Source organism: Ambystoma mexicanum, chromosome 5p (genome assembly GCF_040938575.1).
Source record: "Ambystoma mexicanum isolate Mex_15411 chromosome 5p, UKY_AmexF1_1, whole genome shotgun sequence".
NCBI classification, from domain to species: Eukaryota; Metazoa; Chordata; class Amphibia; order Caudata; family Ambystomatidae; genus Ambystoma; species Ambystoma mexicanum.
In genome coordinates this window covers 619,207,260-619,351,438 of record NC_090930.1, presented here as the reverse complement: position 1 = coordinate 619,351,438, position 144,179 = coordinate 619,207,260, and positions in this window count along the sequence as shown.

The following is a 144,179-nucleotide window of genomic DNA, read 5'->3' as shown; positions in this document are numbered from 1 at the left end:
ATGCTTGACCTACTTGAACAGAAGTTTCTGTTCTTTCACGTTAATTGTATCCAAAGTCAGCCAACTCCAGTTCTGATAAGACCTTGGCTTTCGTGGCGCAGCCAACTTCTTAGCTGAAATATATTCTGTTTAATTCAATTGCTTTTGTAACTGCAACACTGAATTGAGGCCTTCCTCGTTGCTCAAGACTGCTTTATACATAGTTTAAACATTAATTCTTTATTTGATCCATATGTATCTATGAGGTATGTATGTATATGTTGGCGCTTGCAGCGGTCTAATTTATTTAAATGCATTTGGCTAGCTTCATGATTGCTTTGCTGCTTGTGTTTCATTGCATCTGTACACATTTAAACTAACTAATTATCTCCATCATGTTTGTGGCATAAATTTCCTTATCTTGATCTCAAGATGTCACTTATCCTTGGTATTTCTTATTTCTTTATAAATCGTCTGCCTGTCTGGTCAGGTTATCTTTCTATCTGGAGTCGATTCAGCTTTGTATGATGTCACCATTCATCCTGATCTTTCAGTTTATTTGCTTCATCAGGGATCTTGTTCAAATGGCCATCATATTGTCTTGATGCAAGTATGGTTTCCTCAATGGGTACTTCACCTCCCATATTCTTTTATGTATAGGTATTCTTATGGGTACTGCACAGAGACCTCTTTGCCGGTTTACTTGTTCAGTATACGTCACATATTTTGGTTCATGCGTTTCAGATACTGCAGACGGGGCAGGTGGAGTGGGGTAATTGGCTTCTTCTTTACACTCCCCCCTCTGGGCGATTTATCACCCACTCTCACATCATCTTCTATACCTAGACATCCTCGTCTGAAGAAATGCCTCTTAGGGATCCATATTTGTTTGACTCCCTTCAAGCATCCAGCTGACTTCACATGCTCATCCTTGTTCCATATCAAGAGCATGCACTGTCCACTTGGACTGCAATAGATCCATCTTCCTACATACTTCTTATGGTCCTTTGGGTAGAGGAACTTTGTTTCCTCAGGTGCATGAATACTGGCCTTCACAAAGTCTCTGATTTCTTCATCAGTCAGGTATTTATGCTCCCATCCTGGTTCAACATCAATCATAATGTTCATCCCTATGGCTTTCTTTGCTGTCTTCTTGAATTGTGAGATTATTATCTTGATAACACAGAATCCAAGCATCGCTAATAATAGCAAAGCTCCGAGAAATTTGAATATATCTGCCATCCATTGTGGAACCCACAAGAAGAGTGATCTAATCCAGCTGTCATCAGCAATATCTTCTACCTTTTCTATCATCTGTCCATGGAGTTTTGTCAGCATGTCTATGGCTTGTGTCAAGGTTCCTTTATCGTCATTGTGAGAAGGTATAAATGTGCAACATGATTCTCCAATTTTGGCACAAACACCTCAGTCCTTGGCTGTGATCATGTCCAGGAAGTATCTGTTCTGGAGAGCCATTAGTCTTACAGCTCTCAGTTCTTCTCTGATTGCATTGAAAGCTTGTATAGTTGTGTTAATTGGCTGCAACAATTCCCATCTGGTAATTTGAAGCCAGTTAGTATTTGCTCAATCCTGGATTCTTGGCACAAAAGATCATGGTGAACACTGATGAAGTCTGGCTAAACAGCCTGTGTTCATATGGAATAGCATCAAAGGCTTCTATTGATTTGGCAGAGAAGTAGTTCTCTCTGTTTGTTCAATTTATCAGTTCTACAAATCTCTTCTTTCTTAGATGAGCATCTGCTTTCGGGAAACTATCAATTTTCAGGTCACGTTTAGGAATCACCAATGCAGGAACATGGACATTTTCAAATGTGCAAATTCCTCCCAATCTTTAGGCAGTCTGATGTAGGCTTTTGATCCACAAGCCCAATAGTGATCCATGATTACTGCTATTCCATGCACCATCCCTGGTACATCAAATATTTGTCCATAGTTCTGATGTTCCCCCATTTTTATTGTACCATTGTGCCTGAAACATAATTTAGAACAACTTTACAATGGTACTATCTGCAAGGGTCCACCTCTGTCTTCAACCCATGTCAATAGTTTAGCAAGTTTTTGCCATAATGGCTTGCAGCCATTCTGCACTATGTCAATAGTAGGTTGATAACAACCAATAACTACCCATACTCTGCAGATTACCACTCCTTTCTCCGATCCGTCTGGTGGCAGTACTGTTCCCCAGATTTGCATCTGACCTCTGTTCTTCCATCTACTAGCTTCTTCTGCAGACTTTACTGTGACCTCCAATTTCATATTCACCTCCCATCTGATTCCAGCTCCTTTTATTCCAGGCTTCTCATATCTGATCACATGGTTTCTTGTATGGGCTCTGTTTCTTGTCTTTATATCTTGTATATAGTCACCTTGATCTGGATCTGTATTTTTAGTTGCCCATTTGAGAGAAGCATCACTTCCCATAAATTGACCTCTGGTTTTGCAAAGTGCTATGTGCAAAAGACAAGGGGCCTCCTTACGACCCTGGCGCTAAGGGATTACCAGTACCGGTATGGGTACCCGTACCGGTAATCCCTTAACGCCTGATTACGAGGTCCCTTGCGGGTTGGAGACTTTAACGCCTGCTTTTCTCAGGCGTTAAAAACCAACCCGCAAAGGGACCTTGGTGCTAAGTATGGTGCTGCACTTTGCGGCACCGTACTTAGCGCCTTCCCCATTTCCATTGAGCCCTATGGGGCAAAAATGGGAATGGGGAAGGGCCATGGCGGCATGGGGAATTACCGCCCCGACAACCTCGGAATGGGGCGGTAATCCCCCATTCCGCCATGGCGGAGTCGGTAAGTTACCGGCATGGACCATGGTGCTATTAGCACCATGGTCCAACGCCAGGGTCGTAATGAGGGCCAATGTGCTGTTTGGACATCTATTTCAATAGCTATGAAGATCTTTGACTTCCCCATGCTGTATGGCAAGAGTGCACATACAAAGCGTTCTTCATCTGGCATCCTTCTTCCAACTTCTTTCATGTGTTAATACCATATGCTATTTTCCAGGTGTGCTGTGCTGCCTAGATAATCATTCAGTTCATAATTGTCTTCTTGGGTGCTTCTTTTAATTCTTAAAGTCTTCATGTAGCTTTCTATAACCACATCTCTGAATACATCAGTATAACTTCTTCTGGCTTGTTTGTCTGCAGGAACACCCCTCCGCTTCCCTGTGTAGAAGAAAGTTCAGCAAGTCTTTCTTCATCCCTCTGTCTTTTTCTGGCAATGGCTAAGAACAGCCATATAGATTTTGCTATCATATCTGCATGTGATTTTTTCTGTGGGTCTTGTGCTTGGGCTTTTTGTTACTAGATCAGGTGTGTCTGCATGCATTATCTTTCCGGGCCCAACCTTTGTCAACCCCTTATTTTGCCTGTTCCACTGACCCTGTCTCTGGTGTTCAAAAGCAGTGTTTGACGCAAGTGCGGTGTGTGATGTATTACTAATAACATCAATTTCGAGCTCAGGTATCTGCACATTTTTTCTAGGGACAGGAATTACTATATATGGCCTAGGCTACTTTGTAGTTGCCACACTCACCTTTTCCTTCTGCTCAGAAACATACACAGGAATTGTTGCATCTCCTGCTCCTATTTGCAATGCAGTTCTAACTGTCAGTGAAAGCAATATAAGGATGAATATAATACATGTGTAGATGATGCAGTGATAAGTAAGTCTGCAGCATCTGCTTCTGGGACATTATGTACGCCTGTCCTCTTGGGGCAACACAAAATTGCTTCTTTGGTTCCCCATCTCGATCATTTTATGCTAAGGAAGGAAGAACACCTTTTAATGACACTGTAATTTTTAGATTGTATCTGGAAACTGTTGTCTTTTTCAGCATTTGCCCTAGATCAACTAGCTCCTTTCTGGAACCAATTCCTTCACCAGTCGCGGTGCAAATGTTCCTTTATCGTGACGAAGAATGTCCTCTGTGGGCCTCTATAAAATCTGCTTCATTTATTAGTTCCCAATCAATGCCTCAAATCTGCTTTAGTCCACATGACACCGTAGCTTCCCTGTCAGCATGAAATGAACAAAGTTTTGTCCTTCATTCAATTCCTCGATCTGTCCCTCGGAGGAAAGTCTCTACACAGCTCTGTGATTTCTTTCAGAATAGATTGCCACCTGGATGATGATTAGTTCCAGGATCACATTCAAAATCACAGTATTTTTTGGGTCTCTTAAAAATGTTCCTACATCTGTGTGTCTTCCAACAAGATGCAGGTAGTCTTCAATTAGACGAAAGAACACCACAGTGACCAGTCTATGTGCTGCATCGGGTGATAGGGCATTTGTGGTTTCCTCACTGAACTCAGGCATCTTCAAAAACTCTTCAGTGATGATTATGAGCAATCTTCTAATGATCTTTTCATTGTCAGGATACTCCCCACCAGTGACGGATAAGAAAGTAACACCAACTCAAAATACGAAAGTACGAACTTAGAAAGGTCATCACTGGGTAACACCATGAGTAAGGCAAAAAAGAGCTCCTATAAAAGGAATCAGGGTACTGTATCCTATTTCAATTGCTGTGTCCACGATCAAAATTTGGCATATCTTTATTCTTATCAAGGCTTTAAGTGTGCCTCAGTCCAAAGTCAATAATTACTGTGGTTTTTTAAGCATACAGATCTTCTTTTTCTGTGCTCCTAGGATGCAGAGAGTGTTCGAATGTGTCCCTTTCCCCTTTAATTATAGCTCAAAAGTGGGGGTGGGTCCAATTTAAACAACAGCCCAGCTAAAGAGTTATTCACGCTTTCCACTTGTCAGGTTATGCGTCCTTCTTCCTTGTCATGGATCTCGACTGCACATGCTGTGGTTCTTCCCCGATATTTGTAGCCTCTTCGCGGTGGGGTGTAAGCAGAGGAGTCTCTCCGGCGTAGATTATTGTATCTCTCAGGAAGATCCAAACTCCCCTACACTGCAATTTGACAGCAGATGGTGTTGTGTCTTCAACAACGAAAGGGTCATTAAAGCGCAGCTCTTCCCACTTGTTTCTTGAGTGATTACGAATCAAGCCTTTATCTCCTGGGTAGATTCTTGGACATAGAAATTTGGGAGTTTGGATTGTTGAAGCATCACCTTCTTTGTTCTGTACTGCCTTACACCCTCGTCTATGCAACTGTACTGAAATCACAGAAAAACTAGATGTTAAGCAGTTCAAATAGTTTGGCAATTCAAGTCCTAAGATTTCTGACGTTGGCTCAGCATCACTTCTAACTCGGGATGGAGGCATTATAGGAGTCCTCATTTGACTGCCTGTCACAATCACGTGTGGCGTAAGATGGTGGTCAGAACCTGGTTGGTTCCTAATGTATACAATGCCAGTGGTAGGCAGTGCAACCACCCTTTATTCAAAGTAAGCTTCATTTTAGCTATTCTTTCTTCTAACAGGCCATTGAGCTTTTCACAGATACAGTTTCTTTGCAGATGATACGCCGAAGAAAACCTGTGTTGTATACCAAGCAGTGGAGCCATCTGCTCGAATACTGTATTAACAAAGTGAGGTCCATTATTTGATCTCATTACTTCACACACACCCCATCTTGGAAACACTTTGCGCACCAAGAACTTTACTACACAGATAGAGTATGGGGCCCTGATTCATAGTGTATTTGCACCAAAAAAAACGGATTTGTGTGCCATTCTGCATGCAAATCTCTGTTTAACAAATGGGGATTTGCGGGCGGAATGGCGCACAAATCCCGTTGTTTTTTGCGCGAATAATCCTTGAATCAGGGCCTGGGTGTGTACATGGAACTGCCTCTATCCATCTGGAGAAAGGACATATTACAACTAATAGGTATCTATATCCATTACAAACTTTTATCGTGTTGACAAAGTAGATATGCAAGTGCTGAAAAGGGCCATTGGTTCTTGGGATGACCCCCCCTCATTATGCGCAAGTTATGCCCGGCCGTGAACTGTTGGCAAATACTACAATTTACCATAAAAACGCAACATGCTCCATTAGGTTTGGTACGAACAAATCCTCAGCAACAGTTACAGCAAGTTCTCCCTAGTTGTATGCGTGGGGTAGTGTAGCTGTTCTAGCGCTACCCTTACTAAGGCTATGGGCATTACTGGTTTACCAGTACTGTATGTCCCCACAATGTTTCATAGGGGTTTAAAGAACATCCTCTTTGTTTCCACACATTCTTTTCCTCTTGTGGTGCCTCTCCTTGAAGCTCCACTATTTGTGTTTTAGATATATGATTGTATCCCTCATCCACACATTAATTCTTTCATTCACATCAATGGTTTGGATATTCATCATTCCGATATCTGTATTTGCTATCAGCTTGGCTTTAGCATCTGCTGCGTTATTTCTGTGCGTTATTTCTGTGTGAAATAAAATCTGTCCCTTTCGTGTGAGCTGCACATTTGACGACCGCTATGCCCATCGGGAGTTGTAGTGCCTTAATAAGCCTGTCCAATAAGGCTGCATGCTGCACCTCCTTTTCCAGCACGCACATCCTTCATGCACCATCAACGTCACATAGGCAGAGTCACTGTACACTGTTACTTCCTGGCCTGCGTGATTCTCAATTGTGAGTATCAATGCCAATAATTTTGCAGCCTATGCTGAATAATGTGATCGGGTACTCACAAGCACTTGAAATTTTCCATTTGCTAAATGTTTCAATACCGCAGCACCTGTATATCTTTGTCCTTCATTTTGATTGATTCTCGAAGAGCTGTCAATGAAGACAATCTCTCCCCCTGCGAGTGCATTCTCTTTTATTCTAAGGAGCTCATCACAGAATTGTTCATGGTTTGCGCAATCGAGTATAGGCTTTCCTTCAGCAGTAGGCTCAGCTATAAACATAGCTCGATTCACTATTTTACATCAAACTATTGGAAAGTGACTTCTCATTACTGAGTTCAAAATTCCACTGTAATATGCAAGGGGTGTGTACCCCAATGTAGTTCTCTGTGTGAGTACTGCTGTCATAATAGTACCATCTGTGTGCGAGAATAAACATAATTCCTCTGCATAATTGTGGATACCTAGAACTGGAGCCGTGCAAATGGCTTTTTTCATTTCATCAAACCTTCTTCCATTGCTTCAGTCCACACGATTGTCTCTTGCGTTCACTTGCGAAGCATCACTTCCCATAAATTGACCTCTGGTTTTGCAAAGTGCTATGTGCAAAAGACAAGGGGCCTCCTTAATACCCTGGCGCTAAGGGATTACCGGTACCGGTATGGGTACCCGTACCAGTAATCCCTTAACGCCTGATTACGAGATCCCTTTGCGGGTTGGAGACTTTAACGCCTGCTTTTTGCAGGCGTTAAAAACCAACCCACAAAGGGATCTTGGTGCTAAGTACGGTGCCGCACTTTGCGGCACCGTACTTAGCGCCTTCCCCATTTCCATTGAGCCCTATGGGGCAAAAATGGGAATGGGGAAGGGCCATGGCGGCATGGGGAAATACCGTCCCGACAACCTCGGAATGGGGCGGTAATCCCCCATTCCGCCATGGCAGAGTCGGTAAGTTACCGGCATGGACCATGGTGCTATTAGCACCATGGTCCAACGCCAGGGTCGTAATGAGGGCCAATGTGCTGTTTGGACATCTATTTCAATAGCTATGAAGATCTTTGACTTCCCCATGCTGTATGGCAAGAGTGCACATACAAAGCGTTCTTCATCTGGCATCCTTCTTCCAACTTCTTTCATGTGTTAATACCATATGCTATTTTCCATGTGTGCTGTGCTGCCTAGATAATCATTCAGTTCATAATTGTCTTCTTGGGTGCTTCTTTTAATTCTTAAAGTCTTCATGTAGCTTTCTATAACCACATCTCTGAATACATCAGTATAACTTCTTCTGGCTTGTTTGTCTGCAGGAACACCCCTCCGCTTCCCTGTGTAGAAGAAAGTTCAGCAAGTCTTTCTTCATCCCTCTGTCTTTTTCTGGCAATGGCTAAGAACAGCCATATAGATTTTGCTATCATATCTGCATGTGATTTTTCTGTGGGTCTTGTGCTTGGGCTTTTTGTTACTAGATCAGGTGTGTCTGCATGCATTATCTTTCCGGGCCCAACCTTTGTCAACCCCTTAATCTGCCTGTTCCACTGACCCTGTCTCTGGTGTTCAAAAGAAGTGTTTGACGCAAGTGCAGTGTGTGATGTATTACTAATAACATCCATTTCGAGCTCAGGTATCTGCACATTTTTTCTAGGGACAGGAATTACTATATATGGCCTAGGCTACTTTGTAGTTGCCACGCTCACCTTTTCCTTCTGCTCAGAAACATATACAGGAATTGTTGCATCTCCTGCTCCTATTTACAATGCAGTTCTAACTGTCAGTGAAAGCAATTTAAGGATGAATATAATACATGTGTAGATGATGCAGTGATAAGTAAGTCTGCAGCATCTGCTTCTGGGACATTATGTACGCCTGTCCTCTTGGGGCAACACAAAATTGCTGCTTTGGTTCCCCATCTCGATCATTTTAGGCTAAGGAAGGAAGAACACCTTTTAATGACACTGTAATTTTTAGATTGTATCTGGAAGCTGTTGCCTTTTTCAACATTTGCCCTAGATAAACTAGCTGCTTTCTGGAACCAATACCTTCACCAGTCACGGTGCAAATGTTCCTTTATCGTGACGAAGAATGTCCTCTCTGGGCCTCTATAAAATCTGCTTCATTTATTAGTTCCCAATCAATGCCTCGAATCTGCTTTAGTCCAGATGACACTGTAGCTTCCCTGTCAGCATGAAATGAACAAAGTTTCGTCCTTCATTCAATTCCTCGATCTGTCCCTCGGAGTAAAGTCTCTACACAGCTCTGTGATTTCTTTCAGAATAGATTGCCACCTGGACGATGATTAGTTCCAGGATCACATTCAAAATCACAGTATTTCTTGGGTCTCTTAAAAATGTTACTACATCTGTGTGTCTTCCAACAAGATGCAGGTAGTCTTCAATTAGACGAAAGAACACCACACTGACCAGTCTATGTGCTGCATCGGGTGATAGGGGCATTTGTGGTTTCCTCACTGAACTCAGGTATCTTCAAAAACTCTTCAGTGATGATTATGAGCAATCTTCTAATGATCTTTTCATTGTCAGGATACTCCCAACCAGTGACGGATAAGAAAGTAACACCAACTCAAAATACGAAAGTACGAACTTAGAAAGGTCATCACTGGGTAACACCATGAGTAAGGCAAAAAAGAGCTCCTATAAAAGGAACCAGGGTACTGTATCCTATTTCAATTGCTGTGTCCACAATCAAAATTTGGCATATCTTTATTCTTATCAAGGCTTTAAGTGTGCCTCAGTCCAAAGTCAATAATTACTGTGGTTTTTTAAGCATACAGATCTTCTTTTTCTCTGCTCCTAGGATGCAGAGAGTGTTTGAATGTGTCCCTTTCCCCTTTAATTATAGCTCAAAAGTGGGGGTGGGTCCAATTTAAACCACAGCCCAGCTAAAGAGTTATTCACGCTTTCCACTTGTCAGGTTATGCGTCCTTCTTCCTTGTCATGGATCTCGTCTGCACATGCTGTGGTTCTTCCCCGATATTTGTAGCCTCTTCGCGGTGGGGTGTAAGCAGAGGAGTCTCTCCGGCGTAGATTTTTGTATCTCTCAGGAAGATCCAAGCTCCCCTACACTGCAATTTGACAGCAGATGGTGTTCTGTCTTCAACAACGAAAGGGTCATTAAAGCGCAGCTCTTCCCACTTGTTTCTTGAGTGATTACGAATCAAGCCTTTATCTCCTCGGTAGATTCTTGGACATAGAAATGTGGGCGTTTGGATTGTTGAAGCATCACCTTCTTTGTTCTGTACTGCCTTACACCCTCGTCTATGCAACTGTACTGAAATCACAGAAAAACTAGATGTTAAGCAGTTCAAATAGTTTGGCAATTCAAGTCCTAAGATTTCTGACGTTGGCTCAGCATCACTTCTAACTCGGGATGGAGGCATTAAAGGAGTCCTCATTTGCCTGCCTGTCACAATCACGTGTGGCGTAAGATGGTGGTCAGAACCTGGTTGGTTCCTAATGTATACAATGCCAGTGGTAGGCAGTGCAACCACCCTTTTTTCAAAGTAAGCTTCATCTTAGCTATTCTTTCTTCTAACAGGCCATTGAGCTTTTCACAGATACAGTTTCTTTGCAGATGATACGCCGAAGAAAACCTGTGTTGTATACCAAGCAGCGAAGCCATCTGCTCGAATACTGTATTAACAAAGTGAGGTCCATTATCCGATCTCATTACTTCACACACACCCCATCTTGGAAACACTTTGCGCACCAAGAACTTTACTACACAGATAGAGTCTGGGGCCCTGATTCATAGTGTATTTGCACCAAGAAAAACGGATTTGTGTGCCATTCTGCCCGCAAATCTCTTTTTAACAAATGGGGATTTACGGGCGGAATGGCGCACAAATCCCGTTGTTTTTGGCGCGAATAATCCATGAATCAGGGCCTGGGTGTGTACATGGATCTGCCTCTATCCATCTGGAGAAAGGACATATTACAACTAATATGTATCTATATCAATTACAAACTTGTATTGTGTTGACAAAGTAGATATGCAAGTGCTGAAAAGGGCCAATGGTTCTTGGGATGACCCCCCCTCACTATGCGCAGGTTATGCCCAGCCGTGAACTGTTGGCAAATACTACAATTTACCATAAAAACGCAACATGCTCCATTAGGTTTGGTATGAACCAATCCTCAGCAACAGTTACAGCAAGTTCTCCCTAGTTGTATGCGTGGGGTAGTGTAGCTGTTCTAGCGCTACCCTTACTAAGGCTATGGGCATTACTGGTTTACCAGTAATGTATGTCCCCACAATGTTTCATAGGGGTTTAAAGAACACCCTCTTTGTTTCCACACATTCTTTTCCTCTTGTGGTGCCTCTCCTTGAAGCTCCACTATTTGTGTTTTAGACATAGGATTGTATCCCTCATCCACACATTAATTCTTTCATTCACATCAATGGTTTGGATATTCATCATTCCGATATCTGTATTTGCTATCAGCTTGGCTTTAGCATCTGCTGCGTTATTTCTGTGCGTTATTTCTGTGTGAAATAAAATCTATCCCTTTCGTGTGAGCTGCACATTTGACGACCGCTATGCCCATCGGGAGTTGTAGTGCCTTAATAAGCCTGTCCAATAAGGCTGCATGCTGCACCTCCTTTTCCAGCACGCAAATTCTTCATGCACCATCAATGTCACATAGACAGAGTCACTGTACACTGTTACTTCCTGGCCTGCGTGATTCTCAATTGTGAGTATCAATGCCAATAATTTTGCAGCCTATGCTGAATAATGTGATCGGGTACTCACAAGCACTTGACATTTTCCATTTGCTAAATGTTTCAATACCGCAGCACCTGTATATCTTTGTCCTTCATTTTGATCGATTCTCGAAGAGCTGTCAATGAAGACAATCTCTCCCCCTGCGAGTGCATTCTCTTTTATTCTAAGGAGCTCATCATAGAATTTTTCATAGTTTGCGCAATTGTGTATAGGCTCTCCTTCAGCAGTAGGCTCAGCTATAAACATAGCTCGATTCACTATTTTACATCAAACTATTGGAAAGTGACTTCTCATTACTGAGTTCAAAATTCCACTGTAATATGCAAGGGGTGTGTACCCCAATGTAGTTCTCTGTGTGAGTACTGCTGTCATAAAAGTACCATCTGTGTGCGAGAATAAAAATAATTCCTCTGCATAATTGTGGATACCTAGAACTGGAGCCGTGCAAATGGCTTTTTTCATTTCATCAAACCTTCTTCCATTGCTTGAGTCCACACGATTGTCTCTTGCGTTACCTGTGCTTAAAGGCCTGTAAAAGTGGCCTAGTATACGAGTTATAGTCAAAGACCTATGCTCCGACATAATTTCATAGCCCCAAAAAACTCTGCATCTGTTTTATTGTTTGTCGCTTAGCTGTTTTTAAAATGGCCTCAGCGCTTTCTGGGGTGACCTTCTTTCCCTCATGTGAAATCAATTGGCCTATGTACACACTTCTTATTGACAATATTGTAACTTTTCCTTGTCAACCTTATATCCATTGTCAGCACGTATAATCATTATCTAAACAGAATCGCGTCTGCACTCTTCTTCTGTGGTGCTGCAAACTAAAATATCATCTACGTATTGCAACACAACGCTCTAATGCGATATTGCTCAAGTCCAACTGGAGGACTCTGTTACAAATCAATGGGGACTCACAGTACTCCTGAGGCAGTCTTGTGCTTTTTAGTCACAATTGGCTGAAAGTAAACAATGTCATATCTTGTGAGTCTTTGTGCAATGGGATTGAGAAAAATGCATTTTTAAGTCAATCACTGTAAAATATTGCACAACAGGTATATTACATAGAATCGTAGATGGGTTTGGGACTAGAGTGAACTCGGCCTCTACATTCTTGTTTATTGGGCATACATCTTGAATTAGTCTCCAAGACCCCCCCCCTTTGATTTTTAAATAAGATAAACTGACATATTACATGATGACTTCACGTCACTAAGATAACTTGGTCCATCATGGTGGAAATTGTCTTGAAAATACCTTCATCTGCCTCTGAAGACATCGGATATTACCATGCTCAAGGGAAAAAAAGCTCCTGATTTCAATTTAATCTTCACTTCCCCAACTCCTTTCAGTAACCCTATGTCATAGGGGCCAGTGGTCCATAATGAAATTGGCTCTTTTGACATATCCTCATCAAAATAGTCAGGACACTTTTTTGGTAGCATCATTCTATGTGGGACCTCGCTCTTGATCGCCTTAAACTAATAAGCAATGGACATTTCAAATATCACAAAATCATCAGATCTGTAATCTCCCAACAAATCTTCATCAGTGACGTCAGTCACTCTGCAGCCTTCCTGAATGGCAATTATTGTGCTCCTTCGTCTACCCTTATCATCAGTTGCATCAAGCAAATTCATATTTCTTCAGACTGCTGCTTCTATGGCTAAAGGGAAAATGTGCCCCTCCTCTTCATCCATAGGTATCTGTGGCCTAAATAGAAACTCATCTGGTATTCTCATTGTTCTGCCTACTAGGCCTGGCAGCCATGTTAACAAAAGACATATTCCATAATGGAACACCTCGGGTTCAAGCAGTATTGGTCTAGGTGCTACTTGTCCTGTGTATGCCCTGATCATTTGGCAAACATTCAAATAATGCATTCCCGGTGTTGAGCATATTATGCCATCTTCTGTAAACCAAATGGTCATATTCATTTTTGTCATTAAATCTTGTCTTAATATGTTGTACAGGTGTTTGCATTGAATAACGTAGTGGCACCTTCATATCGCATTCTCCTATGGAGACTGGTAATTCTTCTGTACAAAGAACTCGACTTGTTGCTCCTGTAAAGCCCTGGGTATTCATTGCTTCACCAGACATTGAAAATGTTCCCTAAAGTATACATGAGCGTGTTGCACCCGTGTCCACTAAGAAGGAAAGAGCTTTGCTGCCTACAATTACGTCTACCCTTGGCTCCTCATGAGGATTTGGCATAATAGATAGGACTGAACACATCAGGTCTCCAAGAGAGCTGTCCTATTTTGGGTACAGTCTCACTACATCACTCGTGAATGGATTTCCTCCATCAACAGTGACACCTCCTATTCTACACATCATTGGTTGTTCTGTATTTGTGTTTTGCTGAAGTTGCATAGGAGATTGCTGCAATTGTTCCTGCAGTTGATTACCTGTCACTTGCTGTGGTTGCAAGCTTTGCTGCACTCTCAGCGCTTGCTGCTACATTGTTTGATCTTGCGCAAATCCATTTCGGCTCTGCTGCGAATATGCATTCCCTGCCTTGAAAACTGAGCATTCTGCACCATCCCCTGGATTCTACACATACAAGCTATGTGCCCTGTCATTCCACATGTGCAACATACAAGAGGTTGTCTTCCCATCTGCCCATATTGCATGCTTTGATTACCATTTTGCATATTCTGGAACTCTCCCTGATTATTCTGCCAATATCCTTGATTACCTTGCTAACCTATCCCTCAATATCTCCTTCATCTTGGAGCATATCCATTATTTGTCTGATCACACTGTCTTTGGTTATTTACTTGTGGAAATGTACTGGTTGCTGCATATTTGATCCACCCACGTTAGTTAACATTGCCTCTTCAATGGCATACTTGGATAACTTTTTCTGAACTAACTTTGCTTCTTCGTCTTTATGAGCATCGTCATTTTTGCGATTGTTTTCCTGCAGGAGTCTGCAATAATGTGCAATGGTTAACCGAATTTCCCACCATGGTTTTGCTTCTATTGTCACTGATTTCTTGAGCTGTTTCTGTACTTGGTCTGGCAGCCGTTGGCATAATATATGATAAAATACAGGTATAGACTTCCCCCAAGCTTCCCGTGTTTCAACCGCCAATGTGTCTTGAAAACGTTGAATGTAATGCAACAGATCCTCTCCTTCCATCATTTTTCTTGTCATTATAGCTCCCATATCGGACGTGTCTGGATATAGCACTCGAAGCACCTTCCAAATTGCTGCTCTAAAATTATTAAATAGTGCTCCATCAAGCACACTGTTGACTGTAGTCATACCAAGGTAACCTGCCTGTGTCCATGAGTCATCAGATCTCTCACCAAGTATGGCGATTAGAAGACCTTTAATATCCCCTTTAGCTAATGTATTCCCTCCCATCATTTTTTCTAACTCATGTATCCATTTTCCAGCACAAGAAGTTAAATTCGGGAGTTTACATTTTAAGTTTTCCCTGTCCATCTGGGGCCATGGTATTTACTGTGGCCTGGCCCCTCCCTTTTCCAACAAGTGAACTGTGACACTCCAAGCTTATTCTCATCTCTCATCATTTGTCTATTTACTGCTGGAGTAATCTTCCCACATCGCTGTCTACCTGGCAATGACCTTAGCCTGCTTATATAAGGCAGGGAATCCCCCCCGCCTGACCATGGGGTTGACCCTCATGTTGGTCTGACTTTGTCAGTGGTTCTGATGCCTTGGACATAGGTATCTTCAAATCTGACCATCTTACTTCTTTGTTCAAAGGTGAATGTTCTTCTGGATTACATGTATCACTCCGAACCTCCATCGAGAAGTTTTCCCTTTCTTCATCTGATACTTCTTGTGCCCAACTCGTGCAACTTCTCTCATCATCATCTCTACTTAATGTTAGTCTGTCTAAACACAGCTCCTCCTGTCTCACATTACAGGAGGCTTCCTCTGTGTCATACAACTGAGTACTCTCGAGGCAATCATTTTTTCCCTTCCTTTGTGCTTCTTTCTGGGCTTGCATTTCGTGGTATACTTTATCAATGGTTTCCTCAATGCTTTGAGAGTCAAACTCATCTTCTAGATTTATTCTAGACGTACCTGATATTGACTCGGACTTAATTCCTCTATGTCTTCCATGCTACCCGTGGACTTAGATTTCTTACCTCTCTTTCCAAATACTCAAGCATACTTTATGTTTCAATCAACATACACTTATGAGTGAGCACCAATCATCGAAAGCTCCAATCTTGTCACAATGCAATTTCTTATTTTTTACTTTAATCTTGCTAAAAAACCACCATCAAAGTTTTAATCTTAAAATAAATACTTTTTGCATCTTAACTTCACATTACTGATATTACTCAAAACATTTATTTCAACTCTGACATCATTACACCTCACAACCACATAAAACAAAACAGACAGACTTGACCGGCCACATGTACGTGCACCTCACGATCCTCTCTTAGGACTTGTCTCACCCCCTATATTCTGCTCCAATTGGAATTTAAGCTAATTCCTTTAAGAAAGTCTTTATACTAATCTTGTCTCCGTAAAGGGCTCTGAATTAACGCTTCTGCTAGTACTCTTTAAAGTCTAGGAACAGGCCGTATCCTCATAGCGTGGCTACACCTCACAACTATTTTACTCATATATTACTTGGTAACATTCAAGTCAATATCTTTTTCCAATAAACATATATATTTTGCTCTTACTCTTGCATAATGTTTATCCCGCCTCCCTCCGTTACTCTCTATTATTTACCACACATACATCCTTTTGCCACACTCTTTGGTCTTATTCACTCACAGTTTGCATGTTTCTTGTCTTTGGACCCTTGGGATCACCGCTTTTGTTACCTCCTCTTCGAGCCGCTTTCGATCCGCTTCTCGTAGATTTGAGAGGGGTTCCTATAGAAACTAGGGGTCCCGTCACACCCTTTTCATTGCAAGGATTTTGTCCTATTCTAAACACTAACCACGAGGAGCTTCACATCGTGTCAGATGAATGGCAAAGGTCATGTGATATTGCCGAGACTAAAGTTACTTGTGTCGATGGCCGATGGTATTTTATCTAACCATCAATCTCTGCTACCAAGTGAACTGGATGCTTCCAGCCCTTTAAGATGAGTAGCAATAGCCTGGAGATAGATGTGTATGCAGATTTTAATGAAACAAATAATTCAGACAACACAAATTGCTTGGCAAATGTTTGTTTGTTTTAATGCAAGTATTTAAAACAGGGAGTACAACAAACAACAGCAATCGCTTGATACTCTAACTCTCAATCATTTCATAAATAAGCTGGGTTCTTAAACCCATATTCGGTCATAGCTGACATGTTGACCTGCATCATTATCAATGTCAGCCTACATGGCAAACTACTAAAACCTATCAGGAAGTGGGATTGGTTCTAAGTGAATAACTAAATATAGGTGTTATATCTGCATGGAGTAACGGAGAGAAAGTATTGGATATTTAACATCAGGTGGGGCAACTAAGCCCTCCCTTCAAAATGGCCACTATGAACATCACTAAATGTACGATGTCTTTGTGGCCCATTGTGTCCCATTGGCTACACAAACTATAGGACCCCCAACTATGTGGTCCCCTACAATTGGTTGGCTTCTAACTCGCATCAGTAACTTTCCACCTACGTGAGCATCATGCAGACCAAACAACCAGGTGCAGTTGAGCTTGTCTTGATACCAGCTTCCCACCAATTAAGAATACAATCCATTATCACCTGAATGCTTCAGTGTCAATTAGCACTTTGACGTTGGCCTTGAGTCTGTACTGTGTTCTGGGACTTTTAAAGGAGTATGGGTACTCTCTGGCTTCTGTGCATTGGTGTGATCTTCTCATCCCTCCAACTTCCTTCCATCACAAGACTGGACACCACGAATTGAGCCTTTTTGTGTATTTGATTTTATTCTTCAAAAGTCCTCCCTCATCCTTTGCTCTGGTTGACCTTCTTGAACAGGAGTTTCTGTTCTTTCACGTTAATTGTATCCAATGCCAGCCAACTCCAGTTCTGATAAGACCGTGAGTTCCATGGCTCAGCAAACTTCTTAGCTGAAACATATTCTGTTTAATTTAATTGCTTTTGTAACTGCGACACTGAATTGAGGCCTTCCTCATTGCTCAAGACTGCTTTATAGATAGTGCAAGCATTTTTATTTAATCCATATGTATCTATGAGCTATATATATATATATATATATATATGTTGGCGCTTGCTGTGGTCTAACTTATTTAAAAGCATTTGGCTAGGTTTGTGATTGCTTTGCTGCTTGCATTTCATTGCATCTGTACACGTTTAAACTAAGTATCTTCATCATGTTTGTGGCATAAGTTTCTTTATCTTGATCCCAAGATGTCACTTATACTTGGTATTTCTTTGTTCTTTATAAATCGTCTGCCTCCCTGGTCTTGTTATCTTTCTATTTGGAGTCGTTTGAGCTTTGTATGATGTCACCATTCATCCTGGACTTTCAGTTTCTTTGCTTCATCAGGAATTTCGTTCAAATGGCCATCATATAGTCTTGGATGCAAGACTTCACCTCCCATATTCTTTTAAGTATAGGTATTCTTATGGGTACTGCACAGAGACCACTCCCTTCTCTTTGCTGGTTTACTTGTTCATTATGCGTCACATATTTTGGTTCATACGTTTGAGGTAATGCAGGTGGGGCAGGTGGAGTGGGGGTACTTGGCTCCGCCTCTACACTGTGTATTTGCTATCTAATACAAGAAGCTTTGTTTACCATCCATCTGTGTCTAATTTCCTGTTTGCTGCAAGCTGAGGATGATGCTGAGAGGGCCATTGGAAAGGGGCCCGATCTTGGCTATCATCAAGCCCAAAATCTACTAAAAAACTCCACTTCACTTTTAAGCAAAGTTTCATACAACCTTTCCCCTAGAGTACTAGTCATTTGATTACCCACACATGTACACTGGCCAACAAAAACAAACCAAGATGAAATGACTGGCAGAGACAGAAAAACTGAGATTGACATGCACTGACTGAGTGACACTGACAGGGACTGATGGACATCACTGATTTACCTCCTGAATGACTGTCTTAGAGACTGATAGAAAATGTTTGACCGACTGAGACTGATAGCTTGACACTCAATGATTGTCTGCCAAATAATGACTGACAAGGACTCACATTGAGAGAGGTGATTGAAAGGGATTGAGTGACTGACACTCACTAACAGACTGACTGACACTGACTGACTGACATTTACCAAGCAAGGATGATTGGCTGACTGATTGTGACTGACTGAAAAACAGAAACTGGTACATTTCAAGATCCTCTTGACTGCCACTGAAAGACTGACAATGACGGGCCAACACTGACAGAAGCGTACCGGCGAAGGGGAAGTGACAGTATCAGACTGGCTAATGTATAGATATTTACTGACATAGGCGATGATTAACTGGGAATAGCTGGCTAACTAACAATGAAGGATTGTCTGAGTGAGTGTGCCGGACTAACTCACTCACTCACTCACTCACTCACTCACTCACTCACTCACTCACTCACTCACTCACTCACTCACTCACTCACTCACTCACAGAGATGGACTTACACAGACTTGCACAGACTGGCAGAGGGCAATGACGTTGGGGTTTCAAATGCTGATTGAGACTGACACTAATTGACATAGACTGAAGTACTAACCGACAGTTACTAGAGAGACTTGCAGAGAAATGTTGAGTGACTTTGACTCAATTAAAGAGACTCAAATGCTGAGAGAGGCTGACTTGCGGATAATTACTGACTAATAGAAACTGATGGACTGGCAGATCCTGACTGAACAACACTAACTAACTGATATTGACTGAATTGCTGAAAGAGCCAGAATGGACACCCTTACATTAACTGACACTGATTGACAGATTGACACAGACTTTGACTGACTGACACCGACTGATGGACACTGACTTATACAGGCTGATAAAAAGAGACTTAGTGACAGCAACTATCTTACTAACACTAACATGGACTTAGTACCTGACACTGACTTGCTTGCGTACAAAGACTTGCTTACACCAACTGACAGACACTTACCTCCCAATCCTGGATGAATAAGGTACACATACTGACTGAGATGACTGACTAATACTGATTGATAGACACTGAAAAACACTGAATGACAGAGACTCAGTGACTAGCACTGAAGACAGAGAATAACTAACAGATACTGATTGACTGACAAGGACAGATTGATATTGGCTGACAGAGACTGGCCGAATGACAAAGATTGACAAAGACTAACAGAGATTGGCAGAGACTGGCACTGACTGACAGACACCAACATGTTGTCTACAGATACTCCCTGGGGCTGGGTGACTGAGAAATCTACATAAACCTTTAGGGTCACACCACACTGTACACCCCCATTTGGAGGATGGGACATGCCTATGCACAGTCAACAGAGAACTGTGCATTGCTTAAACAATATTATGGGTGAAGTATCCCGTTCCATATCACCATAATGTGCAGATCACAAACTAACTACATTGGCACCACAATGACCCTCCATTACACTACACATGTGTTGAGATGCATCCTGTGGAAACCCTTTACGAACAAAAGACACACAGTAATGCTGATCATTTGGGTACATTGTGTCAACCACTTAAACAATTCAGTAGAAAAGGGTGCAGCTAGTAGGAGGGAACCATTCCAGCTGCCAATCAGCACCTCTTAACACAACCCCTGATACCATCTAGGTGTATGCATTTCACTTCCAAAAATGTGCCCATGTGCTGCAGACGCTAACTACACTCACAAACAAATCCCAGTCAGAAATAAGGCTCCCCAAGTGACCACCTCAAACATGTGGTGCGTTCACTATCCACCTGCTATATGTCATCTAGTTGGACTTCCTATTTTTGCTATAAACGTAATAGCGGGGTATGTTCAAATGTATTCACTGTGAGAAAACTATCTTGATTCTAACATATCATATGCATAACAATATTATTGTTATCGATTTCTTAAAATCAATTGACATCATTCAACGCGTAACCATTATGAAAGTCTATAGAGTACCTGTTTCGAGTGGTTAATAATAATTGTACATACACACATTTTATGTAAAGAGATTAAGATAAAAGAGCTATATAAAAGACAAGTGTGCACTGTTGCATGAACAAACAATATAGTGTTCTCAATCTTATAAATGAGAGAATTAACGCATTACTGGATTAATTATGAAGAAACTTATAATGGCCACTGGGCACACTGATCTTCAGTCACCCTCCAAAACTGAACTGAGAGATAAAGTACTATCTTATTGACTAGCTCATGTGTGCCTGACATGTGTTAGTGCTAGTATCACCTTGTATGCATTTTTTGATATCTTAATTGTGTTGTTGACCAGCATTCTGCTGCTTAATGGTAGTCCAATGAGTAGAAAGAAAACCCATTGAATGAATTTGTCTACAACAGGAGGAACACATGTCACATTCATTATGCATGTTATGGAAACTATGCTATGTTTTGACAGCTATCCCAAATACATTTCCTCATATCTATATAATAAGATTATCTGTTTTCTCGGTGCTCGTATCCCTTCTGTTTCCCTAATCTTAACTATGCATCCCAGCGTGCGCCATGCATTTAGCGGGTGATGACATCATTCAGCAATGCTTTAATCTTGCAACTGAACGGGCGTCCAATCCGAATGTCCTGAATATAGACATATTGGTAGACCTCTCTGTTTTCAATATGTGCTTCCATTGTCAATCCCACTAAAAAGTGCCATACATTTGATTGATGTCCTGTTGTCAACAATTGATTTACACGGACGTATACATATCAAGTAATCTACAGTTCATTTAATAGTGAATTATATGATGCATCATTGATTTCCATCTTGTGCTATAGAAAAACTCCAATGTGTACTATTGTGAAAGAAATAACAAAATGTGTTCTATATTTACATAAAGTGTTACGCTCAATGGCCTCATCCAGGCCCGTAATATGACTCTTTGTCCTAACAATCATTTGGTGTTTTACATGGGTCAGTAGCTTTCTGCCATCATTACTGTGAGGAATGTATTTCTGCCCTGCAGTAGCATAAGGATGAGGTGACGTTTTATTGTTTACTCATAACTCACACTTCTACAAACTAAGAGTGAACCCAATCAGGTAAAACAGGCACAGTTAAGAGATACCTTGTTGGCCTTTTGTGGTAATGTGGGCAGAGAAAAGTTTATAATCTCAAGAAATGTGTGAATGTGAAATAGTAGAAACTCAAACAACGAAGTATAACAGTACAAAATAAAGAAATGTCCAATCAAGGTTACATAAAAATGGTATATATATAAATACTTTATTTAAACATACAATGTACAAAACTGCATAGAAAACCTTACAAAAACCCACCCATGTAGAAATAACACAGAATAGGCAAGAAAGTCACATTCAGGACTCTGAACAATGAGATGGGGGCAGAAAAGGCAACACAAAAACCACACAATGTTCAAAAAAGGATAGGTTTTTGGTTTTCATAAAGTGATTCATGTAACCTAGTCAGTCTCTAGGGGTAAAAATGGACCAGGGGGAAGTTATCAGGCAATAATATTTTTGCAGTGTCTTGGCATTTCAACAACGGTGAACCAAGCTTCACGGTGCTGTTCAGCAGTTCAATGCAGTTTGAAATGCAGCAGTCAAAGCAGTCCAGCAGCAAGTAGAGCTCAAAGTGGGGTCAAACTGAAGGATGCTGCTGTTCTAAGGGTTATTCGAGTGATGTAAATGGAGGAGACAAACAGGTTTGGTACAAAGCTCGAGGTTTGACGGTGGTCAGGCATGGGTTGGGATGCACAGTTGAGTTGGTTTGATGTGGGGGCTTGAAGGATCCAGTTTGGAAAGAAAGTCAAAAAGAGGGCAAAAAAAGAGAATGTGGTTTGATAGTTGGTGAGTGCCAAAGCAGCTCTGGAGGGTCCTGTTGGTTCAAACAGTGTTGAACAAGTACAAATCATGGATCGCAGTGGTTTGATGATGAAATGGCAGGAATCCTGGCAGTCTTGGCTCTCAGGAGCCATGAGACCCAATCTAAGGTGGAGGGAAAGAGTAGTCTTTACTTGAGCTACCACTCCTTCGCCTCTGGAGTCTTCCCTTCCCCCCTCAAGCACTCCCTTGTGCACCCCCTCCTCAAGAAACCCTCTTCCGACCCTTCCTGCCCGGCTAACTATCGCCCAATCTCCATTACTCCCTTCCTGGGCAAGCTCCTGGAGAAACTGGCCATTTCCCAGCTTAACCTCCACGCTGAATCTGTTGGTAGTCTTCATGACCATCAATCTGGCTTCAGAGCTGCCAGAAGCACGGAAACTGCTCTCCTGAACATCCGTGAGGACCTGCTCTCGAACCTCGATTCCAACACTCCGTGTGTTCTCATTCTACTCAATCTCTCCTCTGCCTTTGACACTGTCAACCATGCCATCCTGCCCAACCGTCTCCGTGATAACCTGGGTATCACTGGTCAGGTTCTGGCGTGGCTGACCTCTTTCCTTTCCAATCGACCCTCCCAGGTCCAACTGGGGTCCTTCCTCTCTGACATCTTTTTCTCCTCCTGTGGTGTTCCCCAGGGATCTAACCTCTCTCCCTGGCTTTTCAACCAGTACCTGGCACTCCTTGCCCTCCGCATCGCCGCTCTCTGCCCCAACTTCCAGTGCTATGCGGACGATACCCAGCTCATTTTCAGGCTACCCTCGGCCTCCTCCTCTCCTTCCCTCATCTCTGACTGTCTGTCTGCTATCCAGGAATGGTGTGCCGCCAATGACCTTTGCCTTAATGCCAGTAAGACTGAGATTCTACTTATCGGCACACCCACTCCCTCCTTCCCTGCAGCTCTCTGGCCGGCCTCCCTTGGCCCCCTTCCTGCTCCTACCTGCAAGGCAAAAAACCTTGGGGTCATCTTCGACTCCACAATCTCCTTCTCTCCTCATATATCAGACGTCTCTAAGAAGTCACACTACCAGCTGCACCTCCTCAGAGGTATTCTTCCCTTCCTCTCCTTCCTCCAGAAGCTCACTGTCTCCTGAGCCCTGGTTCTCTCAAAGCTGGCTTACTGTAACAGCCTCTATCTTAATCTGCCCGCCTCCACTCTCCGCCCTCTGCAACTCATCCAGAACAGAACTGCGAGACTTGTCCTTGGCCTCAAGCCCAGGGACCTTATCTCTCCAGGACTGAAATCTCTACACTGGCTCCCAGTGGCTGCGAGGATTAAGTTCAAAACCCTCTGCATTGCCCATAAGGCCTTCTGGGGCCTGGGGCCCAATTACCTTCAACTCTCTCTTCCTAAATATCTTCCTTCCCGAGCCCTTCGCTCATCCGTCTCCAACTCCCTCAGGGTCAGCCGCTTCTCGAAGCAATGAGCTGGGGGTAGATCTCTCCCTGCAGCAGGGGCCTCCCTCTGGAACAGCCTTCCTGCCTCCCTGAAACTTGAGGAGAACCACCTCCGGTTCCGGAAGCACCTCAAAACCTTCCTCTTTGCTTCTGCTTTCTCTCTCCCTCTCCCCTGCTGAACAGCTTTAATTCTTCACTGAATCTGCTCTGAATCTGCAACTGGGCCACTCTCAGTGACCTCGGTCCAGGACCCAGCCACTCTCCACTTGCACTGCCTCCCTGGCACCCCCCTGCACTGCGGGACTGTCACTGTATCCTTACAGCCCCCCTTCCCAGCACTTGTTCTGCATCTACCTTGCACTTGCCACCAGCTGGCCTTATTTATTATTATTTTTTTTTACGCTACTTACCTTGTACTGCACTCCCCCCCCTCCCCTTCCCCTTGCACTTTTCCCTTCCCCCCACCCATGCACTTGCGCAATCTGAATGACACCTGGCCTAGTAGGATCGTTGTCTGTCTTCCCCTTGTCCCCCACCCCGCCTCGTCGCGCCTTGAAACACTTGTGTATATGCGCGTTACAAATGCCATATCATATCATATCACATCAAACAAAGGATTGTCTGCAACATACTTTCGGAGCTCCTTCACAGTGAGATCATGGGCTGCAGTGTGGCTGGCAGAGTTGCAGGTCTTGCTCCAGCAACAGTTGCCCTTGGAATAGTTAGGGCGTCAAGTTACCTCTGACTTGAACTACCTTTCTTCATGTCAAAACTGGCTGTAAGAGCATCACAGGGTACAGGGGCAGAGAGGAGGAGGAGACACTATGCAAGGTGAGCACCCATACCCCGAGTCAGGCCCTCACCCTGGACCTTGACTGCCAACCAGCTAATCTCCCTGTACCGACTGAACAGGAAGAACATTGATGAGCTGCTCATTCTGATCCATGATGACATAGAGAGCAGCATGAACATTAGAACAGCCTTACATCTGCTGCTGAAGCTTGCGTTGGGCTCACATTTATTGGCAATTGGCACCTTCCAGAACACTGTGGGCATACTGCATGGCATATCCCAGACCACATTTTCGAATGTGCTACTGCAGGTGCTCGAAGAATTCCTGTGCCATGTCTTTTGAAACATCCGCATTGTGATTGCTGCTTTGGACTAGACCCATGTGGCCGTGGTGGCCCCCAGCCCTCTAAAGAGTTTCACCACATAAACATGAAGCAGGATCACTCCCTCAATGTCCAGATTACCTTTGATCCTGACCATCTCATAACACACTTCTGTGCCTGCTTCACTGGTTCCACCCACGATGCCATGGTCCCTCGGAAAAGCACTGTCTGGATGCATGGAGAGGCACAGAGAGCAATGGACATGGATACTGGGTGAGCACAAGTGCCATCACACAAACTGATTTTCCAGAAAGAGTGAAATGCCATGTGATGGGGGAAGGGGAACCTTACCGCATAAGAGCAATGCATTCCCTGTCAAGGCCCTGTACATGCATGACCTGTCCTCTCACATCGCACATGACGGCCTGCAATTCAAAGGACTTGGACATGCTTGACAATGAAGTAATAAGTCGGCAATGCCGATTGCCACACCAGGCAAGCAACACACACAGGACTACAGAAAACATTATGTAACATTATACATCCCTGTACATTACAGGATAGAGTTCAACACTGCACATATAAAATGCAATACGGGAAGGAAGTAAAACCATGTACACAGTAGGCATGAAGGAATAGAAGCAGACAACAGTACCCTGCAGAAGTACAACTAATCACCCATCAGATCATAGCATGAGAGCAACACACAGCTTCAACACACACACCATGGCATTCTGCCATGTCAATCACAGACCCCAAAAGGGATGAGTGCTGCCCGTGAGATGTGTGCATGGCATTAGACGACAATGCAAATGTTCCCACATATTGACTAACCCCACGTGCAAGTACTGTGATGGTAAATCATGTTGTGCAACACTACTTGTAAAATTCAGAGTGTCTATCAAAATGCTGTTGTAAAAGGCCACACATCTCCAATTGTCTGTGATACACACATGTGACCTTTGCCATTGTGGATGCCTCTGGATACCCCCAGCTACCATGGCTGATAACGCCAGTGCAGAATCCTAAAACGCCACAGCAGGTGGCCTACAAAGAGGCACATGGCCTAACCAGGCTGTGCATCAAGCAGACATTTGGTCTGTTGAAGGATTGATTCTTTTGCCTACACCAGAACAGAGATGCCTTGATGTACAGTCCAGAGAAGGTCAGAAATATTGTGCTTGCCTGTGCCATGCTGCACAACATTTGCCTCAGGCGTAATGTCCCTTGGCTCCAGATGAGGACATGCCACCCCAGAAGAGGAGGACTCACAACCTGCAAGTTCTGTGCTACCACACATTGGGCCTCATTACGACTCAGGCGGTAAGGGGTTTACGGCGGCGTAAACAGTGCCGACCCTTACCGCCTGATTCCGAGGTCCCTTAGCGCCATGGAGGTTTTAACACCTGCTTTTAGCAGGTGTTAAAATCCATGGCACTAAGGGACCTTGATGTTAATTACGCCACCGTAATTTACGGTGGCGTAATTAACGCCTTCCCCACTCCCATTATGCCCTATGGGGCAAAAATGGGAATGGGGAAGGGTAAATGGGGATTGGGGACTTACCGCCCCGCCAACCTCGGAATGGGGCGGTAAGTCCACCAACCACCATGGCGTAAACTTAGTTTACGCCATGGTGGTAAAGGTACGACCCAGGCGGTAACTTACCGCCTGGGTCGTAATGAGGCCCATTGTGTGGTAAAATGGTAGGGATGGATGTCTGGTTCGGCAAGAATGTATGTACATGTTTGTTTTTAGCACATTGATATCCAAATGCTATGCACCACTGTATATAGTCATGTTATGAATTAAACAAATTCACACAATAACACAATAAGGAATGTCCTGGCATTGATTCATGTGAACTAGTATTTAAATAAAAGGAAATCAAGATGGATCCCTATACATGTGCTGACAACTGACAATAAGAATTCAGAACTGGAATAAAATATCAGATTAACAAGAATTATTAAATTCTGTTTTATTGGAGAAACCAGTGGTGCCGACACATGCTTTGATCATAAAGGTCCTTTTCAAGGCCCAAGAAAAATTTCTTGGATATTCAATGCAAATACAACATAACAATAACCATTCCCATGATCATATGTGAAAAATTTAAAATAATCATCAGCATTGCCCAATGTATAGAGACACAAACCATAATATCACTGTGTATTTTGTCAATTGATAGAGAAGAGAATAGAGGGAGAAAGCAAGCAGGATGGATTAAAATAAAGAGTGACACAAGAAAAAAAGAAAAAAGAGAAAAACAAAAATCATTCAAATCATGTCGTGAAAAAAAGTCCTGTACATCAATTTAAACATCGATAACAATCGAGAAACCTTTTGATAACATCATAGACTAGATACGCTCAAAACTGCAATAGATGATCATAGTTGCGGTGTCAATGTTTCAAAATTAAGAAATGTAAGTTGCAATTACAACATGTTCCTTGAAAGAATCTCATTCAATTATGTTCATTGCACAAGAAAATGGCAATGAGAGAAAACATGTACCTGATCATATGACACACCGTAGAAAAAAATGGGTTTTGTAAATAAAAGTGACATGGTCACAAAAAGTGGGCAAGTCCAACATTGATTAGTCACAATAAATATTCTTAAAGAGAGAGTTGATACCCCTGTTATGAGTGTTTCATAGAGCACTGCACATCAGTAGGAATGTAAAATATAGCAAATATGCCATACTGGTCATTCATTCTTACTCGTAACTCATGAAAAAAGTACCGGCTGGTAAGCCTGACAAATAGATTTTGTTTTGGTGTCTGATGATAGGCAAGTATTAGTGAATCTGGAAAAAAGGGGGGGTGGGGATATGTAGATTCAGTAATAGCCTTCTTGCTTGTCTATATTTAAAGCATAATTTACACAAGAGATATAAATATGCTAGAAAGATTGGAAACATGCAATAGAATAAATGGAAAGAAAAGTTCCACCATGTAAGCACGGCTGCACCTCACCAAAATGCATATATTAATAACAATTCTCTTGTGTTTGAAGGAAATGGTGTTGAAAATGAGTACCAAATGAAGATACTGCAAGGTCACTGTGTTGAGGCAAACCAATAATGGCAAAATCATTATGATTGTGTGAGTGTGGGAACACCCTGTGTACAGAGCATGCACTTCCTCTGTACCCATAAATCACAATGTAAAAAATATGAACTCCAATTACTGTCATATGTTAATTCACAATGTGTACAGTGCAATGTTCTTGAATATAAATGGCATATCGCCAAAGCTAGAAAATACAAAATAAAGACTGAGCTTAGTCCTGGTATGAGATACATGACAATAGCATCAGAAAAAAACTAGTATATCACAAGTACAACCCGAAATGGGGCTTGTGGTGCTGCCCTTTTAAGGGTTCAGCACACGGCAGAGTGACGTTGCACTCCGCCGCGTGCTTGTAAATAAACAGGGCGTTCCTGGCCACACAGAGTGACCGGGGAGCCCGAACAGCATGCACTGATCTCCGTGTGAGTCTGTGGTGGGAGGGGGCTTAAAGCAACGTGAAAGGCTATGGCCAACATGCAACAGTGGCTCCGAGGTTGCATCCATATCCGGGCCCGGCGGTGATAAAACAGTGAAGATTTTTCTTCATCAAAGGTCTATTTTCATGCTGCAGAGAGGGGAAGGACCACGCGGCTCGGCGGCCATTTTGATGATTAGGCCTGGGATGTTCGTGGCCCTGTAGAGGGGTGCCTGTGCTCAATTATTGGATATTTCAACAGCAGGCAGCTCTTTCTGCTCGCACTGCACATCTGGAGTTGTTTTTTGGAGCTTGGAGTGCCGAATTTCGTTGAGTTGAGGCGAAGTGCTGGGGGAGGCCTACTGTTTCTTTGCTGGTCCCCTAGGCCCACCCAGCTCAATTTTTGGAGTCACTTTGGTGCCTGAGACATTTCTTGTTGGCTTTTCTGCTATATCCTGCCTGTACTTTTGGACTGACATCCTGTACATGCCCCAGGGATTATTTTTCTTGGTTTTGGTGGGGGTGAAGCAGAAAAGGAGCCTGCCTTTCCATCTGGAAGAAGACTGTCTGGGTGAGTTGCGGCCCTATCTGTAATTTGGGTGGTTTGCCTGTGCGCTCACAGCCATGATTGAGCAGGCAGACCAAGCTGCGGCTGTAAATCCGCCCCCAGTGCCTCACCTGCTGGCCCCAATGAGACCATCAGGGGTCTACAACCAATTCCTGAGTTTGACATCTCGGGTGCCCCGTCCAGCCTAGGGCCCCGATGGAAAAGGTGGATAGATCGACTGGACATGTATTTTCAAGCTACCATGGAAACAAATGATGACAGTAAACTGGAAACCCTGTTGTACTCTGCCGGGCCTGCTGTACATGAAGTTTTTCAATCCCTTCAGACTGCGGACAACTCATATGATATGGTGAAGGCTGCTCTTCACAATTACTTCTTGCCCCTGGCGAATGTGGACTATGAGCGCTTCGTGATGAGGTCTACCTGTCAAATGGACAATGAAACTCTGGGCAACATCTATGGTTGTCTGTGCCGGCTGTCAGTGCCATGTGCCTGGGACAACCCTGACATGATGTTCAGAGACCAGCTGCTCCAGGGGTGTGTATCTGGCAAGCTACGCAGACAGGTACTGCGGGGGCCCAGCATCACCTTGCCCCACATTCTTGAGCTGGGTCGGTGCCAGGAGGTCTCTGAAGTGAGGGTATCTCGGATAGAAGCAGGGTCACGTCCTGGCAAAGCAGAAGAGGTGTGTGCCGTAGGCCATGGCACAGGTGTCAGGGGTACCAGGAGGTCAGGGGGAAACTTCCGCGATCGTGGTGGCAGGTCAGGGGACTCATGTCTGAAGTGTGGGTATGACTTGCCCCACCCTGTGGAGTGCCTGGCTGTGAGAAAGGCATGTGACCGCTGCAGTCTGGCTGACCACTACGCCTGCATGTGTAGGACCCCTCTACCGGTGGTAGTGCTGAGAGGTCTAGTCCGGTCTGGCTATTTTTGCCAACCGCGCCCGCTTAATGTTGCTCAGGTGGACCAGGGTGAAGAGGGCACTCAGCTCGAAAAGGACGAAAAGGAAGATGAGGAGTACATTTTCTTTGTCTCCAGTGTGGGTGTCCTCCGCTCTAAGAACAGGTGACAGCCAAGATGTGTGGTCACGGTGAATGAGTCATCTGTCCCTGTACTGGTAGACACTGAAGCCTCCATCAACGTCATGTCCAGAGAACATTATGATGCCATAGAGTGTCCCCTGCTGGTGGCCACCCCCAAGGCGCAAATCTTCACGTTTGGGGGGTCACAACCTATTCCACTTGATGGGGCCTTCGTGGCTGATGTGGGATATGGGGACTCTCGGATAAGGGCTCACTTCTACCTTACAACTGTGAGCGGCAACACGAAGCTGAGCTGTGTGGCTGCGTAGGCCCTGGGGATTGTCAGTTTTGCATACGCAGTGTATGTAGAAGACATTCAAATGTTACTGGACAAATACTCCCGGCTGTTTGAGGGGATTGGGTGGATGGCAGGGGACCCTGTAACACTGCACATTTATGAGTCGATTGAAACCATCGCTCTGAAGCATCAACGTGTGCCTTTCTGTTTGCAGGACTTGTTCGATCGAGAGCTGGAAAATCTGGTCAGCCTCGACATCATTGAGAAAGTTGAAGGCCCAACCCCGTGGGTGTCCTCCATCATCATTGCCAGGAAGCCAAAGCAGCCAGACTCGGTGAGGATCTGCGTCGACATGCAGCTCCCCAACAAAGCCATCAAGAGAGCACGGCATTTGATGTCTACCATCAATGATATCATCACAGAGCTGCAGGGTGCCTGCTTCTTTTCAAAGTTGGATCAAAGAGCTGATACCACCAGGTGGTGTTACACCATGACTCACGGTACATCACCACGTTCACCACCCATCGTGGGTTGTACCGCTATAAAAGACTGACTTTGGGGGTGTCTTCTGCAGAGGAAGTATTTCAAAACATCATACGTGGAACCCTTGCAGACCTGGAGGGTGTCCTCAACAGAAATGATGATATCTTAGTCTTTGCCAAGTCAGAAATAGAGCACCTGCACAAGTTGCCCAGGACAATTGAGCAGCTCCTGTTGCTTCGCCAGACCCTGCACCACGCTAAGTGTGAGTTCCTTTAAACAACCATCAAATTCTTTGGGTTCGTGTTTAAGGAGGGTGGCGTGTCACCTGACCCCCGCAAGGTTAAAGACATTATGGAGGCACAACCACCAGAGAATGTGTCAGAGGTGTAGAGTTTTCTTGGCATGGTCCTTTACTGTGGCCGCTTCATTAAGAGCTTGGTATCTTGGTCGGAGCCCTTGTGAGCCCTCAAAAATAAGGACGTCATGTGGCAGTGGGGGCCGCTGGAGCAGGCGGCATTTGAAGACATCAAAAGTGCCCTAACAGCTGAAGATACCATGGCCTTTTCGACCCAGCCCTACAGTCTGAGAATGTGGTGGACGCCAACCCTTTTGGCCTGGGGGCGGTGCTAACCCAAGTGGACGCCCATCTAAATGTCCGGCCAGTGGTGTATGCCAGTAGGGCCCTCTCAGAGACTGAGCAAGGTTACTCCCAGATCGAGCGGGAGGCCCTGGCGGTCTTGTGGGGCTTTCGGCACTTCAGGCTAAACGTCCTGGGGCGGCCAGTAACTGTGATCACTGACCATAAGCCCCTGCTGCCCTTCTTGACAGGCTTGTCCTCAATGCCCCCTGCGAGGATTGAGCGGTGTATGTTAGCTTTACTGGAGTATGGGGTCTCCCTTGTATACCGGACTGGGAGCAACAATGCGGCCGTTTAGCTATCTTGCCATCCAAGAGGGGCTCTGGAGGATCGAGCGGACACCTGTGCAGAGGAGGCCGATGTGCACATTCAACTGGTGGTGGAGGCGATGACTCCCAACTCAGTGCCGCTTGATGAATGCTTCCTCATCCTGAAGTCGGCGATTCAGCAAGGATGGTGGAAGGCTGTGCTGGACACTCTTCCACTACGGACTTAGGAAGCCAAAGTCAACCTGGAACATCTGTGGAAGGAGATAGATGAGCTGAAGCTGGCCTTCTACTCAGGGGCGACCGAATTGTGGTGCTGCAGGTGAAAACACTGCAGGTCATTGAGCTGGCCCACCAGGGACACCAGGGCGCGGCCAAGACAAAGGCCAGGCTGTGCCAGAAAATCTGGCTACCTGAGTTGGAGAGACGAGTGGAAGAGTTTGTTGCATCATGTGTCTGGTGTCAGGCGGCATCACCAGCCCAAAGGGAGCCGACCATAGAAACCATGCCGCGTGGCACGAGACCATGGAAGGTGGTCCATGCAGACTTTGGCTCCACCACCCGAGTCATGCATTTCCTGGTCATGGTGGACGAGTGGTCCATGTACCTTGAGGTGGAGTTCATTGAGTCAGTGGCTTTTGAAAATGTGGTGGTGGCGGTAGAGAAGATTTTTGCCACTCATGGACTCCCCAGGGTACTATGCTCGGACAATGGGGCACTCTTCCAAGGTGAGAGTTTTGCCAAGCTGATGGAGGACTATGGAATCCACCACAGGAAGGTCTCTCCGTTATGGCCAAGGGCGAACAGTGAGACAGAGAGAATGATGAGGACCTTCAACAAGGTGTTCCACAGTGCACAGGGACAAGGCCTGTGTTTGCAGACGGCGTTATATGATTTTCTGCAAGAATATCGGGTCACCCCGCACACATCTACGGGTGGTGCCGGCTAAGGCTCTATTCAAGCGGTGCCCATGAGGACTGTTGCCCAAGATGGGAGAGAAGGATCCAGCTGTGATTGATGACCAGCAAGTGGAGAGGGACAGGAGGCAACAGACAGAGCAGGAGAACCTTCGATGGGACTCAGGCCTCAGCAGTTTGCGCACAGGGATGAGGTGCTGGTAAGGAACCGGCACCCGCACAGGAAGCTCTCACTAACATATGAGCCCGGGCCGATGGAGGTGGTGGCTGTGAAGTGGTCGATGATCACGGCCTCTGATGGAACTGCGTCTGTCACTCGGAACGCCAGCTTCTTTAAGAGACTGGGGGAACCTCGGGCAGAGGTGACACAGAGCCGGGACATGATGGAGGTTCCAGAGGAGGGTTTGGGTGTGCACTCTCTCCCCAGTTCTCTGGCCAGAGAGAACACTGACAAGAGAGCCCCAATCCGGGCGAGGGAAACCTGTTCACCTCAGTGACTATGTACTGGAGTCTTGATTCAGGGGCAACAACCCGGGATGCTACAGTTGGTACTGGGGTCAGGGTGGTTGTCATTAAAGGGGTATTTGTCAGTTTTGGTTTGTAGTGAGCTATGTGTGCTAAGTAAAGTAATGTTACTATGTTTGTTGTTGTTCTCATGAAAAAGGAGGTGTCTGGTGCTGCCCCTTTAAGGGTTCAGCACGCGGCAGAGTGATGTTGCACTCTGCCGCATGCCTATAAATAAACAGTGCATTCCCAGCCACGCAGAGTGACCGGGAGCCCGAACAGCACGCACTGATCTCCGTGTGAGTCTGTGGCGGGAGGGGGCTCACGGCAACGCACAAAGACGCAACCAACATGCAACAGGGCTTACTGTAAATCATATGGGTAAACTGAAATCCAGCTACCCAGCCTCAATCTGGCATGTCAGGTTCAATAAGTTGCAGCACAAACTGTGCCGGTGGAACAGAGTTATGTCTCTGTAAGAAGTCACGTGACATCAATGTGGAAATGTCACGTGTGCGTTTACTAGAGCCTACGTGTTCAAAACTTGGATTCCTTAAAGCGAAAGTAGATTGAGCTCAATGTTCCTATCTCATTACAGAATGCTTGAACCTGCGCGTTCGCAGCCCAGCCTGTTTGAAATTGAAGAATATTGGGCTGAAAGTTCATAGGCACAAGTAACCACTCATATGCTTCTGTATATGTGTAATGGAGAAAGTTCCATCTGACGAGCCACATGGCATTTACTATAGGAGCACCAATTGTGTTTTATGCACAGCTGATGCTTGGAAAAGAAACAATTTTTGCAATATTCAATCAGTGACGAATATAGTCTGAATGGAAATTATGAGAAATTAAACTAAATGGTGACCTCGGTCCACCATTTGGTATTGATGTTAAGGGCAAAAGTTTGAACTATTAAAGTTGGCAGTATTAACATTCTTGCCTGACATAAACAGATGACTGCAATGCTCATTATACCACTCGTTAAGGCTGATACAACAGTGACTGTATTAAATTGACAAGAATTAGCAAATGACAAGAAGTGACAAGCCAAACAGAGCTATGTGCAAATAGTGCTCATTAAGGTTTTACCAATAATGACTGCATGGAGTGAGTCGTCCTAAACATCATTTTTAGTATTTAAATAACAGGTGTGTAAACACCTCAAAACCCGCCTCCCAAAAACACCATCCACAACACACCCTCTCCACCCTCATCCCCAAATCAACATCCCCAACACACCCTCCCCACCCACCAAATGGAGGTGGTTGACTATGGGGTGGGATGGGGCAGAAACATGCTGAGAGGAAGCATGGGTCTTCTTCCTCCTTATTGATGGAGTCATTGTTGTCTGTATCAGCAAGAGGTTGTGGGTGGTGACACGCATCCCAAGCTGGTGAGGAGGGAGTACCAGGGCCCTGATGTGTGGGTGATGGTGCATTCCCAGCATCCATGTGATTCATTATAGGAGAAGGCTGTGGAGTAGCTGTGGTAGCATCAGCAACTGCAGTGCAACCTGCAGTGGATAGGTCACTGGGTGCTGATCAGGGGACGGTGGTTCCCTCAAAGGCTGCCACAGATACAACAGTGGTGCTGTCCTTTGGCCTTGCTACTGCCCTCCTGCTCTTCCTCCCACTGTTTACGGGTCTGGCTGTGCAAGGGTGGTAAAGGATCAACAGCTAGTAGTGGAGATGTCCCAGGCTGTGGAGCGCCGAGCCTCTTTAGTATCAGGAGCCTGTGTACCTGTTGGGTAGATAATGACATGCTGTCAGTCATCTTGCATACATGTTGGTAGACTAGCAGGACACTCATGCGACATTGGGTTGCTACCAAATACACACATTTTGTTATGGTGGCCATGGGTGGTTTCAGGGCATGGGTGGAGGTAGTTCCTGCTGAGGTTGTATATGATGCATGGATATGAACGTTGCCGGTTGGCCTGTCTGAGGAGTCAGGAATGAGAGACAGACTCTAAATGTGTAGTCTTCGCAAAGTTTGCCATATTTATGAAAGGTAAAATAGGCAAGATAAATGCCTATCTGTTCCCATCCTAATGAGAATGTTCCTACCTTGCAAACTAAAACTAAAGAAAGATGAACTTGTTTCCAAATGCATCGGACCTTCACACTAACATTTATAACAAAAGTGTATGATGTAAATGTATCCAATTTGTGTATGATTTCAATTCAACAAAACAGTGTCAAAATTCAAACCTATCATTCCCACAAAGTACTCCTTGCGATTAGGGTTTGGTTCTCTTCCCCTGAATCAATTCAGGAAGACGTTTGAACACATTCTAATTCAATATAGTTCAATTCAGTTCAAGATAATATACACATCCTTCAATCTGGAGAAGTAAATGCCTCTTTCACAAAACACTTGTTGAAAAAACAAAGCAACTGTTTCTTTCCCCAAAGTATTCTTCCCAGGATGTAAATCAGGTATAAGATTATCCCAATTTCTCTTCCAGTGGAATACATTTGTCAGGACAGCAGAGCAAATGTCTGTTGTGATACAACAGTATGTCAGATTGATAAAGTTAATAATGTCTTTCCACAATGCTTTTTTTTTACCACAACCACATTTCTTCAACGCAACTGATTGTTTCCTGCTTTACTCACCTGCCAGGAAGAAAAACACCCACAATTTCAATTGATCTTTTCTGCTAGTGGCAACACGTGGTCCAAGACTTTCCACACCAATATCCTATGTGAGGATAGTTGTACAATGGTTGCCTGTCTTTATAGTCTCTTGACTGTTGGCAAATATGGGTTACAGGTTTCCCCAAGCTGATATCGCATAAAAGGAGGATTGTGCCTGTTTTGCCATTTTATTTCTTTTTTGTGTCCTCTTGGCTGTTGGAAACATGGGTTGCAGGTTTCCCCAAGCAGATATCTCATTAAAGGAGAATTGCACCCTTGTTGACCTTTTATTGTATTTTGTTCTGTGTTCTAAATTGCCTTTTACAGATAAATGTTCTGCTTGGAGTGCCCTGGGGTTACATTTTCCTTTAGGCCAACTCACCGGCTTCTTGCAACATCTCTCTGCCACTCTTTGGTGCAGCGGTAGACCCTATGCGTTCCAACAATACCATTGACAGCTTTTCCTGACTGACTGTCGCTGACTGCCGGCTCTTTCTCTGGAGCTCCACAGGCTCTGTCAGGTCTCTGCATCCTCCAGCACCCATGAGCAACTCAGGTTGGGTCAGGAGAATGTCTCCCACACAGCTGGGCTTCTCTCCCCACTGCCATCCACGACTCTGCTTTCTACTGCACACCTTTACTTCCTATGTCAGCTTCTACTGATGCTCTCACTTCTGTTGCTTCAACTCCCACTGCTATTCGACTGCCAGTGGTCTCAGACTCTCTCCTGACTGAGTCTGCCTCTGCTACTCCCGCTCTCAGCTGTGGATCATTCCCACATTTAAATGTCCCTGTTAGGTGACATGAATAAAAACAACTAGACCGCACACTAATAGTTAACTTGTTGTCCCTCTTCCTCTTCCCATTACCATAGGTGTTATGGATCTTGAAGTTCATAGTGGTGTTAAGGTTACAATGGTTATTTAGTTTTTATTTGCTGTCGAACTGAATGTAATTAGAGCTGAAAAATGTTCTATGAATAGCAGTTACATTGCTTGGCTCTACTTTACAATATGACATCAAAGTTTCAGGGAGAATCGAAGAGTCATGAGTCAAAGGAGTTATCACTTTAGCAAATGAGTCTCCTCCCACGTGATCATCCCTCATAATATTGCCCCTAGGTTCAGAATCGGCTGCCTCCGCCTGGCCAAATGAGAGGATACCCATACCAGGGTTTTAGTGATGATTTTACTGGATTCATCACACCTGCCAAAAATGTTTGTTGTTGTGTGAGCATTGGGGCGTCACTTGCCAACATGGACTGTCATGGCGCACCTGGGTGCTTCTCTTGTATCCATGTATTGGAATGCACATTTCACCAACAGTGCATGCACATTACAATTTTATCCCACCACCCCTGGCACATGCTTGTCCTTTGCGATGTGTTCACCAATTCCAATGCCCATTATTCTCATCTGTGCTGGGCGATGCATGCTTTTGGTCAGTGCATTCACATGTGTTTCGGAATGATAGACTTACCCCCATCCCTGTGGTTTCCTGCTCTGGCCTGTGTTTCTAGTCCCCTTGATCCCCTCCTTGTGGAGGATGGAGCTGGGCTTCTCCTCCCACAGAGACCAGGGGGATGACACTGTGGACCTTTACTGCATCTTTCAGCTGTATTATGAACCATGTGTGACAGTACCCACTGCCACCAACTTGTCGCTGATAGATGACCATATGAGCCTGACCTTTAGCAAATCCGTCCACTAAAATGAGGTCATTAGGTTAGGCAACATCTAGTTCTGGAATAAAGTATGTTTCAACTACCAGAGGGGTTGCTTTGTTTGTTTGGGGTTCATCAGCCTCTACGAAGCCTTGGTGTCCTCTTTCTGTCGTAGCGTGTTCACTAGAGAACCCTGTGGATTTTCTCCCCTTTTTTGATCTCACAGTGATGGTTTCTGTGATTATGTATAATCAGGATCAATCACATGACATCTAGAACATATCTCCATGAGAGCCCTGACCTAGAGGCAAATCTAATGTATGTGCCCTTTGGTGTGGACAGAACTAACCCAGCGGGGATCTTTCATAGTGATATCTGCACTACTATGTGGGTCAAAGCCTATTGACTTGCTTGGTGTATCTTAGGGTTCCCCAGTTTTTATGAGCCCCATTGCATACTACTACTGACACCGTATGTGGTGGGTCAGAAGGAGGACACAGACTAACATGTTCCATTCTCAAAAAAGGTTTATTTACAAGTTTGCTGGGCAGGGAACTACGGTACCGGTAAACTTGCTGGTACCGTAGTACCTGGACCAGGAAACTACGAGTTCTGCTTGCCATTACGACCGCCAAGTCTGACCTGGTGGCCATAAGGGCACATGCAAGCAGAGCATGTCAGATGCACCAGCACCATTCTGAATGGTGCCAGTGCATCCGACCTCTCCATTCCCTTTGAGCACTATCGGGCTCAAATGGGAATGGGGAGCTTTCTATTCTGGCACCCGCGAATGGGCAATTACTGGGTCCAGCAGGGCCGTAATGACCCGGTAATTACCCACTTGCGGGCACCGGAAAAAATTACAAGTTTGGCGGCAGCCTGACGGTTTTACCGGTAAGGCTTCCGCCAAACCTGTAATGAGGCCCAATATCTAGCTTGCCCAATTCTATGGGTTTCACTACCTAACACAACTAAACTATGGTGCTTATTATCAATGGTGAAGTCCACAACAAAAGTCTGTCCTCTGTCCAGAACTAACCTGGACTAACCATACCATTAATGCTATACAACTAAACTACCAAATAATGACTCCATTCTCATGTATTGCTTTTCAGGAAAGTCCTCTTCGATACAGGATCTTCAGATAGCCTTTTCGCTATCTCTCCCGCATAGTGACTCAGTTCTTTTAAGGGGCTTTTCAAGGCTTTCTGTATTGGTTCACTTGGAACCAATCTGTCTGTCAACTGATAGAGTTGTATTGGGCTTTTAAGGATAGTAGAAAGGAAGATCCTCATCGGAAAGGGGTCTTAATCCCCAAAGGGGGATTCTCTCCCTGTGAGATCCTGCTTAACACCACCGCTAGGGGAAATGTTGCCTAGCAAGCTCACCTCTCTAGCCTCACAGGGAAAGGCTCTCCCTTGGGAGAAGTGACTGAATGCAATGATGCATCACACAGTCTAACCATGTCTTATTGTATGCCATTTTGTATTGGCATCGTTGATAAAGCAAGCATGATACGTGCTATTATGTAGCAGAATTGGCATTTTGATGCAGCCAGTTTGGACATGATTTCATACTGTGGCAATACAAGTATGAACATATTTTCTTACTGTATATATATATAATTACTGGCATAATGTGCAAAGCAAACATAGGCATGTTTTTATATGGGAAGACTGGCATAGATTGGTGCAGCCAACATAGAAATGTATGGGCACAGCCAGAGTGAACATCTGCTTATACTCATGCATATTGGGAGCAAAGGCATTGTGAACATTTGTTTTAGAATTCCACTCTTGGTGACTTGCATCTATTGGATTTTGTCATGAGTTATCCTACAAAACAAATTTCAAACCGTTTGGCTTTTCACCCAGTTTTTCAAAAAAGTGTGCTGTAAAATGCACCATTTTGACCCATTATTTTAAAAAAAATTCTCGGAAGAGAAACCCATTCCTCCTTGAACCACCCTTGATAGGTTCAGGCACCCAGTCTATGCTCTTTCGCTCAGGCATGCTTGGGGGAAATATTTATGCCCCTCACCTTAAAAGATTCCTCAGCAGCCAGTGGGGATGAGCCCTGTAGTTCCCTCGAGGAGCCACCACCCTCCATGATATCTGCTGAGCATGGAGTGATCCCTTCACAGGGGAAGTAGGAGACAAGGAGAAGGCAGTGCCAGCAGCTGCAGCAAGGAAGTCATTTTAATTTTGGTTTTATCGTTTAATTAATTTGATAGGATGCTGACAGTGCTACAATAGTATTATAACACAACTGTCACTGTGTCCCAGCACATACCTTATCCTTCAAATGCACACTGTTCATTGGCAACATACATCCTAGCCATTTGAAATCATGAGTCTTTGTAGATTTGTTGGTGCAGACACGTCATGTCAAGGAGTGCAGCAGAGTACATACACCCATGCACATAGAAAAATATACATGACCAAGGAACAACACAAGCCATTAACTTCCTTGACAGTCAAACACAAGTGCCTTCCTCCAGCCGGGCAGATGCGCAACACTGTTGGAAGGACAGGGACAACCCAGCCCATTGCTCCAAAGTAGGTGAAACGTCACTGTTCAGTAGGAATGGTAAGGGGGAGTGCAAACAAAGTGCTTATGAAAAACTAGTTTACTATGTGGATGGGTGATGTTAAGACATCGGGCCTCATTATACCCTACCAGCACCCTTTCTGAACCACCACACTACAACTCTGTGGGTGGGGGTCCTTGCGCCCGGCAGGTCTGGCCTGCTGGGCATAACTGCACCCACCCGCAGAGAATCCATGGAAGCACTGGCACAGTTAGCAACCGTTCCGTTGCTTCCGTGGCCCCATTCCCATGGAGTTCGAGAAGTGTAATCACATCATTTTCAAACATATGTGCACTTTTGAGTGTTACAATCAAGCATTCAAAAACATGAAAAGGGTGCAATTTGTGTCTATAGAATTTGTGTGACGAGACAACATGGCAAGGAGTCTGTTTAACTATGCACAGTAAAATTAACGTCACCGAGAAACAACAAACGCCTGTCTCACCACCAGTACAGCTGAAGATGACTGCCCATCCACAGCAGCCTGGTTATAAAGCACTGCTTGTAGGAGAGTCACTGTCCAACTCTGTGTTCGAAAGGAAGTGCAAGGTGACACTTCAGTATGACTGGAAAGGGACAATAAATCTGACTCTGGAAATTCAGTTTATTGTAAGACTGGGGGATAGTGTCATGGCAACTAGTGAAACACTAAACTAGAAATGCACCTTCACTATCAGCCCATGTCACATGTTAACAATAGAAGACGACATTATTGTCGCTTTGAATGATTGTATTGCTATTGAATTCTCCTTTTTTATATGAAAATGAAAACCAAAATCAGTTGAGATCACATTCTTTTTTTTAAACTCTTTATTTCTTATTTTCAACAAAAAACATCAAATGCAACAGTAATGACAGTTTAGACCATTGGACTATAAACAACACAAAAACAGAGTCAAAGCCAACATTGAACAGTATCCATACAGTCTACATAATGACCCAGACCTAACCTAAGACATAACCATGAGCAATGATCTGACACACACAAACAATTAAAACACCACAAGACAAAATACATAACAGACAGAATCCCCCTTCCCACCCCAACACACACATTAGTCTTGAAAGCAAATCTACGCAATTTCCCAGTTTCATTCTAACAACACCCATAAAGATCAATGAAACTTCCACAAGAGTTCATCGTAAAATGCTTCCTTGTGTTGCCTATAATACATAGTCTTCTCGTATGTTGATAGAACCTGCACATCTAAAATCCATTCCTCAACTGTCAGTTTCGTCCTTGTCTCCCAAACTTTTAGGGGCCGAATCATGGAACAAATGTGCGCTGAAAATCTTGGCGCAATCTGGCGCAAGCGTGAAAAACGATTCATGGAAGCTCCTGCGCGTGTTTTTACCGAAATGTGCGCCAAACCCGTGCATGGTGCACACTTTATTGCATCATCCTGAATGCTGTGCGTGACACGCACAGGGAAAGTGCACAACGTCCACGCACACACCAAAAAGGGGGCGGGACATGGGGCGTAACACGCGGAATGGGGAACAACGCATGAAAAAGAAGGTGTAACTGGGGAAATACTGCAGGGAACTACACGGAACGCACACACGCACGGTAACAACCCGTATTCATGGATTTGAATACGGGAAACCCGCGTACAGCAAAAGACGCGCAAAGGCGTCAATGCGTCCGCCACACGAAGGCAGGCGGAAGCGTCCCCGCGCACAGTATAAAAGTGTGCGCAAACAACAAACACGTATATCCAGCTATGATGAATGCCCCATTTGTCGCAGCACTGATCGTGGGACACCGCAGGAGGAGAAGAATAGCCAGGGCCTGCATTTTTTCACCCCGGACAAGCCTTTTTGGGATGCCTGACGCCCAGGTCTACGGCAGGTATAGGTTTCCAACTCGTATCATCCTAGACCTGGTCAGGGAGTGGGAAGATGACCTTACATCCCCCACCCTCTGCTCCCAAGCATTGAGCCCCTTGGAGAAGGTGCTCAATGTCCTGCATTTTTTGGCCGCTGGGTCATTTCAGCAGATTATTGCCATAGTGGGGGGAGTCTCACAGGCCACGCAGTCACGCTGCCTACACCAGATCTTGGCAATCAGGACAGCGCGTCCCTCAGTCCGCAGGCACATATACATGCCCAGAACACCCGCAGAAAGGCAGGCCGTTCTCCAGGACTTTCACAGGGTGGACCACTTCCCCAAAGTGCTCGATGCCATAGATTGCACCCATGTGGCCCTACGTCCACCTAGGGCCACTGAACACATCCACCGAAACCGCAAGCACTGGCATTCCATCAACGTACAGGTGGTATGCGATCCAAAGGGAATCATCACCTCTGTCTATGCAAACTACCCTGGCTCCACCCATGACAGTTTCATATACAGAATGTCCGCCCTGAGCCGGGCTCTGGAAGCTGGGCAGCATGGTGACACATGGCTCCTAGGTGAGTACAAATGCCCGTGCACATGCATGCATGTCACACACACACAAATACACAAACCCCACTAATCACAACCATCATCACCTCTCCTGTGGACAGTGCCTAACCTCTGAGCAATCACATGATGACGCCAATCTGGAACCCCACCACACCACCTCAGGTAAGATAAAACTCGGCCCATATTGCAACCAGGGCCATAGTGGAGGGCACATTCGGAGTGCTCAAGTCACGCTTCCGCTCCCTTGACCACTCTGGTGGGCAGCTACTCTATGCACCCCAGTAGTGTGCAGGATCATTGTGGCAGCATGTGTCCTGCACAATGTTGCAACATGGCAGGGCATACCGGTGGACATGATGGTTCCCCACATCCCCAACCACAGGTCAGGCGCTGACCATGGGAGGGGATAGGGCACGTGGTGACGAAGCACGGACCCAGCTCGTGGCCACATTTTTCACCTAAACCCCCACCCCTGCGGAGTGCACACAGGCCTGGCACATACCAGGTGACAATCGATGATGACAAGGAGACAGTCAACTGTTACAACCTTACAACACTGAGAATGTTGCCATGGAAGTGCCATGGATTGTGTGCATCCCTAGCTACTTAAACATAAGCAATCCTGTGTGACCAAAAGGCACACATGCAAGGTGTGAATCACACAGGCCTGCACAACAGGCCATGGCTATCACTGCTATGTCACCCAATCCCTCCCAAACCACAAGATGACATGGCAAGCAATAGCTATACACCAACACAGTACCAATAAGGTACACATTGACATGTGAAAAATGTAAAGTGGCATCAGACAATGATGCCTGACATGGAATCAGATGAAATGACTGACCAACAACCTCCCACCCAAAAGAAGTCATACCCAAATGCATTCCAACAGTTGTAGTTGTAACATAACAATGAATGCCTGTCAACATGCACATTGTGCATTGCAGAATCAACAATGTAGCTTCTGTGTGCCGTGTCCACCTCCTGCAACACACTGCTCAGCGCACAGCATAGTGAACAGCCATTGTGTGTGACGCACACCCTGAGCATCACATCTAAAAGACAAACTACATCTAAAAGCGAATTACGCATGTACAGGATCCACAATTGGTCATAGATCATGTGCTGCAGGGACACAGTGGACACCAGAAGGCAAACAGAGTGTACATGTGCACATGGAAGGGTGGTTGTACATGTAGTGGATGATAGTGCGAGTGTGTGGGTCAGTAGGGACATGCACTCACTATATGCATGTGCAATTAAGTGACCATCAGTGTCCTCTACACATCACATGTGAACATTGACCATGTGTACACCCCAGCATGTCAAGCCACAACTATTCCCTCACACCTGAAAGGTAAACACAACACATGAACAGGCATTGATCAGCAGAATACATCATGTACATAGGGTACCACAATAACAATGTCAGGGTGCACATCACACTGCAGGGCAAGGCAACTGTCAACAACAAAACACCTCCCCCCTCACAAATCACCATGACCCACTGAACAACTGCACCTGAGTTATGTAGCCTTCATCCTTGAAGTTCACCTGGTCACAGGATCACCCTTCCCCTTTGTCACCATCTTCCACCTTATGTGTAAAAAGTGTACAGCACCCTCAGAGGCCACCTTGACTTGCAGAAACAGCAAATCAAAGAGAACTCAAAGCAGGCCAACACAGAAGCCAAGCAAAAAGCCTGCAAGCAGCAAAACAAACCAGAAGAGCCTCCAGTAGATGACTTGAAATAGCAGTACGTCACAAAGCCCAGGTACTACCACAATGACGTAACAACCAAGGTAGCACAGTAAAACAATGTCACAACAGGATGTGTACCATGTGTGGTACATAACACAGAATGATGCACCACAAACTGATGTGTACTGTCACAGCTCCCTTGTACAGGCGCAGGAGTGGCATGAACCAACCACCCCCACCCTGGTCTGGGTGCCTGCAAAGTGAAACTCACACAGGCCTCTGAGACCCTGGTGGGGAGGAAGGGTCAGGGATATGCAGTCGGGACAGGCATTGCTATACTGGATAAGCGGAATGAGGGGCAGGAGAGGGGAGTAGGATTGACACGGCAAAGTAGGAAATGCACAAAAATGTACTACTCACATTAACACATACACAATTAAACCAAACTTGATCATCATGCACATAGTAACAAATTACTCAAATGGAAGACAAAGAGAAACTTATCTCTGGGGTGAGTGCTGGCCTTCTGCCTGCGCACTCTCAGGTCCGGTAACAGGAGCAGTTCAATGCTGCAAAGAGAGCCACAGTTACTAATCTGTGTGTGCCCATAACACACAAACACACCACCATATATGCCCCAAAGTAACAAACTACTCTACAAACAATCTTGTGTGGATGCTTCGTACCCATACGTGACATTACCCCAGTGATGGTTCATACACAGTCAATGCAGTAAGTCAGGCGCTGGTGGTTGCGTGGCAAATGGAAGACCAATGTGTCATGATTCACACAACATGCAATGTTCCCTGGGTAAGCAGCCAGACGCATATAGCAAGGTATGACTTCAGAACAAGTTGTGTTCCACCATGACTGAAATAAAGTAGGTAGTGCATGTTTCAAATTCTACATGCAAATGGAATGCACTGCACACGAGTCTGTCCCTCGCCGTCTGTCCCTGTGAGCTGCTTCTTTCTATGTCTTGGAATGCTACATGGCTAATACAAGTGCCTCAATGGACCATGGTGGACTGGACGGTATGTGGCACTGCCCCTGCAGGTTCCCCAGACAACTTTCCCATCAACTAGCCATTAGTCCACCAACGCATCTCAGCTGTATTGTGCGCTTCAACACCAATATTTGTCCAAGCTCACCGTCAGTGCTGTTACTAAGCATGCATGTGCAACTGCCCTGGTGAAAGGTTTGCTGCGTTGTGGGCCCCCTGTGCTGCTCACCTTGCCTGGAGTCCCTTGAAACATGTCAGCTGTTTTTGGATGTATGAGCCCAATCCCTGTGCCTCTGCTTGCGCACACATGAGCATATCGGCACCACCAGACGTGTGCAGCTTCCAGACGTCCAATGGCCATGTCTGATGGCAAAGGTGGTCTGGAGGCTCATCCCCCTGCAGAAAGGGCATGAAACACATGATGAATGCTTTAAAATCATTTGTGTGTGTCTCTTCAGGCATTTCACGACTGGCCATGTCACAGACGTACATCAGAAATCACACCATCAGTGCGTCTTTCACAGGCAAAGTGTGATACACACTATCTACGGCATGAATTGCAACAAGCACATGTACAGTAAAGATAACAAAAATACTACACAACGTATAGCAATTAATGTACACATGAATCATGAAACCCCCCATCTAGCGAAAGAAGAACAGTGGTCAATAACACCTCTATCATCCCCACTAGGGGTGTTAACACAAGTTGGACAGCAGGAGACATGCCACAGATATGACAGACCAAAGCTCTTGTGTAATAGGCTGTTACACCGAACCATCCTTGCGAGCCCATGGATAAGGGAAGCAGGAGTGGCATATGTGAGTCAGGACCCCAAGCTGCAAACACATACACAAGACAAGCTTGAAGGGCCTAGCTGGAACAGACAGTGGATGCTTTCAAAAGCCACAAAGCACCATACTGTCACATGAAAGCACAATAGACAAGCAATTTCAAACTATATTAACTCATTACACTAACTATGAAAAACCTACATTACCTAATTAAACTAACTATCAAATTGAAACTAAACTAACTAAACTAAAAGAAAAATCAAAAATGGCCACACACGACCCAGGGGGGCGGAGGCACCCAGGAGGGGGGAGGTACAGGGTGTTACTCAACACCCACATGCGATGATGTTGAGGAAAAAAAACCTCCATGGGCTCAACACCTGCACAGCCCGACCTATGTGGGAGATAAATTGTCGTCCGAGTCTGGCTCTTCCTGGAAAGGAGGACGTGACACAGGAGCCTGACCACACTATCCGCAGCTTGCCCCTCGTCGGCAGCAAGTCTGCCGGATGGGTGAGCCTGGTTCTGTGTGGCGATGACACGTAGGTCTGCATGCAGAACCTCCCGTGATACACGTGCTTCCTCTTGCAAGGTAGCACGTGTAACATGGAGTTCCTCCTCCAAGGCCTGGCTGGACAACTGCTGCACCTCCCGGCAAGCATGTAGCTCAGCCGAGATGGTACGCTCAAGCTTCGCAAACCTCTCCTCTGCCCACTCCCTCTGGGACATCATAAGGACATCCAGAGTGGATCTGAGGGAAGCATACTCCTGCCTCAGGGCCTCCATGTGTGCCTCTGCATGAGCAGCAATTGTTTTATGCAGAGACATTTCAGCCTGGCGTGCCCTGTCTGAGGCTGCCATGCCCAGCCTTAGCGAGTGGGCCATGGACCGTCCTGCCTGCTGCTGGAGAAGCACGTGCCTAGCAGGGGGGAGCACGGATTTGGCCACATGCTCCATGCTCTCAGCAATGTTCTCCATTGCTGCCCCCTGCCTTTCTGAATTGGCAGTCATGTCTTGCTCTCACTCAGTATATTGCGGTTGCGCGCAGCGACCGCGTTGCTGGGCTTGACTCCTGTGGGACCCATGGACCAGGTGTCCTCGTTGTGTTGGCACCGCCTGCGGCTGCACAACTACATGCCCCCGTCGATGTGATGCCCCAGGCACATCAGTGACTGGTGTGGAGGGTGACCCTGGGTCCCGATCTACCACAGGCAGAGGTTCCAACACTGTCTGACCCCTCAGTGCAGGTGTCACGGACAGAGAAGTGCCCACATTAGAATCACTCACCCCTGACATATGGACCTGATGCACATCCAACTCAACAAGGACGTCAGAGTGTTCTTCCGGGCTGGACTCATTGCCAGCCAGAGACAAGATGGACTGTATCACATGTGGGTTTTCGTGCCCTACCACCCCACTACCCCCACTTGTGCTGGGTTGCTGTAGTGATAACAACCCTGTGCCTGGCATGACAACACCATCCTCTGGCTCCATTGCGTCATCATCTGAAAAGTAGAGAGAAAAAAGGTCACTACACATGTTAGAAGCATACAACACACACACACAGACATCACACAGATGTCAAACACATCAAGCAGACATGTCACACACAAAACAGAACCTGCCATGCATGCTGGGTCAACTTGAATTACTTCTGTGATTAGGCATGTAGAATTGTGTCATTTTGCACAGAAGTGGGTCGATGCAGTGCAGCAAATGTGTGCGTTACTCACTATCTACATGTACAAGTACTTCATGATGTGTGTCAGAAAATGTGAAGGCAGTGCAAGGTCAACTTCAGGCATCAAGTGCAATGTGCATTGAATGGGTAGCATGGCTACAAGCAAACCACCCCTCCCCCCAAGTGAAAATGCAGTGATGCCTAGCATGGTATCAAAAGACTGACCGTAGACCTGTGTATCGACAGACAGTGTTGACTAGCATCAACTGCATCATGTGAGTCAAGTGACAACAAAGCAAATGAAGATGGGACAGTAAGCAGGACACATGATGAAACCTCTGGAGTACACCCACGTGTGAAGGAGACACTACACCAGTTGGACAGAGTCATTGGCCATTAAACAGGCTGAGGCCTGTGACCCACACAGACTGTCACACCCTAAACATGTGTGCGACACAGGACTGAGCCACAGTGGACATGGGAAGGCTGATGAAATGCCATGCAATGTAGGTCACCCTGGACTCGTACTACAACAATCATCCAGTCAAGGACACATAGGGGCATGTGTGGAATACACATGGAGCATGAATGGGCACTCATGTCCCTGCGGGGCATCTGACCTCTGCACAGTCCAAGTGAGACACCCTGCATCAAGTACAAAGGATGTACCACACAGCATATGTCTGGCAGATTGGCCGCTGGAAGTTAGCATGTACACGGGACGCATGAACAGGGAAGTACTCAATGGCAAAATTGAAGCAGACCAGTGCAAAGGTGGAATTGGGGTGCAGAGCGGGGGGTGGAGGGGCAAGAGAGCATGCCTACATGGAGTACCCGCATGCAGGCAGAGGACACATGCACGTCAGTCATGCTATGACATAGTCCCTGGGCTGAGAGAAAGGTCACCCCACGCTACATGCAGAAGGGCCAGTGAGCTGGAACATGGACTGGAGGGGCATCCTGGTGACCAGCATGTGAGAAGGGTGCAATAGTGGTGATGCGGACAGTCCCCGTCCGCTCCACATGACCACCATCCAGCAGAGCATCCATGCATCAGGGAAGCATTGCATAACTTGCAAATCAGAACCATGTACACATGACATGTAGTGGCAGTCATGCACAACACATCACACAAGTGAAACACACATGTCCTCAACAAACACGCAGCAACACTCACTGGACTGGGCATCAAAGTCCGGCATCTCACCCACTCCTTCGACCGATTCAGATGGTATGAACTCCCCAACGAGTGACTCATGTGGAGTGAGGTCTTCCTCCTCAGGTGCAGGCCCACTGCCAGTCACCAGAGTCAAGTTGTAATTTGAGGCACGCTTAGCCTTAGCGCTGCGTTTGAGGTCATTCCAACGCTTTTTGCACTCTTGCGCTGTGCACACCTCATGGCCGAATGCACTCACATGTTCCACAACTTGCTTCCAGTGGGTATCACGGTGGGCAGCCGTAGTCTGACAATTAGGACCAACTAGCATGTCACGGCTGTGATCCCGCACGTAGTTCACGAGGAAGTCCAGTTCCTGGTTGCAGAAAGGCTCCTTCCTCGACATGCCGGAGGTCGCGGCTGAGTGTGGGGTCCCAGCCTGTGCTGCAGGTGCAACCTTCCTCCTCTTGGATTGTGGCACAGACCTTGGCCTGCAAATGCTGCCCTGATCAGTATGGCCAGTGGCACTGGAGGATTGAGCCAAGGGAGTGGCAGGTGGAGGGATGACCAAAGGGCTGACTTGCGTCAGTGGCAGCTGGGTGCCCTCTAATGGACATTGCGCAGCAACATCCGCTGTGGCAGGGTCATTGACCGCGACTGTTCTGGTTGGCAGACTCACAACCGGGGTGTTGTTGGCTGCATCTGCCCCTGCACTTGCCAACACCCGGCTGTTCGGGGCAGCAGATGACATTACTGCCACAGGGACACGTGTCTTGGCCAGGGCAGTCATGCGTGCACCTACGGTTTCCCTCCTGGCCTGTTGGAAATCTTCCAAGGACTCTTCATGTGCCAACGCAGCCTGCGCTGGCAGACCCTGAGCCTGGGTGGTTGTGTCCACAGCTGCACCTGCAGCTACTACTACCCTTGGGCCTGTGGCAGTCGATGAAACGGACTGTCAGGTCACACGGGCGCCAGTGCCAGATGCAGAAGCTGCATGTCCTGGAACCATAGGGGGTGGTGGCATGACTGCACCGACACATGGCACAACATTGTGCGCAAGTGGCGCTCCCCTGCCTATTCCCCCTCTGCGGCCACCATGGACACCCAGGAGTCCCCCGACTCCCTGGTCACCCCGGCCAGGTCCATGACCACGCCCACCATGAGGAGGACGCCCAGCTGAGGCGCACCTCACCTTTGGTGGCCTCCCAACCATGGCACAGATGGAGTAGTGCCGGCACAGATGGAAGAGTGCCAATGGGAGGTGTACACCACAATTGTCCTGGGCAATTGGGGTAAAGGGGGTGGGATGCAAGATGTTAGCAGCCCACCTGCAGCTGCAAGGCTGTATGTGACCCCGGTTATGTAGTGACGGGTCACGCAATGCTCAGGCACCACAAAACTGCATTAAAACCGTGCACGCAACCCTGCAGCCTACGTGCGTGGACTTAACCTCCCGCAGTATGCGGTGGCACCCAGTAACATGAAAAACGCATACGCATGGGACACGCAGGCTACTATGACCTCAAAAACGGGTGCGATACACAGGGTCACCCACAGTGGGGAAAAATAGTGTGCGCGACTCACCGTCTGACTAGCGTGATAATGAAAAACACGCGTAGCCAATACCCCCGCCAAAAGAAGAGATACGTCCTTGATCCGTTGTGAAGTTGTGATGGCACGCAAAACAACATGAAGTAGCAACACACGTCGGTCTCCACGAAAGGCACGTACAGCGAACTGCTGGCACCGCTCACCTTTAACCTGTGCTGAGGGAAACGCCCGCGCGCGTCGCATCACTTACGCGAGTAGGCCCTTTCCTCAGATTACACTCATTCACACGCGGACGTGCAGTTTTTTCACGTGCGCACTGAACCACTATGTCCACGTTACGAGGGAAACGCTGGCGCGCTTCGTGTCACAGACGCGCTTGCTCGCTAAGGGCTTTTCCTCGAATTAAACGCTGACGTGCAATTTTTTTACGTGCCAAATCACTCCGTATCAAGCTGGCCACGCAACAACACATGGAACACCACGCTCCTGCCCAGAAGGCCGAATTGCTGCCCCCTGGAGCCCTGAGCACACTCCCACCTGCCATCTGCTGCTGCATGACTGCCTGCTGCCCACATGCCCTGCTATTTGGTGCCTGAACGTCAGCCAGGGGTGCAGTTGCTTTGACCACCCCTGCTGGAACTGAAGACTCCCGACTGGGATACCATTGCTCCACAGCCCAGCCCCAGGACCCAGTTGCCCACCCACACCTGCCTCTGGGGTTGCCCTGTCGGGCACAACACCATCTGGCACCACTGGCAACCCCCAGCCAGAGAGGCAGAGGGCCACCAGCGTCAGTGCCAGGGAAGTTGGTGTCCTGGTGGAGCAAGTCCTGGGGCAGTATGAAGCCCTCTTAGGAAGTTTGCACGCAGACAATGAAGGATGGACCAGGATCTGGTTGGACATCGTGACTGCCATCGACGTGGAGGGGGTGGCAGTCCGTGACATCAAACATGTCAGGAAGCGCTGGGAGGACTTCAGGTCCAGGACCCTCAACAAGGCCCGGCGCCTCCTAAAGGCAGCAGATGCAGAGGGGCGCCGGGGCCAACTGTCCAACCACCAAATGAGGGTCCCGGAACGCATACGCCCAGCACTCCACGTCCAGGTCCTTGAGAGGCAGACCCATCTGGAGTCGAGCGGTAAGTGTATATGCATGCTGATCGGACGCTGTCCGTGTTGTGGTGTGCCAGTAGTGTGCAGGTTGCACATGTGTTTTTGTAGGGCCATGTATGGATGTGTATGTACAGGGGCGTGAGGCTGCCACATGTGAGTCCTCTCATGTGTGAGACACATCGATGGTGTATGTTTTGCTAAGCATGCTGGCCAAATGCAGGTGTGGGAGCACACATGTTTGAATTTCTGTGTATGTTCGTTGGCATGGTTGTGGAGTCACACATGGATGGTGGTTCCTGCTGCATGTATCTGCACTGTGTACATGTGCATGTGTGTGTATTTGACAAGTGTGCAACTGTGATGCAACATGGATGTATGTGACACTGATATGTAGGAGGCTGATTGCCAGATGTGACATGGATGGCGATCTCATCACTGCGACAGTTGGTGGAGATGTACACATGCATGTAAGTACGGTTGGTGTGTGTGCATGTGTTGTGCACTCCCCATGTTTCATGTGACATCAGGCTCACTTTCGGCTGCTCGTGCTGTTGTTTGTGTATGGACGGTGCTGCATGGTGCAAGATTCCTGTTGATTTGCTCATGTGTGTGAATTGAAATGACTTGTGTGTTGGGGAGTGTGATGCCATGTCTGTAGTTTACACTGCCACTCATGTGCAATTGTCATGTGTGTATCAGTCCATTGTACAGTGCCCTGATGCCTGTATTCTATCTCTCCCTGTATGCAGCGTCAACTGATGAAGAGTGCGGATAGGGTGCTGTGGAGCAAAGCGAAGGGATCGCACCGCCAGCCGGAGACGCAAGGCCCGGATCCCCTCCCAGGTTGTCTTCTCGTTGGGGAGTGAGGAGTCTGGTGCCGCGTCCCAGGTCGCAGATGCCGAGGGTATGTCCAAGAGGCAGAGGTCGGAGGTGGACTCCTCGTCAGCAGAAGGGGCAGCTGAGACCCCACAGGGTCCGATGGAGGAAGATGGCATGGAGTCATCCAGGTTGGTGGGGGGTTTGGTGGAGAAGGAGGCCATGGAAGGGACACACACGGGTCTGGAGGTGGGGATTCCACTGGTGCTAGTGGTGCAGTGCAGGGGCAAGGACAGGAGGCAGCACAGGCCACCGCGGAGGTGCCTCTGTGTAATCCTGTCCCGATCCTGTGACTGCATCATCCTGCACCAGCAGGTATGCCTACGTCCAGACACGTTTTCAGGGAGGGGATGAGCGCACAACAACTGGCCTTCCTCTCCCTGCAGACGTGGCAATCCATGACCGGGTTGAGCCTGTCCTGTCTGGGATGGCGTTGCGTTAACGGGGCATGCGAGGCGACCTGCAGTGTTTTCGTGAAGACACTGCAGGTCATCTCGATGCCTCATTGACCGCGTTAACCTACTGGGATGGGTCACCAGGGCTGGATTCCTCTGTATGCTGGACCTTGTTACGACCCCCTCCTCACCTGAACCCCTATGTGCCAGTCGTCCTCCATGCCATCTTCCCATCCATGTATCACCTGGGTACCCTGTGGAGCTGCCTCTGACCCTGCGGCCAGGCTGGTGGAGGACACATCCCTACCACAGTCGGGAGTTGGACGTCCAGCAGGGGTGGCCACCTCAACAACTGCACCCTAGCCAGAGGAGGACGTGCAGGCAGCAAGAGCCAGGGCACAGGCACAGCAGCAGCAGCAACAAGGTGGGAGCCATGATGGATTGGGGCCTTCAACATCCGAGGAGCAGGCATGGGCCAGAGGGCAGGAGGACCCAGGATTACAAGTGTCTTCCGTGTGGCAGCGGTTGGGCCAGGCCATAGGTGTGGAGAGGCAAAGGGCGGAAGAGGCACGGCTCACAATGGTCAGGGCGGAGAACTCCATGCGGAGGGCACTGAGGTGGGCCGAGTGCCTCAAGGCAATTCGCAGGGAGTTGGAGGTCAACATGGCATCGTCCCTGCGAACCCTAGGGGCCATGGAAGAGGACCACCTCCAGGACATCGTGCAGGAGTTCGATGATGCCCTGGCCCGGGAAATCGGGAAGTGAACCCTTATACTAGCCCGCCGCCATTGTATATAGTTTGTAGTTTTAGGTTTCCTTTATCTTTTTCATTCAGTTGGGGCGCTTGGACTATGCCCCGCCTTTTTGTATATAGTTCTTTATTAGGTCGTTTTTTTGCTAGGTTTCATTTCATTTGTTGGGCTCATGGACCCTGGATTACTTCTTTGTACATAGTTGAACAGTGGATTTAACTATTATTGTTCTCACCATGGAGCAATGGATTTTACTATTTCCGTTTCCTTTGGATTTGATTTGGTGGCCGGAGACTTTGGACACATTTCCATTTCGATTTATTTTGATTCAGACTTCATGTTTTTATTTTTGTGTTTCGGACATGTTGCATTTCATCTTTTTTTCAAACATTTTTGTCATGTTTTCATTTGATTACAATCTTTATGTGTTCAATACATTTTGGTTTATTACTTTGATGTGTGGTATTCTCTCATTGGTTTCATGCATGTCACGGTGTAGGTTTTCACAATCACCAGCACCCATTGTGTGTGTGTGACAGACATGTGTTGATGTACATTCTTGCCATTTGGGTTGTATCATGTAATGGGCATTTCAATATGAGGTGGATGGGATACTTGGTTGGGTCTTTGAAGAGGGGTGGCGTGCGGTGGGATTTGGGAGGCCATGAGGCCCATGATTGTGGATCATGATGACATGTTGGGGGGACATGAGTCGGGGTCTGCTGGCAGGTGCCTGTCAATGCTCGGTGGGTGGGGGTGCTGGGGGACATGAGTCAGGGCCTGAGGTTCACTGCTGGGTGGGTGGGGGTGCTGGGGGACATGAGTCAGGGCCTGAGCCTCACTGCTGGGGGTGGGGGTGCTGGGGGACATGAGTCGGGGCCTGCTGGCAGGTGCCCGTCAATGCTGGGTGGATGGGGGTGCTGGGGGACATGAGTCGGGGCCTGCTGGCTGGTGCCTGTCAATGCTGGGTGGGTGTGGGTGCTGGGGGACATGAGCCAGGGCCTGAGGCTCACTGCTGGGTGGGTGGGGTTGCTGGGGGACATGAGTCATGGCCTGAGCCTCACTGCTGGGGGGTGGGGCTGCTGGGGGACATGAGTCAGGACCTGCTGGCAGGTGCCCGTCAATGCTGGGTGGGTGGGGGTTCTGGGGGACATGAGTCGGGGCCTGCTGGCAGGTGCACATCAATGCTGGGTGGGTGAGGGTGCTGGGGGACACGAGTCAGGGCTTGAGCCTCACTGCTAGGGGGTGGGGGTGCTGGGGGACATGAGTTGGTGATCACTAGTGCAAGGTGACATGTGGGCTGGCTCGGGGGCATGCCCATGGTGGATGGGCTGCGTGCGGGACATGACCAGGGGTGCTGGGTAGTCCCCTGTGGTGTGGGCTGCCTGAAGGGGCCATGGAGGGGGTAGAGGGCACACCTGGGAGGACCCACACAGCCAATTCACGTGTGGGACTCCCCGCGCACACCACTGGATACACATACCCCGCTCTGACAGCGAAATCACGTGTGAAACTCCCCGCAAACCCCAGTAATACACGTACCATGCTCGCAAAGGGCCATTCGCGTGAGAAACTTCCTGCGCACCCCCCGAAATACACGTACCCAGCTCGCACTGGGCCAATCGCATGTGAAACTTCCCGCGAACCCCCGAAATACACGTACCCTGCTCGCACAGAGCCAATCGCGTGTGAAAATCCCTGCGAACCCCAGTAATACACATACCCCGCTCACACAGGCCCAATCGTGTGTGAAACTCCCCGCGAACCCCAGTGATACACGTACCCCGCTCGAACAGGCCCAATCGTGTGTGAAACTCCCTGCGAACCCCAGTAATACACGTACCCCGCTCGCACAGGCCCAATAGCGTGTGAAACTCTCTGCAAACCCCAGTAATACACGTACCCCGCTCGCACAGGCCCAATGGCGTGTGAAACTTCCCACGAACCCCCGAAATACACATACCCCGCAGGCACAGGGCCAATCGCGTGTGAAACTTTCCGTGCACCCCCGAAATACACGTACCCCGCTCACACAGGGCCAATCGCATGTGAAACTTCCCGAGAACCCCCGAAACACACATACCATGCTCGCACAGGGCCACTCGCGTGTGAAACTACCCGCGAACCCCAGTAATACACAAACCCCGCTCGCACAGGCCCAATCGCGTGTCAAACTCCCGGCGAACCCCAGTAATACACATACCCCGCTCGAACAGGCCCAATCGTGTGTGAAACTCCCTGCGAACCCCAGTAATACACGTACCCCGCTCGCACAGGCCCAATAGCGTGTGAAACTCTCTGCAAACCCCAGTAATACACGTACCCCGCTCGCACAGGCCCAATGGCGTGTGATTCTCCCCGTGCAGGGGTGTACATGTATTCGGAGGGGTGCGCAGGGAGTTTTCAGGCGTTTTCGTGGTTGGGGAGCTGTATGCTGGTCCACTGGACTGTGCGCCATGTACGGGATTTGTGCGCTGTGGATGGCGCATGGGGAGGGGTTGGGGTCGTAACTGGTGCTGCTGCAGGGTCGCTGCGCCACTCTGCACCACAGCTAGTTTCGGATGTTAAAATCCATGAATACGCTGTGCGCGGAAATGGATTTTGGCGCACGCGGCTGGCGCAGCTGTCACACGCGCACACTGTACGCCAGCCGCGTTCGCCACTTGTGCACTGAATTCTATAAATTACCCCCTTAATATCTGTTTAGTCACCACCAACAAAAGATCACATTCTTGACTTCTCCTTACAGTAAACATTTCTCAGTTGGAGCTCCAACAAACATTTTCAACACAGATCGTGCAATTGTTTCATCTTTTTCCAAACTTACTGCAGCACTTAGGGCCTGATTCAAAGAAAAATTGTATAATGGCGCAATCCCATTGGAAAATGCGGTGTGAATCAGGCCCTTAATCTAGATAACCCAGTTGTAATTTAGAGGCACAGAAATGCGCATTAAGGTACAACTTTTAGAAGGATCGTCTATATACAAAGCCATCCTCCCAGACATAGCTGTGTTAAATTCACAAATTCACTACTCTAGTAGTATTTTACGAGTGTACGCGTGCGTTTAACCGAAAAGTAAATGTACATCACTTTTAGAGATGTGCTTTTATTCTTAACCTCAAGTAAGCCATGCTGCTATTAGATCGTTCCTTATGCTAGTTTTCCAAACGTATTTTTCACTCATGCCTCATGAAGCATGTTAGCCTCATTCTCTGCACTTTATAAATATGGACCAAAGTAACCAGAGTAGTTATATGATGAAGAGAAGCGCATTTAAGCTCCCAGCGCCAATGTTAGGGACACCACACAGAGCCCTATTGCTATGTTCATGCTATAAAGATATTCCGAATAGAAAGCATTTCGTTATATACACCTCCTCATGGGGCCGCTAATATGTCTGCATACAATCTATATGTTGTATGGCACACAACGTTCCTTGAAATTCAATGTATGTGGTGGAATAGAGTGATAGAAAGCAAGTTACACGAATTATCTGCAAAGCCATTTAGAGCTGATTTCTTTTTGTTTCACACAAATTCTGCCATTTCCTCTTCACTTGAATCTGCCAAAATATGTCTGATACATTAGTACTGGAGCCTTAGATGAAGACATGCTGGCTCCAGATAAAGGGAATTAGATTAACCAGAACTCATTGTGAACATTTCATATCAACATAACACAATTAGTTTTATTTTATTTTGATACTGGTGCTTTTTGTTGCCCTTTGTGCAGACAAGGTTTGCATTATGAAGGCTTGTATGAACTTTGTGACATTCTAATTTAAAACTGAGACGTGTCTCTGGGTGTTGCAGTACAAGCAATCAGTTAATTATCCGACAAAGATTAGGAGAGGAATGCAATGCAAAATTCAATTAAAATGATCATGATTACTTAATATGTTGAGAGCTGTTCCTGCAGGCATCCAGACTTACAATTATGCACAGCTAACAAGCTATCACAGTATTTTCTGATATTGTTTTTCTCTTTGACTCACAATGTAATATTGCCTTGCTGTCATGTTTACAAGTCATTCTGACAATGTAGGTTTGGGTCTGGTATACATTTTTACTGAGCATTTTTTTTTTTACATTGGAAGCCTTTTCAGCAGAACGTATGCATACATAAGAAACCCATGTGTACGATTGTTTTAATCATTTACTAAAAGAATCCATATTTTAAATTAAACAGAATGCATATTGTTCACTTTTTAACCTTCCCATAAAATGTTGCTACATATTATTTGATTTTTTCGGCAAAGTTTTTGACTGGTTAGAACAATAAAAGGGTTAACAGAGATCAAGGAGTACAGTATATTGCAGAGACGTTAGCACCTGTATAGTTAGTTATACATAGCAGCGTATTTGCTGTAGAGGTAAATAAGCATGCCAAATGAGACTTCAAAAATATAATTTTTTATAATGTTCCCCAGTGGAGTAATTTGCTGAAATTGTTGGGGGGGGCAGGGGTGGGGTGGAGGGACTTCAGGTGGTGGCTTTTAGGGATAATTTCGGCCAAATTGTTCGATAAAATTTGATTGAATGGTAGATTTGACAGAATTTGGTCACCACCATTAGTTCGAAGCCTGAAGATACAGAAGATGAAGAGCTGGAGTTGCGGGGTGTCCCCATGTTCGGTATTTTTGACTTCGGCAGTTGCAGGCATGTCCCTCACTTCCTCAGTATTGGTGGCAGGGGACCCAAAAAAAAAGAATAAAAAGGGACCCTTCAGCATCAGATCCGACCCACGTTAGATGGAGGGATCTGACGTTGCAGGGTACAGGAGAGAGGCGGATGGAGATCCAGTCACAGCGGCCCAAACTTGGAACAAACTCCCCCTAGAACTCAGAAAGGACCAACCTTACCCAAGTCTCAGACGCAAGGCACTCTTATGGATACGATCTAACGACATCTAAGGTGATCCCCCTCCGCAACATTTCCATTCGCCCTGAGAGACACCCTCTTGACTATGCCCTGCTAACTTGTCCCTAGGTACCTCTACCTCCACTGCCAGTACCCAGCTACAAACTGCGGCCGACCACCACTCAGCTCCTTCTTGCTTCCGACACTTGACAATCAACCGCACTAGTTCTCTCTTACTGCACACCTCACTGAACTGTACCACCTTCCATTCTCTTTCTGTTTCCAACATCTGGCATTAACTGTCCAACACATGCAATCTATAATGTTTCTGAATCTGCTCCTACCGCTTACTTCTGTGTTTGTCACTGTAACCAAGTTCTCAAGTATTCTTGTAATGTTTGCGCCCGGCTACCTGCGGGTTTGGTTTTGCGCTATGTTAAATAAACAAACAAACAAACAAGGTATTTAGGGGGGTCTATGGGTGTACTGGCGGTTTCGGGGAACATGGGTTTGTTTTTTTGTACCGAGGTAAAAACTTATTTGCAGCGAAAATGACTTCGGTCAATTTCGCTGTGATTTTGTACCTCAGTCAAAAACATAATTGCTCTTTAAACAGTGTTCAACAACTGAAGCTACACATTTTTTATAAAAAACCCTTTCTTATATTTTTGTAGAACTCACTATCAGATGACACAGTGAGAAATCCAGTCTGTGTTTGTTTGTATACTAACCCTCGAGAACATGTTTTCTGTATTTGTGATGTGTTGTAATGAGGAAACTTTTTTTGTGAAATAATTAATCAAAAGTTTCCCATACACAATCACAAGAGTCATTTGATTCATTTAGCTATATGATGACATAGGTCATCTATATGTCACCTGGTGTGGTCTGAAAATTTAAAAACAGGAGAAGGCGGTGGTCTGTATTTCACATATGCTTTATGCTGTAACACTAGACGACTACACCACAAGAGACCATTGCTGACACTCTGTTATAACTTTCATAAGGCCTATCTTTAATATTCAATTGGGCCCCCACAAATCTCCAGCCGGCCTGCCATGCACCCAGTGACACAACATAACATTCACAAACTTAATTCCAATAGAACATACAAACAATGCATTATTTATCATTCATTCAGACACAAACGTCAACACATATATGCTTGCATACACTCTCACTCAAGCACAAATGCACCCAGCATCTCCATTGACATACACTGTGTGCACACAACATTTATATGTACATATACAATAACACATGGAAATAGTGGCACAACGTCCATTGAGCAGACTAGACCTTATCACCCTGTGATCCCTGAAATTTTGGACTAAGTTGACTTGACCTAGTTGAACTAAAAAGCCATGGCCGAAAGGAACAGATTCATTGGAATGTCAGCAATTCCCTTGATTTTTCATTTTATTAAAAGGCAGACGCTATTGGTTAACGCAGTGCAGTGGGTGACCAAGTATACTTGGTATCAATGTTAAATGCCATATATCTCCAAACAAGGGTTCTGCACAGCACCTTATATGTGTGCCTGCTGATAGATTTTTTCCACAAGATTCTGATTGATTAAAATTAAGGTATGTTTTCCCATGTTCAAATGGCTCCAAGCAGTGGAGTACCAAGTGGGCGAGGCAGGGGGGCAAGCTGCCCCCGTGGTTCATTTAAGAGCCAGACCGGTACATTTTTCATGGGACAACTCTCTCATTCAACACATCAAAGAGGGCGCCCAACGGCAAAGGTGTCCCACTGGCAGGACAATGTGTGCTGAGCAATTACTGCCAGGGGCGTTGCTAAGGGGGGGCTAAGGGGGCTATAGCCCCTGATCTTTTGGCTGTAGCCCCGGATAGAATCTCAGGATCTACAGCCAAAAGACTAGCTAGCCCCCGGACCCAACAGTTCCGACATCAGCATAGCCCCAGGTCTTTTCCAGACCTAGCAACTCCCCTGATTACTGCTCAGCATGCTCATTGTTCTGGCAGCAGGACACCTTACTCGTTCCGACTGGTAGAGGTGTCCCACTGCCAGGGCAATGTCCCAAGGAGCTCCGGGCAGCAGAGGGTCCTCACGTTGCTCTAAATCAACAGAGCATTACAATGTGAGCGATTAAGCACTGATGGGAGAGAGAGGGGTATTATTAGTAGGGACTTTTGTCCCTTTAGAAATGTGAATGGGAGGAAGTGATCAGAGTGAGAAGGATGAATAATGTTGCATGAGTTATGAACAAATGAATATGACTTTCAAACCCAAGGGGGATTTGTCAGGCTCACATTAATCTATATGATGCTATTGTGACTTTGCATGCAGAATGGGGAGGATAAAACTAATGCCATACTCCCATTGCTCAACATATTTCTATGACAATGTATGTAGTGTATGGTTAGTTTACTATGAAAGGCTAGTTTATTATGTAATGTGGTTTGTTTCCAAGGCTTTGCTATAAATAACTATTTAAGCACATGAAATGTAAAGCAAAACCTTAATAAATATCTATATCAACTAAACCTGGAAAGATGTGTGCGGTCGTTTAAATTGTCCACATCCCAGTATCACCATTTAACCAAGCGTGTGATCCTGAGCAAATCATTTAAAAACATTGTGCCTTACCTGCAGCTTTGCAAGGTACTCTGATTCACTTCAGAGCTTATGTTAATGTATCATGGTATTATAATGTAAAAACCTAATGACTAAAGAGTTGCTCCACATATCTTTGCACTCACGCACCTCCAGACAAACCAGCAAGCTGAATGAGCTTCCTAGTTCCTGTCTGTCGCACAAACAAAAAGCCGAAAAGCAATTCTCTGCGCTGTAGCCCCTGGAAGTGCTGCTGCTAGCTTGGCAGGACAGATGCCAGGCCCTGCAACAGCCAGTTTAGCACCCTGGCTACTGACTTTGAGTCAGGCCAGCCAGGGTGAGGGACTGAGCCATGCAGGGCATCCTGCCCAGATTATGTTGCAGCGCGGCTGCCAGGCATTTCAACATTATGTAATGAGACAGCGCAAGCCTTGCTGGGCACCCCAGCCGGGCCTTCTCTGTCCAATTACATAATTGATGATTGCGGCCCCCCTGCCCTCCCTCCAAAAGTTGGGGGGGACAAAAAGGCATGCCACAGAAGTTGGGGGGACAAAACCCCCTGTTCCCCTCTATAACTACGCCTATGATGTTCCCCAACAACTTCTTCCTCCTTGACTGTTCTGTGTGAAATGTCCCTCTGAAAATAGAGAATGCTAAATGTTGTTTTGGATATTTCCGTTCTGAATCATGGAATGTGGACAAGGAAATGGGCTTGTTTTATTTTGGAAGAACACACCTTATCATAACTACAGGGCTGCCTTCCCGTCCCTCTTCAGTTGTGTTAATACATCGAATTCAAGATCAATGTTCTGCAACCCCTAGATTAGGGCGACATCAAAAGTTGCATAGGAAAGTTCAGGGCTCAAGTCGAGGGTACATGCGGGGGGACAGAGTCCACCCACTTTATTCAAAGCCTGGACTCAGTCCCCCCAGCTAAAATGAGAAACATTGAATGCACCAAAATGTAGTACACACATTAACACATACACAAATAGACCAAACTTGCTCACATGCACATAGCAGCAAATTACTCAAATGGAAGTCAAAGAGAAACTTATCTCTGGGGTGAGTGCTGGCCTCCTGCCTGCGCACTCTCTGGTCCAGTAACAGGAGCAGTTCAATGCTGCAAAGAGAGCCATAGTTAATAATCTGTGCATGCCCAAATCACACAAACACACCACCAAATAGGCCCCAAAGTAACAAAATACTCTACATACAGACAATCTTGTGTGGATGCTTAATACCCATACATAACATTACCCCTGTGATGGTTCATACACAGTCAATGCATTAAGTCGGGCACCGGTAGGGTGTGTGGTAAATGGAACACCAATGTGTCACGATTCACACAACATGCAATGTTCCCTGGGTAAACAGACAGATGCATATAGCAAGGTCTGACTTCAGAACAAGTCCTGTACCACCATGACCAAAATAAAGTAGTCAGTGCATGTATCAAATTCTACTTGGAAATGAAATGCACTGCACCCGAGTCTGTCCCTTGCTGTCTGTCCCTGTGAGCTGCTTCATTCCATGTCTTGCAACGCTACATGGCTAATACAAATGCCTCAATGGACCATGGTGGAACGAAGGGTATGTGCCACTGCCCATGCAGGTGCCCCAGACAACTTTCCCATCAACTAGCCATCAGTCCACCAACACATCTGAGCTGTATTGTGCGCTTCAACACCAATATTTGTCCAAGCTCACCGTCAGTGCTGCTACTAAGCATGCATGTTAAACTGGCCAGGTGGAAGGTTTACTGTGTTGTGACCCCCCTGTGCTGCTCACCTTGCCTGGAATCCCTTGAAACACTTCATCGTTTATTGGATGTATGATCGCAATCCCTGTGCCTCTGCTTGCGCGCACATGCGCATGTCGGCACCACCAAAGGTGTCCAGATTCCAGACGTCCAATGGCCCATGTCTGCAGCACCGTCAGTGCTGCTACTAAGCATGCATGTTAAACTGGCCAGGTGGAAGTTTTGCTGTGTTGTGACCCCTCTTTGCTGCTCACCTTGCCTGGAGTCCCTTGAAACACGTCATCGTTTATTGGATGTATGATCGCAATATCTGTGCCTCTGCTTGCGCACACATGCGCATGTCGGCACCACCAAACGTGTCCAGATTCCAGACGTCCAATGGCCCATGTCTGCTGGCAAAGGTGGTCTTGAGGCTCATCCCCCTGCAGAAAGCCCATGAAACACATGATTAATGCTTAATATTCATCTATGTGTGTCTCTTCAGGCATCACATGAGTGGACCATGTCAGAGACGTACATCACAAATCACACCATCAGTCCGTCTTTCATAGCAACAGTGTGGAACACACTATCTACGGCATGATTTTCAACAAGCACATGTTCATTAAAGATAAAAAACATACTACACAATGCATAGCAATGAATATACACATGAATCATTAAACACCCCATCTAGCAAAAGAAGAACAGTGGTCAATTACACCCCAATCATCCCCACTAGGGGTGTTAACACAAGTTCTACAGCAGTGTAATAGGCTGTTACACCGAACCATCCTTGCGAGCCCATGGATAAGGGAAGCAGGAGTGGCATATGTGAGTCAAGGACCCCAAGCAGCAAACACATACACAAGACAAGCTTGAAGGGCCCAGCTGGAACAGACAGTGGATGCTTTCAAAAGCCACAAAGCACCACACCGTCACATGAAAGCTCAATAGACTAGCAATTTTAAACTATATTAACTAATTACACTAACTATGAAAAACCTACTTTACCTATTTAAACTAACTATCAAACAGAAACTTCACTAACTAAACTAAAAGAAAAATCAAAAATAGCCACATACGACCCGGGGGGGAGGGGGAGGCACCCAGGAGGGGGGAGGTACAGGGTGCTGCTCAACACCAACATGTGATGATGCTGAGGAAAAAAAAAAAAACTCCATGGGCTCAACGCCTGCACAGCCCGAACTATCTGGCTCTTCCTTGAAAGGAGGACGTGGCACAGGAGCATAACCACACCTAGCTGCAGCTTGCCTCTCATCGGCAGCAGGTCTGCCGGACGGGTGAGCCTGGTTCTGTGTGGCGATGACACGTAGGTCTGCATGCAGAACCTCCCATGATACACGTGCTTCCTCTTGCAAGGTAGCACATGTAACACAGAGTTCCTCCTGCAAGGCCTGGCTGGACAACCGCTGCACCTCCTGGCAAGCATGTAGCTCAGCCGAGATGGTATGCTCAAGCTGTGCAAACCCCTCCTTTTCCCGCTCCCTCTGGGACATAAGAAGGACACCCAGAGTGGATCTGAGGGAAGCATGCTCCTCCCTCAGGGCCTTCATGTGTGCCTCTGTGTGAGCAGCATTTGCTTGACGCAGAGACGACATTTCGGCAGCCAGAGACAAGATCGACTGTCGCACTTGGGGGGTTTAATGGCCTACCATCCCACTACCCCTACTTGTGCTGGGTTGATGTAGTGATAACAACCCTGTGCCTGGCAAGACAACACCATCCTCCAGCTCCATTGCATCATCATCTGAAAAATAGAGAGAAAAAAGGTAACTACACATGTTCGAAGCACACAACACACACACCGACAACAAACACATCAGGCAGACATGTGACACACAAAATATAACCTGGCTTGCATGCTGGGTCAACTTTGAATTGCTTCTGTGATCAGACCTGTTGAAAGGTGGCAGTCTGCATTGAAGTGGGCCTATGCAGTGCAGCAAATATGTATGTTACTCACTACCTACATGTACAAGGACTCCATGGTGTGTGTCAGAAGGCAGTGCAAGGTCAACTTCAGGCATCACGTGCAATGTGCATTCAATGGGTAGCATATCTACAAGCAAAGCACCATTCCACCCAATTGCAAAAGCAGGGATGCCTAGCATGGTATCAAAAGGCTGACCATAGACCTGTGTATTGACAGACAGTGTTGACTAGCATCAACAGCTTCATGTGAGTCATGTGACAACACTGAAAATGATGATGGGACAGTAAGCAGGACACATGATGAAACCTCTGGAGTCCACCCATGTGTGAAGAAGACACTACACCAGTTGGACAGAGTCATTGGCCATTAAACAGGCTGAGGCCTGTGACCCTCAAAGATTGTCAGACCCTAAACCTGTATGCAACGCAGTACTGAGCCACAGTTGACACGGGACGCAGATGAAATGCCATGCAATTTGGGTCATCATGGACTTGTGTAACAGTGATCATTCAGTCATGGACACATACGGGCATGCGTGGAATGCACATGGACCATGAATGGGCACTCATCTCCTTGCGGGGCATCTGACCTCTGCACAGTCCAAGTGGGACACCCTGCATCAAGTACTAAGGAAGTACCACAATGTAAATGTGTGTGGCAGATTGGCTGCTGGATGTTAGAATGTACACAGGAGGCATGACCAGGGAAGTAACCAACGGCAATATTGTAGCAGACCAATGCTAAAATGGAATTGGGGTGCAGAGCAGGGGGTTGAGGGGCAAGGGAGCATGCTTACATTGGCTACCCCCTTGCAGGCAGAGGACACATGCACATCAGTCATGCTATGCATAGTTCCTGGGCTGAGAGGAAGCTCACCCCACGCTACATGCAGAAGTGCCAGCGATCTGGAACATGGACCGGAAGGGCATACTGGTAACCAGCATGTGACTACGGTGCAAAAGTGGTGATGTGGACAGTCCCTGTCTGCTCCACATGTCCACCATCCAGCAGAGTAGACATGCATCAGGGAAGCATTGCATTACTCACACATCATAACCATGTACACGTGACATGTAGTGGCAGTCATGCACAACACATCACACAAGTAAAACACACACGTCCTCGACAAACACGCATCAACACTCACCGGACTGGGCATCAAAGTCCGGCATCTCTCCCACTCCTTCAACCAATTCAGATGGTATGAACTCCGCAACAAGCGACTCATGTGGAGTGAGGTCTTCCTCCTCCGGTGCAGGCCCACCGCCAGTCACCAGAGTCAAGTTGTAATTTGAGGCACGCTTAGCCTTAGCGCTGCGTTTGAGGTAATTCCAACGCTTTTTGCACTCTTGCGCCGTGCGCACCTCATGGCCGAATGCACTCACATGTTCCGCAACTTGCTTCCAGTGGGTATCACGATGGGCAGCCGTAATCTGACAATTAGCACCCACACCCACTAGCATGTCACGGCTGTGTTTCCACACGTAGCCCACGAGGAAGTCAGTTCCTGGTTGCAGAAAGGCTTCTTCCTCAATGTGCAGGAGGTCGTGGCTGTGTGTGGGGTCCCAGCCTGTTCTGCAGGTGCAACCTTCCTCCTCTTGGACTGTGGCGCAGACCCTGGCTGGCTAATGCCGCCTTGACCAGTATGGCCAGTGGGACTGGTGGATTGAGCCAAGGGAGTGGCAGGTGGAGGGACGACCAAAGGGCTGACTTGTGTCAGTGGCAGCTGGGTGCCCTCTAATGGACCCTGCTCATCAACATCCGCTGTGGCAGGGTCATTGACCGCAACTGTCCTGGTTGGCAGACTCACAACCGGGATGTTGTTGGCTGCATCTGACCCTGCACTTGCCAACACCGGGCTGTTCGGGGCAGCAGATGACATTACTGCCCCAGGGACACGTGTCTTGGTCAGGGCAGCCCTGCGTGCCCCTACGGTTTCCCTCCGGTCCTGTTGGAAATCTTCTAAGGGCTCTTCAATAGCCAACGCAGCCTGCGCTGACAGACCCTGAGCCTGAGTGGTGGTGTCCACAGCTGCACCTGCAGCTACCACTACCCTTGGGCCTGTGGCAGTCGATGAAACAGACTGCCGGGTCACACTGGCGCCAGGGCCAGATGCAGAAGCTGCATCTCCCGGAACCACAGGGGGTGGTGGCATGACTGCACGACACATGGCACAACATCGTGCTCAAGTGGCACACCCCTGCCTCTTCCCCTCTGCTGCCACCCTGGACACCCTGGAGGCCCCCGACTCCCTGGTCACCCCGGCCACGTCCCTGACCATGCCCGCCACGAGGAGTACACCCAGCTGAGGTGCCCCTCACCTTTGGTGGCCTCCCAACCATGGCACAGATGGAGTAGTGCCGGCACAGATGGAGTAGTGCCAATGGGAGGTGTACACCACAATTGACCTGGGCAATTGGGGCGAAGGGGGTGGGATGCAAGATGTTAACAGCCCCCCTCCACCTGCAAGGCTGTATGTGACCCCGGTGATGTAGTGACGGGTCACGCTACGCTCAGGCACCCCAGAACTGCAGTAAAACCGTGCACGCAACCCTGCAGCCTACGTGCATGGAATCAACCTCCTGCAGTACGCGGTGGCACCCAGTAACACAAAAAACGCGTACGCGTGGGACACGCAGGCTACTATGACCTCGAAAACGGGTGCGATACACAGGGGCACCCGCAGTGGGAAAAATAGCGTGCGCGACTCACCGTCTGACTAGCGTGATAATGAAAAACACACATAGCCAATACCCCCACCAAAAGAAGAGATACGTCCTCGATCGCTGTGAAGATGTGATGGCGCGCGAAACAACACGAAGCAGCTACACACGTCGGTCTCCACGAAAGGCACGTACAGCGAACTGCTGGCCCTGCTCACCTTTAACCTGTGCTGAGGGAAACGCCCGCGCATAGGCCCTTTCCTCGGATTACACGCATTCACACGCGGAAGTGCCGTTTTCCCACGTGCGCTGAACCACTATGCCCACGTTACGAGGGAAACGCCCACGCGCTTAATGTCAGAGAAGCGCTTACGCGCTAAGGGCCTTTGGTCCATTGAAAATGCGTACGTGTGCTGACGCGCTTACGCGCTATGGGCCTTTCCTCCAATTAGACACTGACGTGCAATTATTTCACGTGCCAAATCACACCGTATTAAGCTGGCCACGCGAAAACACACGGAAGACCACGCTCCTGCCCAGAAGGCCGAATTACTGCCCCCCAGAGCCCAGAGCACGCTCCCACCTGCTATCTGCTGCTGCCTGACTGCCTGCTGCCCACGTGCCCTGCTGTTTGGTGCCTGCACGTCAGCCAGGGTTCCAGTGGCTGTGTCCACCCCTCCTGGAACAGAAGACTCCCGACTGGGATACCATCGCTCCACAGCCCAGCCCCAGGACCCGGTTGCCCACCCACGCCTGCCTCAGGGGTCGCCATGTCGGGGCAAACACCATCTGAGACCACTGGCGACCCCCAGCCAGAGAGGCAGAGGGCCACAAGTTTCAGTGTGAAGGAAGTTGGTGTCCTGATGGAGCATGTCCTGGGGCATTATAATGCCCTCTACGGAACATCACGCGCCAACAAGGAAGGACGGGAGAGGATCTGGGACGACGTAGTGGTTGCCATCAACGAGAAGGGGGTGGCAACCCGCGACATCAAGCACGTCAAGAAGCGCTGCGAGGAATTCAGGTCAAGGACCCTCCAGAAGGCCCGGCGCCTCGTGGAGGGGGGCTGGGTCAGCATGAGTGACATCCAGATGAGGGTCCTGGAACATGTATGCCCAGCGCTGTACGGCCAGATCCTTCGGAGGAAGACCCATCTGGAGTTGAGCGGTAAGTGGCCAAGCATTGGTGCGTGAGACAGGGCATGTTGCAGTGTGCTGGTAGTCTGATACTTGCCTGTATGTGTGACATGGGCCATGTATGGATGTGTGTGTGCAGGGACATCATGGTCATGCATGTGAGACCAGTAATGTGCGAACCACATGGTTGGTGCATGAGTTCCAATGCTACATGGGGAGCTGTATGGCAAATGCACACATGAAAGCATGCCAGTGTCTGTTCTTCTACATGGTGGGGGTGTGAGGGATGGGTGCTGCTGTCATGTACATGTATGGTGCACATGTGTGTGTGTCTGAGAAGTGTGTCTGTGACTTCGATACACCATGGATTCATGACCCATGTCCGTGATGATGTGTAAATTCACTCATGCAGTGCGGTCACCGTTGTATGCACTGTGTCTATCCACTGTGTCCGTGGTGTACAAGGCATGATGCATGACCCTCCGGTGATGTGTGTTCATGGGATCAGTGTGAGCCATGATGCATGTGAGTTTGAAGGCAACATTTTGATTAATAGAGGCCCTTGTACATGGATGCTGATGTTGATTGCAGGCGCCATGCCTGTTTATGCATGTGTGTTGCATGCATTCACCCATGTGTTGTGGAGGGACAGGATGGAAGTGACGTTAGACACTGCCACTCATGTGTTATTGCTTCCTGTCTAGTGGAATAATGTACTGTACCCTGATGCTTGTGTTCTATGTCTCCCTCTACGCAGCATCAAGTGAAGAAGAGGGCGGAGACGGCGCTGTGGAGCCAAGCGGCGGGGATGCCTCCACTGGGCGGAGACGCAAGGCCCAGCCACCCTCCCAGGAATTGCCATCATCTGGGAGCGAGGGGTCTGGTGCTGTGTCTGCCACTACGGCTGTGGCGGAAGGGCCGGGTGAGCCCCCAGAGGGGCTTGCAATGTTGGAAGACAGTATGGAGACATCCAGGTTGGTGGTCTCCACAGAGGAGGAGGAGCCCGCTACTGAGCCGCACATGGGCCTGGTGGGGGTAGAACCACTGGTGCAAGTGGTGCAGTCCAGGGCCAGGGTCAGGAGGCAGCACAGGTCACCGCGGAGGGGCCTGTGCATGTCCCTGTCCTTGACCCTGTGACTGCACCACCATGCACCAGTAGGGATGCCCCGTCCCAGGCCCGTCCGCAGGTAGGGGAGAGTGCCATGTCATCTGCCTCTCCACTACCTGCTGACGAGGGGTCCCATGAACGTATGGGCTCCGTCCTGATTGGTGTCGCATTGCGCACGCGTGACATTCGTGATGACGTGCGTTCTTCCTGGGCAGAGAACGCATGCCATCACGAAGAGCAGCGTTGCGACGTGGCACTGTTGGGAGGGGCCCTGGTTGGTGGGTCCCTACATGTGATGCGCACTCTCGTGGACCTCTCCTCGTCTGTGGAGACTATGCGCCAGTCGTTCTCCCTGACGTCTTCCGGCCCAGATTCCACCACGGCCCCCTGTGGACCTGTCCTGACCAACACAGCCAGCTTGGTTGAGATCCCATCCCTGCCACAGTCGGGAGTCGGCGGTCCAGCAGGGGTGGACACCACAACTGGGGACCAGCTGATTGAGGATGTGCAGGCATCATCGGACAGGGCACATGGACAGCAGCAGCAGCAGGAGCAGGCTCTAGGTGGGAGCAATGATGGCTCGGGGCCATCGACATCAGGGGGGCAGGCATTGGCCAGAGGGCAGGAGGACCCTGGAATGGATGTGTCTTCCGTGTGGCTGCGGTTGGGCCAGCGTATAGGCGCGGAGCGGCGGCTGGTGGAAGAGGCACAGCTCACCATGGTCAGGGCGGAGTTCTCCATGCACCGGGCGTTGAGGCGGGCAGAGTGCCTAGAGGCGACTCGCAGGGAGTTGGAACAGGCCATGAGTGCCTCCCTGCGAGACCTCGGGGCCACGGCAGAGGCCTACATCCAGCAAATAGACATGGAGTTTGATGATGCCCTGGCCGAAAATATCAATGAGTGAGCCACAGGACTTGCCCGTCGCCATTGTAAATAGTTGATACTGTTAGGTTTCCTTTTTTTTATTTTGGGGCTTTTGAACTATGCCCCACACTTTTGTAAATAGTTTTTTTGTTAGGTAGGTTATTAGATAGGTTTCATTTGTTTCGTTGGGCTCCTGGACCCTTGAAAATTGTATTGTACACAGTTGAACGTTGGATTTATTTGGACATTTTAATTTAATTTCATGTTTGCCATTATTTTATGTTTTAAGTACTTTCAATTGGTTTTCATGTTAATACAATTTGATCTTTTACTTCAATGTGTGGGATTCACTCATTGGGTTCATGCATGTTGACATGTGGGTTTACTCAATCAATGGCAACCTGTGTGTGTGTGTGTGTGTGTGTGTGTGTGTGTGTGTGTGTGTGTGTGTGTGTGCGAGACGGACATGTGTTGATGTACATAGTTGACTTTTGGTTTGTGTCATGAGATGGGCATGTCACTGCTGGGTGGGTGAGTGGGTGGGGGGACATGAGTGGGACATGAGTGGGGGCCTGCTGGCAGGTGCCCTTCACTTCTGGGGGGTGGGGGTGCAGGGGGATATGAGTGGGGGCCTGCTGACTGGTGTTCCTCACTGCTGGGGGGTGGGGGTGCTGGGGGACATGTGTGGGACATGAGTGGGGGCCTGCTGGGAGGTGCCCTTCACTGCTGGGGGGTCGGGGTACAGGGGGACATGAGTGGGGCCTGCTGGAAGGTGCCCCTCACTGCTGGGGGGTGGCGGTGCAGTGGGACATGAGTGGGGGCCTGCTGGCAGGTGCCCCTCACTGCTGGGGGGTGGGGGTGCAGGGTGACATGAGTGGGGGCCTGCTGGTAAATTCCCCTCATTGCTGGGGGGAGGGGGTGCAGGGGGACATGATTGGGGACCTGTTGGCAGGTGCACCTCACTTCTAGGGGTTGGGGTGCAGGGGGACATTAGTGGGGGCCTGCTGGCAGGTGCCCCTCACTGCTGGAGGTTGGGGGGGCAGGGGGACATGAGTGGGGGCCTGCTGGCAGGTACCCCTCACTGCTGGGGGCTGGGGGTGCTGGGGGACATGAGTGGGGGCCTGCTGGCAGGTGCCCCTCACTGCTGGGGGGTGGGGGTACAGGGGGACATGAGTGGGGGCCTGCTGGAAGGTGCCCCTCACTGCTGGGGGGTGGCGGTGCAGGGGGATATGTATGGGACATGAGTGGGGGCCTGCTGGCAGGTGCCCCTCACTGCTAGGGGTTGGGGGTGCAGGGGGATATGAGTGGGGGCCTGCTGACAGGTGCTCCTCACTGCTGGGGGGTGGGGGTGCTGGGGACATGTGTGGGACATGAGTGGGGGCCTGCTGGGAGGTGCCCTTCACTGCTGGGGGGTGGGGGTACAGGGGGATATGAGTGGGGGCCTGCTGACTGGTGTTCCTCACTGCTGGGGGGTGGGGGTGCTGGGGGACATGTGTGGGACATGAGTGGGGGCCTGCTGGGAGGTGCCCTTCTCTGCTGGGGGGTGGAGGTACAGGGGGACATGAGTGGGGCCTGCTGGAAGGTGCCCCTCACTGCTGGGGGGTGGCGGTGCAGTGGGACATGAGTGGGGGCCTGCTGGCAGGTGCCCCTCACTGCTGGGGAGTGGGGGTGCAGGGCGACATGAGTGGGGGCCTGCTGGTAAGTTCCCCTCATTGCTGGGGGGAGGGGGTTCAGGGGGACATGATTGGGGGCCTGTTGGCAGGTGCACCTCACTTCTAGGGGTTGGGGGTGCAGGGGGACATTAGTGGGGGCCTGCTGGCAGGTGCCCCTCACTGCTGGGGGGTGGGGGGCAGGGGGACATGAGTGGGGGCCTGCTGGCAGGTACCCCTCACTCCTGGGGGCTGGGGGTACTGGGGGACATGAGTGGGGGCCTGCTGGCAGGTGCCCCTCACTGCTGGGGGGTGGGGGTACAGGGGGACATGAGTGGGGGCCTGCTGGAAGGTGCCCCTCACTGCTGGGGGGTGGCGGTGCAGGGGGATATGTATGGGACATGAGTGGGGGCCTGCTGGCAGGTGCCCCTCACTGCTGGGGGTTGGGGGTGCAGGGGGATATGAGTGGTGGCCTGCTGACAGGTGCTCCTCACTGCTGGGGGGTGGGGGTGCTGGGGGACATGTGTGGGACATGAGTGGGGGCCTGCTGGGAGATGCCCCTCACTGCTGGGGGGTGGGGGTACATGGGGACATGAGTGGGGGCCTGCTGGAAGGTGCCCTCACTGCTGCGGGGTGGCGGTGCAGTGGGACATGAGTGGGGGCCCGCTGGCAGGTGCCCCTCACTGCTGGGGGGTGGGGGTGCAGGGCGACATGAGTGGGGGCCTGCTGGCAGGTTCCCCTCATTGTTGGGAGGTGGGGGTGCAGGGGGACATGATTGGGGGCCTGTTGGCAGGTGCCCCTCACTTCTATGGGTTGGGGGTGCAGGGGGACATTAGTGGGGGCCTGCTGGTAGGTGCCCCTCACTGCTGGGGGCTGGGGGGGCAGGGGGACATGAGTGGGGGCCTGCTGGCAGGTAGCCCTCACTGCTGGGGGCTGGGGGTGCTGGGGGACATGAGTGGGGGCCTGCTGGCAGGTACCCCTCACTGCTGGGGGGTGGTGTGCTGGGGGACATGTGTGGGACATGAGTGGGGGCCTGCTGGCAGGTGCCCCTCACTGCTGGGGGGTGGGGATACAGGGGGACATGAGTGGGGGCCTGCTGGAAGGTGCCCCTAACTGCTGGGGGGTGGCGGTGCAGGGGGATATGTATGGGACATGAGTGGGGGCCTGCTGGCAGGTGCCCCTCACTGCTGGGGGTTGGGGATGCAGGGGGACATGAGTGGGGGCCTGCTGGAAGGTGCTCCTCACTGCTGGGGGTGGGGTTGCAGGGGGACATGAGTTGGTGATCATATTGTAAGGTAACATGTGGCTTGGCTGGGGGGCATGCCCATGGTGGATGGGCTGCCTGCGGGACATGACCAGGGGTGCAGGGTAGTCCCCTGTGGTGTGGGCTGCCTGCAGAGGCCTAGGAGGGGGTAGAGGGGACACCTGGGAGGACCCACACTGCCAATTCACGTGTAGGACTCCCTGTGCACCACATACACGTACCCTGCTCTGACAGCAAAATCGTGCGTGAAACTTCCCGCGAACCCCAGTAATACACGTACCCCGCTAACACAGGGCCAATCACTTGTGAATCTTCCCACGAACCCCATTAATACACATACCCCACTCGCACAGGGCCAATTGTGTGTGAAACTTCCCGCTAACCCCAGTAATACACGTACCCCACTCGCACAGGGCCAATCGCTTGTGAAACTTCCCGCGAACCACAGTAATAAATGTACCCCACTCGCACAGGGCCTATCGCGTGTGAAACTTCCCCCGAACCCCAGTAATACACGTACCACACTCGCACAGGCCCTATTGCGTGTGAATCTTCCCGGGAACCCCAGTAATACACATACCCCACTCCCACAGGGCCAGCCCCAGTGATACATGTATCCCACTCGCACAGGGCCTATCGCATGTGAAACTTTTCGCGAACCCCAGTAATACACGTACCCCACTCGCACAGGGCCAACCCCAGTGATACATGTATCCCACTCGCACAGGGCCTATCGCATGTGAAACTTTTCGTGAACCCCAGTAATACACGTACCCCACTCGCACAGGCCCTTTCGCGTGTGATACTTCCCACGAACCCCAGTAATACACGTACCCCACTCGCACAGGCCCTTTCGTGTGTGAAATTTCCTGCGAACCCCAGTAATACATGTACCCCACTTGCACAGGGCCTATCACGTGTGGAACTTCCCGTGAACCCCAGTAATACACGTACCCCACTCGCACAGGACCAATCGCATGTGAAACTTCCCGCGAACCCCAGTAATACACGTACCCCACTCGCACAGGGCCAATCGCGTGTGAAACTTCCCGCGAACCCCAGTAATACACGTACCCCACTCGTACAGGGCCAATTGCGTGTGAAACTTCCCGCGAACCCCAGTAATACACGTTCCCCGCTTGCCGTGTGCTGTGTGATGGCCATGTATACTGGTACAGGTTTAGCGCAGTCCTTTGCACTGGATTGGGGATTTTGATGGCTTTTCCCTGCATGAGGGGCGTTCTTGGGGGCATAACTGGCGCTGCTGCAGGGTCGCTGTGCCACTGTGCACCATGGCTGGTTTTGGTAGCTAAAATCCATGAAGAAGCTGTGCGCGGAAATGGATTTTAGCGCATGCAGCTGGTGCAGAGATTCGCACGCGCACACTGTGCGCCAGCCGCGTGCCCCACTTGTGCGCTAAATTCTATGAATTACCATCTTAATACATTGCCCAGACCCGTTGGTACGGAACTTTAGATTATTAATGCGAACCAACCAACTCCCAGTGAAATCAACCTTCGGTCACCAATGGAAGATCTTGGAAAAAGATAGATACTGCCATATGTGTCTGATAGTTGATGAATTAGAAACTGTTAGGCACGTATTAACTTCATGTCCTGAAAGACAAAATCATTATGTGTTGTATTATGGTTGATCCGTCCATAGTATGAATTATGTACAATCAGAGGAATTCTGGAGATGGTGTCTGAATGTGCAATCTGAGGCTGTATATATTGCTGTATATAGAGTATGGAACAAAATTCTGCCTAGAAATATTGAAAGCTTTTAATACAAAATGGCTATTGACATGTACTAATCCATTAAGGAAATATTAAGTAGCCTTTTAAGTACTGTATGGATAACTGTTTTATATTATGTATTACTGTATGAATGATTGAGTATTTATTGCTTGTTCTATTTTTATACAATCAACAAATCTTGAGATAGTATGTATGAATGTAAAAGATGGAAAGTTTTATGAACTGAAAAACAACGTAATAAATAAATAAATAAACAAATAATTGTTTCTGATTTTGTAACTACAGCATTCCATGACATGCAATGCAGTGACTGTAGTTGTAATTTACAATCAACACTGCAAAATCTAGTTTTTAATATGCATGTATTGGTTGTGTTTCAAAGATACAGTCTAGATAGTAGGAACATGAAAATGTCAATAATTAATGTAAAATGTTGACAAGTTTCTATTAGTAATAAAAATTGTAAGACATATGCAATTATTTTTCATGATGGGGCATCCATTGAATGTGGATTTTTCATGACATGGGTGTGTACAGAAGTAGATTGGTTTGTTTGTAATGACTCTATAGTCACACACCAAGCTCGATTGCCAGATGGATAAATAATGCTTACTTAATGTTGTTAGAAGCAAAGTTTTAAAATATATGTGTAATATACTTTGTAAATATAAACATGCATAATATAAGTATGAAATGGACGAATGTGGTAATAAGTGATTTATATAATGTTGTAGATGGATTGTTACTAGGATATACTTTTAACACAAGTTGTAATGAATGTAGGGGTTAATATTCTGACGAGTATATAAATTAGAAGAGAAAACAAAACAGCATTCTGCAATATTCTACTCCTGTTTTAGTGTCTAATACACTGTATATTTTAATATGTACAAGGGTTCCCTATAAGTGCTGGGTGGTTCCATGTACATTATTTTGAGTGTGAGGGAGTGTAGAAGGGCATAGCTGTTTACACAAGAAACAAGTAAACAGTAGCTTGTAGATACAAAAACAATATAGTACAATGTTTGAAAAATAAATTAGATGTAACTACTAATAAGAGTTGTAGGAAAGAATTTAAATATTTACTTATTATGAGTATAGGTGGTGAAAATAAGTATGCACACAACATTTTTATTAAAGTATTCTAATTGAAATAAAAATGAAAACAATGTACTCAAAGGGTTATTTTGTTTGTTAAGTGAATAAATAGGTTCTATGTGCAGTTTTTTTCTAGAAAGTCTTCTATTCTATTCAGTCATTAAACTATGCATAATTTCATATGTAGGTTTAAGAAAATTGTTATTAGCTTCTTAGGTGTGTGGGTGGCTTGAAAAAGGTAGTACACCAAATTATGAAAGAAGTTATGAAATGGCAATGTAGATGTCATTTGTATAATTTCGAATTTATTTTGATACAGTAAAAAACGTAGTGCACACTGCGTACAACTATCAACTATCAGTTGATAATTGAATCTTCCACTGGCACTGATATCAACTATCAGTGCCACTAGAAGATTAAATAACAATTCCTAGTTTTAAAAAATGTGAAATATGATGTGTACATTATGTCATTATGAACTTCTAAGGCTTGATTCACAGAAACATTGTATAATGGTGCAATCCCATTCGAAAACGTTCTGTGAATCAGGCCCCTAATGATTCTAGGCGGCCAAACAAGGGAAGCACACAGATTTTAGAAGAAGTATGGAAATTACATTTGTTGGGTTATTAGTGTAGTTTTTGCTAAGTGTTACTATGTTTACAGGAACAAGTTTGTATTGTCTACCTATTATTTGAAATATACGTATGGCTATACTTTAAAAAGATGAATACTCAAAATAGCATTACACTGTTGGCATGTCTTCATTTATTTATTTGCAAAATTGAAGACATAGTTAGGTTATATGTCTTTGCTTCCTGGTGAAGGTTGCATAAAGTAATCAATACATTTGTCATCATGTATTATTAAATAAGGTTTGTACGGTATTGTAACATATCTCCATTGTAATCAAATGTCTTCATCAGTGTTCGAATAATTGACGTTGTGGGCAGTTATCTTTAGAATTTACTGATGCAAAACCAAGTTCGAATTTACCTGAACGGTTAGTATAGTTGAGATGATAATACTGCATTTGTTTTGTATACTGCACTGTAGCAGCTCTTAGTTTTTTAAAGTGTTATTTTGTGAATGGTGTTTTTTGATACAATGTATGTTTTACAAAATTGTTTACATTTTTATTTAACATGTTATTATATACATTTACTTGTAGAAAGTGAGATAGTGCATCATTTGTATATGTGTATATAATTCATTGTTAAATATTTAAAATAACCAAATAGATTTTTTTATTCTCCATTGCGAAGTTGCTTTTCTCTATAGTATGATTTTTTAATATAACCTGTAGTTGTGTACTAGGAATACAACCAGTCTTCACTTAGTACTGTAAGGATATTTGGCGTGTTACAGCACAGAGTACAGCACTACTGCACAGGTAGCATTTTTTTTTATGCAGCACCACCACATGGGTGCAGTGCATTGCTATATGTGTTACCAGATTAACATGGAAAGACAGGCTATTCAGTCAAAAACAATTTTAACATATAAGATGCAAATCTATTTTTACAGTTAAAAGCACACATGCACATTCAAAAATGCACACTATTTTTCACCTGAAATGCCTATGGTGCAAGAGACACATTTGAAAATTAATAACTAACATTATTCATAACTAACCTGACTAATAAAACTGCATTTAACATAACCCACTAATAAAAATGTGTCTCCACTGCAGAAATAGGCCTACTCTGAAAGTGAACTTTTAAACGCACATTCATTTTTTTTTTCTTTTTCTCTGCTACTCTGTCCACATAACTCAGGAAGCCAAGGGCTCGAAGATACAGGAAATCAGTTGGTTACAAATGGTTACTGTAAAAAGGAGCCATTGTCTAGAGAGGAAGGAGATGGCATGATTTATTTTTGATTGGAGCAGCGTCATAGCAAGTATAATGCTAGAGGCAGTGATGAGGGTTTTGCTGGGGGGAGTTTGAAGAGAGGGGGAGAACAGTCGGGATTTGGAGAGCTGGGAGAAGGACCTGTTTTCCTGGTTGGAGCATTTCTGATGAAAAAGCTGAGAGTTCCAGGCAATAACCCCGGTTTGGGAACGAAAGACGCTTGTTTTCACCGGGGTTAATCTTCAAGGGAGCCACATTCAGAAAGAGAACAGCTGAAGAAAACTCAGGCTGAACAGATAAGGTAATTACAGAAGTGTGGGGACTGAGTGTGTACGAGAATATTCAGTGAGTGTAGGAAAGGAGATTCCTGTGCTTTAATCACATGTTAATGTTGCAAACTGAGTTCTTGTCTCCGCCACTCTCTTTTCAGTGTATCACAGACAATGCTGTTACTGTGCTATTTTATTTATTTCTGTAAAGAGTGAGATCGTGTTTAAATGCAACTTTTATAATACAGAAAAATATTTGAAAGCAGACGGGTGGTGTGTTTTATATTTACCAATACAGTGCTGATGATGTGGGGAGATTTTTAAACAGTGCAATTGTCATTTTAAGACAGATGTGTGCATGATCATATTCAGTATGGACAGTTGTGAGTGACTGTTTGTAGCATAGCTCGTTGGAGGTACATGAGCCAACGGGAAGAGAGACTCTCTGGACATAGTTCCCTACCGTATATAAGGTAGTGGAAATTACCACAAAATTACCACATATAGCTCTCTGTCGTAAATAAGTCAGTGAGATCGCCCATGGTGGCACATTAACACTAACACTGAAAATGTGGTATTCCTGAAATGTAGGCCTGAGGTTTCTCTAGTAATCACAAGAACAATCTAAACAAAAACAAGGGATTCTGGATGTTGGGGCCACACATAGAACAAAGGAATTATGCTCGCCACTATAACCACGCAAATCAACCACGTTTACCACCTAAATATGTCTGAGCTCTGAAATAACGCACTGTATTATTGTTATGTGCGATCCAATATGAATATAGAGAGTGATTATTGCTAAAGGTATTCTGGCGGTAAGAAAATACCGCAAAGCCCCAAATATCCACAAAATACCCTACATATTTATGGTGCGTTGCAGGCCGGGAAAGTGATCAGAGAGTACCTACTGGGCGTGGCAAGCGTGTTTCACACTGCCATTTGCACATTAAAGGGAACCCATTTTATAATAGCAGTGTGCCACTAAAAACGAATTTCAGAATGTCACAAAGGGAAACCACATTCTCAGATCTAGTGCAATATTTAGAGGCAAAGTTGTTTGCACATGGAAATTGGTCGTCGAATAGCATGTTAGAATGGCGTGAACGCATTCAGGGTGAGGTGCAGAAAGAAAAACTAGACAATATTTTTGCAGAAGGCAGCATAATTCAGGTCTGCCTTACAAGATTATTGAATGCAGCCGATAAAAGTGCAGAGAAAGACTGTTTAATACGGCTATGCGGCAAAATATGGTTTATTTTAAACAAGTCCCTGCGAATGCAAGAGAATGATACTCAGCTAATTAACAGGTTAAAGACTGAATTAGATGGGGCAAGTAAAAATCAGGAAATGTTGAGAGCAGAATTGGATGTATGCCAAAAAGACATGCAATTAAAATGCAGAGACTTTGATACTCAGTTATCCAAAAGCAAGAAACAATTTGAGGATAGTGAGCAAGAATTGGTACACTTAAAAGCCTTAGTGGATCACATTAGACAGAATAAAGATGAGGTTGTTTCAGAAAGGCAGATTTTACAAAAAGAACATTGTGAAAAAGAATGTGATCTCCAGAGCACAGAACAAGAAATGATTAAAATGATTCAAGAAAGAGACAAGAGAAATAAAGAGTTCAATGAATGCCAAATGCAAATGTGCGACATGCAGGAGGTGATTAATAAGATGAATGGTGAAAACAACTATTTGCAAGATGAAGCCAACAGACTCCTTAAAAAGTGTAAGGACTTAGAACAGCAAATGTGCATTCCCAGGTCCCAGGAGAGGTGGCAGGGTACCACATTCAATGGAGTGGAGGTGAATTCTAGCTCTGCCCAAAGAGCTAGTGCTCCAGTGACTGGGCCGGTGACTGAACTTGGTTGCAGCGCCCTTGGGGGATTTGATACTCCCATTGGGGGCAGCCACCAATCTCATACACCTGAAAACAGGATTGAATCACAAAATAGTGCAATTCCATGCATTGCAACAAGTAGCCCCATAAAAATAATGAAATCCATTAAAGCCCTGATCAAACCATTTAAAAAGGGAGGTGAATGCTGCATTGAGGATCACTTAGAAGTGGTGCATGACATTTTTAAAGCACTCCAGATACCTAAGGAACAGTACAGACAATATTTTCATTTAACTTTAGATGCCCCGACGGCCAGCATCATGAGGGGATTAAATGAACAGCAGAATATGACATGGTTGGAGTTTGAAAAAGAAATTAGGCGTCATTTTTCTCCTTTTCAGTTATTGCAGGAGGCAAAGAAAGTCGCTTACACAATTACTGCTGGACCTAATACATCCCCTCGCCAATTTTTACAAGACTTAAAAAGAGCATTTTCTCGCTTTGATGTATCTTTTGACTCAAATTCCAATGAGTTTAAAACTGCATACTTCTATGGGCTACAGAAAGACATCATATCCCAATTGGTCCGTGAATTTGACTGTGACAAGTCCCTTGAATGGATTGTACATCAAAGCACAAAACTATATGAGGTACTCTATTGTCAGGGTAGAGAAAGTGATAAAATGAAAGATACTAGACCTAAATCTAAAGAACCCTCAGCCACAGTAATGGAAATCAGGTCAGCCAAAATGTCCCTTGAGTCTGCTCAAAGCCAAGGTAAAAATAATGTGACACCTGAACAAAGGGGTAATCAACAAAGATCGCCATTTCCTGTACCAATGTTCCAATCACATGATCCTAGTAATAGAGAGAGCTACATCAGCCCTAGGTATTTAGGGGACAGACCCCGGGTAGGATATCGGCCTGATATGGCAGGTATGAACAATAACCAGAGACAAAATCAAGATCAGAGAAATGATGGTCCCTACCAGTCATTGGGGACACAGAGCAGATTTGATCCCAACACCATGATATACGGTAATCAGGATAGGCCCCGATATGTGGATCGATTTACTGATAATGGAAATCAACCTAGGGGCCAGTACCCACAATCTGAGAGACAGGACTCAATATGCCTGGCTTAGAGCTCCGTTCGGGTACATCAATAGTGGGAGTGAATTTGGCATATTTTTGAGAAAGGCCATGCCGGATGCAGCGGAAAGAGGAACAATAGTTTATGTGGACGATGTCCTGATAAAAAATAAAAGCCTGAAAAGCCATTTTGATGAAATAAGACATGTACTTGGCCAATTGCAGAAAGCAGGCGCCAAAGTATCTTTGCAAAAAGCACAATGGTGCAAGAAAAAAGTGAACTTTCTAGGGCATGAAGTGACTGAACATGGGCTAAATCCACAAAAGAAGAAAATAGAGGCCATACAAAGATTAAAAGATCCTAAAAATGTGAAAGGAGTAAAAAGTTTATTAGGGATGACAGGCTATAACGGAAAGTTCATTGAAAATTATGCAGAAATCACTCAACTATTGACTAAACTGCTTAAACTGAATACTCCCTGGAAATGGGAAAAAGAGCAGTCTGATGCACTGGCTAAATTAAAGGAATGTCTTGTAAAGGCACCATGTTTAGCATACCCCATAAAGGACAGGGATTTCTTTATAGAAATAGGTTTTTCTGAACATTGTATGTCAGCAGTGTTATCACAAAAACACGATTTGAATCACAAAACCATTGCATATGCAAGTAAGGCATTTTCCCAAGTTGAAATGAAATTTAATGAATGTGAAAAGGCCCTATTAACCACTGTGTGGGCGCTACAACATTTCCGCCCCATTGTTCAGGGAGAAAAGGTGATTATTGAAACAAATCACCAACCTTTGCAATTTTTAGAGAGTAAAAGAATTAGATCAGGTAATCTAGCGCAATCCAGAATCACTTCATGGACGCTGGCATTACAAGGTTTTCCTGTAGAAGTGAGATATGGACAAAATAAAAAGAACCCAATTGCTCAAGGGTTAGCTGACTTACATGACTGTGCAGCTGAACAAATACCAAATGAAATGGAAGTAGAAACTAGTTTGCAGGAATTTGAACAATCACCACACAAAGCTTTTGATGAAAAAACATGCAAGGATTTGCCAACTGTATATGTGGATGGTTGTGCTTTTCACATTGAAAATGACAGTAATAAACAATTAGTGGCAGGAACAGGAAATGTCAGGTTGAAATGTGAAGGTGTCCCCAGTATAGGGATGAGGATTGGAGATAGGAGCAGTCAGGTGGTGGAATTGGCAGCCATTTATAAAGCAATTGCTACTGCAGTTGATAAAAAGTTCAGTGAAATTGTCCTGGTGACTGATTCAGACTATGCACGGAATAGCTTTGTGGAATATTTGCCTGGTTGGAAAGCAAGAGGCATGGTTACATACAACAAAAAGCCACTTAAGCATGGAAAAATGATATAAGCCATAGACAAATTGGTGTCAGAGAATAAGTTAACAATATACTGGAGAAAAATTTGTGGGCATTTAAAAACACCAGGAGAGGATAAGGAGGGAAATGATAAGGCAGGCCACCTGGCTAAGAATGGGGCTGTGATGGGAGAATTGCTACCTATTGATTATTTAATGGGTGAAATACAAATTGATGCAGTCACACGTTCTAAAGCACCAAAGGAGGTAGATCAACCGGTGGTGCAGTGGAGTCATGACACGCCAGACCAAGATTTGATTGAGGCACAAAAGAATGATCAAATTTTGGGAATCTATTATAATCATTTGATAGATCCCGAACAAAATTCTTTGACAGAAAATGATTGTATGGGAAAAGAGGAGTTGAGGGTGTTATTAAAGAACAAAACACGAATTAGATTACAGGTTGGACTCATGATTAGAGAGTCCATAACAGGACAAATACAGTGGGTAGTACCCCTTTCATTCAGAGGACTAATGCTACACCATACACATGATGCCATAACTGCAGGCCATAGAGGTTCACAAAAAAACATTAGAAATACTAAAAGATTATGCTTACTGGCCACATATGTCCCAAGATGTGGAATTATATACTAGAGGATGTCTAGTATGCGCCCAATTTAAACCTGCTTCACCAATGCATAGAGCACCATTGATGAAAAGAGGCCTAACTCTCCCATGGTCAGATTTGCAAATAGACTATGTAGGTCCTTTAAAAAGGTCGAGCAGGGGACACCGTTATATTTTGAGTGTGGTATGTTTGATGTCGAAGTGGATTGAATGCATTCCTGCACCAGATTGTAGTGCGCAAACAGCAGCCACATTGCTGGTGAACCATGTGTTCTCAAGGTTTGGGTTGCCACAAAGAATTGAGTCAGACAGAGGAAGTCATTTCACAAGTACTCTAATGAGTAAGGTATGGCAAATACTAGGTGTGAAAAGGAAACTACATATCGCATATCGGGCGGCGTCTTCAGGTACAGTTGAAAGAAGCAATAGGTCTGTTGTGGATATTTTAAAGAAATTAGTGGCAGAAGCCGGTTCCAGCTGGGATTTACGTTTACCGTTGGTTTTGATGGCAATCAGATCAACTCCTGCCAAGGCAACAGGTGTTAGCCCCCATGAGGTCTTGACAGGTAGGAAAATGGTGTTACCACAACACCTACTATACAGAACACATGAGCAGACACTTGTGAGTGCATCCACAGTTCATGAATATATTGATGAACTGAGGAGGCATTTGCAACATGCATTTGCTTTTGTGCAGAGAAATCTGGAAAGAGCTGCGGACAGTGCAAAGTCTTATTATGACAGGGGATCAGGTGTGCAAGTTTCATTTTGGAAAAAGTAAACAGAAAAATTCTAAATTTCTAGCAGCCTGGCAGGGGCCATTTCGAATTATAGATAAGGTCTCTCCTGTATTTTATAAAACTTTGAAAAATGAAGGTGAAACGGCAATAGAGTAGTTTGTCCATGTAAATCAAATCAAACCATGCCATCCCAGACATGAGATCAGGCAGCTTGAGCATGTAGAAACAGATAAAGTCCCTTGAACACAAAAAGAGAAAATAAATGGGTACAATCAGGAGGCAGTGACAAAGAAGTTAAAAAAGGTGATTGTTATAATGGCACATAAACACTGTAATATATGTAAAATATATAATATAAAATAAATAAATAAATAAATATATATAATGGAAGCTCATGGTTGGTGTGCAGAGAGAAAATGTATTAAATATTGAATGCTGTTTTATATGTGCTTGTTTTCTTTTAACTTGTGTTTAATTTCAGAAAAAAAAAACAAAAAAAAAAAAAAAACGAAATATTTTTACCAAGCATGTTTTATTTTTGGCAAAAGGGTGAAGTTAGTATTGTGCTATGTACTTAATTTGTTTATTTTCTATTTGATTTAGAAAATTAACATTATTTGGTCGGAGTTCCAGGATCAGAGCCCACGGGAGACGATGGAGTCCTGGAGCCCACGTGGACGGATTCCGGGAAAGCCCCAAAGAGGGGTGAAGACCAAGGCTGAAAAGCGATCAGCATTGAAGATGATACCGATGATATGGCTAATGATGATGATATTTGGAGGGATCTCCAAGAATTCAGAAGCACAGGTTGTCATTGAACCTGGACCAGCATCTGGTATCGCGGTGGAAGAGGCACCAGGATTCATCATGAGTGATAGAAGGATGATTTTCCAAAATATATACACACCATTGAATCCTGAGATTTTGATTGAAAAACACTTGAACAATACCGGAATTAAGATTGAACAGACTAAAGAGTGGCTGGAAATAAGAAAAGAGGACACTAAGCAGTCAATAAGAGATATATTAATGCAATTGGAAAAAACATTCGTGAATTCAGCAGACATTAAGAAGAAGAGAGGAAAGAGAGGTGCGGTGATGCTCGCGATATCAATGGTAATGTCTATAGTTGGAGCCATAATAGGTACCACAATATCAACAGCCAATTCTATTTCGGTAGGAACACTGAGTACTAAAGCGCAACAACTGAGTATTGACCTAGAAATAATACAAAAAACATTATATGGAATTAGAGGGGGACTGGATGAACAAGTAAGATTCATAAATGAAACTGCAATCATTCTAAATGAACAAGCGGATGTAATGCAACGGGCGACTAAAATAATACTTAAGCATGACAGAACTTTAAATGAAATATTGAACGTAATGAGTCCTGTTGATAGACTATTAACGAATTATATGAGAGAAGTTCAAACTGCAGTTTCACAATTGATTCAAGGACATATACCCTTGTATTTTGTTTCGCAGGATATTATTCGTCAAATGATAGAAAGATTGACCAGGAGGGAAATTGATATAATACAGGTAAAAATTGCATTCGAAATGGGTAATGCAATGCCGTTATATGTGGACTTGGAAAGACTAGAGATCGGATTTTTGCTATGCATCCCATATGTAGCCCCTGAACTTATTTATCAAACGAAGTGGGTCCACAACGTGGGATTTTGGCAAGAGGACAAATTTATTAAGATTAAGACTCCAGAAGTGATGGCATTTCAGTCATGGGAACCTGAAGTTTATTTAATACCAAGCCTGGAAACATGTGTAAAATTTAAAGAACAAAATTATATGTGTCCAGGTAAACCGTTTGTTCCTGATGCCACAGATGCTATTTGTGGTTTGAAATCTGACCCAAGTATATCAGAGGGATGTGAAGTGATTATTAGCAATATGGGGAGTGAAGAAATGGCACAGGCTAAGATGGTCAGAGGTAAATGGTTGATCAGCACCTGTTTAAAGAACATGACGGTAGTACATTTAAACCATGGAACATACGTGGTTAAACAGGTGAAATATAATGTTTTTTATTTACAGGTTCCAAAGGATACAATTGTGTCAATTGAGGGGTTAAAATTGTTTCATGTAACAAATGATGTTTGGGAAAGCCAAGTCGAAAATATTGATTTTTTTTCAAAAGGATACTTTTCCAATAGACCCGGATGTGGAATATTTATTGAATCACAAAGAAAGACATGTTATAAAAATGAATTTGAGAAAAAACAATATTACAATTAGTAATCTGGGGATAATAGAAGTGGAAAGATTTAATTGGGGAACCTGGGGGGAACGCTCAATAGTGGGTTTGGCTGTCCTGGTGCTAATCATGGGTGGATGGTTGATTGTGCTATCAGTAAAAATGAAAATGTTACTGATTTTACTAGCTACGTCAGGAAGAGAAAGATATCCCAATACACATGCATTTTAAAAGAAAAAAAAAAAGAACAAGTTGTTTTTAGGAATTGGCTTGGATTGTAGCCAAGTTCTAAAAACAAAAGGAGGCTATGTAAGGATATTTGGCGTGTTACAGCACAGAGTACAGCACTACTGCACAGGTAGCAATTTTTTTTTTATGCAGCACCACCACATGGGTGCGGTGCATTGCTATATGTGTTACCAGATTAACATGGAAAGACAGGCTATTCAGTCAAAAACGATTTTAACATATAAGATGCAAATCTATTTTTACAGTTAAAAGCACACATGCACATTCAAAAATGCACACTATTTTTCACCTGAAATGCCTATGGTGCAAGAGACACATTTGAAAATTAATAACTAACATTATTCATAACTAACCTGACTAATAAAATTGCATTTAACATAACCCACTAATAAAAATGTGTCTCCACTGCAGAAATAGGCCTACTCTGAAAGTGAACTTTTAAACGCACATTCATTTTTTTTTTCTTTTTCTCTGCTACTCTGTCCACATAACTCAGGAAGCCAAGGGCTCGAAGATACAGGAAATCAGTTGGTTACAAATGGTTACTGTAAAAAGGAGCCATTGTGTAGAGAGGAAGGAGATGGCATGATTAATTTCTGATTGGAGCAGCGTCATAGCAAGTATAATGCTAGAGGCAGTGATGAGGGTTTTGCTGGGGGGAGTTTGAAGAGAGGGGGATAACAGTCTGGATTTGGAGAGCTGGGAGAAGGACCTGTTTTCCTGGTTGGAGCATTTCTGATGAAAAAGCTGAGAGTTCCAGGCAATAACCCCGGTTTGGGAACGAAAGACGCTTGTTTTCACCGGGGTTAATCTTCAAGGGAGCCACATTCAGAAAGAGAACAGCTGAAGAAAACACAGGCTGAACAGATAAGGTAATTACAGAAGTGTGGTGGCTGAGTGTGTACGAGAATATTCAGTCAGTGTAGGAAAGGAGATTCCTGTGCTTTAATCACATGTTAATGTTGCAAACTGAGTTCTTGTCTCCGCCACTCTCTTTCCAGTGTATCACAGACAATGCTGTTACTGTGCTATTTTATTTATTTCTGTAAAGAGTGAGATCGTGTTTAAATGCAACTTTTATAATACAGAAAAATATTTGAAAGCAGACGGGTGGTGTGTTTTATATTTACCAATACAGTGCTGATGATGTGGGGAGATTTTTAAACAGTGCAATTGTCATTTTAAGACAGATGTGTGCATGATCATATTCAGTATGGACAGTTGTGAGTGACTGTTTGTAGCATAGCTCGTTGGAGGTACATGAGCCAACGGGAAGAGAGACTCTCTGGACATAGTTCCCTACCGTATATAAGGTAGTGGAAATTACCACAAAATTACCACATATAGCTCTCTGTCGTAAATAAGTCAGTGAGATCGCCCATGGTGGCACACTAACACTAACACTGAAAATGTGGTATTCCTGAAATGTAGGCCTGAGGTTTCTCTAGTAATCACAAGAACAATCTAAACAAAAACAAGGGATTCTGGATGTTGGGGCCACAAATAGAACAAAGGAATTATGCTTGCCACTATAACCACACAAATCAACCACGTTTACCACCTAAATATGTCTGAGCTCTGAAATAACGCACTGTATTATTGTTATGTGTGATCCAATATGAATATAGAGAGTGATTATTGCTAAAGGTATTCTGGCGGTAAGAAAATACCGCAAAGCCCCAAATATCCACAAAATCCAGTCTTCACTTAGTACCTTTATGAAAATAAAAACAGAAATCATGTTGTTTTTATTTTGTTATGAACTACATTTAAATGTGTTTCATAGTTGGAAATATGGAAGAAAGAAGAGATCATGTATAAAGGTATTTGGTAAGACTATTTCATAAATATGGTATATATCTGTCAAATGCATATATGTACAGACACAGAGTTGGATATATTGTTTATATTATTATTTGTAGCCGTGGCTAAAGCATCAGTCAAAGATTTGCAGGATTTTTTGTGTGCAGCTAAGGCTAACGACTAGAGTGCTTGTATTCAGAGCTAATCTGCTGCCACTGTTTACAGTGTAACCACAGCTTGTCTCTGGAGGATAGTTTAGTAGCAACACGCTCACCTTAGAATGGAATCAAGATGCAGTGGAGCAACGCAGGTTCGATCCCTGGGTCTGTGTTAAGAAACCTCGGGTATTAAGCGCATAATAAATAAACAATTACATTATAATTACAAACAAACAATTGGAGGATTTTGATTATTGAAACTGCATAAAATAAATTACAATGGGCCTCATTAGGACCCAGGCGGTAAGGGGTTTACGGCGGCGTAAACAGCGCCGACCCTTACCGCCTGATTCCAAGGTCCCTTAGCGCCATGGAGGTTTTAACACCTGCTTTTAGCAGGTGTCAAAATCCATGGCGCTAAGGGACCTTGTTGATAATTACGCCACCGTAATTTACGGTGGCGTAATTAACGCCTTCCCCACTCCCATTATGCCCTATGGGGCAAAAATGGGAATGGGGAAGGGTAAATGGGTTAATGGGGACTTACCACCCCACTCACCTCGGAATGGGGCGGTAAGTCCGCCAACCACCATGGCGTAAACGTAGTTTACGCCATGGTGGTAAATGTACGACCCAGGCGGTAACTTACCGCCTGGGTTGTAATGAGGCCCAATTATATTGTAATATATGTTTGCAGTCTGTATTCAATTTTATCTATTTTTGTAACTTAAGAGGTGGGCCCTAAAAGGGCCATTCTGGAGGGCAGAAAGAGGGGGTGGAATGAGGGAGGAAAAACATACGGATTAAACATTTAACAAAGGGAATTAAAATAAAAAGCAACATATACATATATTAATATTTATTTTTTATTTTTTTAAAGAGGGAAAAATTGTAGGATGACAGGAAATCTGATGTTCAGTGATTAACCTCTGCCATTCATTAAATGTGGCACCTCCCTAGGCTACCCATTTGAAGCGTTTTCCTCACATAACCTGCATCATGAAAAGATCAGGTGTTGGTAAAACAGGAGTCTCTGCAGTTGGCATCGCTGATGAAGTAGACTTCATTTGCAGTTGACGATGTTGCACTGATGGATGGAGGTGCTGCAGTTGGTGCTGATCTCCATCTACACAAGGAATGGGGCCCATGTATTTTTCTTTGTTGATGTTCCTGTGATTTCCAAAAGTCATCATCAATGTCATCCCAGTGTACTCATACTCCATGATTAATCCTAATAGATGCTACCAGGCTTTGAGCCAGACCATTGGAAGGCCCACAGCATAGAATTTTGTTGCAGAATGTGCAAAGCATCTCCTTTGCCTCTTTTCTGGAACAGTGTTTTTTTTAACATTAAAGAAGCTCCAACTGTCAGCAGTGGCTTTCATCCCAGTTGCATTCTTCATCAGTGGAAATGTAAAACAATAAAAATGACAACACGAAAAAAAGCCAATGACTCAGAAAATGAAAAGGTTTAATGAAAAAATAAAAAAAAAGTAAAACAAATAATAAACAATCTGAAGAAATCACGAGACAAGGGAAACTAGGATTGGGGTAACGTGGGTAAAAAGGATGAAGAAGTTAAGGGGTAAAGTGCCAAAAGTGCTTGCAGTTACTCAGAAACCCTTTCACCAGCAAGTACAGCAAGTAGCTTACCATAACTGGCGAATTTCTGCAAAGATTTGTTTGAGCTATATTGAGTGCATTCTTTATACACAGTTACTCTAACATTTTAATAACTTTCCATCCGTAAACAGTTCATATAATTGGAAACACTTTTAAAAGTTAACTTAAAATGGAAAGAAAGTTTTTGAATAACAGGGTTATTTGTGGGAATGTGGTTGAACTATTGCTTTTCATTTTATTTTCTACATGTGATACATTGTTTTGATTAGCTGAACGGTCTGTATTATCAATGTTAATTATGATTGGAATAAGGAAACCCTTGAAATTCAAGGCAACAACTTTAGTTGCAAGAATGTTACGGTGAGCAATTCCTTGTAACAAAACCCTTGAAATTCAAGGATACAACTTTAGTTGCAGGGATGTTAAGGTGAGAATTTAATGCAAAAAAAACCCTGAAATTCAGCTAAAGCCACCTTGACTTTGTGCCTACGACCACAATGATGACATCACAGATCACATCACTGATGACATCACTAATCATATTGAAACAGTAACTGGCATTAAGCATAGCCTTCAGTCATGGTCAGTGTGCATCACCAGATATATTTGAACAGATGAATGGGTACTGGTCATGGTCTTCGGTTATGGACAGTGATCACAACCTTAACCCATTTGCCCTGGATATTTTTTTCAAATGTAACAGGCTACCAACCATGGATATTGGCCTTTACTAATCGAAGATAAAGAGCCAGACTGACTACCCCTCTCTAGAAGACCCATTTGCACAACAGGAAGGAGGATCAAAAGCTACTTTATCATTTAGTATATTAACCACCTATTGCCACTTAGCATTTCTCTATGTCACAACGTTTTACTTCAAAACAATTTTCTTTACTTTCTTTATTTAAAAACAGTGTAAAAACATCTCAACTTAAATTTACTACACAACCTTTACTACTTTCATACAGCAATTTGCTTCACATAAGGGGTAACTTATTTTTGCTTTTCTTTGGTAACACAACAGTTATTTGGTTATGTACAAGAGATAGGGAAAACATCTCGGGTTCTCTAAATGGTCGACATATGTTTCAGCCCTTCTAATGTGCACTACAGCCTCTCAAAGGCTGTCACTCAGTATAGTTAGTGGGCAATCTTCGGGACAAAGCAATATGATCTGAAAGTTAATTCCATTCTCCAGTGGTAGATCTTCTGATCTAGTAATACATACAAAACTTCATTTAGTGACATTAGAGTGCCAAAAGGGCAAGATTTTTTGAGGTGATGTCTTTTTTATCAGATCTATCGTTCCCGACACTGACCTGTTGTCCATACAGTGATTTTCAGGACGTCTGAGCCACTCTCTGACAAGTGTTGTTCTTGTCTTCCAGAGCTATTAATGACCTAAGGAAGAAATTGGAACTGTGATTGTTCACGTCTACGTTTAATTTCCTTCATAGTTCGTGGTCATTTTTGACAATTATTCTTAACTTACCTGTCTGTAAACTGTGCAACTGCTAATTTACACATTGGCTTGCATCCTTCTTCCAAACTTGGCACGTCTACTTGATTTGCATGCCAATTTCGTCCCATCTAAGTTTTAATGATGTGGGCGTAATGCATATCGAGGGAAAGTCCTCCTTGTTTAAGATGCCATCCGGTTTGTCTAAAGGGAAAGGCATCACGTGAGAGTCACATTTTTCACTGTGACTTTTTCACACCCAATGATCAGAGTGTTTCATATAGCATCCAAAAATGGGGATTTAATTTAGAAAGCCCGGTGGATACACCTTTCATCCGTCTACACTGTATAATATATACACTGATCAGGAACTAGCAATGGCCTTTAGCACAATACTGGCCAGTGGCCACCATCCTTGGCTGTGCCCACTATATGTTCTAACATATAAATGGGCCACTAGCCATGGCCTTTGACCTTTAGCAGTTTGTACATCTTTTGGCCATTTCCACTTTATATTTTAAAGTAATAAAATGCTATAAACGATGGCGTTCGGCAGTGCCCACTGTATATTATATCAATAACCTGCCACTAGAAATGTTCTTGAACAAAATAGTAGCCAGTGGCTTCAGCCTTTGACTGTGCTGACTGTATATTTTACCATGTTAATTGGCACTAGCTATGGCCTTTAGCCATGTCCACTGACTACAGCTTTCAACGTTGTCCACTGTATATTGTAAAACAATGATGGCCTACTATGCATGGCTTTTAACCATGCACACTGGTATTTTCGAAACACTAACCAACCACTAGCTATGGCCTTTGGTGCTGGCCAGTGACTCCAGACTTTTGCAAGGCCAAGTCCACAACCTAAATTGTTATTAAGAAAATCAAAGTTTTCATGAGCTAACTTATAAGTGATTTTAAGTCTAATTCCATTATTGATGTAATCAGTTATATACAATGTAGTTAGTGTTGCCACCAGTGATGGAATCAGTGATGTGATTTGTAATGTCATCAGTGTTCTCATATAACATGTAATTTGTGATGTCATCAGTGATGTGATCTGTAATGTCATCATTGTGGTCATAGGTTGTGCAACAGGGACCGCAAAGTTAGGTGGCTTTAGCTGAATTTCAGGGGTTTCCTTGTGTTAAGTTCTCAACTTAACGTCCCAGCAACTGAAGATTGTTCCTTGAATTTCAAGGGTTTTGTTACAATGTATTGCTCGCCTTGACATCCCTGTAACTAAGGTTTTTTTTTTCCATATATATATTCAGTGAAAAAACATTGTTAAAGGGACGTTATGGTTAAGTTGTGCTACTAAAAATCTATCAAATTCAGTGAAAAAAATGTGCTAAAGAGACGTTATGGTTCAATTGCCCTAGGAAAAACCTATCACATTCAGTACAAAAACTTTTTTAAAGGGAAGTTAAAGTTAATTTGCACTAATAACAACCTACCCCTATTATGGTTATTACAAGTAAAACCAAAAAAAAAACAGAAATTTGCCAGTTATGGTAAGCTAAGGATCCATAACTTGTGCCACCACCATGTACTGCTAAGACTAACACCAATGACATCAAAGATGACATCACCACCAGTTCTTCTGAGGAAACCGTTCAACACTTAGTAAGTATAAACAACCAGCATACACCAACTGGTATCGTAATGAAACCGGCAGTACTACAATATTACTTGCAGCGGTCAAACTGCCAAAATAGACCTTCAGCAATCACAGTGCTACAAACATACCCCCAACAAATTTCAAATTATCAACAGGTATCTAACTGCCCCCACAATCCTGTAATATTACTCTGCAATACCACAGTACTTAGAAAACATCAACATCATGCAAATGCATAAACAAATACTGCTAAAAAGTGAAAACAAATAAACAGTTAGAATATGCCAACTGGTATCTTACTACAACCATAGTACCACCACTTCCAAAAGAAAAATCACACACCATTTAAATTCCTCCTACTACAACAGTGCCTATAACCGAAATACCACATGGATATGCACCTTAAACATTACTGTAAGAAGTGCACATCTCACTGAAACAGAGTGATCCACATAACAACAATTTTACGCAGAAGTTTCTTTTAAAATCCTGCATGGATTTTTTTTTTCCCAGAGATCCAATGATTATGCAAACAAACACAGGAACTGAGCACATTGCACAGCACACTTGTTTCAAGCATAGTATTTGTGAAGTACTAATTATGAGGGTCCGCAAATTACACAAATGTCTGCAATGCTTTGTAATATGGCATTACGAAGTACCTACTTTAACATGTTATGTTTTCTTTTATCACAGACAATGTAACAACTATTTCCCGTGCATTTCCCCATACCCCATTAGTGAAATCTGCTATTGCTGCTTCAACATTATTCTGAAGTGCATGCAAAAAAGGTGCACAGGCCTTTACAATACATACAGTGAATATACACTTATTGACGTTATACTTCTTTGTAATCTGCAAATTGCATTCTAAACATATTTATGTAATCCATATGCCACTGTCAAAAAGTTGAGTGCATGGCTGTATTATGCTGTGATGGTTGTGACCAGGTCTTAGACTCTTGGGTGCATGGCCTATGGCCTACGACCTCCGGCCATGAACCCAAGAGTCTAGGCCCTGGCCACAACCACTGCAGCATAATACAGCCATGCATGCAAACATCTGCCCACTTACCACAACCCACACACATAACACAGCCACCTGAGGTCCTATCCACCTCAGTTGACATATTATTACAGTACTTCCAGCCAATGGACACACTCTTGGATGCATGGCCTCTGCACCCAAGACTCTACCAACTGCCGGAAATCAATACAGCATAATACAGTAAAATACCCAAGAATCTGTTCAGTGGCCAACACCCAAAGACATACGGCATCCACCTGAAGCCATATCCACTTCTGTACACACAGTATTCCAGTATGCGCAACCAGTCAGCACACATGGCCTTTGATTGTATGGATCACAATAAGCTATGGGGGATGATGAGGTCATAGTGATACCCAGATTCCTTGGTCTCTATAATGGAATTCTTGTACAGGGATCTGAATATTAAGGTCAAGCTGGAGAAGCGGGGTACTTACACAAGGTGGTTTTCTGCTGACCGTGGTCTGCACCAAGGTTGTGTTTTGTCCCGTTCCTTTTTAATCAATACATCTTGGGCATTAGGGCTGCAAAGGAGAGCCCAGGGGTCAATCCTCCAAGTTTGGGTCAGGTGGTCATCCGATATGTTCTCTATTCAGATGACCTTGTTTTGATTGACTACACAGCAGTTGATTTTCAGAAGTCCCTCTTGAGGGCCCACACATTTTTAGAGACTTGGGCCTTGCATACATTTCCCTAAATCTAAAATTCTGATGATTGTTTATCACATAAGATCTTATCTGGGAGGCAACATTTTGGCTGCCACATAGATGGTGTCAGATTACGAGTAGTGACTGAATTTAAATATTTGGGTGTCACTATTATGTCTAACCAAGCTTTGTCACCTGCAACGGATGAACTAGGACTTGGAGCTATTTCAGCAGCCGCCCAACTTAGTGTAATTCATATTAAATACGGTCGCTCTTCATTGTTACCAATAATAAAACTGTATAACCAGGTGATTATGCCAAAACTATTTTATAGAGCTGAGGTAAAGGAGGTCAGCCTTGATTGGGCGAGGTAGGAGGCTTTCGTGTGGAAAAGATATTTGAAGCTTCCTCGTGGCACTCCGTTTGCCCCGTCAATCACACTTAGGTCTCAGCTCACTGTGTACAAGGTTCGATTAGAGAAGAGTACTTCTCCTTTGCTCGATATAGTTCCTTCCCAAGTTTACCCTATTTGTTCAACTTAATAGCCTGCTTGTCCAAGGGTAACTGTGTAAGTCTTGCAAATTGAGTTCATTCAGTGCTGTCAAAAAAAGCTGACAAATGTATTCCTTTGGAGGAGCTTGAGCGTTATCCAGGTAGGGTGAAGAAGCTACTTCATGAGGCTGATTGGATTAAAAATAGGGAGATTCTTTGTTCCTATAACGTGTTCAACCATTTTTCCATGGCTATTAACCCGCTTAATATTTTACAGAAATACCTATGTCAGCATGCTTCTCTTTTTCTTAGAACCCTTAGAATGTTATGTATCAAACTAAATCTCCTTCCTACTAGTGATGTCATAGATGGTTGCACTGGAGCGCCTGGAGCGCCTTTAATTGAATGTCAATGTTGCTGTTGTGATCTTCATGTGGACACTTTGAAGCACCTTATTATTGACTGTCCAATTTTAGCTGTCTACCGGGTAGTGATTTTTAGAGTCTATTTTACTATTCAGCCATTTTTAACCTGTGAAGATTTGTGGTTGTCTCTGATCAATAATCCTAATGATAGGCTACTAATTACAGTAATGATTTTTTTGAAACTGATTTTAACATTGAATGAAATTAATCTGTGTTAGATATGTTATTTTTATTCTGTATTTCGATTGACTGTGTAACTGTGTGTGAAGTTTGTTTTAACTGATTCACACAATAAATAAATACATTTCTTGTGTGAGGTTCTGGTAGCATGACTATGAAGAAGAAAACTGTGTGGAACATAGGAGATTCATGGATTCATTGGTTGAAGGTATATGCAGAGCACCTTGTCATCTCTGAACATCTCAGACTTGAAGGAGTGGATGTGTTATGGTATGGAGTTTGTGGATTGAACTGGAAGGCATTGCCATTGCGTGAAAATATGGTGCCTTTCAAACATCTAGATATATCTATATTGCATTGTGGAGGCAACCGTTTAGGATATTTTACTGGAATATCTTTGTAGTATACTATGAAAGATACCTTTCGAAGTTTTATGGAACTGTTTCCAAAAGCCAGGTAGATTGTTAAACATGCTTTTTTACAAGATGTAGGAATGTCATATTTCCACAATGAGAATATAAAACCTTATGGAGTGACATTTTTCGAAGAGATGGAGTACATTTAGCAGATCTTGGAAATTCGATTTTTCTTTCCAATGCTTAGAATGCTTTGAAACAGTTTTTGGAAATACATTAAAAAGAAAGAAGTAACATATGCAGTAAAGTGTTTATTAGTAGATATAGTACATAGAAACCAACCACCATAAGGGAGGGATAGGCGGAAAAATAAAGATGTCGGGCCTACTAAAAGAAATGAAGGTCGAGGAAATCCTGCTCAAGCTCCTTCACTGATGGATTGAAGGGATTCCCTCCCCCCTGCAGATGATTGTGTCACAGTTCATACAAAGTACTGTTGACTGTGAAAGGTAAGGGTCAACAGCCTCCTGTATGCATTGTGAGATGGCAGGAGGAATACCCTGCCACACTGCAGTGTCTTGAGTGGTGACAGGTGTGGGTGAAGCGGGTGCAGCGGCCAAGGTTGTCCTACTCTCTAAGTAGGGAATCACCTTTCTCAGGGCAGTCGGCTGGAAGGTGCTGGTGTGGCGGCACATGGAGGTAGTGCACAAGGTGTACTGACCATTTTTTCACAACTGAGTACAATTTTGCACTCAATGCAGCACACGCCTGAATATTTTGCACCCCACCCACCATGGAGAAAAACCTTCACACCCATGACTTCTTTTGCCCACCCAACATATTAGGTACTTCTTCCACTACATTGTCTTCTTTCTCTTCCTCATGCATGGCATCTGCTGCACTGCCCCTGTTCCACAGTCTAGGTCCTCCAGACGGTTGTGGTGGTGGTAGTGGGCCATGGGAAGGAGGGATGGTCATTGCAGGTGCCATCTTAGACGCGAGTACAAGTGTTCTTCTCCTAACAGACAAAGGTCCCTTCTCATGCTCAGCCAAGTACAGAATGACGGAAAAAAGTGGGTGGGTTCCCTTGGAGGAAATGTCTGCTAACTGTCATCTTGTTTGCGAACAGTGGTGCCCAAAAAATGACTTCAAAGGTTGTAAAAACTTCTGAAATCAAGCACTTAGAGCTGTGGAAGAGCACAGTGTTAACTTGAAAGTCCCTAAAATGGCCAAAAATGTAATATAAAGATGTCCGTGCAACACTATCCCGATCTCTGACACATCATCATTCGGCACGAGCACAGTAATGTGATGATGTCCTGGGACGTCCACGGTGATGTGACGAGAATTCTGACTTCTGGTACTGAAAAGGTGTTCAAAATGTTGTAACAAGTTTATAGAAGGGCTCGATATACTTCTAGGAGATATGAGAGGGCAACGTTTCAACTTCAAAGTCCCTAGAGTGAGTGAAAATATAATCTAAAGATATCCATAAAGTGGGGACACCTGTGACTGAACAAAACCATGTGGCCTAGATATGTCAGTAAAGGAAAAAGGGGGAGCCAGACATGTGATGTCATCAATGAGCAGTACACGGTGGTGGCGTGAGTTATGGTTGCTTAGCTTACCATAACTGGCGAATTTCAGGGGGTATTTCTGGGTTTTTTCGGTTTTACTTGGAACCATAACATCCCTTTAACAAAGTATTTTTACTGAATTTCATAGGTTTTTAGTAGCGCAACTTAACCATAACGTCCCTTTAACAAAGTTTTTTTACTGAATTTCATAGGTTTTTAGGAGCACAACTTAACCATAACCTCCCTCTATCAAAGTTTTTTTTACTGAATATACATTGTCATAGTATGAATTTAATAGATGATTCCCTTACTTTATATTCATGTAACATAAAACATACTGAACCCCCTGCTAATGATGTTGATGTCCACGGACTGTGCGTATGTCCGCAGATGGCATCAACACTGCCCAAACTCTCAGGGCGTATCTTAAATTGTTCTATCATGCCATATAAACATTGTAGCCCTACCGAATCGTCGTTAACACGCGACGCGGGATTTATCCCAATTACTTTTCAGTATCCGAATCTTGACCGGGAATTTTCCTAACTACCTTTCACAAGGAGCGCTGGCGGATAAGCCACTGTGGCATACTCGCCATCAGAGCAAAGCATTTTTTCACGATGTGCTCCTTGCACACATATTAAGATCAACTCTATACGTTTTGCCTTGAAAAGGACCCCTTTTTTCTGGGTCAAAACACATGTCGGCAGTTCTGTTTTATGTACTTTTCCATTAAACCTGTTCTAAACAGCATTTTGGCTGATGAACCCATTGGACTGAATATTTGTCATTCTGTGCTTACTTACCTGTTATATACACAGTTTAAATGTACTCCACTTACCTCAATTAGGGCTGCGCAACAATGTAGAGGTGACATCCTTGAGTCTACTTTTCCAATTAACCGGCAGTTTTGAGGTAACTGCCAGTCCCTCATACGTGCTTCAACCCTTCTCTTATTATCTCTTAAGGTTTCACCTACTGGATTCTGTCCCGGTTTGGAATTTTGTTAATCCCAGTGCCTCGGAATTACGGCACACCTCAACTTTGTTTTCAAAGTTCAAAAAGCAGCACATAAACACATTATATGTAATAAGAAATAAGAAGTGGAACCTATATATCTAACACATCAACCATCCATTTAAATACTATGGGCCTCATTACGGGTCGGGCGGTCCGGAAATAACAGTGGTGGTAAACCTGCCACCACTGTTTTTATATTTATTTTTATATTAAATTAAACCCGCTGCCATATATTTATTTTTAACAGACCATACAAACATTGAAAATAATACACCAAAAGACACATTGGAAAAGACTCTGCAACACATGGAACAGAAAATGGACATGCTCAATGAAAATTTCAATGTTTTGAAACAGTTTGTGGAGGACCACATAAAAGAAAAAATTAAATACCATTGTCCCACATGTACCTGTTCCCCCTCTCCATGTCCCAGTCAACGATCCCCAAACCCTCAACACCAAGAAAAACGTTTTGATTTGACTTCCATCCCTTCATCCCCTCCCATCCATCCTCTCCAAACCCCTAATACATAAATTGTGTATATGTATATAATAAAAAAAAATTATGTTTCTTTTAATGAAATCCTTTGTGTATTATTTCTTTTAAAAGCAGTTAAAGTGTCCGCAGACAACACGCCTGTCCGGAATGTCCGTAAATGAACAATATGGGGGTGTCCTAAGGATTCTATACCTGTCCGTACCATTTGCAACCAAGATGGAACTGTTCTTAGAACACACCCGGTGTCCGGGATGTCCGTAAATGAACAAAATGAGGCTTTCCTAAGGACACTATACCTGTCCGTACCATTCGCAACCAAGATGGAACTGTCCAAAGAACACGCACGGTGTCCGGGATGTCTGTAGTCAAACAAAATGGAGGTATCCTAAGGACACGATACCTGTCTGTACAGTCTGCAGAACATCTACGCACATGTGCACCACACCCGTAAGTCCTGCGAACAACGCACCTGTCCGTAACTATCTGTCTCACCTGTGTCGCACTTTTAATTTGTTTGAGGACCCCGAACACTGTCCATAGAACACCCACGCGCATATTCACAACTGTTCCCATGCATTTGGTGTCCTGCAGACACCTGTTCCCTTTGCGCATGTGTTCCCGACGTCATCATGTGACAGCACCCACGCTGAGCGTGTGTCCTAATTTGTGGACACTTTCTGGTTCCCCAACATTTTAAAAAAACTTTTTCAGACATTCCAAATTATTGTACAGTAAAAATTCACCATTGCACATGTCCCAGACAATGACCCTAGCTTTCCACATACTTTTTGGAACTTTGTGAACCTTTTTGGGTGTTCGATCTGTTCGCGAAGCGCACCCCTCCACCCCTATAAAAGTCCACACCCCAGAGCTGATCTTCATTGTACTTCTGGCTATTGCAGATTGACTTTTGCTGCCTTTGCTGCTCTTGCTGAGATTATCTCATCAACCCTGATGGCATCCATGGGTGCTGTTGCTACATCTGCCTCAGCACCACCCCCAAACCCTTCACCACCACCTCCCCAAGGGCCTTCAGAGAGAAACAGGTATGAGGATGTAGAGAACGAGGATGAAGAGGATGAAGAGAATGAGGTCGAGGAACTCCCTACTACCAGCACTGGCCGGGAGACTTGGGTGTGGCGGTTGTGTACCATTCATGGTAACGTACCAAAAGCATGTGCGAACAAGGTCACCTGCAAACATGCAAAATGGTGCTGAGTCATGGGAGACGTGGTTCGTACAGCTTTGGTACGACACCCATGAAGCGACACCTAACGTGGTTCCACAGTGGGGACATCCGCAAGGTTGTACCTTGTGATAAACCTAGTAGTTTGAATTCCTCTACAGCATCCTCTGTTTCCGCTCTTCTCACCACAAGAGACACTCCTGTGGGAGAGCGCATCCCTCCAGCTGCCTCACAGGCCATTCACGATGCTGTTGACCCTTACCTTTCGAGGGTTACAATATTCTGTATGTACTCCGACGCAGTACTCTGCAGGGGGAGAGTCTTCAAAGTGCTTTCAAGACTACGGTCACGGAGCAACAGAAGACCTGCTACCTACGTAAGTAAGGCCCACCCTACATCTTCCTCTCTCCACCTGCCCTTTCTTATCCCCGTGGTTGGTGTACCCTCCTTTCCCCTCCTCTCCAAGTGTGTTGTGTGTAAAAAAAAAACGAATAATATAAAACAGCAAAAATCCGCAAAAAAAGGCTCTCTTCTGAGCCGCCTTTCACAGTTTAAAAATAGAAGTGTCAAATAAACAGTGCAGCACCCTGTGCATTCTTTGGAAATCCGCATACAGTCCTAGGACATATACAATTTGAGGGTGCTGCCCTAGCAAAACCAATGCACTTTTCTCTGGGAGGAAGTGGTGGCTCTGAAAAGAGCCTTTTGGTGGTGTTTTTGTGTGTTTGAAAAACTTGAAATCGGCAACATCTACTGCAAAATAGATCACTGTAATTCCAAAAAAGGTTGCAATGCACTTTGTACATTTCTCAGAAAAATCTGATTGCCAGCTTGCGAAAAATGTATGTGCTACGAAACATAATATTTTCATTGTGAAAAGAGGACATGCCAACATCTCTTAGAAAGGCAAAAACAGCTTTATTGACATTGCGCCTCGCTTTTCCATTTGTGGACCAAATGAAGAAGAATGCAGCCACATTTGTCTTCGCGCAATACGAGAATAAATTACTTGGGAATTTGGAAACATGTCCATGACCTTCCCAAGTCCTTCTTTCATTGCAAATTGCAAAGAAATTCCAGACACATGTCCTAAACTGTTCCCTCCAAAATGAATTATAATTTTGTCTGGATGATGCTCTGTCTCTAAAGTAGCACAGAGAGGTACCAAGTCCAACCACTTCATTCCAAGCACTCCATGCCAGTGCACTTCCACATGAGGGAAACCAAGATCTGCAGCTGCTCCACAACGTTCTGCATGTACCTACAACACACCCAGTAAACTTTACTGACCAATCCCTAGCTCCGCTCATTCTCAATTGCATGCCTCCCCATCCCAAAATCCCTGTATGTAATACGTGCTGTCCGCGGATAACCGCCATGTCCGCGGACATATGGAAAATCTGAGCGTGGTGAATGTAAATTTAAAAAGTGTGCCCCATTTCCCCTTTGAGGTTGGCTCTGAAAAGAGCTGTTTTTTTTGTCTTTTGCAGATGCCTGACAGACACCTGTTATTTTGTATTTTTTTCTTTTTTTTCTTCTTACTTTACTCCTAAAATCTTCACATAACCTTCCGCAAAGAAACCCTTACATTCCAAAACAGCATGGCATTTCCCAAAAAAGATAAGGAAATGCCATCTTCTTAAAAAAAAAACAGCATTTACTCGAATCATTATTCTCATTATTACAGAAAAACATACCCGCACTAAGCATGAAAGCACACATGCCTCTGTTGATTGCACACCTAGCAATGTTTTGCTGAGGTCAAAAAACAGAACTATTTTCCCATATTGCCCTAGGTAGTAATCCAGAAAAAATTACTTTCGCATTTGGAAGGATGGTCATTACTGCTTGAACCAACTGTTCCAAATCTGCCAACAAAGTAGGGGCTCTGACGTAGCCCAAATGGAAAGCACCATAGTGCAAAACTACCAGATGGGGACTGTTCATCCTGCGCATAGCTTCACAAACTTGTAGAATTCGCTCTACATTGCAATCAGGCACAACGCTCGACACCACCTCCACTCCTTTAACATTGACGTTTTTTGCACAAACATATCTCCGAGCACCAACTCCCTGACTTTCTCCACCTCTGCCATCTTCACTACACACAGTCTCTTTCTACACAAATCCACAACATCAAAATCTGATTGGCTGATCCCTACAGTCCCCTTTCCATACTGGATTTTCTGGAAAACCCTGGATGTGGCACGCCCTATCCACGGACAGCTGCGGTGTCCGTGCGGTGCGTAACTCTTAGCCAGCCCTTCTACCCTTTAAACATCACTCTTGGTGCCATTCCCTCATTGGATACAGCTAAGCAGTCACACAACCATCCACCAATCACATCCAAGACCTCTACATCTAACTCCATCATCAGAGTTCTCCACTACAAATGTACTTTTGATCACTCTGAGTACAAGTCTCATATCATTGGAAAGCACCTACTACTAAAACTATTCTACAAGTCTCCAAGATATCTAGTTACAGCTGCATTCATATCCACATGCATTAATACAAACTACAGGTATGCATATTTTATTCACAGTACATTTACAACTCTTATGATTCCATATAAACAGAGTAATGCCACTAAACCTGCATAACCTATACATACATGCCAACCCTTCCGATTTAGGCACGCAACACCTAAATTTTCATTGAAAATTCGCACTATTTTTTACTGTCTCTCGCAAAACCTATACATACATGCCAACCCTCCCGATTTAGGTGTGAGACTCCCGATTTTTCATTGAAGAATCACACTATTTTTTACTGTCTCCCGCCTAAATTAATGCTAATCCCAATGCAATCTCATGGGAAAAATAAATGTTCCCGATTGCTTTGGTGAAATCTCCCTCTCAGGGACTCCCGATAGTTGGCATGTCTGCCTATAAAATGAACTTATTGTAATGTTTCCCATATCTACTATAATCAACTGTCACTTCCAAACCTCTCTGCTATCTACAACACAGCTTAAAAAATCCAAGTGAATTTCATACACTTAAAAATCTACTCTTTGCAAAGCATGTTGAACTAACATATTGTAAATAAAATGTAAAGGCTGCACATAGTCAAATGAAATGCATGCCATGCATACACTATGTTCAGATATACTACATAGAATATGTATGGGAGGATTGGCCCAAGAGACCCCCCTCCCCTGCAGCCCCTCCCCCTTGTGAAGTCCATGGCTCGTCGGGGGTCCCCCCTGCCACCAGGGCCCAGGTGGTGGGTGGGCCACTGGCTGAAGACATTGACCAAACATGCTGTATTTAGCTAGGCCCTGGAAACCATTTTGTGAAATAAAGATAGTTTGAGCCCTGTGCACCACAGCGCGGCCCCCACCCTTGGAGAGTCTCACTTATCCCTGTGGCCACAGCACTCTGGCAGATCCGCTGAGAGCCCGTTCCCACGAACAGACGGACATGAGCTAGTGTTAGATGCCAACACTGTAACATTTCACCTTCCGCAGTGTATCGTAGTTCCCAGTATGACCCAGCCAGCAGGGCCGGGATGGAAAAGAACTGTAAAATGATCCCCTGACAAAAGCAGAGTCCCCAAATACTAATGAACAAACTACCTGTGGTGAAACTTTTCTCTCCATGACCTTTCTGACTAAAAACCTGTAACCTCCATGAAGATGGCAGAATGTGTGCTTATATGGCATTTAGGGTGAAGTACCCACATCCCCGTAGCTATGCGTAATTGGTAAAAGTGTCCCGGGGTTTTCATGTTACATGTTGCGCCGAGAAGACTGCACCCCAAGGTCCCATGCCATAACTGAACTAATGCTGCTAGAGTGCAAAGGAAGACAAATACAGCCCTATTGGGAGCTCATGTAAGTGGTGCACGACAATGCACAATATGTATGTCCAAGCTCACCATGTGTCACTGCCATCAGTCTTATTAGCGGTTGTTCCTACATGCTCCACCAACCTTACTACTACCTCGCTCGCCGCGCATGTATAGAAATGTAACAAAATGTTCTGGTTCTTAAATACTTAACATATAGGCAACGCATTTGAAATGGTCATGTAAAAGGCACTAACAATGTGAAAACATAATCTTTGAAAAGACTCAATGAGTATTGTATATTATATAAATGTTTATGCCTCTCCCACTTAATCTGCAACACACGAGGAAAATACCTTTGTGGGCATATCCAAGGCCATTCCCCCTTCCTCCCCATTGAAGCCTGCCAGATGAAAAAGCAGAGGCCTGTGCTGCTCTGCTCCACCTCCCCCAATTCGGCTGGAGCCGCTTCAAACATTCACATTCCCCCGCAGCACCCAAGGCCACGGCCTGCCACCTGAATTATTTACAACCCAGCAGTAAACCCCGGCCTCAAACACAGATCCGAAGGCGCCCTTTCTTAGGCTCCATGACCCACCGGCTCACCTTAGGTTAATGGCCCCTGTAAAATTAGGACACCCAATATTATAGCAACACTACAGGAACACATTCATAATGACTTCTAACGAGACATGATAACTCAGACAGCCCGTCCCGTGCCCTGAGACCTAACCTCGCGACCTCTGATACCCGGTCTACAGGACAATGGTAACCATGTACTGATGTATCACCAAAAGACCCCACTCTAGGCGCATTCCTCCTGTGTTGCATTAACCCGCAGAATAACCTATTGGAAGATTTATCGGGGAAGATAATATTGCAATGTTGAATGACTGCGGTGTGCGTGGCCTTAGGGCAGAAAGCCAGGGAAGACGTTCATCACTGACACTGGTCACGGCTGGCACAACACTGTCCGGATGAGCCCAGCTGACCTGCCCAGCCCAGCCCACGAGGGTAACCAGTGACATCCACCGACCACGGCAAACCACATCGCAGCAGCACCCATAGCTAGTCGTCGCCACCCAATCCCCACGAACTTGTGCCCCCTATAGCATGTAGGTTCTTACGACGTTTTCTGTAAATATATATGCCTGTCTTTGCTATTGTCAGGCAGAGCGCTCTCGGAGTTTGCAGAGTCCTTTGCATGCCCTATTCTGATTGATAAACTCCCATTTAAGCTCACCCGCACTTTGTCCTAGCCTTATTCCCATCTTGGGAGAGTCCATTATTGTCTCTCATTGTGGGGAGGATCGTGCTATCTGGGGGACGCTCGCCTTCAGTGGTGACCCCGACAGCGTGATGATTATTTTCTCTTAATATATATGTATATATCCCTACCGTCCCATTTGGCACGAAAATCTCCGGTCGAAAAGGGATACGCACGGTGCGCCGGCTCCGGAAGGCTGCCTGCCAACGGCGACCGGTACGCTCAGAAGTGCGCACTCAACAGAGAGAGGGTACGGGATCCCGGTTGAAAAATCCCCTTTGAGTACCGCTCGCCAGAGCCGGGGCTGACCGTTGAGCATACGGCAACACTGCCTGGACGGACCCAGTTTCGGAGACTCTCGGTTCAAGACGGGCACGTGAGTATCAAGTGCGAGCGACTATAAAGGGAGTAGGGGAGGAAAAATAGGACAGGGAACAAGGCTTGTTGAAAGGGGACACTTTGGGACTACTAAGAACCACTCTAGACTTTCTTTACTTTTTCTTTGCATATGGCCATTAGGATTAAGAGGTGAAAAGAGATAAAGAGACGGGAACCTAGCTCCGTGAGGAGGTAGAAGGCGGCGCCGCATAGTGCTATCTTGACTAGTACTGGGAATATATGAAGAAGTGGAAAATGAGATAAAGGTGTCTGGTAAAGGGAGACACGGTGAATACATTACTGACTGCTATTCTTTCTATTCTTCTCTCTGGGTTTACGGGAAAAAACAGGGTTAGTACAAAAAAAAAAAGAAGATAATCTAAGTAGAAAATGAAATTATATCATAACTACAAGACAAATTCATATCAGATTAAGACGGAAAGGGACAGCTAGCAAGGGAGGAAAGGGATTACAAATTGAGCTATGAATAGAGTGTTGCCCATGGGTGTGTAAGCATCGTATGTGCCAGAAGATATTTGTCACAATGAATGTGTAAAGGTGGTCATAAGTGCATAATTATGGTGTGGACTAGGTAAGTGTGACTAGAAGAAATTTTACAAGGAAGAGCGCAATGCGGTAAAGTGATTGTTTCTTTTTGATTCTTTGGGTAAAGTTGCTGAAGATATTGATGGTGTACGAAGGGTGGTTTGCTTTTGTATGTGCCCCCGAAAGTGTATAGAATAGAGGCTGTGCGCGGCCATTCTTGTATTGTACCGGTGGCGGAAACACACGCAGGTCCCCACGCGCAGTAATACACAAATACTTAGATACATCTGGTGATAAATCTGTATAAAGATATATATAAATATACATCAGTATCGAGCAACCACAAACTATGGGGGCAGAAACACCATTATCCCATATTTGTAAGAATCTACCTGGGTACGCTGAACGCATTAAGAAATATCACGATCAGTAGATCACAAAGCTGAAGGGGAAAGGATTACCCCAAATATGGCCCGAAGGGGGATCATTTGACAAGAGTGTCCTAGATATGGTAGCTACATGCATTTGTTTGAAATACAAGGGGAAGCAGCTACATAATAGGAGAGAAATATTAGACCTATGGAGATTGTTTGAAGAAGTAGCCCCGCCTAAGAAAAGGGAATTAGGTACTGATCTGCCATCTACCACTGACAATCCATTACTGATACCAAAAGATGACAAGGTGTTGCTAGAAGGGGAGCCACCGGTAGAGATAACTAGGTTGTACCCAATACTAAATAAGCCAGTGCCCGCAGAAGGATACAGTGACCCAACATATGTACCCCCAACAACAATCACTACGACTCAAGGGCCAACAGCACCCCCACCGTATGAGAGTCATAGAGAGCGAGACCAGGTAAGTACACCAATAGTGAACATAGAGAAACTAACAGAAGACCTAGAGTCCAGGCTCTCTATAGCAAAAGATGAGCTCTCGAGGATAAAAAGTATATGTGAACAGACTGCGATTAATGCTGCTAGGTCAGAGCCCACATCAAGAGCGCAGAGTGAGAATAAAACCATTGAAGAAGGGTGGAAGAAGGGGGAGATATTGTTTAGGATACAAGAAGAACCGGCCCAAATTTTTGAACTAGAGGGGAGGGAGGAGCGCACTGACGATGAAACAAGGACTACAGGAGGTAGAGAGGAGCTATTGTGTGATATAGGAGAAGACTTAGAGGAAAGTGAAAGACTAAGCATGGCAATGGGAGGAGGAAGTGAGGGATTGGATGGCGCATGTTCAGGGAGAACCATGGAAGAAGAGTGGGCAGGACGACTAAGGAATAGGTTGGGGAAAATGGCACCACTAGGAAAGAACGGAATGAAGGTGAGTGCAGATACGACAACAAAGGGGAGATTACAACTCCCACTAATACACCGGGGAGGAGGGAGGCCAAATTACATACCTTGGGCTCAGATGGATTAGGCCAATTTGTTAAAGTCATTGTCCCCGCTATCAGGAGGGGCAAGCAAGTGGATATATGCATTTGAGAAAAACACAGCCGGGGTACCCCTAGCAATAGGTGATGTGAAGAGTCTGCTAGTATCAGCAGTCGGGATCAAGCTGACAGAGTATGGGTAAAGGCTGGCTTCCCGGGAGTGACTTTAGACTGCGATCGCCATGATGGCGCCTCTTTTAACACAGTACGTGCCAGGGTGTGGGACGCCTTAAGAGAGACGTTCCCAGACACCCCAGATTTGCAGTCAGTCATGCAATGTACAATGAATGACGGGGAAGATGCTATGGATTACATTTTTTGGGATCAAGAGATGTGGAGAGCGGAAACGGGCACGCCCTGGTATCAATCAACATCATTATTCTACTTCATAATAAAGAGGGGGCTCCCTAAAGAGGTACAAAAAGCACTTGACAAAATCGCAGGTATTAAAGCAAAAGGATGGCCCGAAATACAGAGCATAATAGTCCACCACTGTAAACGAATAAAAGAGAGGGAAAAGGAGATAGCGCAGAAAAGATTGGCAGACGAGGCAAAATTAGTACAAACGAAGCTGGTGAAGGTCGCTGCAGCAGTAGCCGCGCTCCCACACAACAGGGAGGGAGAAGAGGAAAAGGAGGGGCTGGTAGCAATACAGGGGGGGATGGCAACGAATTGGGCAGGAGTAGGGCAACGGCAGTGGAACGAGCAGGAGCAGAGTGGAGGTCCGCAGTGGCAAGAGTGGGCCCCTCGAGGGGGACGAGGTGGGTACAAGGGTCGCAGAGGAGGTGGACAAGGGTACGGGGGAATGGGAGGAAATGGATGGCAAGGTCCCAGAGGTGCGCAGGGAAGCTGTTGGAACCGCGGGAGGTGGGGGCACTTTTCCAGAGAGTGCAGGAGTAGAACAAACAACGGATTTCCAGAGATAGAGCACTATGGCAACCCTCACCCGGGAAGCCCATATGGTCTCCCAATGGGGCAACAACAAAGAGAACAAGAGCAGGGGTACCCAGAGCAAAGGCAAGTGCATCACTACAGAACACCGAATCACCCACAAAACAACGACACTATGCACTACACCCCAGGGAACCCTTTTGCAACAAACGCCAATGGAGCACCAGCACCAGCCCCCTATAGTGGTGTGTCAGTAGTATCAGGAAGTGTCTTCAGCCAAGGGGGGACAACGAGACAACCAGCATAGGACAGCCCACAGTCAACCTTCAGTCAACCTTCTGTAACAGGAAGTCAAGAACCACTGGGATTAGCCACTAATAGCAAATGAGGCAGAATTACCTATGACAAAAGTAGAGAATGTGTCACTATGAAGAAGATACAGAAGACTTAACTGTACTACAATCAAAACTGAACAAAGAGCAGCGTACCATTTTTCAAGAAGTAACAAAACAAATTGCACATGGTGTACAGCATGAAAATAAAGAATGTACCAGCAAAAATTACAAACCTATACTACTATACGTCAGTGGTGAAGCTGGTTCAGGCAAAACATTCTTAATCAAAATCATCAGCAAGTTCCTTCAACAATTGACAAACAACAAACTGTCAGCTGTTGTAACTGCCCCCACAGGTTTAGCTGCCTGTCACTTTACACCGATTACTACTCCTTCCAGTAGAACACCAAAACAAATTATAATATTACAAACTTTCTATAGAAGCTGCAATGGAACCACGCAGAGTGTTAAAACAAATGAAAATGCTACTAATATATGAAGTGAGCATTGTCTCCAACCTAATGTTGGCTTTGATTTACCTCAGATTGCAAGAGGTACTTAAAACAAACTACGAAGAGCTCTTTGTAGGAAAACACATTATTGTTTTCGGAGATCTTCTTCAATTGACACCAGTGAAAGGTGAACCTATTTTTAAAACCTTACGTCACAAACTCTGCCGTAAAACTGTTGGCAGCATAGGAAATGTCAACCTTTGGCAACATTTCCAACACAGAGAATTAACAAAAAACATGGGTCAATCTGCAGATTTCACGTACGCCAACATTTTAAAAAGTATTAGAGTTGGTGTACTATCTCAAGATGCACAAGCAATATTAAAAACCTGGCATATCCATGCACTTTATGGCCATAACTCATGTGCTACTGATGTTATGGAACAATTAGCTCACTAAAATGTCAATTGTATGTCCTTAATGCCAACTCTTGCAAGCTGTTCCAAATTCAATGAAACAATGTTGAAAAAAGAAATGCAACCAATAATTGAAATTTACTCCACAGACAAACTGGACGTACATGGTATGACACTACTCATGTGTCAACAAGCCACAACAAGACTAAGGGGCCAATTCATGGAATAAACGTGCGCCGAAAATCTATGCGCAAGCAGGCGCAAGCAGGCGCAAGCAAGCGCAAGCGGAAAAAAACAGGTGCACGCGCACACGTGCGATTCATGTAAGTCCCTCCACATGTTTACCTCGGGATGTGCGCCAAACCCGTGCATGGCGCACACATCACTGCAACATCCCGAAAGACGTGCGCGACGCGCACAGTGAAAGCGCACAACCTCGGCGCATAAACTAGAAAGTGGGCGGAACACGGGGCGTAACGCGCGGAATGGGGAACAACTCGCGAAAACAAGGGCGTAACTGGGGATATACTGCAGGGAAGCAGACGGAACGCCCACACGCACCCGAACCACACGTATTCATGGAATCGAATAGGGCAAAGCCACACACAGCGAAAGACACGCACAAGCCGATACAGATCCGCCACACGAAGGCAGGCGGTAGCGTCCCTGCGCATTACAAAAGTGGCAACATACAGCAATTGTGCGAGCGGGGCACGTGTATTTCGGGGTTGCGCGGGAAGTTACACACGCGATTGAGCGGGGTACGTGTATTCCTGGGGTTCGCGGGAAGTCACACACGCGATCTGGCCTGGGGGAGCGGGCTACGTGTATTTCAGGGGTTCGCGTGAACATTTGCACGTGATCGGGCCTGGGGGAGCGGGCTACGTGTATTACAGGGGTTCGCGTGAACTTCTACACGCGATCGGGCCTGGGGGAGCGGGCTACGCGTATTTCAGGGGTTCGCGTGAACTTCTTCACGCGATCGGGCCTGGGGGAGCGGGCTATGTGTATTTCAGGGGTTCGCGTGAACATTTACACGCGATCGGGCCTGGGGGAGCGGGCTATGCGTATTTCGGGGGCGCGCGGGAAGTGACACACGCGATTGAGCGGGGTACGTGTATTTTCAGGGGTGCGGGGGAAGTTACACACGCGATTGAGCGGGGTACGTGTATTCCGGGGGTTCGCGGGAAGTCACACACGCGATCTGGCCTGGGGGAGCGGGCTACGTGTATTTCAGGGGTTCGCGTGAACATTTTCACGCGATCGGGCCTGGGGGAGCGGGCTACGTGTATTACAGGGGTTCGCGTGAACTTCTACACGCGATCGGGCCTGGGGGAGCGGGGTACGTGTATTTCGGGGGTGCGCGGGAAGTTACACACGCAATTCCATCAGGGTACGTGTATTACAGGTGTGCGCGATATCAACAGGGTACGTGTATTACAGGGGTGCGCGGGGAGCAGCACACGTGAATTGCACGTGTGGGTCCTCCCAGGTGTTCCCTCTACACCCTCCACGGCCCCTGCAGGTGGCTCACACCACAGGGGCCTACCCAGCACATGTCATGCAGGTACCCCACCCACCATGCCCATGCCCACCAGCCAACCCACATGTCAACTTGCACTACTCCCCCCCAACGCATGTCCCCCTGCACCCCCAGCCACCAGGGGCAGCCTCCACCAGGCCCCCACCCATGTCTCCCACCACCCCCACCCCCCAGTCACCAGGGGCACCTGCCAGCAGGCCCCCACCCATGTCTCCCACCACCCCCACCCCCCAGCAGTGCAGGGGCAGCCTCCACCAGTCCCCCCCCATGTCTCCCACCACCCCCACCCCCCAGCAGTGCAGGGGCACCCACCACCAGGCCCCCACCCATGTCTCACACCACCCCCACCCCCCAGCCACCAGGGGCACCAACCACCAGCCCCCCCCATGTCTCCCACCACCCCCACCCCCCAGCAGTGCAGGGGCACCCACCACCAGGCCCCCACCCATGTCTCACACCACCCCCACCCCCCAGCCACCAGGGGCACCAACCACCAGGCCCCCACCCATGTCTCCCACCACCCCCACCCCCCAGCCACCAGGGGCACCAACCACCAGGCCCCCGCCCATGTCTCCCACCACCCCCACCCCCCCAGTCACCAGGGGCAGCCTCCACCAGGCCCCCACCCATGTCTCCCACCACCCCCACCACCCAGCAGTGCAGGGGCACCCACCACCAGGCCCCCACCCATGTCTCCCACCACCCCCACCCCCCCAGACACCAGGGGCACCAACCACCAGGCCCCCACCCATGTCTCCCACCACCCCCACCCCCCCAGTCACCAGGGGCAGCCTCCACCAGGCCCCCACCCATGTCTCCCACCACCCCCACCCCCCAGCAGTGCAGGGGCAGCCTCCACCAGGCCCCCCCATGTCCAACTCATGTACCCCTGCACCCTAACCCCCCAGCACTGTGGGGCACCTGCCAGCAGGCCCCCACCCATGTCCAACTCATGTTCCCCACCACCCCCACCCCCCAGCACTGTGGAGCACCTGCCAGCAGGCCCCCACCCATGTCCAACTCATGTTCCCCACCACCCCCACCCCCCAGCACTGTGGGGCACCTGCCACCAGGCCCCCACCCATGTCCAACTCATGTTCCCCACCACCCCCACCCCCCAGCACTGTGGGGCACCTGCCAGCAGGCCCCCACCCATGTCCAACTCATGTTCCCCACCAACCCCACCCCCCAGCACTGTGGGGCACCAGCCAGCAGGCACCCAACCATGTCCAACTCATGTTCCCCACCACCCCCACCCCCCAGCACTGTGGGGCACCTGCCACCAGGCCCCCACCCATGTCCAACTCATGTTCCCCACCACCCCCCAGCACTGTGGGGCACCTGCCACCAGGCCCCCACTCATGTCTCCCACCACCCCCACCCCCCAGCAGTGCAGGGGCACCCTCCACCAGGCCCCCACTCATGTCCCCTATCACCACCACCCCCCAGCCACCAGGGGCAGCCTCCACCAGGCCCCCACTCATGTCTCCCACCACCCCCACCCCCCAGCAGTGCAGGGGCACACTCCACCAGGCCCCCACTCATGTCTCCCACCACCCCCCAGCAGTGCAGGGGCACCCTCCACCAGGCCCCCACTCATGTCTCCCACCACCCCCACCCCCCAGCCACCAGGGGCAGCCTCCACCAGGCCCCCACTCATGTCTCCCACCCACCCCCACCCCCCAGCCACCATGGGCACCCTCCACCAGGCCCCCACTCATGTCTCCCACCACCCCCACCCCCCAGCAGTGCAGGGGCACCCTCCACCAGGCCCCCACTCATTTCTCCCACGACCCCCACCCCCCAGCAGTGCAGGGGCACCCTCCACCAGGCCCCCACTCATGTCTCCCACCACCCCCACCCCCCAGCAGTGCAGGGGCACCCTCCAACAGGCCCCCACTCATGTCTCCCACCACCCCCACCCCCCAGCAGTGCAGGGGCACCCACCACCAGGCCCCCACTCATGTCTCCCACCACCCCCACCCCCCAGCCACCAGGGGCAGCCTACACCAGGCCCCCACTCATGTCTCCCACCCACCCCCACCCCCCAGCCACCATGGGCACCCTCCACCAGGCCCCCACTCATGTCTCCCACCACCCCCACCCCCCAGCAGTGCAGGGGCACCCTCCACCAGGCCCCCACTCATGTCTCCCACCACCCCCACCCCCCAGCAGTGCAGGGGCACCCTCCACCAGGCCCCCACTCATGTCTCCCACCACCCCCACCCCCCAGCAGTGCAGGGGCACCCTCCACCAGGCCCCCACTCATGTCTCCCACCACCCCCACCCCCCAGCAGTGCAGGGGCACCCTCCACCAGGCCCCCACTCATGTCTCCCACCACCCCCACCCCCCCGCAGTGCAGGGGCACCCTCCACCAGGCCCCCACTCATGTCTCCCACCACCCCCACACCCTAGCAGTGCAGGGGCACCCTCCACCAGGCCCCCACTCATGTCTCCCACCACCCCCACCCCCTAGCAGTGCAGGGGCACCCTCCACCAGGCCCCCACTCATGTCTCCCACCACCCCCACCCCCCAGCCACCAGGGGCAGCCTCCACCAGGCCCCCACGGATGTCTCCCACCCACCCCCACCCCCCAGCCACCATGGGCACCCTCCACCAGGCCCCCACTCATGTATCCCACCACCCCAACCCCCAGCAGTGCAGGGGCACCCTCCACCAGGCCCCCACTCATGTCTCCCACCACCCCCACCCCCCAGTAGTGCAGGGGCACCCTCCACCAGGCCCCCACTCATGTCTCCCACCACCCCCACCCCCCAACAGTGCAGGGGCACCCTCCACCAGGCCCCCACTGATGTCTCCCACCACCCCCACCCCCCAGCAGTGCAGGGGCACCCTCCACCAGGCCCCCACTCATGTCTCCCACCACCCCCACCCCCCAGCAGTGCAGGGGCACCCTCCACCAGGCCCCCACTCATGTCTCCCACCACCCCCACCCCCCAGCCACCAGGGGCAGCCTCCACCAGGCCCCCACTCATGTCTCCCACCCACCCCCACCCCCCAGCCACCATGGGCACCCTCCACCAGGCCCTCACTCATGTCTCCCACCACCCCCACCCCCCAGCAGTGCAGGGGCACCCTCCACCAGGCCCCCACTCATGTCTCCCACCACCCCCACCCCCCAGCAGTGCAGGGCCACCCTCCACCAGGCCCCCACTCATGTCTCCCACCACCCCCACCCCCCAGCAGTGCAGGGGCACCCTCAACCAGGCCCCCACTCATGTCTCCCACCACCCCCACCCCCCAGCCACCATGGGCAGCCTCCACCAGGTCCTCACAATCCCCAATCATGTGCGTAATGGTCAGCCTCCACAGCCAAAAAGCCCTACCAAGTAACCCATTCACACACATGGAAATAGAAATTGCATGTTACACCCCCAATGTTCATAAAGCAAATGAACCCATGTCCGTCACACACAATGGTTGCAATTGAATGGGAAAACACCCAACATGAAATGCATGAAACCAATGAGATGATACCACACAGTGAAGTATGAAAACAAAATTGAATGGAAATGAAATGAAACAAACCACAATGGCAAAGAAAAAAAGAGAAGCTGCATGTCCGTCTAAAAAAATAAAAACTACAAATCCAAATCCAAAAAAAATGTTGTCCAAAGTCACATCAAAAATGAAATCAATCCAATGGAGAACTATGTACAAAACATCCAAGGGTCCATGAGCCCAACCGAACAAAGGAAACCTACAAAAAACCCTAACTAAAATGCAACTATATACAAAAAGTGGAGCAGTGTCCGTTGACTCCAAATCATAATAAGAAACAAAGGAAACCTAAAACTAAAGAACTATATACAAAGGCGGCGGGCAAGTCCAGCGGCTCACTCCGTGGTGTTTCGGGCCAGAGCATCATCGAACTCCTGTTCGATGTCCCGGAGGCGGTCCTGTTCCATGGCCCAGAGGGTCCGCAGGGTCGACGCCGTGTCCTCCTCCAACCCCCTGCGGATTGCCTCGAGGCACTCGGCCCGCCTCAGGGCCCTCCGCATGGAGTTCTCCGCCCTGACCATTGTGAGCCGCGCCTCTTCCGCCCGCCGCAGCTCCGCACCTATCTGCTGGCCCAACCGCTGCCACACAGAAGACACACCCCGTCCTGGGTCAACCTGCCCTCCGGCCGATGCCTGCCCCTCCGATGTCGAAGGCCCCGAGCCTTCATGGCTCCCACCATGTTGCTGCTGCTGCTCTGCCTCTGCCCGTGCACTGCCTCCTGCTGCCTGCACATCCTCCGCCGGCTGGGGTGCAGTCGTAGATGTGGCCACCCCTGCTGGACGTCCGACTCCCGACTGTGGCAGGGATGCCTCCTCCACCAGCCTGGCCGCACCGTCAGAGGCAGCTCCACAGGGCACCCAGGTGACTGATGGGTGGGAAGATGGCACAGAGGATGACTGGCGCGTAGGGGGTCCAGTTGAGGAGGGGGTCGGAGCAAGCCCCATCAGACGGAGGAATCCGGCCTGGGTGACCTGTCCCAGCAGGCTGACCTGGTCAACGAGCCATTCGAGATGACGTGCAGTCTCTCCATGAAAAGACTGCAGGTCACCTCGCATGACCCGTTGACACAACGCCACACCAGCCAGGACAGGCTCAACCCGGACATGGATAGCCATGTCCGCAGGCAGAGGAAGGCCAGTTGACGTCAGCTCATCCCCTGCCTGAAAACGGGTCTGGACGTAGGCATCCCTGCTGGTGCAAGATGATGCAGGGACAGGATCGGGGACAGGATTGCACACAGGCACCTCCCCGGCGGCCTGTGCTGCCTCCTGTCCCTGGTCCTGCACTGCACCACTAGCACCAGTGGGATCCCCACCTCCAGACCCCGTCTCTGGTGCTTGCACGGCCTCCTCCTCCACCAAACCCCCACCAGCCTGGATGACTCCGTGCCATCTTCCCCTGTTGGGCCCTGTGGGGTCCCAGCTGCCCCTTCTGCTGCCGAGGAGTCCAACTCCAACCTCCGCCTCTTGGACCTCCCCCCGGCAACTGCGGCCTGGGACGCGGCACCGGACTCCACACTCCCCGACGAGATGACAACACGGGAGGGGAGCCGGGCCTTGCGTCTCCGGCTGGTGGTTGGATCCCCGCCGCTGTGCTCCACAGCACCTTCTCCGCCCTCTTCATCAGTTGATGCTGCAGACAGGGAGAAACAAAACACACGCATCAGGGCACTGTACAATGGACACATACACACATGAGAGTTGCACGTGAGTGGCATTGGCAAACCTCAGACATGTCATCACAATCCCCAACACACATGTCATTACAACTCGCACACATGAGCCATACCACAGCCATATCGCAACTGCCACCACCATCCATACACATACAACAGCATGAGCAGCCAAAGGTGAGCCATACATCACATGCAACACAGGAAGTGCACCACACATGTACACACACCACCACACTTGCATGCATGTGTACACCTCTGCCAAGTGTCGCACTGTTCAGACGGGCATCCATGTCACATCTGCCAATCAGGCTTCCACATACTGCTGTCACATGCATCCATGTTGCATCACTGTTGCACCCTTGTCAAATACACACACATGCACATGTACACAGTGCTGATACATGCAGCCGAAAACAACATACATGCGTGACATCACGGACATGTCTACTTACATACACATTCATCCAAACATGTGTGCCCACACAACTGCATTTGGCCTGCAAGCCTACACACACAAGCACCATCCATGTCTCACACATTACAGCCCTCGCATGTGTCAGCCCCACGGCCCTGTACACCCCCACCCATACTCGACCCCATACAAACAGATGTGCAACCTGCACACTACCGAATAATCACCACACGCACTGCTCACAATCAGGATGCATGTACACTCACCGCTCGACTCCATACGGGTCTGCTTCTCTAGGACCTGGACGTGGAGCGCTGGGGATATGCGTTCCAGGACCCTCATCTGTTCTTCCGACAAGTGGCCCCGGCGCCCCTTGGCATCCGCTGCCTTCAAGAGGCGCCGGGCCTTGTTCAGGGTCCTGGACCTGAAGTCCTCCCAGCGCTTCCTGACATGTTGTAAGTCGCGGACTGCCACCCCCTCCGCGTTGATGGCAGTCACGATGTCAGTCCAGATCCGAGTGCGTCCTTCCTTGTCGGCGCGGGAACTTCCGAAGAGGGCATCATACTGCCCCAGGACTTGCTCCACCAGGACACCAACTTCGGTGGCACTGAAGCTGGTGCCCCTCTGCCTCTCTGGCCGGGGGTTGTCAGTGGTCACAGATGGTGTTTGCCCCGACATGACAACCCCAGAGGCAGGAGTGGGTGGGCAACTGGGTCCTGGGGCTGGGCTGTGGAGCAATGGAATCCCAGTCGGGAGTCTTCGGTTCCAGCAGGGGTGGTCACAGCAACAGCACCCCTGGCTGATGTGCAGGCAGCAAATGGCAGTGCACGTGGGCAGCAGGCAGTCAGGCAGCAGCAGATGGCAGGTGGGAGCGTGCTCGGGGCTCTGGGGGGCAGTAGTCCGGCCTTCTGGGCAGGAGCATGGTCTTCCGTGTGCATACGCGTGGCCAGCTTGATACGGAGTGATTTGGCACGTGAAAAATCTGCACGTCAGCGCGTAATTCGAGGAAAGGCCCTTAGCGCGTAAGCGCGTCTGCACGCATATGCATTTTCATTGGACAGAAGGCCCCTCAAGCGCAAGCGCCCCTGTGACGTGACACGTACAGACGTGCATGCGCATTTCAGCGCGCGTGAAAAACTGCACGTCCGCGTGTAATACGAGGAAAGGGCCCATGCACGTATGCAGGGCAGCACGCATATGCGATTTCATTCGACCAAAGGCCCTTAGCGCGTGAGCGCTTCTGTGACGTGACGCGCGCAGGTGTTTCCCTCATTGCACGTGATGACAGAACACAGGTGGATTTCCACCAATCGCGTGTGAAAGTTCCCAGCACCCCGGAACACACGTACCCAGGCTAATCGCGTGTGGAACTTCCCGCGCACCCCGAAACACACGTACCCAGGCCAGTTGCATGTACGCACACTCCCCTCCAATCACACGCGATGACACTCGGACCGTATCCGAATACGGGAAACACGCGCACGGCAAAAGACGTGCACAGGCGTCAACGCGTCTGCCACACGAAGGCAGGCGGAAGCGTCCCCGCGCACAGCATAAAAGTGCGCGCAAACAACAAACGCGTATATACAGCTACGATGAATGCCCCATTTGTCGCTGCACTGATCGTGGGACACCGCAGGAGGAGGAGAATAGCCAGGGCACGCATTTTCGCACCACGGACAAGCCTTTTTGGGATGCCTGATGACCAGGTCTATGGCAGGTATAGGTTTCCACCCCATATCATCCTAGACCTGGTCAGGGAGTGGGAAGATGACCTCACATCCCCCACCCTTTGCTCCCAAGCATTGAGCCCCTTGGAGAAGCTGCTCAATGTCCTGCATTTTTTGGCCACTGGGTCATTTCAGCGGACCACTGCCATAGTGGGGGGGTCTCACAGGCCACGCAGTCACGCTGCCTACACCAGGTACTGGCAATCATGACAGCGCGCCCCTCAGTCCGCAGGCACATATACATGCCCAGAACACCCGCAGAAAGGCAGGCCGTTGTCCTGGATTTTTTCAGGGTGGCACACTTCCCCAAAGTGCTCGGTGCCATAGATTGCACCCATGTGGCCCTACGTCCACCTAGGGCCATTGAGCACATCTACCGAAACCGCAAGCACTGGCATTCCATCAATGTACAGGTGGTATGTGATGCAAAGGGAATCATCACCTCTGTCTATGCAAACTACCCTGGCTCCACCCATGACAGTTTCATATACAGAATGTCCGCCCTGAGCCGGGCCCTGGAAGCTGGGCAGCATGGCGACACATGGCTCCTAGGTCAGTACAAATGCCCTTGCACATGCATGCAAGTCACACACAGACAAATATCCAAACCCTAATAATCTCAACTATTATCATCTCCCCACGGGACAGTGCCTACCCTCTGAGCAACCACATGATGACGCCAATCCGGAACCCCACCACACCACCCCAGGTAAGATACAACGCCGCCCATATTGCAACCAGGGGCATAGTGGAGCGCACATTCAGAGTGCTCAAGTCACGTTTCCGCTCCCTTGACCGCTCTGGTGGGCAACTACTCTATGCACCACCAGTAGTGTGCAGGATCATTGTGGCAGCATGTGTCCTGCACAATGTTGCAACACGGCAGGGCATCCCGGTGGACATGGTGGTGCCCCCACATCCCCAACCACAGGCGCTGCCCATGGGAGGGGACAGGGCATGTGGCGAGGAAGCCCGGACCCAGCTTGTGGCCACATTTTTCACCTAAACTCCCACCCCTGCGGAGTGCACACAGGCCTGGCACATACCAGGTGACAATCGATGATGACAAAGAGACAGTCAACTGTCACAACCTTACCACCCTGAGATAGTTGCCATGGAAGTGCCACATCGTCTGCATCCCTAGCTACTTAAACACAAGCTATCCTGTGTGACCAAAAGGCACACATATGACATATGACATGATATGGGCCATACACAAGTATTCCAAGGCGCAATGAGGCAGGCAGGGGGGAACAAGGGAACACAGAGAACGGTACTACTAGGCCAGGTGTCATTGGGATCGTGCAAGTGCAGGGGTAGGGGGAATGGGAAAAGTGCAAGGGGAAGGGTGGGGGGGAGTCCAGTACAGGGGAAGTAGCCCAAAAAAATAATACATAGGTCGCCTGGTGGCAACTACAAAGGTAAGTGCAGACAAGTGCTGGGAAGGGAGGGCTGTAGGGATAGAGAGACAGTACTGCAGTGCAGGGGTTGCCAGGGAGGCAGTGCAAGTGGAGAGTGGCTGGGCCAGGGACCGAGGTTGGTGAGAGTGGCCCAGCTGCAGCTCCTGTGCAGTTCCAGTGGAGAATTATGCAAGGGAGAGGCAGACAGTAAGCAGAAGCAAAGAGGAAGGTCTTGAGGTGCTTCCAGAACTGGAGATGATTCCCCTCAAGTTCAAGTCAGGCCGGAAGTCTGTTCCAGGGGGAGGGCCCTGCTGCGGAGAGAAATCTACCCCCAGCTAGTTGCTCTGAGAAGCGGATGACACGGTCATGCAAGGTGTGCATCACACACACCTGCAAACCAGGCCATGGCCATCACTGTCATGTCACTCAAACCCTCCCAAACATCAACATGACATGGCACGCAATACCCATACACCAATGCAGTAACGATAAGGTACACATTGCCATGTCCTAAATGCACAGTGGCATCGGACACTGTTGCCTGACCCGGAATCAGATGAAATGACAGACCAACAACCTCACACCCAAAATAAGTCATTTCCAAATGCATTACAACAGTCGTAGACGTAACATCACAATGAATGCCTGTCTACATGCACATTATGCATTGCAAAATCAACACTGCAGCTCATGTGTGCAGTGTCCTACTCCTGCATCACACTGCTCAGAGCACAGCACAGTGAACAGCCATTGTGTGTGATGCACACCCTGAGCATCACATCTAAGTGACAGACCACGTCAAACATCAAATTAGGCATGTACTGGATCCATGATCGGTCACAGAACATGTGCTGCCGGGACACAGTGGGCACCAGAAGGTAAACAGTGTACACGTGTATATGCAAGGGTGGGAGTACATGTAGTGCATCAGAGTGCAAGTGTGTGGTTCTGCAAGGACATGCACTCCACATATGCATGTGCACTCAAATGACCATCAGTGTTCCCTACACATTACATGTGAACATCCACCATGTGTACACCCCAGCATGTCAAACCACAACTATCCCCTTGCACCTGAAAGGAAAACACAACACATGAACAGGCATTGATCAGCAGAACACAACATGTACATGGGATACCGCCATTACTATGTCAGAGTTCCCATCACACTGCAGGGCAAAGAAACTATCAACAACAACCCCCCCCTTCCTCAAAAATGACCATGACCCACTGAACAACTGCACCTGGGTCATGGAGCCTCCAAACCTCAATTCCACCTGGCCACAGGATCACCTTTACCCTTCGTCACCATCTCCCACCTTGTGTGTAAAAAGATGCCTGAACCCTCAGAATCCACACTAATTTCCGAAATCACAAAATCCAAGGCATAAAAACGAACCCAAACACCCTCCAGTAGATGACTTGACGTAGCAGTACCTCACAAAGGCCAAGTACTACCACAATGATGCAACAACCAAGGTAGCACAGCAAAACAATGTCATGACAGGATGTGAGACATGTGTGGTACATGACAAAGGATGAAGCACCATGAATGGATGTGTACTGTCAGAGGTCCCCTGTACAGGCGCGGGAGTGTCACGAAACAACCACCCCCACCATGTCCCGGGTGCCTGCAAGGTCAAACTCACACAGGCCCCTGAGGCCCTGGTGGGGAAGGAGGTTCAGGGATATGCAGTCGGGACAGGTGTTGACACACTGGATGACTGGAATGAGCGGCAGGAGAGGGGAGGAGGAATGACACATGAAACTAGGGAATGCACAAAAATGTACAACCTGCATGAACACATACACAATCCAAACAGACTTGGACATCATTGTCATGGCCTTCTGTAGTCCAGGCTCAGGAGTGGTACGAACCAACCACCCCCTCTAGGGTTTTGGCGCCTGCAAGTTCGGGGCTTACACAGGCATCCGCAACCCCAGTGGGGAAAGAGGGTCAGGGAACGTTGCTTGGATAGGCACGGGAAGCAGGAACACCGGGTAGAGGGTACAGGTTTCAAAATTGCATAGGTTCACGGGTGATTAGGGAGAAAAAAACATACCAAATTGAACCACACATACATCCATGCATCAGTACACTCCCCAGCAAGCCTATGCAGAGCAGTTTGTAAGAAAAACAACAAGACACTTAGCTCTGGTTTTGAGTGCTGGCCTCCTGCCTGCGCACTGTCAGGTCCGGTTACAGGAGCACTGCAATGCTGCAAAGAGAGACACAGTCAACAACCTGTACGTGCCAATTGCACAAAAACACAACACCAAACATGCCCCATAGCAACAGACTACTCTACAAACAGACAATCTGTGGTTGATGCTTCGTACCCATATATAACATCACCCCTGTGACGGGTCATACACAGTCAATGCAGTAAGGCAGCCGCTGCTGGGTGCGTGGCAAATGGAACACCAATGTGTCACAATTCACACAACATGCAATGTTCCCTGGGTAAGCAGACAGACCCATATAGCAAGCCATGACTACAGAGCAAGTTGCGTACCACCATGACCGAAACAAAGTTGGCAGTGCATTTATCATGAAGTACGTGGAAAAGACATGCACTGCACCCGAGTATGTCCCTTGCTGCATGTCCCTGTGAGCTGCCCCTTTCCATGTCTCGGAAGGCTACATGGTTGATACAAGTGCCTCAATGGACCTTGGTGTACCGGAGGGTATGTGCCACTGCCCCTGCATGTGTCCCAGACAACCCTACTATCAGCAGCCATCAGTCCACAAACACATCTGAGCTGCATTGTGTGCTTCAACACCAATATTCGTCTAAGCTCACCCCCGTGCTGTGACTAAGCCTGCATGTGCAACTCGCCTGGTGCAAGCTTTGCTGTGTCGTGGCCCCCCTGTGATGCTCACCTTGCCTGGAGTTCCTTGGAACATGTCAGCAGTTCTAGGATGTGGGTCTGCAATCACTGTGCCTCTGCTTCTCCACACATGTGCATGTGGGCACCAACAAACGTGTCCAGAATTCCGTCGTCCAATGGGACATGTCTGCTGGCAAAGGTGCTCTGGAGGCTCATCCCCCTGCAGAAAGGGCATGAAACACATGATTCATGCTTCAAAGTCATCTGTGTGTGTCTCATCAGGCATCTCATTACTTGACCATGTCAGAGAGTCACATCACAAATCACACCATCAGTCCGTCTTTCACCTACAAAGTGTGGAACACTATCTACAGCATGAATTGCAACAAGCACATGTACAGGAAAGAAATGAAACATACTACACAATGCATAGCAATCAATGTCCACATTAATCATGACACACCCCATCTAGCAAAAGCTGAACAGTGGACAATGACACCTAAATCATCCCCACTAGGGGTGTCAACACAAGTCACACAGCACCAGACATGCCACAGATATGACAGTCCAATGCCCTTGTGTAAAATGCTTGTAACACCGAACCATCCTTGCGAGCCCATGGATAAGGGAGGCAGGAGTGGTATATGTGAGTCAAGGAACCCAAGCAGCAAACACATACACAAGACAACCATGAAGGGCCCAGCTGGAACAGACAGTGGATGCCTTCATAAGCCACAAAGCAATGCACCGTCACATGAAAGCACAATAGACTAGCAATTTTAAACTAAATCAACTATTAACTAATTACACTAACTATGGAAAACCTACATTACCTATTTAAACTAACTATCAAACAGAAACTTAACTAACTAAACTAAAAGAAAAATCAAAAATGGCCACATACGACCCGGGGGGGAGGGGAGGTACAGGGTGCTGCTCAACATCCACATGCGATGATGCTGAGCCAAAAAAAAATCCTCCATGGGCTCAACGCCTGCACAGCACGACCTATGTGGGAGATAGATGGTTGTCCGAGTCTGGCTCATCCTGGAAAGGAGGACGTGGCACAGTAGCCTGGCCACGCCTAGCCGCAGCTTGCCCCTCGTCGGCAGCAAGTCTGCCGGACGGGTGATCCTGGTTCTGTGTGGCGATGTGACGTAGGTCTGCATGCAGAACCTCCCGTGATACACGTGCTTCCTCTTGCAAGGTAGCACGTGTAACACGGAGTTCCTCCTGCAAGGCCTGGCTGGACAACTGCTGCACCTCCCGGCAAGCCTGTAGCTCAGCCGAGATGGTACACTCAAGCTGTGCAAACCTCTCCTCTGCCCGCTGCCTCTGGGACATCATAAGGACACCCAGAGTGGATCTGAGGGAAGCATACTCCTCCCTCAAGGCATCCATGTGCGCCTCTGCGTGAGCAGCAATTGCTTGACGCAGAGACGACATTTCAGCCTGGCGTGCCCTGTCTGAGGCCGCCATGCCCAGCCTGAGCGAGCGGGCCGTGGACCGTGCCGCCTGCTGCTGGAGAAGCACCTGCCTAGTAGTGGGGAGCACAGATCGGGCCACACGCTCCATGCTCTCAGCGATGTTCTCCATTGCTGCCCCCTGCCGTTCGGAATTGGCAGTCATGTCTTGCTCCCACTCAGTATACAGCGGTTGCGCGCGGCGACCGCGTTGCTGGGCTTGACCCCTGCGGGACCCAAGGACAGGGGGTCCTCGCTGTGTTGGCACCGCCTGCGGCTGCACGACTACATGCCCCCGTCGACGTGATGTCCCAGGCACATCAGTGACTGGTGTGGAGGGTGACCCTGTGTCCCGATCCACCACGGGCGGAGGAACCAAGACTGTCTGATCCCTCAGTGCAGGGGTCGCAGACAGAGGAGTGTCCACATCAGAATCACTCACCCCTGACACATGGACTTGATGGTCATCCAACTCAACATGGACGTCAGAGTCGTCATCAAGGCTGGACTCATAGGCAGCCAGAGACAAGATGGACTGCAGCACTTGGGGGTTTTCGTGGCCTACCACCCCACGACCCCCACTAGTGCCGGGTTGATGTGGCGTTACCAACCCTGTGTCTGGCATGACAACACCATCCTCTGCCTCCATTGCGTCATCACCTGAAAAATAGAGAGGAAAAGGTCAATACACATGTCAGAAGCACACGACACACACACACACCAACAGCAAAGGCATCAGGCAGACATGTGACACACAACATATGACCTGGCATGCATGCTGGGTCTACTTTGAATATCTTCTGTGATCAGACCTGTTGAAAGGTGGCAGTTTCCATGGAAGTGGGTCTATGCAGTGCAGAAAATGTGTATGCCACTCACTACCTACATGTACAAGCACTACATGGTGTGTGCCAGGAAATGTGAAGGCAGTGCAATGTCAAAATCAGACATCACGTGCATTGTGCATTCAATGTGTACCATGTCTAGAAGCCAAGCACCCCTCCACCCCAGTACCAAAGCAGGGATGCCTAGCATGGTATCAAAAGGCTGACCATACACCTGTGTATTGACAGGCAGTGTTGACTGGCATCAACAGCTTCATGTGATTCAAATTACAACACTGCAAATGATGCTGGGACAGTGGGCAGGACACATGATGGAAACTCCGGAGGACGCCCACGTGTGAAGAAGACACAACAAGAGTTGGACAGAGTCATTGGCCATTCAACAGGCTGAGGCCTGTGAGCCACACAGATTGTCAGAGCCTAAACATGTGTGCAACGCAGGACTGAGCCACAGTTGACATGGGAAGGCTGATGAGATGGCAGGCAATGTATGTAACCAAGGACTTATATTACAGTGATCATCCAGTCAAGGACACATAGGGGCATGCGTGCAATGCACATGGAGCATGAATGGGCACTCATGTCCCTGCGGGACATCTGACCCATGCACAGTACAAGTGAGATACCCTGCATTGAGTACTAAGGCTGTACCACATGGCATATGTCTGGCAGATTCTACGCTGGAAGTTAGCATCTACACAGGACACATGAACAAGAAACTACACATTTGCAAGATTGGAGCCGACCAGTGCAAAGGTGGAACTGGGGTGCAGAGTGGCGGAGGAGGGGCAAGGGAGCATGCCTACATGGAGTCCTGCATGCAGGCAGAGGAGACATGCATGACGGTAGCATTGCATTACTTACACATCAGAACCATGTACACGTCACATGTAGCAGCAATCATGCACAACACATCCCACAAGTGAAACACACACGTCCTCAACAAACACGCATCAACACTCACTGGACTGGGCATCAAAGTCCAGCTTCTCTCCCACTCCTTCGACCAATTCAGGTGGTATGAACTCCGCAACGAGAGCCTCATGCGGAGTGAGTTCTTCCTCCTCTGGTGCAGGCCCAGCGCCAGTCACCAGAGTCAAGTTGTAATTTGAGGCACGCTTGGCCTTAGTGCTGCGCTTGATGTCATTCCAACGCTTTTTGCACTCCTGCGCCGTGCGCACCTCATGGCCGAATGAACTGACATGTTCCGCAACATGCTTCCAGTGGGTGTCACGTTGGGCAGCCGTGGTCTGACTATTGGCACCCACTAGCATGTCACGGCTGTGGCCCCGCACGTAGTCCACGAGGAAGTCCAGTTCCTGCTTACAGAAAGGCTTCTTCCTCGACGTGCAGGAGGTCGTGGCTGTGTGTGGGGTCCCAGCCTGTGCTGCAGGTGCAACCTTCCTCCTCTTGGACTGTGGCGCAGACCCTGGCTGGCTAATGCCGCCCTGACCAGCATGGCCAGTGGGTTCGGTGAATTGAGCCAAGGGAGTGGCAGGTGGAGGGATGACCAGAGGCCTGACTTGTGTCAGTGGCAGCTGGGTGCCCACTAATGGACCCTGCGCAGCAACATCAGCTGTGGCAGGGTGGTTGGCCGCAACGGTGCTGGTTGGCAGACTCACAACCGGGGTGCTGTTGGGTGCATCTGCCCCTGCACTTGCCAACACCCGGCTGTTCGGAGCAGCAGATGACATGACTGCCCCAGGGACACGTGTCTTGGTCTGAGCAGCCCGGCCTGCCCCTATGTTTTCCCCCCTGGCCTGTTGGAGATCTACCAAGGGCTCTTCAAGTGCCAACGAAGCCTGCACTGGCAGACCCTGAGCCTGGGTGGCGGTGTTCACAGCTGCACCTGCAGCTACCACCACCCTTGGGCCTGTGGCAGTCGATGGAACGGACTGCCGGGTCATATGGGTGCCAATGCCAGATGCAGGAGCTGCATCCCCCGGAACCACAGGGGGTGGTGGCATGGCTGCACCGACACATGGCACAACATTGTGCTCAAGTGGCGCACCCCTGCCTCTTCCCCCTCTGTGGCTGCCCTGGACACCCTGGAGTCCCCCTACTCCCTGGTCACCACGGCCATGTCCCCGACCACGCCCGCCACGAGGAGTACGCCCAGCTGAGGCACCCCTCACTTTTGGTGGCCTCCCAACCATGGCACAGATGTAGTAGTGCTGGCACAGATGGAGTGGTGCCAATGGGAGGTGTACACCACAATTGACCTGGGCAATTGGGGTGAAGGGGGTGGGAAGCAAGATGTTAACAGCCCCCCTGCACCTGCAAGGCTGTATGTGACCCCGGTGATGTGGTGACGGGTCAGGCAACGCTCAGGCACCCCAAAACTGCAGTAAAACCGTGCACGCAACCCTGCAGCCTACGTGCGTGGATTCAACCTCCCGCAGTACGCGGTGGCACCCAGTAACACGAATAACGCGTACGCGTGGGACACGCAGGCTACTATGACATCAAAAATGGGTGCGATACACAGGGGCACCCGCAGTGGGAAAAAGAGCGTGTGTGACTCTCCGTCTGACTAGCGCGATGCAGAAAAACACGCGTAGCCAATACCCCCGCCAAAAGAAGAGATACGTCCTTGATAGCTGTGAAGTTGTGATGGCGCGCGAAACAACAGGAAGCAGAGGGCATTATGAGGGAAATGCACGTGCGCGTCACGTCACTTACGCGCATAGGCCCTTTCCTGTATCACACGCGGACGTGCAGTTTCCACGCGCACTTACGCGCATGGCCCTTTCCACGGATCACACGCGGACATGCAGTTTCCACGTGCGCTTACGCGCATGGCCCTTTCCACGTATTACACGCGGACGTGCAGTTTCCACACGCGCTTACGCGCATGGGCCCTTTCCACGTATTATACGCGGACGTGCAGTTTTCACACGCGCTTAGGCGCATGGGCCCTTTCCTCGTATTACACGCGGACGTGCAGTTTTTCACGCGCGCTGAAATGCACATGCACGTCTGTACGCGTCACGTCACAGGGGCGCTTGCGCTTGAGGGGCCTTCTGTCCAATGAAAATGCGTATGCGTGCAGACGCGCTTACGCGCTAAGGGCCTTTCCTCGAATTACACGCTGACGTGCAGATTTTTCACGTGCCAAATCACTCCGTATCAAGCTGGCCACGCGTATGCACACGGAAGACCACGCTCCTGCCCAGAAGGCCGAACTACTGCCCCCCAGAGCCCCAAGCACGCTCCCACCTGCCATCTGCTGCTGCCTGACTGCCTGCTGCCCACGTGCACTGCCATTTGCTGCCTGCACATCAGCCAGGGGTGCTGTTGCTGTGACCACCCCTGCTGGAACCGAAGACTCCCGACTGGGATTCCATCGCTCCACAGCCCAGCCCCAGGACCCAGTTGCCCACCCACTCCTGCCTCTGGGGTTGTCATGTCAGGGCAAACACCATCTGTGACCACTGACAACCCCCGACCAGAGAGGCAGAGGGGCACCAGCTTCAGTGCACCGAAGTTGGTGTCCTGGTGGAGCAAGTCCTGGGGCAGTATGATGCCCTCTTTGGAAGTTCCCGCGCCGACAAGGAAGGACGGACTCGGATCTGGACTGACATCGTGACTGCCATCAACGCGGAGGGGGTGGCAGTCCGCGACTTACAACATGTCAGGAAGCGCTGGGAGGACTTCAGGTCCAGGACCCTGAACAAGGCCCGGCGCCTCTTGAAGGCAGCGGATGCCAAGGGGCGCCGAGGCCACTTGTCGGAAGAACATTTGAGGGTCCTGGAATGCACATCCCCAGCGCTCCACGTCCAGGTCCTAGAGAAGCAGACCCGTCTGGAGTCGAGCGGTGAGTGTACATGCATCCTCATTGTGAGCAGTGCGTGTGGTGATTATTCGGTAGTGTGCAGGTTGCACATCTGTTTGTATGGGGTCGAGTATGGGTGGGGGTGTACAGGGCCGTGGGGCTGACACATGCGAGGGCTGTAATGTGTGAGACATTGATGGTGCTTGTGTGTGTAGGCTTGCATGCCAAATGCAGTTGTGTGGGCACACATGTTTGGATGAATGTGTATGTAAGTAGACATGTCCGTGATGTCACGCATGTATGTTGTTTTCGGCTGCATGTATCAGCACTGTGTACATGTGCATGTGTGTGTATTTGAAAGGGTGCAACAGTGATGCAACATGGATGCATGTGACAGCAGTATGTGGAAGCCTGATTGGCAGATGTGACATGGATGCCCGTCTGAACAGTGCGACACTTGGCAGAGGTGTACACATGCATGCAAGTGTGGTGGTGTGTGTACATGTGTGGTGCACTTCCTGTGTTGCATGTGATGTCTGGCTCACCTTTGGCTGCTCATGCTGTTGTATGTGTATGGATGGTGGTGGCAGTTGCGATATGGCTGTGGTATGGCTCATGTGTGCGAGTTGTAATGACATGCGTGTTGGGGATTGTGATGACATGTCTGAGGTTTGCTAATGCCACTCATGTGCAACTGTCATGTGTGTATGTGTCCATTGTACAGTGCCCTGATGCGTGTGTTTTGTTTCTCCCTGTCTGCAGCATCAACTGATGAAGAGGGCGGAGAAGGTGCTGTGGAGCACATCGGCGGGGATCCCACCGCCAGCCGGAGACGCAAGGCCCGGCTCCCCTCCCGTGTTGTCATCTCGTCGGGGAGTGAGGAGTCCGGTGCCGTGTCCCAGGCCGCAGCTGCCGGGGGGAGGTCCAAGAGGCGGAGGTTGGAGTTGGACTCCTCGGCAGCAGAAGGGGCAGCTGGGACCCCACAGGGCCCAACAGGGGAAGATGGCACGGAGTCATCCAGGTTGGTGGGGGGTTTGGTGGAGGAGGAGGCCGTGCAAGCACCAGAGACGGGGTCTGGAGGTGGGGATCCCACTGGTGCTAGTGGTGCAGTGCAGGACCAGGGACAGGAGGCAGCACAGGCCGCCGCGGAGGTGCCTGTGTACAATCCTGTCCTCAATCCTGTCCCTGCATCATCTTGCACCAGCAGGGATGCCTACGTCCAGACCCGTTTTCAGGCAGGGGATGAGCTGACGTCAACTGGCCTTCCTCTGCCTGCGGACGTGGCTATCCAGGTCCGGGTTGAGCCTGTCCTGGCTGGTGTGGCGTTGCGTCAATGGGCCATGCGAGGTGACCTGCAGTCTTTTCATGGAGAGACTGCACGTCATCTCGAATGGCTCGTTGACCACGTCAGCCTGCTGGGACAGGTCACCCAGGCCGGATTCCTCCGTCTGATGGGGCTTGCTCCGACCCCCTCCTCAACTGGATTCCCTACACGCCAGTCGTCCTCTGTGCCATCTTCCCACCCATCAGTCACCTGGGTGCCCTGTGGAGCTGCCTCTGACGGTGCGGCCAGGCTGGTGGAGGAGGCATCCCTTCCACAGTCAGGAGTCGGACGTCCAGCAGGGGTGGCCACATCTACGACTGCACCCCAGCCGGCGGAGGATGTGCAGGCAGCAGGAGGCAGTGCACGGGCAGAGGCAGAGCAGCAGCAGCAACATGGTGGGAGCCATGAAGGCTCGGGGCCTTCGACATCGGAGGGGCAGGCATCGGCCCGAGGGCAGGTTGACCCAGGACGGGGTGTGTCTTCTGTGTGGCAGCGGTTGGGCCAGCAGATAGGTGCAGAGCGGCGGCGGGCGGAAGAGGCACGGCTCACAATGGTCAGGGCGGAGAACTCCATGCGGAGGGCCCTGAGGCGGGCCGCGTGCCTCGAGGCAATCCGCAGGGGGTTGGAGGTGGACACGGCGTCGACCCTGCGGACCCTCGGGGCCATGGAACAGGACCGCCTCCGGGACATCGAACAGGAGTTCAATGATGCCCTGGCCCGGACGGAACACCACGGAGTGAGCCGCTGGACTTGCCCGCCGCCTTTGTATATATTTCTTTAGTTTTAGGTTTCCTTCGTTTCTTATTATGATTTGGAGTCGACGGACACTGCTCCACTTTTTGTATATAGTTGCATTTTAGTTAGGGTTTTTTGTAGGTTTCCTTTGTTCAGTTGGGCTCATGGACCCTTGGATGTTTTGTACATAGTTCTCCATTGGATTGATTTCATTTTTGATGAGACTTTGGCCAACATTTTGGATTTGGATTTGTAGTTTTTATTTTTTTAGACGGACATGCAGCTTCTCTTTTTTTCTTTGCCATTGTAGTTTGTTTCATTTCATTTCCATTCTTTTTTTTTAATACAATTTTGTTTTCATACTTCACTGTGTGGTATCATCTCATTGGTTTCATGCATTTCATGTTGGGTGTTTTCCCATTCAATTGCAACAATTGTTTGTGACGGACATGGGTTCATTTGCTTTATGAACATTGGGGGTGTAACATGTAATTTCTATTTCCATGTGGGTGAATGGGTTACTTGGTAGGGCTTTTTGGCTGTGGAGGCTGACCATTACGCACATGATTGGGGATTGTGAGGACCTGGTGGAGGCTGCCCATGGTGGCTGGGGGGTGGGGGTGGTGGGAGACATGAGTGGGGACCTGGTGGAGGGTGCCCCTGCACTGCTGGGGGGTGGGGTGGTGGGAGACATGAGTGGGGGCCTGGTGGAGGGTGCCGCTGCACTGCTGGGGGTGGGGGTGGTGGGAGACATGAGTGGAGGCATGGTGGAGGGTGCCCCTGCACTGCTGGGGGGTGGGGGTGGTGGGACACATGAGTGGGGGCCTGGTGGAGGGTGCCCCTGCACTGCTGGGGGGTGGGGGTGGTGGGAGACATGAGTGGGGGCCTGGTGGAGGGTGCCCATGGTGGCTGGGGGGTGGGGGTGGTGGGCGACATGAGTGGGGCCTGGTGGAGGGTGCCCCTGCACTGCTGGGGGGTGGGGGTGGTGGGAGACATGAGTGGGGGCCTGGTGGAGGGTGCCCCTGCACTGCTGGGGGGTGGGGGTGGTGGGAGACATGAGTGGGGGCCTGGTGGAGGGTGCCCCTGCACTGCTGGGGGGTGGGGGTGGTGGGAGACATGAGTGGGGGCCTGGTGGAGGGTGCCCCTGCACTGCTGGGGGGTGGGGGTGGTGGCAGACATGAGTGGGGGCCTGGTGGAGGCTGCCCCTGGTGGCTGGGGGTGGGGGTGGTGGGAGACATGAGTGGGGGCCTGGTGGAGGGTGCCCCTGCACTGCTGGGGGGTGGGGGTGGTGGGAGACATGAGTGGGGGCCTGGTGGAGGGTACCCACGGTGGCTGGGGGGTGGGGGTGGGTGGGAGACATGAGTGGGGGCCTGGTGGAGGCTGCCCCTGGTGGCTGGGGGTGGGGGTGGTGGGAGACATGAGTGGGGGCCTGGTGGAGGGTGCCTCTGCACTGCTGGGGTGTGGGGGTGGTGGGAGACATGAGTGGGGGCCTGGTGGAGGGTGCCCCTGCACTGCTGGGGGGTGGGGGTGGTGGGAGACATGAGTGGGGGCCTGGTGGAGGGTGCCCCTGCACTGTTGGGGGGTGGGGGTGGTGGGAGACATGAGTGCGGGCCTGGTGGAGGGTGCCCCTGCACTGCTGGGGGGTGGGGGTGGTGGGAGTCATGAGTGGGGCCTGGTGGAGGGTGCCCATGGTGGCTGGGGGGTGGGGGTGGGTGGGAGACATGAGTGGGGGCCTGGTGGAGGCTGCCCCTGGTGGCTGGGGGGTGGGGGTGGTGGGAGACATGAGTGGGGGCCTGGTGGAGGGTGCCCCTGCACTGCTGGGGGGTGGGGGTGGTGGGAGACATGAGTGGGGGCCTGGTGGAGGGTGCCCCTGCAGTGCTGGGGGGTGGGGGTGGTGGGAGACATGAGTGGGGCCTGGTGGAGGCTGCCCCTGGTGGCTGGGGGGTGGTGGTGATAGGGGACATGAGTGGGGGCCTGGTGGAGGGTGCCCCTGCACTGCTGGGGGTGGGGGTGGTGGGAGACATGAGTGGGGGCCTGGTGGAAGGTGCCCCACTGTGCTGGGGGGTGGGGGTGGTGGGGAACAAGAGTTGGACATGGGTGGGGGCCTGGTGGCAGGTGCCCCACAGTGCTGGGGGGTGGGGGTGGTGGGGAACATGAGTTGGACATGGGTGGGGGCCCGCTGGCAGGTGCCCCACAGTGCTGGGGGGTGGGGGCGGTGGGGAACATGAGTTGGACATGGGTGGGGGCCCGCTGGCAGGTGCCCCACAGTGCTGGGGGGTGGGGGTGGTGGGGAACATGAGTTGGACATGGGTGGGGGCCTGGTGGCAGGTGCCCCACAGTGCTGGGGGGTGGGGGTGGTGGGGAACATGAGTTGGACATGGGTGGGGGCCTGCTGGCAGGTGCCCCACAGTGCTGGGGGGTGGGGGTGCAGGGGTACATGAGTTGGACATGGGGGGGCCTGGTGGAGGCTGCCCCTGCACTGCTGGGGGGTGGGGGTGGTGGGAGACATGGGTGGGGGCCTGGTGGAGGCTGCCCCTGGTGACTGGGGGGTGGGGTGGTGGGAGACATGGGTGGGGGCCTGGTGGTTGGTGCCCCTGGTGGCTGGGGGGTGGGGGTGGTGGGAGACATGGGTGGGGGCCTTATGGTGGGTGCCCCTGCACTGCTGGGTGGTGGGGGTGGTGGGAGACATGGGTGGGGGCCTGGTGGAGGCTGCCCCTGGTGACTGGGGGGTGGGGGTGGTGGGAGACATGGGTGGGGGCCTGGTGGTTGGTGCCCCTGGTGGCTGGGGGGTGGGGGTGGTGGGAGACATGGGTGGGGGCCTGGTGGTTGGTGCCCCTGGTGGCAGGGGGGTGGGGGTGGTGTGAGACATGGGTGGGGGCCTGGTGGTGGGTGCCCCTGCACTGCTGGGGGGTGGGGGTGGTGGGAGACATGGGGGGGGCTGGTGGAGGCTGGCCCTGCACTGCTGGGGGGTGGGGGTGGTGGGAGACATGGGTGGGGGCCTGCTGGCAGGTGCCCCTGGTGACTGGGGGGTGGGGGTGGTGGGAGACATGGGTGGGGGCCTGGTGGAGGCTGCCCCTGGTGGCTGGGGGTGCAGGGGGACATGCGTTGGGGGGGAGTAGTGCAAGTTGACATGTGGGTTGGCTGGTGGGCGTGGGCATGGGCATGGTGGCTGGGGTGCCTGCATGACATGTGCTGGGTAGGCCCCTGTGGTGTGAGCCACCTGCAGGGGCCGTGGAGGGTGTAAAGGGAACACCTGGGAGGACCCACACGTGCAATTCACGTGTGCTGCTCCCCGCGCACCCCTGTAATACACGTACCCTGTTGATATCGCGCACACCTGTAATACACGTACCCTGATGGAATTGCGTGTGTAACTTCCCGCGCACCCCCGAAATACACGTACCCCGCTCCCCCAGGCCCAATCGCGTGTAGAAGTTCACGCGAACCCCTGTAATACACGTAGCCCGCTCCCCCAGGCCCGATCGCGTGAAAATGTTCACGCGAACCCCTGAAATACACGTAGCCCGCTCCCCCAGGCCAGATCGCGTGTGTGACTTCCCGCGAACCCCCGGAATACACGTACCCCGCTCAATCGTGTGTGTAACTTCCCACGCAACCCCGAAATACACGTGCCCCGCTCGCACAATTGCTGTATGTTGCCACTTTTGTAATGCGCAGGGACGCTACCGCCTGCCTTCGTGTGGCGGATGTGTTTCGGCTTGTGCGTGTCTTTCGCTGTGCGTGGCTTTGCCCTATTCGATTCCATGAATACGTGTGGTTCGGGTGCGTGTGGGCGTTCCATCTGCTTCCCTGCAGTACATCCCCAGTTACGCCCTTGTTTTCGCGAGTTGTTCCCCATTCTGCGCGTTACGCCCCGTGTTCCGCCCACTTTCTAGTGTATGCGCCGAGGTTGTGCGCTTTCACTGTGCGTGTCGCGCACGTCTTTCGGGATGTTGCAGTGACGCGTGCGCCATGCACGGGTTTGGCGCACATCCCGAGGTAAACACGTGCAGGGACTTCCATGAATGTTTTTTTCCGCTTGCGCCTGCTTGCGCGTAGATTTTCGGCGCACGTTTGTTTCATGAATCGGCTCCTCAGTTTGTCAATATTCTCTTTGACAAACATTCAGAAGTAAAAAGGATTGGGCGCTCAACATCTCGATTCCTTTTCTTCAAAGACATGTATGTACGCAGAGAACAATTTTCTCTAACTCTAGCATACGCAGTCACCATTCGCAAATCACAAGGTCTTACCCTAGACAAAGCATTGATAGATATTGGTAACACAGTCTTTAAAGAAGGCATGAGCTACATAGCACTATCACGCTTACGTACACTTGACGGTCTATTTCTAATCAACTTTGATGCAAGTAAAGTAAACACTGATATTCCTTGCATTTTATAATACAATAGACTATGTTCACTATACACCCCCCATCTAAAAACATATCCGGTTCCACAAAAAGGAAAACGTTGTAAAAGAAAGCTAATTCAAACAGAAATGCAACAGGATCTCACTGCAAATCCTCCAAAGAGAGTAAAAGAAGCCCATACTTCATCAATTACCACAACCAAAGAATAACCTATTACTCAAAGTAACTCAGGTACTTGTTCAAAGAAGCAACACACACTCTGAAAAAATGACTTGGACACAGAACTATCTGGTCCATTCAAATTTTCAAATATAACTGCTGTAAATTGCTATGCAAATGTAGCAATGATTATTCTATTTCAATTGCCACCAATTGTTGACAACATTTACTCACACAGTACAGACCAATTGTATTTGCAAATGTTAGTCCTTCATAGAAACGCAACAAACAACCTGACAGCATGTATAGTGTTCATGGAATAAGACAAGAATTGGACTACTTTGCTGGAATGGTGAAATTCACTATAAACTCACAAGAAGATCTGCAAGAATGTCTAATGTACTTACTACAAGTCCTGTAAAACAAAAACATACCTATAAATGAAATATTCCAGATTTGATGCATGTGGAAACATACATCCACTCTCTGCAACAACGTGACACAGGAACAAATCCCTAATGAGCGCTTTGTGTATGTATCCATACCTAATTGTGAATCCGTTCCATTTCAGCAACGTGTACAAAATGCAAACCATGGTAGATTATGTACTACCTGCAATTAAGATAATCACTTCGCCGTACTAATACAAACATTTAGTAAACAAGTGATACTAATGCTTCTTCGTTACAATGCAGATGGTACCAAAAACAACTGCAAGCTGACTGGATTCACACATGGTCAAGTATCACTTGGTAAGAAAACCTTCACAACAATAGGTATAATCTACCACGCAGGAGCCACAACCAATGCAGGTCACTACACTGCATATATAAAAAAGAAATGTGGATGGTTCCAATATAATGATAGTACCATTACTCTAAAGCATAGAATACCAGCAAATCTTACAAACACTTATTTAATCTTCTTAAAACCAAAATGTAATAACTAATCTGTACTTAAACATTAACACAACTTCAATTAAAAAACTTTAAACTGTTAGAATACGCCAACAGGTATCTAACTGCCCCAAGAGTCTATAACAACCAAACAGATAAAGAAATACCTCTAAATTATAACAAGAAAGAAACAGTTAAAATACTCCAACAGGTATCTAACTGCCCCAATATTTTGCAACAACCAAACAAATAAATCAATACCACTGAATTATAACAAATAATAGACAATTAGAATACGCCAACAGGAATCTAACTGCTCCAAAAATCTGCAACAAGCCAACAGATAGAAGATTAGCCAGAAACAACAAGTGAAGACTGAAAACAAACAAACAGACTGTAAAATAACAAAAAAGGTTTTTTTTATATCTGACATGGATTTTTTTTCCCACAGACCCAATGATTTGAAAAACAAACCCAGAAAATAAGCAAATTGCACAGTAGACTGGTTTGTAAACTACTAAATATGAGAGTCGAAAAAAAGCTGAAATATCTATAATGCAATGTAACAAGTCTTTATAAAATACATACACTAACATGTTCTTTTCTTTTATCACAGAAATTGAAATAGGATATGTGCTCCAGGTACCCAACTCATGGAAAAAATATATCCAATCTCCAAAAATCAAACAGTAAGTATATTCTAATAGAATGCGTAAATACTGCTCCATAACAGATCCATTGAAGCAAACATCTAACCATACACCACAATACAAAATGTTTACTTCCATGGATATGTTATACTGCAGTGCTTGTTACCAAACTCTACAATCTTAATGACATGACGCAGCCAAAACCTCACATACAAACTATACAAATCAAACAGTAGACAAACTGTAGATTTGCAAATATTTGATAGATATTCGATTGTATGGGTGTGATCTATGGGTGTGATATGCTGCAGTGGTTGTGGCCAGGGCCTACAGTCTTGGGTGTATTGCCTATGGCCTACGGCCTGCGGCCATGCACCCAAGACTCTAGGCCCTGGCCACAACCACAGCAGCATATCACACCCATAGATCACACCCATAGAATCAAACATTTTAACTGTCTATATGGGCCCACCCATGTCACACATTTTGCTAAATTTAGTGAGATTGTATCCAGGGAGAGTGAAGTTATAAGCCACTTCAGTGCATATAACTTCGGTCTTGGATGCATGGCCTTTGGCTATGCACCCAAGACTCTAGGCCCTGGCCACAGCCACTGCTTCAAATCACACTCATGGTGGCTTATAACTTCAGTGCTTATAACTTCGGTCTTGGGTGCATGGCACGCGTGTCCTTAGAACAGTTACAACTTGCCTGCGGACAGCATGGACGGAATACTGTCCTTAAGACACCCCTCATTTTCACTAATTATGAACATCCTAGACAGGGCGGGCATGGCGAATACATCAGTAGAACCTGCCACCTAAACAAATACAGTATTTTACCCATCTCTTACTCCCTAAACTTCCCCAAGCACTCTTGCACACCAAAACACTCCCCAAAACTGCGTTTTGCCTCTGTTCGCCGCCGCGCTGTCGGCGGATCCAAGAAGGCGGGCGCAACGGATCAATCTGATGCACTTCACGCTCTGCACCCTCCAATCAGCGACCGCGTCACATGTCCGGGGACATGCCGCGAGTCGATTAGCCAATCGGTGTCCTGTCCGCGGAGCAAACAGGGAAGTGCGTCCGCGGAGTGGACATAGATATCACTAATTTTTTTAGACCTACTTTTTGATCTTTTTTTTAAAAAAAACTAGACAGATTTTCACCAAAAGCATGCTTTTGGGACCAAGCCGCTGCTACTGCCGCAAATTTGGTGAAAAACCGCCCAGCGGTTTGGGCTGAAGGCATGTGCAAAGTATTTACCCCATACAGTCTATGGGAAAAAAAGAAATTTTGAGACCCCCCCTATAACTTTGCCACCGCTAGACCAAACTTCACAAACTTTTTCAGAGTGGGCCATATACTTCTTTTGCAAAGTTTGGTGATGATTCGTCTAGGGAGAGCAAAGTTATAAACTGCCCAAAAAGTGCTCTTCCTATGGGATTAGCAACCTAACCATAACTACACGGCCACTACTGTGGCCGTGTAATGTGGAACAATGACATTGAAAGGACTTATATTTACAGATTATATTAATATTTTTTTATTTTAAAAAAAGGATGGAAAATCAGAGTGGAAACATAAATAGTTATGACGAGGAGAAGGAGGGATAGAAGTTTCCTTGAAAAGTCTGTCATTTATATTTTCATGAATTGATTCAGGTGTTTGCTGGCAGAAAGAGGGACAGGTACAAGTATGGCAGTGAAAATCAACATTTCTAATTACATGATTTTAACATTTGTTACAAGTTCTTTAAAATCATTACTAATTTCTCCTATTTGTAAATAGAAGTTCCAGATTTGATTTTGTAGATTTGGTAATTGGAATTCTGTTTCTAGTTGTTCATCTTCTTCATGATTAGTTTTGTGTGTCGTTAATTCTTCTACATTATGTAGTATAAAAACATAGGAAATTAATCTTCAAATAAGTTCTCAATAAGTTGCATTATTTGCTTGCTTTAAAACATACAGGGGGTAATTCATGGAATAAATGTGCGCCGAAATCTGTGGCACAAGCTGGCGCAAGCATGAAAAAGTGAGCGCACCCATGCGAATTGCACGCTTGCGATTCATGGAAGGCCCTGCTTGTGTTCTTCCCGGGATGTGAGCCAAATCTGCGCTTACCTTACACGTCACTGCGACTTTCCAAACGCGTGCGCGACAGAGAGCACAACTCCTCGCTCACAAACCTAAAAAGGGGAACACGGGGAATGGGGAACAACGCGTGAAATTGTAGGCGTAACGTGGGAAGTACCGCTGGGAAACACACGCAACGCCCACACGCTAGTGAACAATGTGTATTCATGCAATCGAATAGGGAAAACCCGTGCGCATCAAAACACACGCACATGCACAAATACGTCTGCCACACGAAAGCAGATGGAAGCGCCCCCGCGCAGCATAAAAGTGCGTGCAAAAAACAAACAAGCATATACAGCTGCGATGAATGTCCCATTCCTCGCAGCAGTGAAGCAACACCTCAGGAGGAGGAGAATAGCCAGGCCCCGTGTTTATTTGCCGAGGACCAGCCTTTTTGGGATGCCTGATGACCAGGTATATGGCAGGTATAGGTTTCCAACTCATATCATCCTAGAGCTGGTCATTGAGTGGGAGGATGAACTCACATGACCCACCCTGTGCTCCCAAGCATTGAGCCCATTGGAGAAGGTGCTCAATGTACAGCATTTTTTGGCAACTGGGTCATTTCAGCAGACAATTGCCATAGTGGGGGCGTCTCACAGCCCACGCAGTCACGCTGCCTACACCAGGTGTTGGCAATCATCACTGCATGCCCCTCAGTCCGCAGGCACATATACATGCCCAGAAGACCCACAGAAAGGCTGGCTGTGGTCCTGGACTTCTAGAGGGTGACACACGTCCCTAAAGTGCTCAGTGCTGCAGATTGCACCCAAGTGGCCCTACGTCCACCTAGGGCCACTGAAAACATCTACCACAACCGCAAGCACTGGCATTCCATCAACATGCAGGTTGTATGCGATGGCAAGGGAACCAGGGTCCACCCATGAGAGTTTCATATACAGAATATCAACCCTGAGCTGGGCACTGGAAGCTGTGAAGCATGGTGACACATGGCTCATAGGTGAGTACAAATGCCTGTGCACATGCATGCATGTCACACACAGACAAATACACAAGTCCAACTAATGACAACCATTATCACCTTACCAGGGGACAGAGCCTACCCTCTGAGCACCTACATGATGACACCAATACAGAACCGCACCACACCACCCTAGGTAAGATACAACGCAGCCCATATTGCAACCAGGGCCATAGTGGAGTGAACATTTGGAGTGCTCAAGTCACACTTCCGCTCTCTTGACTGCTCTGGTGGACAGCTACTATATGCACCCCCAGTAGTTTGCAGGATCATTGTGCCAGCATGTGTCCTGCACAACGTTGCAACACAGCGGGGCGTACCTGTGGACATGGTGGTGCCCCCACATCCCCAAACACACGCACGTTTGCTGCGCATGGGAGAGGAAAGGGCATGTGGTGAGGCAGCCCGTACCCAGCTTGTGGACACATTTTTCACCTAAACTCCAACCCATGCGGAGTGAACACAGGCCTGGCACATACCCAGTTACAATTGATGATGAGAAAGGGACAGTTTACTGTCACACACTTACCACCCTGAGAATGTGTCCACGGAAGTACCACATTGTGTGCATCCCTAGCTACTTAAACACAACCAATCCCATGTGACCAAAAGGAACACATGCAAGGTGCATAAGCCCCCCCCCCTGCAAAACAGGCTATGAAAGTACTGGTATGTCACCCAAACACTCCCAAACCCATGAGCCCCGTCTGCCACACCATACCATGGCAAAAAATCAAACCATATGCACAACACATGACACAATAGCCATGAAGTACCACGTGAGAAATGTAAATAGGCAACAGACAAGTACACCTGACATGGAATCTGAAGAAATGACTGACCAAAACCTCACACCCTGAAAACGGTGGCACAAATGCATGCCACCAGTCGTGCAAGCAACAAAGTCAAAATGCCTGTTGCCATGCACATTGCAATAGAAAATTTGCATTACAAACACTGTGTGCTGCATGTGTGTCCCCTGCAACACACTGCTCACCGGAACAGCACAGTGAGTGTGCATTGTGTTGAGGAAACCCCTTGAGCATCATGAAAAATAGGTACAATCAACCAGATAGTACCCTGTCATGCATGTACATGATCAATGAATCGGAAGTGAACATGGATTGTCGGGACACAGCATGCCTGAGAAGGAAATCTGGCTGCACGTGTGTGCATGGTGTCACCGTAGTTAGTGTGGGGGGGTGGTGCCTAAGTGTTTGTGTCAGTAGGGACATGCATCAAATACATGCATGTGTTACTCTCACCTGGTATCCATGGGGACACCACCCAGCCCTGGTTGGATGATTTGCACTCTCGAACCCTCTCCCGGTCCCTTGGTAAGGCCTCTGGTTAAAGATGGGTCTTAATATTGTTAAAGGTGGATTTTCCATCCTGCTCCTCGTGGCAGGGGTGCGCAGATGTGGGGGCGAGCAGCGACCAAGTTACTTCACTGGTGCAAGCCCTCCTGTGGGAATCCAGGCCTGCTGTGACTCCGCAGGTTTGCTGCTTTACCGTCTTTATATGCAGTTCTTATGTTCCTCTTAGTTTGAATAGTAATGTCTTGCTTCTTTCCTTTTATGTATGGAAAGTTATTTAGGTGTTGTCATGCAGTTTGAAGATGAGCATGGGCCGGTAGGCGAAAGCACGGTGTGCGCGATGCTGTCCAGTAATGCGTGCAGCGCTGTTTTGCCTTTTATATTGCTAACCTGTGTCTTTTTTCTCCTTGCAGGTTGTGATGTTCCTCGCCGAGTGCCTTAATGTTCCAGCAATGATAATGACCAGGAGATGACTACCCAGGTAAGAATTGTGTGGCTTTTTTCATCTGGGAGGAAATGTGAGTAAACGCTTAATAATGCTGTATTTCTTTCTCCTCTTTCCAGGTTACGGTATTCCAGGATGCATGCAGTGCCGAATGACGGAGTTCGTACCTTCAGGTGAGTGGGACTGAATCAGCGATGGATTGAAGACAGGATACTGTTCCAGGTAAGTTTCGTAGTGTTCTTTCTCTCTCTGCAGGTCCTTGGTTTCCGGTAAGCTGGCATCAAAGAACTGGACACAGTGAGCGTTACGCTGCCAACAGCCAAATAACGCAAAGCATGTTCTGCTGTTTGTGTGTGGTTTAAATAGTCTCAGGTAAAGTAGTCCAGGTAAAATAGTCCCAGGCCTGCCACACCCAAAGTAGTCCAGGTAAAGTAGTCCCAGGCCTGCCACACCCAAAAGACTAGACCGCATAGCTCAGTTCCTTGTAACTGAGATATGTGTGTGCCTCCATGTTGGCTGAACCCCCCCAAGTTAAATAGTCCCAAGTAAATATTCCCATTCTAATGTTGGTCTTCATGATGGTTATGAGCCTGACGCCAAAGGCCAGGACTGACTCCAAGAGAGTCTTGGATGAGGTTTTAAGGCCTTTGACCTGGCCCTAACTAGAAGGATGATTTGCCAGTGAGGGCCAGGGACAAGGGTCATGACACATGTGAAATGAAGTGAGCCCCAGTGTCCTGTACACAGCACATGTGAACATTGCACTCAAGGACCTTCATGTGTGTTAAACCACACCAATCCCCTGACACCTCAAAATCAAACCCAACATAGGATCAGCCACTGACCAGCAGAACATATCATGTACAGAGTACCCCACATCGACAATGGCAGACAGTGAACAATCACTGATTCATTGAAAATCCTTATAGGGCCTACACACAAAGTGCATCAAAGCACCTCAAGGAGGGAGGGAACAAGGGAGAATAACAGTACATTCCTACAAGTCCTTCAAACAGTCCAGAATGTGAAAAGGAACTATCAAATGAAAGTACATAGTACAAGTGCTTGTTACAGTACGGGGGAGTCTAGGGAGGGAATGTGGGATAACAAAACTAGAATTTTCATTGCCATGCCTGACAGCAATAGTTTCAGTGCAGGAGTCACATAAGGAGGGGGGTGAGGGACGAAGAGGGAAGAGGTGAGGAGAGTAACAAAACAAGTGACAAACTATGGAAGGTCGATGAAGAATCAAGATAGTTCTTGAGAGGGGGAGAAGAAACACAGAAGGGGAAGGGGGAACAGACAACCTGTAATCAGTGGTGAAGGGACTGATGATAAAAGTGTCAAAATAAAACTCAAAAAGGTGAAGGTTGGGGGTGGATGGATGGAGGCAGAGGGGGAAGTATCTGCAAAGAACAAGCAGCTACGTATCACCATGCCTGATGGCAATTGGGGTAGCGCTGGAAAAAGACAAACAGAGGACAAGGAGGAGGGGAAAGGGTGGTGGAGAGGGAGAGGGAGGACAGAAGGGAGGAGGGGGCCAAGGTGTAAAGGCAGGAAGGGTAAGAGGAGGAAAGAAATCACTCACAGCGGGGAGAGGGAAAGAAGATGGTGCAGACAGGAAGGGAGTGTGTCAGTGAAAGGGGAGAGGCAGAGGGAGACTGGCAGGGGCAGGTGGAGACTGGCAAGGAGCAAGGGAGACAGGGGGAGACTGGCAGGGGGCAGGTGGAGACATGCGGGGGCTGGGGAGACAGGGGAGACTGGCAAGGGGCAGGTGGAGACAGGCGGGGGCAGGGGAGACAGGGGTACACAGGGCCTCCATTGTGGGCCTTTGGTGGTGGTGGCAGGCTCCAGCCTCCTGGTTGGCCAGATTGTCACAGGGCCAAGTGTAACCAATGGGATAGGGGGAGCAGGTCCAGGCCACAAACATGACAGTCAAGTCAAAAGCAATGCAGTCATATTTCCAATGGTGCAACAAACACCAGACAGGGCTGCAAGATGGCCAATGCAGGGTAAGCAAGGAAATGGGGGTAGATGAAACACGTGGTGACACGGATAACTCAGCGTTCAGCGCTCATGTGGCATATCAAAATCATTGTAGGCCAACTGTCCCAAAGCAACATTGTCAGCACACGGACCCCCCACCATCACTGTGTGTTACACAACCAAAGGGTGCA